At 44.4% G+C, this 144,179-nt stretch overlaps 7 protein-coding genes across 9 annotated transcripts; 2 read left to right on the top strand and 5 right to left on the bottom strand.

The window, feature by feature from the left end:
• Nucleotides 1-41,305: 41,305 nt before the first annotated feature.
• Nucleotides 41,306-43,889, bottom strand: LOC131294575 (protein spaetzle 5-like). The gene is made up of 5 exons (XM_058322619.1): nucleotides 43,848-43,889; nucleotides 43,568-43,767; nucleotides 42,785-43,491; nucleotides 42,653-42,716; nucleotides 41,306-41,477 (listed from the first exon to the last, which is right to left on the bottom strand). The coding sequence occupies exons 1-5, from the start codon at nucleotides 43,887-43,889 to the stop codon at nucleotides 41,306-41,308; spliced, it is 1,185 nt and encodes a 394-aa protein (XP_058178602.1).
• Nucleotides 43,890-52,647: 8,758 nt separating this feature from the next.
• LOC131294962 (phosphatidate cytidylyltransferase, photoreceptor-specific) lies at nucleotides 52,648-65,425 on the bottom strand. Of its 2 annotated transcripts, XM_058323018.1 has the most exons (8): nucleotides 64,774-65,421; nucleotides 61,586-61,719; nucleotides 60,142-60,238; nucleotides 53,942-54,118; nucleotides 53,383-53,871; nucleotides 53,185-53,316; nucleotides 52,981-53,115; nucleotides 52,648-52,917 (listed from the first exon to the last, which is right to left on the bottom strand). In XM_058323018.1, exons 1-8 carry the CDS (start codon nucleotides 64,921-64,923, stop codon nucleotides 52,828-52,830), a joined length of 1,404 nt encoding a protein of 467 aa, XP_058179001.1. In that variant the 5' UTR covers nucleotides 64,924-65,421; the 3' UTR covers nucleotides 52,648-52,827. The 2 variants fall into 2 exon arrangements, with proteins under 2 accessions (XP_058179001.1, XP_058179000.1); XM_058323017.1 differs by having other exon boundaries at nucleotides 53,185-53,871; nucleotides 64,774-65,425.
• LOC131294963 (uncharacterized) lies at nucleotides 56,489-59,927 on the top strand. The gene is made up of 4 exons (XM_058323019.1): nucleotides 56,489-57,630; nucleotides 59,197-59,505; nucleotides 59,588-59,724; nucleotides 59,804-59,927. Exons 1-4 carry the CDS (start codon nucleotides 56,764-56,766, stop codon nucleotides 59,874-59,876), a joined length of 1,386 nt encoding a protein of 461 aa, XP_058179002.1. The 5' UTR covers nucleotides 56,489-56,763; the 3' UTR covers nucleotides 59,877-59,927.
• Nucleotides 65,426-66,754: 1,329 nt separating the features above from the next.
• On the bottom strand, nucleotides 66,755-94,941 carry LOC131286547 (homeotic protein proboscipedia). The gene is made up of 4 exons (XM_058315515.1): nucleotides 94,357-94,941; nucleotides 73,141-73,372; nucleotides 69,081-69,346; nucleotides 66,755-69,002 (listed from the first exon to the last, which is right to left on the bottom strand). The coding sequence occupies exons 1-4, from the start codon at nucleotides 94,434-94,436 to the stop codon at nucleotides 66,980-66,982; spliced, it is 2,601 nt and encodes an 866-aa protein (XP_058171498.1). The 5' UTR covers nucleotides 94,437-94,941; the 3' UTR covers nucleotides 66,755-66,979.
• A 1,815-nt stretch (nucleotides 94,942-96,756) lies between these two features.
• LOC131281315 (fas-associated death domain protein) lies at nucleotides 96,757-97,588 on the top strand. The gene is made up of 2 exons (XM_058310592.1): nucleotides 96,757-97,123; nucleotides 97,187-97,588. The coding sequence occupies exons 1-2, from the start codon at nucleotides 96,778-96,780 to the stop codon at nucleotides 97,564-97,566; spliced, it is 726 nt and encodes a 241-aa protein (XP_058166575.1). The 5' UTR covers nucleotides 96,757-96,777; the 3' UTR covers nucleotides 97,567-97,588.
• Nucleotides 97,589-97,935: 347 nt separating this feature from the next.
• On the bottom strand, nucleotides 97,936-100,910 carry LOC131281785 (eukaryotic translation initiation factor 4E1). 2 transcript variants are annotated; one of them, XM_058311134.1, is made up of 4 exons: nucleotides 100,814-100,910; nucleotides 99,447-99,836; nucleotides 99,276-99,363; nucleotides 97,936-99,209 (listed from the first exon to the last, which is right to left on the bottom strand). In XM_058311134.1, the coding sequence occupies exons 1-4, from the start codon at nucleotides 100,841-100,843 to the stop codon at nucleotides 99,052-99,054; spliced, it is 666 nt and encodes a 221-aa protein (XP_058167117.1). In that variant the 5' UTR covers nucleotides 100,844-100,910; the 3' UTR covers nucleotides 97,936-99,051. The 2 variants fall into 2 exon arrangements, with proteins under 2 accessions (XP_058167117.1, XP_058167119.1); XM_058311136.1 differs by having other exon boundaries at nucleotides 99,447-99,833; nucleotides 100,814-100,900.
• Nucleotides 100,911-107,833: 6,923 nt separating this feature from the next.
• Nucleotides 107,834-136,695, bottom strand: LOC131282926 (sestrin homolog). Its single transcript, XM_058312475.1, has 7 exons — nucleotides 136,367-136,695; nucleotides 110,171-110,335; nucleotides 109,180-109,362; nucleotides 108,840-109,083; nucleotides 108,446-108,755; nucleotides 108,069-108,363; nucleotides 107,834-107,987 (listed from the first exon to the last, which is right to left on the bottom strand). Exons 1-7 carry the CDS (start codon nucleotides 136,415-136,417, stop codon nucleotides 107,901-107,903), a joined length of 1,335 nt encoding a protein of 444 aa, XP_058168458.1. The 5' UTR covers nucleotides 136,418-136,695; the 3' UTR covers nucleotides 107,834-107,900.
• Nucleotides 136,696-144,179: the final 7,484 nt, after the last annotated feature.

Genomic DNA, 144,179 nt, shown 5'->3' with positions numbered 1-144,179 from the left:
CGAGGACTTTTCCTCCTCCGAAACGCACGTGCAATACCACAAAGGAAAGGAGAAATAAAACCCAACGCGTAGTTCCAACACCAGCAGACGATCGAAACGCAATCGAATTTCCATACACTTTTCTAGCACTCCTACCAACTCCCCCCCCCCCCCCTCCCCTCCTCGGCTGCCAAAATCGACCATTCCCGTTACTGCGATTCATTTCCTTCGCCTTGTGTTTGTGTTCCCAAAAAGGGAAAACGCCGTGGAAAACAGACAACGACGCAATCATCGCACAGCGTGCATCCACCAACGACAAAAACGACGTTTCGCGCCGGGGGGAAAAGGCGAACGAAACGTGCGCACGAACGAAAACTCTTCGGTACGAAGGCCGTGGGTTTTCCGACTTCCAACCGAACCGTACCGCGGGTTCTTACGTTCGTGTGTGTTAAGAGTGCCTCCCCCCCAGGGACGACGGGTTTCGGAGTACGGATTTTTCCCCTAAAATCGCGTGCCTTGCGACCGAAGGCAAGAAACGTGCGTGTGTACTAGATTACGCAGCACACGACGATCCGGTTCGGAAAAACCACCATCCCACACGTCGGGATGTGTGTGTGTGGATGTGAGTGTTCGCGTGACTTTCATTTTGTTTTCGTCCTCATGCCGGCGTAATTTGAACCGCATGCGAGTCGAACCAACGAAGCCTTATGGTTGTGTTTTGGTTTTCGTTGGTCTCACTGCTCGAAAAAACGGAAGTCTTTTAACTGCTCGAATTGGCAACCAAGGCTGTCATAAGGCCGAGAGATATGACCGCCAAATTAAAGGTATAACCCGTGTGACGAAGCTACGTATTACCAATTAGCTTTACCGAACCGCCCATCGCTCTTCTTCTCCCACCCATCACTATCTCTCCAATTCTAGTGATATCTCTCATCTGCACAATTTCGTATTCAACGCGCGCATTCCAGATAAGCACTTATCAGCGCTCAAGTCTGTTTGTTTTGGGTTGGCTCACAAGCACACCGTTGGTGCGGTGCAGGTTTTGCGTAAATCATCAATCTCTGATACAAGAGTAATTCGGTTTCTTTGCCCACCTTACCCGCTCCTGCTTCCTTATAGGTCACAGCTAGATCTTCGTGATTCATTTATGCGACCAACTGCACGTTACACGAACTGCTCCGTCACCGGACGAAATAGACCTCCAAAAACCTTTTGTCAGTGTGCCAGCGTGTGTGCAAGTCGTTGTTTGGTGTGTTGTTATCAGGTGCCAAATCAGGTTCCCGGCCGCAAACGCTCGATAAGAGAGCGAGATGTCAAAACGCACCTCGAAGTGTACCATCTCCCCGGGAAGTAAGTTATAAGTCACATTCACACTCTTTACGGTACATCTCTCACTCGTACCCGCTTATCCGAGGTGCGCTTGTCAGAAGTGGAACATCTTGTTGAGTCACCTGAAGACATCGTCGTCGCGCGCTGGCCCGGAAAGGAAAACAAGGCGAATAACAAAACTTCAAACGATCGGGTGACAAGTCTGTTTGAGCACATAAAACGATCACACGCTGTCAACCTGGGGCATCACATGTGCCTTAGTGGGTCGGAGGACGGTTACGCGACGTTCTCATTGCCCAAAAATTCACCAAACCCTCTTATCTGCAAACGCGCGGAAAGGAAATTTGAAGCATAAATAAAGCCATAAACAAACGCTCAAAATTATGTTTCCGCCGAAATGCATGAGGCATCCATGTAGCAATAGACACGTTGCTGCACTTCAAAGAAAGAACCGATGAGGATAGTTGTTAGACTCTCGACTAAGCGAGAAGTTGTATAATTTATAAAGGGAAACAATTATCTAATTTGATTTGCCATTTAATATCCCGATAAAATGGAAAACAAAGCCGAAAATATCAGTCATTTCGATTTTATTCCATAACATGGCAAGGTTTTACTCTATTTTACAAAAGTCAGATTTGAAGGTAATGAAGGTCTGGCCGAATAAAACCAGTTTTACAATGATTTAAAAGAAAACCAAATTACTTTTCGAAAAGGGTACGTTAAAATAGAAACCCAATTTTAAAAGCGCAACCCATAAAGTGGAAATTTGTACCGGTCTAAATTTCAATTCGTATGTATACATCTTTGCTCTTTTACTTCCTTTATTTCCCTTAAACCAGCACAGATGTTTTGTTTTACAATTTCCGGAAACAGTTTCCAGTCCCACTTCCTAGTGCAGCAAAAAAAAAAACATCGGGAAAAACTGAACGTTTCCAGTGAGCCACAAAAGGACATCAATTGAAACAAAATGCACTCCCGGGCGGGATGCACGGTATGGCAAGGTTGGTTGCTTTTTTTCTACACCGACAGGGCAAAAAGCTCAAGAACTAACCGAGCAAATGGAACAGTTTACAAAGACGGAAACAAAGGCAAACAAGATCGTGGATGGTTTTTTAGTTCTTTATGTTTAAGCAACAATACCGTGAAAACTATTTCTCGGTGTTACTTCAACCACGGAATAAAAAAGGAATGGAAAGAGAAGAACAAGCGATCACAATACGAGCAGCTCCACATCGTGCCAATACTAATAACTCAACTGGTCAAAGAAAATCCTGCTCACGCTTTCCACGAGCGCAAACTTCAATCCACCAAAACAGAACAAAAAAAATACCGCACACCGGATGGACGTTGGATCTGCTCTCCCGTCAAGACTCAACGACAAAAAAAGAAGAAGCTCAACTTGAAGGGTGTTTATGGCAGGGTAAGTTTAAAATTTATTTCAAAAGTTGCTTTCCGATTTCCGTGCTTTACTTTTTTCTTCTCCGATTTGTTTCACCGCTTTCCCAGTGGTTCTAGCTGTTCGTTCGGATGCTTTTCCGGAGCAGGCGGACGGCGATGGCGCATCGGGTGTAGCTGGTAACGTGTCCCCCCCCCTTCCTCCCACACTCTCTCAGCCATGTCCGGGGCCGTAAAAACAGTCCAGGATAGAAGTCCGTTTGTTCTATTCCAATCTTTCCCATTTCTGTACTCCAACCCCTCCCAGTCCCCGTTATGGAACGTCTTCCCAGCGCGCCTTGTGAAGATGTGCTACTGTGTTTAAAAACTTTTCTTCTTTTTGCTGCTGCCAAAAGTTGGCAAATCGAACAGAAGATATCAAAAAACGTCGGAAGCGAGAGTTTCATAGTCGCAGACGTGTCCGCGTCCGCGGGCAATGCACGGAGGAAGCTGAGCATTTTTTACCCTTAGTTTATGCCATTCTCTTCCATTCGGGACGCTGCTTTTCTCCTCCCTGCTTTGCGGAGACTTCCGGTTTTGTTTCATCCGTTTTGTTTGATTCGCACATGCACACACCCATACTCACCACCCGCGTATCAGGTTCAAAGACGCCATGTGAATTTAAGGCCACCCACGAATCCTAGATATCCAGCCAAATCCAGCCGTACCCGCGTGGACCAATCCGGAATCCGGCGCGAAGAAAAGTTTTCCGCACCGAGATTTGATTTATATTACACCACGTTGTCTACGGCGTACCGGTGTGAAGGAGGCGGAATTGAATGAGGAACATCGCCAAAAATGAAGCACGTAGCACGTCTTCAAACGTCGAACGTATATAAAATGAGGCACGGAGAGGCAGAAGAAAGATTTAGGGATTTCTTCCTGTTTTCTTTTCGCAACCATTTTGTCAACATAAGGAGTAAAAAACCATATCACCGGTAGAAATAGAAACTTAGTAATGAAGTTTAGTTTCGTTCGCTAGCCTGACACCTCGACAGCATCACAAAATGTGACAGATGGCACTGGCAGGATATTGAGTGGATATACTTTGTCAAAAATAATTCCGTTAATTAATCTGTCCGAATGGAAGGGCAGGGACCGAGGAGGATCCAAATGTGACATTAAAAACATATGATACAACTTTCGTGAGCATTTTCGATAAAGGAAAAGAAAAGGAAACGTTGTCACGTGCTGATACCCAGTTTTTCTGACCTGGAGTACGAACAGGACTCCCTAAACTGTGTCGTTCATTATGCAACGCCAAACGTAAAACTTCTTCCGGCGCAGGGAAAAAAATCTCCCCCCATTTTGCATGCAAAGGGCAACGCACTGCAGCATCAGATAGCAGCAGATCCTTTCGGGGATTCTGTTCTCGAAACACACGAATGCACTCATGGCGAGGGGAGAGAGATAAGTGCACGGAAAACCTCCCCACCTAATTGAGGGAGGAAAAAAAGAACTCGGAACTCAACGTCGTTCAACTTCGGGGGGGTGTTCTACAAAACGAACTTCTGAAGCGTCCCAAAAACAAGTGGCTCCAACCATTTTCCAACCCCAAAACCGCCCCCATCCACAACACGGCAGTTGAAATTCCTTCCGCTTGAGGAAAAACGTGCCATTCGGGAGATAAACCTTACTCTCTCAGGCGGGACAAGGAAGGTGAGGACGAGAAAAGGGTTTACGGAAAAATCCCCTTTCACGCCGATTCACTGTCACTTTTCATGGAGCTGGTGGAAAGTTGACAGCGAACGTTAGTATGTGTGTGTGTTGTGTGTTAAAATGCTCGCTGGTGAACGATTGTTGCATGTTGCATCGCGTAAGGGAGGCGCCCATTTTTCACGAAATACACAATATCCGATGAAGAGGTCCTTGAACCTTCCAGAATGAGGGGGGCTTTGCATTTTTGCACTGGCCGGGTGGAATGAACTACGAAGAGGTTGAAAATCCACTTCTGCCGCCAGAAGGGCACTCCATTTATACTGCATTTTCCTCCCTCCGCTGAACAGATCGCACAAAGTGTAATTGAAAGTAGGTTTTTCACAATTTTTATGTAACAATTTTTCAAGTCAATAAAACAAAGTATAATACTGATTGCGAAATGCTAGTATCACGGTCATCAACAAGAAGAGATTGATAAAACGATGACTAACACTATTGACAAACGTGCACACACAACGACCAGGTGCGTAAACACAAATCCCAAAGTCTGAAAAGGGCTTCCAACGTTCGAGTAAACAAGATAAAACATTGATCAACCACGATCCATCAGATCCCCAACGAATATTGAGACGAGATAGTGAGTCGGCTTTCCCGAGGGAATAATAGAAAACAGAGAAACGGACTCGATCAAACCGGCAGACGAAGCATTTGATGGTTGGTAAAGTTCATTCACTTCCCCAAAGGGCCTTCTCACACCTTCTCACGCTCTTACTAAAAACTTGGTGAAGAAGCGCGGAAATTGTGACATGTAGAGGAAAAGTTCAACAAAACCCACACACCAGGTGAGCATCGGCCGAAAAAGGAAGTCCTTTCGGTGCAGCCGCATTTCGGCCCCGGGACTAGACATTAGCCTTCGTTCATTTCTCCTCCTCTTCTTCCTCTTCTTCTGGTGCATTCGATGAGAGACAATCCAGTCCAGGTGTTGTTGGATCGGATCGGTTGATCGGGAACAGGATTCCGTCGAGGTTGCGGTACCCGAAAATGGTAAACGGGAAGCGCTCTGGAAACCCCAGGGCAGGAATAATGGATGCACGGTGCTGTGGGAAATAGGACGGTGGTGGCTTAAGGTATTGGGTTGCATCGTAACGTAAGACGAGACCGACGAGACCCGTGAAGGATGCATTTTCGTATTGTTGGGATGGTTTTCGGATCCATTCTTTTTTTTTTTGCGGGAACGAACCGATTTTCGGGACACTTTCCGGGCTGTCAATTTTACGTCGATCTGGATCGGAAAGCATCTAAACCTTTTTTGTTTTGTTCTGCGCAAGATGGTTCACCCGGAAGGTGCACTTTTCTAACGAGCATTCCTTGATGGACAAAGTTTGGAAGAGATAAAATTATACCTAATCCAAACTGCAACTACCTCCCGAAAGTGTGTCGGCCATTTTTCCCACCACAAACACCACCAGGTTTGTTCCATCATGATGTCAAACGATGAATTTATCACTTCCTGCGTAATCGTCATCGCAACCATCAACCACCATCATCATCAACATCATCATCACCTTTCGTGAGCCTCGTGGTGTTTCCGTTATCGGACGCTGGGTCGCTATATTTTAGTCGACCAGCGGTTATCGTCACTCGCATGCACACACCGTCAAGGGGGCTTATCGGCCAACCATTTCATCATAATCGTAATTGAAAAATCAAAATAATCAAAATAACGTGACGATAGCGGTTCGGGAGCCGGGAATGAGAAGAGCACCACAAAAAAAGGTTGTTTTTCGATAAAGGTGTCATAATTTAAAGGATCATTGTTCGGGGTAGGGTTTTCCAACGTTGGAACAGCAGTGAGCAGATCAAAGATTAATACGTCAATTGGGAAGGAAAATTGAAACAAACAAAGTGCATTATAAACTAGATATGACAAGAAGGAGTATTAGCATCATGAGGAGAATACTTATTCCTTGTCCTTGAGCGGTATCTTCGTTTTCCGCTTTTCGATCATCAATTGTTCCGGTTGTCGGTTTCGTCAATCGTTTTCACACAGCAGGCAGTGAAACTTAATTTAATTGGAAAAAGGATAACGTTGGTTTGTTTTCCTTCTTCACATTTTCAGTCGCCCATTATAGCACAAAAACACTGCTAAGAAGCCCGCGTGCGTGCGGGAGCACAATAAATTTTCACAAGCGTTTTCCAGCGACACACTAGAGCCTCACGGCGAACAACTCTATCAGCTGGCTGTGTTCGAGCCTGCCGTTTTACAACATTTCCTTTCTTTACATTCTCTGTTTCGTTTTGCCAGCGCACACAGGCCTACTTTGGGCTGACAAAAAGTAATACGGCAACGATAAACGGCAAAACCCAGGCAATATAATAGCAATAACAAGTGACAATCAGGAACCGGCAGGCAACGCGTCAAATAAACACACGCAGTACGCAACAGCTCGCCCATTTTCCCTTGCCACCATTTGCGCGCCAACGGCGAAACCGGAACGGGTTCTCCGCGGCCCGGGAAGATGTGCGTGTTCCTGTGCGCACAACACGGCGTACGTGTATGCAAATAGAATGGACGCCGCGCGAGGAAAACGAACGCCTAGCCCGGCGCAAACCAAACCGCGGTTTGTTATCACACTTTTCTGTTATCGTTGTTAAACTACATCGCAACATACACACACACACACACACACACCCGCGCACATATCACACGTCATAATGCGCGTTCGTGGTTCATTTCGTTTTCGTTCTTTGATTTTTCCTTCCATATCCTCTGCTTGTCCGCATGCTGGCAACACATTGGTGTTGGCATCTATTTGTTTTTTCAATTCCATTTTGCTTGATTAGGCACAATTGATTTGATTTAATTCGTATCTATCCCGGGAGTGTTCTGACACGACGAAATGTGTGCATTTTTCGTACGCCCGAAAGGGAACAAGGGATTGAGTAATGACACGAGAACTGACTACTTTTTTATCAATGATCACTTGAATTGTCGTTCTCTGTCGACGATCAAAACTAACTTCACAATGAATGACGGTTTAACGTAGTTTTCGTTGTGAAGGTACTTTAAATTTCATCCAATGAAGACACGATACGACCATAAAACGTTCTATTGGCTCACACCTGAGCAAACATAATTTATCTGATATGAACCGCTATTGCATTTCTAGGCCCTTTTATGGAAACATTTGGTTTTTTTGAACACCTTGTTGCCAGACATGTGTTTCCTTCAACCAACTGTTGGAAAGCTACACGCGCAGTGGATGGTTTTATGCTTTTTGGATCTTCTCAACACGCACCATGAATTGTGCAAAATCACACCTCAGGACTCTTCTTTTCGATTATCACCTTGTCTTAAGAGCGCAGGATAGTCCCGAGCTTGAAACTTACAGTATCACAATTGTATATTTGTTCCGGTCAGAAATATAATTCAACACAACGAAACACACAGCTGACACTGACTGAACATTGTTGATCAGCTATTTTGCAACACCACTTCTGTACACCGCGCCTGCAAAGTGTTTTGCTTCATTTTATTCCTCCTTTCGGAACTTCTATTACATCAACCATTACACTCAATTTACACCATTCTTCTATTTTAAGAAGTTAAAAATTACAAAACGCTAATTCCCAACACGGAATAGGTTTTAAAAAAATGCACCACACAATGGCGTAGCCTACTGAAACCGGACGGGACTATCGGCCAGAAACCTCAAAATGCTAACATTCGGTTGCAAAGGGACGCGCACTGTTATCGACGGCTCACCTTTTCACGGAGCTGAAGCACACACCGGAGCGAAATACCCTCTCATCCGACGAAGAGATACACAAAAACTGAACGCGATAAACATTGCATGGCACGCGGTTGAGCCCGCATTTGCCGTCGTCGTCGTCGTCGTCGTCGTCGTCGGTTGTTCCGGCTGCACTGAAGGGATGCGCACACCGGTCCACACGCACACGCACCCAGAACGAAACCCGAAGTATCGGGTGCGTGTTTAGCAGCAAAACTTTCGGAGTTCGTTTAAAGTCGAAAATGGATTCCTTGTTTCTTCCTTGCATTTATCCGGAAGTGTGTTCATTTTAATCTCACACCAATAAAAAGAATTTCCTTTGTTGTTACTTGTTAAGAAAATTATCGAATCTCTTCTTAAAAGAAAGAAATTAACTATGAAACTCAAGAGCGTCACAAACATTTCGTATAAAGTTTAACAAGCGACAACACTTCAAACCTTGCATATTATTTACTATTCGACAAGCATTCGTGAATAACGGGTTTTTTTAAAATAATTTTTAAAGGGTCGGGAAAAAAATATTTTAAAAAAAATATCAATATCGTTTAAATATCATTTAGATAAGATAACACACGATATACCTCCGTAAATAATGTTAAACATTTTTACTTGTTATTCGAACATTTAAAAATTACCAAAACATCAATAAAGTGTGCGCAATCCGTAACCACACGAACGGAACAGAAAGCGGGAAAAACGTCGACTTCACGCACACCAACACCGGGCACGAAGTGACGCTTTTGTTATCCCAGGAAAGATCCCGAAGCAAAAGGGCATCGAAGCGAAGCGCGCGCGTTCCCCTTTTGGTATGCCTGTGTGCGTAACGACCAGCGTTTGCGTTGCATTTTCTGTCCGCGCGTTATCCTCCGCTTCGTATCCTCATGTCCTTTTCTGTGTTCTCCACCACAAGCCGGCTTCAGCACGCACACATCTACTGCGTCTTCATCTGGTGTTTTTTGTTTCTTCCGACACTTTTAATTTGAATCCCGGTTCCTTCGGGTTCCACTTTTCGGGCCCCAAGGAAAATCATCGTTCCTGATCGGAGGAATATGACAACGCAAACTGCTCAAGATCATCCGCCTGTCACCCCGGGCATGATGCGTCTATTCGTTCGCAGGCCGAGGTTTTCCACCCGGCATACCACAAATCCAACGCTGCCGCCAGGATTTCGGCGTTGACTTCTGAAACTAACGACCGTTGGAGGACCCACTCGTACCCGGCACCGGAGTGGGGTTTCCGGAAATGAAGTATTTTCCTTCGCTTTATGTTTTTGTTTTCCCACCATTTCAGGTTTTTTAATCTGTTCCTTTCTTTTACATGGTTGAGCCACGGGGACATCTTTCACGGATGCTGGCACCATCGGGCGCTGACGAACGAAGGAGATTTGTTTGTCGCTGCAGCGAAAATGCACCGGAAGCAGAAAAGGTAGCCAATTTGGTTTTATTTTTGCATACTTTACTCTCTGGTTATGATATATGGCCCCTATCAGGTTACTTGAAAAGTTAAGTATCCTTACGGCAGAAGAGACTTTTCAAGCACCTCTCAAAAAAGGCATTTTTCCTTTTTGAAATTTCGGAACAATCAGTTAGAACAAAGAGTTTCAAACTGTGTTCTTGTTTCCTCCGAAAATACCAATTTAAGCCTTGAACCATGCTTTATTATTTTATGGGAGTTTTCCCAATAGTGCTACCATGATTTTAGAATAGTATTTAATAAGAACTACTAATGAGCATTGCAGCATTTTTTAAGAGAATATTCGTGAATGAAACGTTCCTCAATCCATAGGCTATAGTAGAACTTAAAAAACCATGTTAATACCTTCAAAGAAATTTTAAGGCAATCAAAAAAGAGATACCAACTGCCACCACGCCTGATGACTAACGAGTTTCAATTTTCTCATAAAATAAATGAACGATACGCCATAAGGCGGCTTCTGGCTATAGTTGGTTTAGCATTTTAAACGCGTTTATCCATTTATTCATTAGCCAACACCGTAGCGAGCATAATCAGCGAAGGTCGCGTAAATTGAACTATTGAGATCATACATTGTAGGAACCGAATGAGAAGCAAAAGACAGTGTGAATACAACAAAAGTAATATACTTTCTTGTGCTCTAGAAAGAACTTGTTCATACTCAAATCGAGCATCCGGGAAAACTTGCACAAATAATTTTCTTTCCAGGCGACATCTCGCAACGCTGGGAGAATATCCTTTCGTGCACATCAGCGGCATCGATATGGTATAGGTGTGTCGGATGCGAACACAAACACCGAAACGGGAAATAAAACATTCGGATCGAGGAACTAAAAGGAAAACTAGCGCTAAAGGAGTGCAAGAGAAGCAAGCGAAATGACACAAAAGTGAAATAAAGAGGAGAAGCAGAGAAGTGGAAGAGAGTACGGCAAATAAAACCCGCTTCATTTGGGTAGGGGTTTCCGAGGGAGGGCAGGGCGACAGGGCAATGAAAAAAGGACGAAAAGGGAACCCTGAAACACGAGCAGCTGGCACGTAAAAACGCCAATCAACATTAGTCCTGCGTTAATGCATACACGACGCCGCCAGCCGGGCCCGGTCATGTTGAGCATGTGGTGAAGCATCGAAACACCGAGGTGGTGATGGTGGTGGTGTTGTTGGTAGCGATCGTGTTGATGCTAGTGCTGGCTGCCCTACCCTGGATTCGTCCTGCTGAAATCGAGGAATCGAATCGCGCTCTGGTTCCGTTTAATCAGGCCAAAAATGGTCCCCTTCGGCCAGTCGGAAGCGAGGATTCACTTTTCCCGACCCTGAATTGCACTCGACTAATATAATGCGTGCTGGGCGGCTTTCAAACAAGTTACACCAACTCCAACGCCGAGCAATCGCGCCGGTGCGGTGGGTGGAATGCATTAAGTCCGGAGAAAAGTGCACGGAGGACGCGTTCAAAGGTTGGACGCGTTTGGTTGGAAAAATCATCATCAAGGACGAACGCATTAGGTGAATCACCAAAGGGATGCTTTAACGCCAAACCGTACACCCCCTGGACACATGAAATTAAATTTCCAGCCCGTAGATGAATGTGTTTGGGTGAAATCCAGGGACTGCTCCGTGCTGGAGAGCAACGTAAGGGACATTGGGATACATGCAGCAGGAGAGATGGTATTGATCGAATCGAATGTGTCCACTGCGTGTGCCGTTTTTTCCACACACAAGTCTATTCGAGAGAGTTTTCTGAAAATATTGCCATTTCTTTTTTTCTGTCAACTAGTAAGGTGTCTTCGCAGTGTTTTGATTGAGATTTATTTATAAGATACTACATTAATATTCTCTATGTATGGATTCATTCAGAAACAAAACGAAATGTTTCATATTTGTTTCTTCATGTCATCCTTCAAAGGATGTTAAATCTTTACTCAAGAATACTGAACCAAGTCATATTAACACTCTAACACGAACAAGATTCTTTTTTCAGCTACTAACGAGCTGATTTTTCCCTTGTGTAATTATAATAAAAAAAAATAACAATTAATAAGCAAGTTAAACTAGTATTACAGCTACTATTGCTAGTTTTCATTTAATTAAAAATAAGCTAAAGGTTTTTGGAAAAACTATCCAACTGATTTTTAAAAACGGTGTGTAGTGGATATTGTTTTATTTGTATAGAAGGTATTAAGGATAAGTGTGTATTTATATTATGCAAATTGAGAATTCAAAAAACAATAATGTTCCAGGACATTCCACGGATGGTCTTGGTTTGAATAAATAAATATTGATGCATGAAATGTTGTACCAGAAGAAATATAATCGAAGCATATTGAAAAGCTCTACCATAAATACACGTTGGCTTTGAAAACAAACAAAATAATACGTACGAAAGATAACAAGTAAGTACGACGAATAAGTACGAAAGATCAATATAAACAATACTTAAGACAGCATTTCCATTGAGAACATAAAACTACAAACCTGAATATCGTCATTCAACAGGAAAATAGCAACATTGCAATTGAATTCGTACGCATAACAAAACTGCGACCCAAGCGCCCCCTTTCCCTACATATTTCCAATCTGCAGAGAAAGTGCAATCAGATGATGAATTGCACAATGAAGATGTGTGTGGACAACCCTCTGGTTCGTTCAATTTCTGTCCAAAATGATGGATCGAACGGTGCCAGGGCCTTACCGTACCTGTCAAATCTCATCGCCCCACCAACAACAAGGCGTACACTGCGCCACACTGCACAATCACAAGACGTTCCGTAGTGTGTACGGAAAACATTGGAAAATATTCCCTGATGGCCAGACGGAACCCAAACGGAGGGGGAATGTTCTTGCAAATTCGATATTCTCCTGGCTGCGTCCATTCAGGGCGGAAGGTACCTGATGGGTTTTTTGTGAAAATGCTCGATATTAATGTTTCAATCAGCCTTAGTTCTTTATTCAATCTTGTTCTGAATGCTATTTTTGAATGAAGGGCTTTTTCTACAGACCTGTTTTCATGCCATGGATTGAAGAGGTTTTATTGGCATTGTTGCTTCATTTTTCCTTACTCTGTTTTCTTTCTGCTGTGAAATTAGACATTTTTATCAATTTCAACAAAACTTATAATCATAGTGTTTACCTCTGTTCCAGTTTTTTTACTGTTAAACTAGAATTGCAAACAGTTCATTTTTCAGATGTTCATGCTGACATTTATCCAGTACTGCCAGTTTACTACAATGCACTTTTATGTTTTTCTCATTGTCTAGAAGCGACCGCACTGTGTTTTTAACTTCTTTTGTTTCTTGCTGCCCATTTCCTTTTGCATCTGCATAAACACACAAATGGAACATGTTGGCCACCCATTCGCTTATCCATTGTCGTTGGCCAGTTGAGGAACAACGATCGGTGTGTTTTTTTCCTTTTCAGGTTGACTCCGCGCCTTTTTTCTTCACTTTACTGGTCCTTCCCTATTTGCAACTCCATTAAATTGCCAATTTGCACCGCCCGTAGTGCTCGGGGTCCGTGCGTCGTGTCCTGCCGGGGGCCTGCCGAAGCGGAACGGTCTGCCAGGGTAATGGTGGATGGTGTCCATGTCGCCCGGGTCACCCTCTCCCAGCATCGGACCGGACGACCGGTAGCGCGGGACGTGTAATTACTTACTTACATTAAATATTTTGCGTGAAGGAGCATTTTTTATATATTTAGTTGTTGTTTTTTAATTCTACCTTGCTGAACTGCTCGATGGCCAGTTTGTACTACTTTAACAGAAGAAAAGCCGGGAAACAAGTTGTTGCAGAAAAGGTTACCTCAGAGATGGACCGTATTTCCCATCCTTGAAAACATAATGATATTTTATATCTTTTCTACTCTACCTTATGCAATCTAATCGAAAAATAAAAACATACCTTTTACTGATCACCTCGAAGGCATTTTATAGTATTTTATACCGTAATCGTACAAAACTACCCTCCTCTCAATTTCGTCCATTTATACTCTATATCCTCCAGCGGTGGTTTGCTGCCTTATGCTGCACTCATTATCTATCTATTGCGCCAAAACCAAAACGACACGGCCAGGACCTGCCGGTAGGGCCATTCTGGAACGATGAAAATAAAAACGAACGACCAAAAAAAACGAAACAATCCCGAAAGGAAAGTTATGGAGCGGGAGATAGTGAAAATTATTCACGAATAAGAAGCACACAAACACGAGTGGAAAATAAAACAGGAACAAAGGAACAAAGGCAAGGTTTGCCGTATCAAAATGGCAACGATACAAAGGCGATCTCCATCTACGACATGGGGAAAGACATAAATGAGTATCTGAAAAAGATGCCGTGCATTGAAAAACAAACAAAAAAAGGGGAAAAAATCTATGGGGACCAGCGAAACAAAACAAAGCATAGAAAAGAACTCGTAAAACAAAATAACACGAAACGAAACATACAAAATAGTTTTAAATACTTTCAATGCAAATAACACAGCCGGGGGAAATTTAACAACGGTCAGTCAGTCGGTCAGAAGTTTTTGTTTCCCTGTTTTCGTCCTGGCTCGTTACTACGTCTGGCACACACACACACACACACACAAACGCCCCAACTCACGGAAAAAGCCACTGAACTCTGATCGCGAAAGGACTCGCCGTGGAGCAAAAACTGGACGATGGGCTTAGTTCTCCTTTTTCGGGCAACAGTTGTAGGATGGCCATAATTTGTAGCACGCTGGTTGATTTCTGCTGCGGCACTCTTTTTACATTCCCCCCCCCCCCCTCCCCCCCACCCTCGCCTGGGACACCCTTTTTTCCACGCTCCCTTTGAGGACGTGTTACAACAAATACGTTGGCCCCCTTTTAAGTTTGCCGCACAACTATCCTACGGCTTGAGAAGGATAAAACTGACACCCCAAGGTAGAGCCCCATTCTCCACGTTTGGTCCTAGTTGCACTACCCGAGTAACAAAAATACGCATGTTGCACTATCAAAAGAGCGTTTTTCATGGTATCATCAGAGTACTGATGGAACCCGCGAAATATGTAGGTCGCGTGACAAAAACGGCGTGACGCGATGTTTTTTATACAATGCGCGGTGTTTTAATAGAGGCGATGTTTTCAATATATTGTCATCATGTACAAAGGAAAATTCCTGAGTCGTAATTTTATATTAAAAGAACATTTTTTATTCAAATATATTTATACAACACGTTACAAACCACTTATTCGCCAGGAGCCGCCTTTACTGCAAAAATCAGCCATCTCCGCACGGAACTTGCATTCCACCGCGTGAAGACACCGCGGTTGGGCTTCTGGTGCCGCTGCTGCTTGCGTTGAACTTTGGAAGAGAATATGCATAAAAATTAGCACAGTTTTGGATTCTTTCTGATTATCATTTATCTCAAAAACGTTTACTTACCGAATATTAACGAAAACTGCCGCTCTATTACTATTTTCTTCACATTTTTGGTGAACAGCAATTTCACTCTGCAAGCGGTGGCAAAATCAAAACAACTCTGCTGACAGCAGGCAAAACTGCCCAAGGCTCATAGAGCGGTAGGTTGGTTTACTTTGGCTTGTTGACATTTGGTTCAAATTCATAATTAATTGTCAAAATAATATTTTATTATTTCTTCATTGCTTGGTAATTATGAGCAGTGTTTGAAGTGATCATTGATATCAAACTGAACACATTGATTTTATTTTGCGCAATATTTGGATCTGGTTCACTTATCTTGCTTTCAGTCACTTAAAAAAGTGTCTTTTAAGTCTCCACTACACTTCTACGACTGAAAAAAATAGCTCGATAGAAGACCCATGTTTTTGACATAATATTTTGTTTCTTTACATTATGAATCATAATGAATCATGCTATGAGAAATGTATAGCGATTGTTTTGGGTTTTTCGCATTCGCAGTAATCAATAAACAATAATTTTGACCAGCCGGACACAAAGAACATCATAGCGTTACGTTAACGATAGGTGGCTGTGCGAGAGATCGTTCTGACTCTCGCAACTGCTCAAGATAAAACAAGTGCAGTGCTAATTTTCAACCTATTGATCGAGTATATACGCTGAAGCAAGAAGTTCAAGAACTTCCTGCGAAGTTTAATTTCGCCTGAGAAGCGCGAGAGAAAGTCCCTTAATGCGTTTAACGCAGCAATGCATAGAAAATACTGGCAGTTACGAAAACTGATTTCATTGGTATTTAATATAACTCATTTTTTAAGTGCCTTCATCGTAGTCATGGTTAAGTTTTGATATGAATCAATTTTCCGATTCAACTTCAGGGTTTTTATGGTTTGAAAAGTTTAACGACATTTACCAAACCTACCCTGTTTAATGCGCCTTGGTCCGAACCTTTCCGTGTTGCAGTTCTATCTGCATGTATGGGTCCATCAGGGGTGGGATGAGGAAATTCCTCCTGATGCATCGCTTCGTCGCGGTGTTTTGTTCGCGATGTTGTGCTACCGCTTGCAAGTATAGACTCGCGGAGAGGAGCACTGGGGTAGCACTTTCATCGCCCGGGCGTTTTGTATGGAAATTGTTGCTCCTAAACTCGCCGTCGCGCAACTTTGTTCGTCGGGTATTGAAAAAAAAGGAGTGGAAACCGAACAAACAGCATAGTATTGCAACATACATCCCGGCCGAAACGTGGCTCTTTTCACCGTGGCCAGTGATTGTGTGTCAGGATAACGTTCGTGGTTCGGGATGGTTGGTTGCTAAAATGTTTCCTCTTTTGGTTTTGCATCCAGAAGGGAGCCTGACCATTTTTATCCCGACTCCATATCGTTTCTCCTGTTCCGCTTTATCTTTTGCTTTCCCTGGGCGAATTTTCCCGTATGCCGTCGTATTCGAAAGGACACTTTTAATGAGCTGATTATATTGCACCGATAAGCTCGGGAAGTGGTAGCGGCGCACTCTGCGCATTTCCATTCGTACCCGAATGTGAATGCAAATGCGAATGAAGTGTGCGATTCTGCTCCACACACTGCAGAACCATGTGCTGTTGGTGGTGCCAATTTCGTAGTGCGATAAAAGTGGTGCATCGGTGGCGATCTAAATTACTCCATTCGGTGTTGGCCTTTTTTATCCTTAATTTTTATTAATTTTGCAACGCCATACATACAACGCACATACACACCGTTCTATCCGTGCTGGTGTTCTTGTGTGTGAAGAGGCTTGAAAAAGTTTCAAAAATGGAATCGGGAAAATGCATCCAGCCAAAGCACTGAAAAGATGAAACAGGATGCAACAATCACGGCATGCATTAATACTCGAACGAGCTCGCCTATGTACCACTCACACATCAGAAAGCCTATCATCAAAATATATGGACGAAAAGGACTCTAGCAGGGATCCGCAATGGGCCTGAAATGTCCTGCCGCTCGCTAGCCGGGAACGGAAAGCGGAAAAGAGCGGTGCATGATGTGAAATCGCACTCGAATCGCAAGTGGACATTCACACAAACAGTTCCAACCACACTTACACACAGACACAGCAAGCACAAAGGTACGGTTCACGGGAAACCCCTTCAGGAGGGACGGGTTCGAATTGAATATTTCGGAAACATTTTCCCTGGCCGGAGCGATATACGCATTCGTGTAAATGTATTCACGGTGAGCAAATTAAACGCACCGTTGCACGTGGCACGCGTGTGTTGGTGCTGCAGTTCATTCTGCATCCTGAATGTTGGCCGAGGGAACACAAACGGGAAAATAAAAGAGATGAAAATGAAAACACAAAACCAGTCACCAAATCCCAACCAAAGCAGCAAAACACGGCAGTTGGTAGTGAAAAACCTACACAATATAATAATGACAGGACGCACTGGATTGTGGGTTGGATTTTGGCATCGAGGCAGGAAGAGTGCCGGCAGATCGGGGAGGAAACAAATAGAAATTTTTCCAAACTAAAACACAAAAGCTACATGCAGCGAAAGATACAATCTACCGCGAAAGGTAAAATGAATAGCAAAAAGCCAGGGCCGGTTTTCAAAATTTATTCTGGTGAATTATGATGCTACCATTCGCGAAGCACTGATGATGATTGCTCGAATAAAGCAAGCATACATTTCAAAAAGTATGACTTGGAACCGTGTCATACGAAATATGTGTGCCAAATGTAAGGTAAAGCTTTCAGTACCATGAAGTTAACATTTTATTACCTCATGCCAGTTTTTACTTTAGAAGATAGTAAAAACAATTTATATGGATGAAAGATAAAAACAGATGGGAAAACATAAAAACTTCAAAAATATACCATACATTCCACAATCAAACTTTTAAACAATTAAAACAAATAGGAAAACAAAAATAATGTAAAAACTTAAAGGTAAGAGATTCTGCTATGCACTAAACATTTGGTTTCTTTTAAGAATGGACATTTATATACACAATACACAAATCTATTCTTGATATCTATGACCAAGATGAAAGCGCTGTTGAAGGTTTTGTAACTAGTTAATTGACTTGAACAGAATTTAAAGACAACAACAAAATAAAATTCAAAAACTGTTATAACAAGAAATGGTCTTTTATGTCGATTAGGCTAAAAATGATTAATTAGAAGCTGATAACTGACAATCTTTGAGCGAATTTATTTATAAATGGTATCAAACCATAGTTCTTTCGCTACTTGCTTTGTGCAATCCACTATCCAGGTTTATTAACAGATCAATCAATCGATCATTTGCATTTTCTTTCCAACTTCTCATTTCAACGAACATGGACGATCCTGATAACGGCCAGCTGGTCCCAGGATCGTCCTTTTAACATGTCGAACTCAAAACCGCCACTACTAATCACCAGCTACGATCGGAGGAACGAGGGCAGAACGAAGCTTGGAAATGCTATGCGAGAACGCGAAAACGATCAATTATAGACCACCATCGTTTCCTTCTGTGCGCCTAGGCAAACACGTTCGTCCACTAGCCACCATATTTCTCCAACGCCCCGAGCCGATGTGGCCGGTGTGGAAGGAATTTATCTGAATAGAAGTGCCACGCAACAGCATAAAAACTCCTTCCCTGTTCCGGTCACGGTTGAAGGAGCCAACGTCGGGCTTCCCCGAGGCGATTCTTCCGTTGACCACGCCACAAGAACGTTGTGCATCAGTCGGTTTCTAGCTGCTTCTGGCTAAAGCCCACCAATCCGCCGGGCCTGAGAATGTGCATTTTTTTATGTTCTGCATGCTGCAACATTCTTTCTAGCTGGTTGACCACCTCCGGAGCACCTAGATTTGCACATGTTATTTTTTGCATTTAATGCTCTTCTTTCTTTTTGTGCTTGGCTTTTTTTTATTTGTAAAACCTTACAACATACCGTGGAAGCGATCATTTTGTCCGGCGAAAACCCGCTGTTTTCCACTTTGTTGGGTTAGATTTTTGCAGCCGTCTGCAATCTTCCAGCGGTCAGCAGTAATCTCTCGACTGCACAATCACCGGTCAAAGTTATGCGCATACACTGCTCGGAATTGCTTTTCCCTCCCGCGTTCAGCAATGTCCGTTCGAGCGGAGAATTTCCACGGTAACCACGGGCTCACCTCTCGCGGGTGTCCGACGTGAAGAATGATCAATGGCAAAAAAAATTGCACATGAAAAAAGAATACTCGAAAAAAAGTGTGCCTGCTATCGGGGAGAGAATTACAGGAAAAAAAAGATGGATATGATAAAAGATGATAAAAGTTTATTGGTCGCTCATCGTTTACCTCCCGTTCACGAACTGTGGGTTCTCGAGATTGAGTTTTTCTCATTCGCTTTCCATTGCCACTCGGATGAACTGGTAGATGATTGAATGCAAATTTTCTCTACCACCACGGAAGGTTTTTGTTTAGTTTATTCAACGAGAAAAGTGATAAAAGTTGCACGAGTTCGTTTTATACATTAGTTGTCATATTTTATGTCTGGTTTTCATCAACAAAAACTACATCTTTTGTTAATTATGCTACCTTTCCAACTAATCCGATTTAATTCCAGTATGTCCCATTTCCATCACACATAACTGAAAAGTACCAGAAGGATATATTTTCTTTAAACAAATTTACTGTTCTGTTTAGAATGTGCTACTATTTTCAATCAAACACTGATTGCGTCACGTAACCTCTGATTGCCTAAGCACCAAACTAATTTCTGTCACCAAGGATTAACTTTACTTTTTCTCCTGCGCAAACAATATTGCGAGTGTGAAAGTAAGGAAAGCGCCACAAGGACGGGAAATAAAAAATCGAAATCTCGCCCATCGCCTTCCCGGTAGCGCACCGGTGTTGCGTGAAACGAAGTGAAGCCCCCGTGCCCGAGGAAAAGACAACGGCTACATTGCCTTTATTTCCAATAAATTTCGCTTTTTTATGCGCACCGTCGAGAGATGAAGAGATGCGCGCTTATTGTGTCGCTTGCCCATTGACACCAGAAGAACGAGAAGTTTGGCAGCGCGTTTTTCCTCCAGGCAAGTGTGGAACTGGTTTAGAGGTAAGGCGAGAGAGAGTGAGAGAAAAAAATCCCAAACAATTCGAAGGACGAAACACAGTGTGCCTTTCGGGTGTGGAGTTTGGGAAAGTAATGATAGTGGTGCGAGGTGTGTGATGAAAGTGCTGAAGAGGCGGAATTTCGAGCGCAGGAGAAAGAGACGGATTGGAAGAAGGGGACGAAAAACAAAAATCGACAACCCAGCAATGCTGGCAGAAAACTTTGAATTTGTTTTCCCTGTGCCGCTCGGAGCTTGGCTTTTCCTAGCGTTTTCCCTGGGCCCGGAAAAAAACCCCGAACCGACACCGGGTTCGCTTCTCACTTTGTCACGTCCGTTACGAAAGGGGAGGTGGGAGTTAAAGGTAGGAAAATAAGGACAATGCGTGGGTGGAGGGGGGGGGGGGGAGGGTGGAAATCCTGACACTTGGAGTCGGCTCCGTCGAAACTCGAAGAACCCGCGCCGAAGAAGCATTTTCCGCCCCGCCGTTTGTTGCGACCGTAACTCACACGCTCCGAAACGGGTCGAGCTTCTGCTTTGCTTTGTCTTCTGCTCCGGATTCGCATCCCCTGGACGATCTTTCCCGCTTCGAAGACTATCGTTTCCCATTCTTGCCGGCACCGGTTGCGAAGCGGTGAAAAGTTTGAAGTTTCCTTAATTTTGTTCAATTTAATCGGAAGAATTTTTATTTCTGACACCTCCAGCAACGAATGGACGCGTCCTGCTGCTGCCTCAGCATAAGAGGACGCGAACGTCTAATAACGACAGCGAACGCGACGGTGTGCTGGCGATGACACCTTCATCCACCGGTGCTTATTTAAATTGCTCCAAAGTTATGTGTGAAATCTGTCGAACGCAGTCGGACGTCGAGCCATCCTGACGTGATGACGGCTGTCGGGCCGGGGAAACGGCAGTGCATGGGCACGTATGGGCAATATATTTTTCCACCTTTTAGGGAATTATTTTTCCTACCCCGTTTGCTCCCCTTCCGAAGTGCCACTTGCCTACAGCGTGGCGCACCGTTTGAAAAGACAATATTCACTCGGGGTAGTATCAATAAAAATCACATTTTTATCACACTCAATATGGGACCGAATGGGATGTTTTGTGGTGGAAAGCCTTACCAGTTCCTACAGTGGAAACTCCTTTTCTTTTTTACCGTGTACAATTAATTAAAATAAAACACGGTTGATTACATTTAATAAATAACTTAAAAATGAATTGGAATAAATTGAAAAACGGAATAAATTCCAAGAAACACACAAGTAAACACCTACGGGAAGTAATGTATTTTTGTTCACAATCCGTTCAACCGCAAGACTTCTACATTAACCACTTACATTTTCAACAACCGCACTTCTTGCTGAAACAAATGTGTAATTACCTGGTTTGAGGAACACACAAAAAACGAACCGCCATTCGGTGCTGGTCATAAATTTTCATCAACTTTCATCGACGACCACGATAAAAATACGTCCACCGCAATTGCAATCGTGCAAAGAAACAAAGGACCCATCTGAGCTGACCACACAACCTCTTGAGCAGCTGAAGAAAAGGGTCATTACGGTGGTTTGTTACAATTTGTCCACAACCACAAGCACCTGATTCACTCTCCCCGCGAACAGCGGGAACCTTCAGAGGAGGGTCGGCCGGAAAACACTTGAACTGCCCCTGAGGGGAATGTCCTCGATTAGTCATTTATTCCTGTTCGACAGCGGAAGGAAATAAGTTGCGATGGAGAAGAAAAAGGGAAGGAAAGACGAAAACGAGGACAACGTCTTCCATATCCTTGCATACATTTCCGCAAAAGGGAGTTGGGCCGGTGGTGGGAAAATCCAGGAGACACGCGTGATTGCAGCATGGGTGACTTTCATAAAAAAAAAACATGTGTACAATCGTATTTATGTTAACAAACACACACACGCACGTACCTCGCGGTAAGTCAAGTTCACAAGTTGCACGAGGGTATTTAACAGGAAAGTAGCAAACATTAGAACGAGTGCAAGCGCGTAAAAACGGATCGAAACGGAAAAAAGGGGAAAATCCCGTCCTGGAGGGGACCGGCACTTAGCGAGCGCAGGGTGGCACGAGGATTCCAATTTTCACTTGTTGTTCACTCCGGCGAGCCGCCATTCGAGAAGGGCGCATATTTGGGGGAAAGCGCGCCTTTGAACTTCCTAGAAGTAAGGGATCGTACCCCGGATGCTTCCGGTGACCCTGATCCTGGTAGCGGCAAACGGTACCGAGGGACGCAAAAATGACGTTCAAGGTCAAAGTCGTGCAGGGGGCCGCTGTCTTGCAGCCCAGCGTGCAGATACGAAAAAAAAACATAATAGGTAAAACACGGTGCACATTACGCGTCGGCAACATTATCGCCACTTGTCGTGCGGCCGTCACCTGGCCCGACCGGGAGGGAAAAGAAAACCTGCAGAACCCTTGTGGTCACGACATTTAAACGATGCCTTAAGACGGACGCACGCAACGGGCAAGCGCAAATCCTAACGTCTCTCGAGGAGAATTAAGGTCTTCAAATACCGTTCTAGTGCCGTGCAGTGATCCCTCTCTTGCCTCCCCGAAGGACACTCACCCATTATAGGTCGAGACGGACGGGATTGAAAAAAGGGGAGAGGATAATGTAACTACCGTTAGTTGCACCGGCAAGTGCAGTTTGCACCGTTTGCCGAGGACCTTTTAATGTAACGTGCAATCCTTTCCTTGCGGTCATTCTCGGCACCAAATATCCACTTCCGCCTGTTCTTATTGGTTCAGGGTGTTTTGTTTTTACCATGAGAGGTCTAATTTTTAACTCCTCAAGCGATCCATTCTTTTTCATTTTCGTTTTCGCTTTTCTTTTTTCGGTTGCGGTTTGTTCAGAGGGGTCCTTATGTTTTCTGCATTATGCACCAGGTGCAGTTTTGCCGTGCAATTCCAAACCGTTTGAAGCCCCCAAAGCATGCACACATCGTCCAAGCAGTATGAGTAAAGCAATATTATGCACTAACCGACGCAGTTTAACAAGGTTTCTTTCAGCTAGCTTTTATTAATTTGGATTTGAATCAGTTCATATTCTACTTACCAAATAAATTGTGACAAGTTAACGTTTGTCCATGTTGAATCGGATTTGTTTGAAATACTTTAACGTTTCGGTTCGTTGAATGAGAAAAATGTGCAGAAAACTAGTGCAAAATAAGAGAAAAATAATATACCAAGGTTATGGTACGCAACGCAAGATATAAAAGTTATGATCGATATTCAAATTTACAGCTTGTGAATAATATGCTGATCGAATAAAGTAACGAACGATCAAAACATTAACCTGAAATCATAATAACACATGCATAATGTCACATTCATTTATCCAATTAACTCAGTACTAAATTTAAACTGAGTTAATATCATTCGAAAACCAGAGCCAAATAAGAGTAAATAAAAGTTATATTTTACGTTCAAATTTACTTCTTTAGCAAAAGAAACGAAATCAATTAAAACATTAACTCAAAAACAAATCAAACCAACGGATACTTTTATCCAATAATTCTTAATACAAAATTTGAACTGGGTTCATATCGATAAGAGTTTAAAATTTATTATAAACCTGTTTGTAAGTAATCAAAGACGAAAATTGGTTGACATATTGTGTGATGTAAATGTAAATGAAAAACAACGCACAGCATCGAACACTCAGAGCACGATGTCTTTGAAAAAAATGTGCTTCTAGAAAATGTTAAACGTTAAAATTAGCTGAAAAGATCTTTGATCTAACATCATTGATTTATTATCTACCTTGATTGAATTTGTTTGCCAAGCACGGATTTTTCGTGAATAGTAAATAAAAAAAATTTATAACGAATTAGAAAAATGAAGTTTGTTTTTTTTTATTTCAAAAATAACCCAAATATTTCCTCTAGTCTTACTGAAGCCTCCATGAAATTTCAAGAAATGCTGGTTGACGAACCGTAGCAACGATCTTGAACACAAGAAAAAGACTTACGTTCAGACGAGTTGAGTAACCTCTTTTCCGAGGGCCGCTGTATTTGTGCAGCACTCGGCCGCGTCTACCGCGAGGGTTTAAACTCAATGTTCCTCCACACTGGCAAGGCAACAGCAGGAAGGTCCTTACAATTCACCTCCGACAAAAATAGTGCAAGACGGCGAAGAAGTTCCCCGACACGATCGTACGTCGATCGAGACGATGTGCCCCGCCGACAGGCATCAGATGTTCAACGAGCGCTCGGGCAGAATGTGTCTGGACAGGAGCAGGGGGAGGGGAGGGGCAAGAAATCCGCGCCAACCGTTCGCTCCGTCCGTCCGCTGTCCGTGGTTGGTTTGGTTCATTCGTTCTTCGTTCGAAGGTGGAGGATAAAAAGCTGCTTCGTCACCTACACAGCTCGAGTCGGCTGGCGTTGCCCGCATGAAAAAGGACACCAGTTGGCCGTACCGAGTTTCCACCACCTTGCGCCACCTTCTTCTGCGTCGCTTCCGCACGGGTAGACGAAAAGGGCCCGGTGCATCGGTTTCAAGCAGACCCAGGTTCTGCAGGTCATCAAACTTTTCTCAACCACCTCAATTTCGAGCGTAGTTGGTTTCGGTGCAATTCCTCTGTTCGGCGTGCATGGTTTTCTTCATTCGCCCGTCCGCTACATGGGACGCAGCATTTGGGCTCGAGCACATTTGTCACATGTTCTGATTGTTTTTCTCTTCATTCACTTGCATCGCTCCTTCGACGCACTGTGCGTCTTTCTGAACTCGCTGCCTCTGAAATTTTCCTTCGCAGCTTCGATGCATCTTGGGATTCTATGCTGGTGCCCGCTGGTCCAGCTGGTTTTCGAGCAGTTGGACTTTTCGGGTCCTTTGGGTATCGTCCTGGAAGCGGGACAAAAACAAATCTTAACCCGCACTGTCTGGCTCTCAAAGTCTATTCCTCTGGCGATCCAGCCTATGTGTCCTTATGGGAGAATTAATTCTCGCGTGTGTGTGTTTTTTCCCAAATATGTGCACCGCAGGGATTACTGAAAGCCTCTGCTCCTGTCGGTCAGCCGTAAAACGCATCTCGGGGCACGTGGCACCAGGCTTCGACTCTCTCATACCGCACCGACAGAGGACGATTAAATCCTTCGGCGTGTCCGGTAAAGGAACCGGCGTCCCCGAATCGGGTTGGACGCGAATGAAAAATGGGTCTTCGAATTTAATTAGAGTTTTATGTTAATGTATTCGTTTCAGTCCCTCTTTTTCGTTCCTTCTTTTTCCTCTCCCTTTTCCAAACGGTTCGACGATTATATGGCACGCGACTGCGTCTCCCGGCCTTTCCGGTGGGAAAAGTCGGAATCCGCCGATTCCGATGCCAACCGGGAATGAGAATCTGTGTTCGAGCGTAGAGTTTATAGCTCTGGTCTCGGTCGGTTCGATTGGCATGATTATATTCTTCAATTTTTTCTTCCACCCCCCATTTCGCCCGTCTGGCGAATGGAACGCTTCGATAAGATTAATGCACCCGCCCTGTAAATGGTTACTCCTGGGAAATGGGGTAAATCTATCCATGAAAACTATGGTCCCTTTGAAAATTTCCAATTTGATAAAGTTCGCTTTTGAGTGCTTCCCTGAACGCCAATTTTAAAAATGTAGAGGTATAGATTGGGGATAAGTTTATATTTTTCTTTAGTAAATGAAAAAGGTCAAACTAAATGGAGTTATGTCAAAACAGAAAACCAACAATAATGTTTAAATATATTTAACAGCAAAACATTCTACTTTGGCACGAATTTGTTTTTGAGGATTCTTCAATAAATGATGTTTCTTTGACCATAAAAAATGTTCAAGGAAATTCAAATTTGTTACATGTAAAGATAGCTTGAGGCTTATCCATTTTCCATCGCACTAATTTACCCGAAAAGGTCGTTAATTTATGTAGCAAACATGTCGCTCGACCCTTCAAAACTAATCAAATTAAAAACATTCTTTTTAATGTCTGCTTACCCCAGTATCATTCGAAAATAATACTTATTGTTCTTCAAATTCAAGTACAGTTGGGTGCTTAAAAAATCACTTTCCCCATCACTAGAAAATCAATCGACTTGCGAACATGTACTGCTAACCGTAAAAGGTTAGGATAATTTTCATCCCCGCCCACTCGGTTTCCTGGGCAAACGATTACCGTCCCATTCGCCTTATCTTACCCTAAGATTCGAAACGTCTTTGCAGTGTCATTAAGACACCTTTTTCATTCAACACCCCCGGACGGCTTGTTGGCACTTCCGTAGCCCTATGGAAAGGGTGTTAACCCGTAAGGAAAAACACCTTTCTAAGTCAAGCGTACCGTTTGTTGGCACTTTTAGCGCTTTCCCTTTCCACCGTGGCAATGGTTTGAATACCAGACCTTCCGCCGTTGCACTTGTTTTCGTATTTACTGTTATTTATTAAATTGTTTAAATGAGAAAATTATCTCAAAAATTTATTGAGTTATTTATTTTTATCATCGCAACCATCGGTACGCGAGTTGGCTACGGCCCGCCTTCCTATCGTGCCAATGTATCACCTAACTTCCGCACCGAACGACGGAAGATGAAAGGTTCCAGATTACAGTTGCCGGACTTCCGAGCTACGGCAGGTTCTGTGCAGCATTCTTCCGTTTCCATTTGGTTGGTAAAAATTTTACCATTCCATCGAGTCTGGTGCTTGCAGCATCCAGTGAAGTTGGCGAAGGGAAAAGAAAGAAAAAAATCCGAAGCCGGAAGGAATTGAACGCAGGCCTATCCTTCGAAGGTGGCGTGCCATTTTCATCGCAGGCGACACACTCGGGGTGAACTAGCTCCGACGGAGCGGAAAAGTGGTGGAGTGAAAATGAGCAGATCAAGTGCCACCAGGACGATCCTTACCCCGCTCCCAGCGAGACACGCGCTTCAAGGTTGATTGCCCGCAGCTCTCGTATTCGGAGCGCACGAGTTTTTGGCCAAACCTGGCACGGGAGGGTGTTGATGTCCTCGATACTCGCTGCCAGACCGTGCCATCGTCATTTACGCGAGCTGCGGCGAGAAATTCCCGTAATTTCATAAACTTTATTGGAGTCCCAAACTTGTGGCAGGAAAGAAAGGTAGAGTGGCAAGAAGAAACGGGGCAACGTTTATGCGAGGATGGTGGTAGATGACGTTTTAAACTTCCACACTTCCTTCCGGGTTGAGCCTGGGGACTGGAGGCCAATGTGGATGTGAAACGGTGAGATACAGTGGAGCCTGAAACTATAATAGTAAAGACACTAGAAAGAAAGTAAAGGTGGTACCAGTGGTGAATCTCTTCAATATTGTGTTGTGTTTGACTATATTTGTACTTTTGTACATTTTCATAAACATAGGATTTTCTAATATACAAACTAACAACCAACAAAGTTTTAAAAGGACTTAAACTGTAAATGCCATATCCCGGACCTTTGACCGGATGTTTGAGATAAACTAAAGGAATTTGGCGCTCTTAAAAAAACTACGGTTAAACCAATTATAATACAAAAAAGCAATCAATACTCCATTATAATTTAACAGAAAATGATACGAAGAAAATTTTAATTTTAAAAAACAAGATAAAAAATAAAAACGATAAAAGTCGTCGTCAAAGCAAATCGTAGCTTTACTTTGTTATGAATAAAATGCACAACCTTCAATAACACCTTCAATAATTTAACCCTTCCAACTGGCTACCAAAACTCCCTGTTATTTATAAAAACTAACGACCCTTAGTGCGTACGATTGAAAAATATAAACGTATTTCTTGATATTAACATACATGTGTGACTCTCATGGTTTTAAATTGATTCTTATACAGGCTTCAAATGATATATGTAATTTAAACCCTGGGGATATTGACTAAAAAATAAATTAAATTGAGCGAACTAAAGATCCGTACAGTTTTTTTAAAGGTAAATTATTAAAAGATCTGATAAATTTGTTAAATAATAGTGAAATAGCATTTTCTACACATAGTAGCTCTGCACTCACTGTAGCAAAGTGAAGCGCACCGATGTCGCGATAGAGATGTGACTTCACTGTCTTCCGGTTGCACGGTTTGCGGTGAAAATGAACGCAAGTGAAAAGGCAAGGAAAAAAACATTCTGAAAAATCCCCCCCACCACGGTACCATAAAGTAAGCAAAACCTTGCAGCTTGAGCGTATTTTCTAATCGAAATGAAATTATTGCACCATAACTTTCGAACCGCCAGAAATTACACGCCGACATGGCCCGGGGTTGGCCGTTTAGTTCTCTTAGGGAGAGAAGACCATCAGCCAAGAAAGAAAAAAAAAACCCAGATCCTTTGTCGGAAACGGAAGTGAAGGTGAGGAACCGCGCGAAAATGATGTTTGAAGGAAATTAAAACACGTTAATCAGTTGCCAGTTGGTTTGTGGCCTGATGAGCGGCACACTTTCCTTTCTTTCTTCGCGGGTTTGGGGTGCGTGTTTGTAGGGGCAGTTTGTTCGGTGTGTTATTTTTTATTTTTTGAAACTACATTTTCATTTCCTGCAAATATCTTTTACCCGGTACCCGCTTTTCCGAAGTCCTGCTTGGGGACACTTCAACGGGAGAGCGATACAAAAAACAGAACCCGCGTCTCGTTTCATGCTACGCCTGTTATCGTAAGTATGATTCATGCTTTCCGCCAAAAATTGGGGAAAAACCAAAAAAAACGGTTTTGCTACCGAACTGTGTCACGTGGTTTATGTTCGTCGCCAGCACCATTCATCCTCAACCCACCGGACAATGAATCGCCCTCTCATGGTGGCGGTGGGCAGGACGTTGGTTTCGGTTGACTTAAATCGGGCACATACACTTTACGACCCGTTTTCCTGTTTCAACTGCAATATTTTTCCCCCTTCCCGTTGCCTTTTCTGCCCACTGCCTGGGGCAGTTGCTAACCAGCCGAACGAAGATTATGTTGATGCTGATGATTGTTGTTTGGATACCGTAATCAGCTTTTAGTGCAGCGTCAGCTGAGCGAGTAGAAAATAAATAAAACCCTGCCCAACCGGGACAGCTTAAAAAATCCCACAAACTGTACCACCATTTTACGAACGAGTGGTGCAAACTTTGTGCAGAACGCATCGCAATTGACAATCCCGGAAGTGGAAGGATACCATGGAGCGCGAACTAACAGCAACCGAGTTTCCCAAATGGCCAACCGGTGCGTGAAGTTTTCCCCATCGAACCAGCGCACCAACGCATGCGATGCTGCGTTTTCCGGCCATTTCAAGTTTGTTTGCGCCTCATTTCATCCTTCCAGTAACGGCCGTGGATCTTTTTTATGATTTATTTGATTATTTTAGTGTGCCTCATGATGCTCGTGCTCGTGTGTGTGTGTGTGTATGTGCTGTTGTGTTTAATATCACCATCATAATGCAGTTGAAATTGCTGCTTCAGGAAGAATGGACAAAATATTCTGAACCAGCAAATTACTGTTTTTTTTCGACCTCCTTTTCCGACAAACGCGCTCATCCCGTTTTCGATTGGTCGGTTGATTGCATGATTACAATTTTTTAATCCCATAAAATACGCAGCCTCCATCCCGGTCGCTTCCACATTATCAGACTAACCATTTCATACCAAAGGCGCAATAAAAAGTCCTACAAGCATTTCGAAGCGTGATCCGTATTTTATTTTCATTGGCGAATTAAATCTTTCTAGCGAATAGTTTTGCCTCGGTTTCGGCGTTTGATTTATTTGCGCTCGTTGACTGCGTTCTTATTTTTACAACAGTACTGAACGCGTCGGTATCGCAAGTACCTATAGTACTATCGTAAAACTTTTATTACCTCCATACTCAGCGAGTACGGCAAATCGTGTTCGATCATCGGGTTGTCTGAAGCTGGAAATGGGCTGACGTTTGGCGTCGACTGTTGCTTAGAATTAGAAATGTCACCTCAAAGGAGGTAACTATGTTTAAAATGGTTGAGTATTTTGCTGTTGAAACGAGTAAGATAAGTTTAAAACATGTCTTTAAATGTGTGATAAAATAGTACCTTAAATATATATTCAATTACTCTAAAACGGAACCGGTAAAAGATTAATTACCGTCACAAATTAGTTTTACGCTAGTTAAAACACTCGCAGTTGAGGTTCAACTTTCCTTCGGTTTACCATAAAACGAAAACAAAATTTAAAAAAAAAGAAAACGGACACCAGAGTAAACGGTAAACCACATTGCAGTGGAAAAACCGCGTCGTTGTGAAAATGTGAAACATGTGGTCCGTAGAAATGCGCTCCTGCAAACGCCGCAAACAGCGCTCGGCTACGCGGCGTTCGGGAAAACCGAACAGGCGAACCCCAAATGCCCGCACGATGTTGAGTTTTTCCGAACGCCAGTTCGCTACAAGTTCGCTTCCCAAGCACGGCACGGCGGAAAGGGAAAATCCCGTGAGGATTTCATTTTGTTGCGCTCGGTGCGTTTGTATGTGCGGGACAGGGGGCGGCAGGGGAGCGACGGGGTGCCGGAAAAGAAGGACGGAAGAATAACAAAAACCGGTGAAAAACGCGTGCCAAACGAGCACCATTTCCCGTTTTTGGTCCGTTGCCAGGGCAACGGGAAACTTGTTTTCCTTAGTTCGCTACTTGCGGGACGATTGGTTCACAACTACACACCCGAAGTCCACGTCCTGGTGGTGTATCAGTGTGTATGGCTGTGTTGAATTTTTCCGAACGCGTTTTCCATCCGGCGTAGGATCTTCGGCGTCGGGTGTTTGAAAACGAAGCTCGAGCAGCTGACACAAGGGTGAACGATGTGGTTTCCAACTCGTAGAAGCACAAACACATTCGCACTCATCCACACCACCGTTCCTTGGCAATGAGGTGCGTTGCTGGTATCTGGCAGGGCAGCATGCCATGTTTTTCCCCATTTCCATCGCTTCATCTGCTGCACTCGGCAGGATCAAAACATACTCACACTCCTTTGCCTGCGCTCGGTTGATGTGTGTTGGTGTTTGCATAGGACCACGGGGCGACCACTGCCTACTGCGACCACCCGAAGGAGTGTGAGTAATCAGGGAGGATGAATCATTCTTCCGTCGTTGATTATCCCGGCGGATAGGATCCGGGATGGAGTGTTTTTCCTATTTTGCTTTTGCTCATTCCTACTACGCGTTAAAAGTGCGTTTTCCATACACTAGCACTTGCAAGCGCACATACACTTCGGGTGGAATGATTTCGCAGGGTGGAAGGGACAACATTCAAAGGATAATGATTCAATGCATCCTTCAGCACGAACCCGGCCAGTCCGCGAGCAGTTCCTTCGCACCTTACTGCTCTTTTTTTTTACCGGTTTTTCCAATGACGCCATTTATTCACCTTTTCCAACAACTTCTTGAACCTTTAAATTTCACAAGATTACGTGTTTTTAATAGAATGATACTTACCGTTGGCAATTTCACTTCGTTAAATAAACAGATGCGAGACGGACTTTTGCATTCATAGCTCAGAAAAATGAAAATATACGATGAAAAATTCATTTTTTGACGTTACAAATAATTAAATTTAATTTGTCGGAACGGTAGGCAACTATGTTTCGATAATGTAACTATGACTATGTAATTATAAAGAAATAAAAAAAAAACAAATCTTTATACATACACTAGTAATATAATTATTCACGTGGTGCACTCTTTACCTTCACCCAGGCCATGTTAGCCACATTTTTCACTACTGTTGTGTATAAAACAATATCCTTTAAGAAAAAATATATGAAAAACAATAAGAGAGTTATGTAATTTTCTTTTGGGTTTGTCACATTGTCTTATCTTGTTGAATATTCAAAAATGATTCTCTCGTGACATTGTTGTGTAAAAATTCCAAACACGTTGAAATGGAATCAGCATTTTTCGTAATCGTCTTTGTTTAAACAAAACTGTAAGAACTTAATTGACTTTTCAATTCGATGGTAAATATTAGAAACGTAAAAAAATGTGTTGCTCTTTCAAACATTGTGAAGTGAATATTTTGGAAATTTCTCTTTGGTTTGCTGATTTCAACAATATTATTAACTAGCTTGACGCCCCGGCGTTGCGCGGTGAAGAAGGAATTGAGAAAAGAATTATGGTTTTAACTAATACTTGAAAGATATGTTTGAATTTAATAGTTACAATAACGACATATTTAAAATTTTTGATATTTCATCAATTTCCCCGCGATGTATAAACCTTAGTGTAACTATGGTAGATACACCTTGACATTTGTTTACATGCTTGTTTTGTTTGGGTTAGTAAAACTGAGTTTAAATTGTAAAATTTAGATGATTTTATCAAAAAATAGTGATCAAACAAACCTTCAACAACATCTGCAGTACTTAAACTTAATGTGTGAAAAGTTTCAGAAGCGACGGTTCTATATTGGTCGAGTTTTAGGTGTACATAGAAATCCATACATAAAAAAAAGCTAAAATATGTAGTAGATGTTTTCGTCTTGGTCAGCAAACATAATACAAAATACTGAACAAATTAAAAACCCTGTACACTTTCGCAAACTTTTGCCCCTCAAGAGTTAACTGATCGTTTCGGTGGGAGGAGAACTTCTTTTCTTCTCGTTGCCCTCAGGAAAATGCGTTATCCTAGAGCATCCGCTCGACGTTCCCCATCCCAAAAGGACGCACTTCTGCCAAGGATTAATCGGTGGAATCGGTGGCAGCAAATGTTCTTAGTTCAACGAACGACGGAAAAAGGAAAAGGGACGCTTTTCCGACTAGGCAAAGGATTTCCATCGTAGAAGTGGTGCTGGTTTGTGGAACAAGAATCGATTTTCTTTTCCCTGCCAACGGCCAGCGCCTTTAGCGGTGTCTTTGGCGTTGATGAAGATGTACGCACATCCTGGCTCCCGTTCGCATCCGATCCGTTAACTAAACCAACCAACCGAACCAATCCGGGACCCGGGTGAACCAGCAGCGACTTGTGCTGGTCGTTCTTGGCGGGATGCACACGCCGCCCACAAGGAAGCACTCGAGAAGCGGGAAATTTTCTTACGACGCTACCCACTCCGGAGCCTCACAAAGCCATCCTTTTGCAAACATCCTTTTTTCCTTAACTCGCGCAAGTGGGAAATCGGGAACGAAACCCCCTATCCGCGTTGGGGTTGGAAAATGCGTCATCTCGAGCTGTTGCGGAACCTGCCCCATCGGGGTGGAATCCTTTCGGCTCCGGGAATCCATCTGAAGAAACGGGATTCTGCTACGGGGTCATCATGCGTTCGAGAAAAGAACGCATTTTCAATTGCAACCCCTTGGCGGATTCCGTGGATCACAAAAGGGAAAAGAGCACGAAAACCCGAGGGAGTGCGATGCAGTTGGCGCCAGGGTGTGCGTGGGCTGTCATACAGGGGGCCCGCACAACAAAAGGGGAAAATTAATGCAAATGTGTGCGAATGTGCGTAGCAGCTCGTTAGCCCGACGATTCGCTCCTATTGCCCCGTTTGTGCAGAAAAAAGGGCTGTTGAACAATTGCGCAGCAAATAAGGAACGGAAAAAAACCTTCCCCCCAACTGAAGTTTCGAAGGACGCGTTTTAAGATGCATTCATGCTAGAAGTAGAAAAGAAGAAAAGTGGACATAAGAAAAAAAAGGAAAAAACCACTCCTGTATCGGACGTGGTGGGAATACAATGTTTCATAAATTTTTAAAAATTGTAAAATTAGGTCGAGAGGGAAAGCGCTTTGAAAGCGTGTCAAAAAAGGGTTGCTATAGTTTGTTCACGTGCGCAAAATGGGGAGCTTACTAAAGGTTCATAATGGTTTACTAACACGCATCAGGGATTTCAAGCGGAATCATCCCGAAAGGCCATATTTTGTTAATTCAGTAGTATTCACAAACACGTAAAAGCTGAGATGTTGTCTTTTAATGTATTTTCTTAACGTGTTAACACGTTGACTGCCATGGCTATAATTTTTGATAGCCAACTGACATGAGTTCTAAAAAGATGTTGCCTCGTAAATAAATTAAAAAAGCAACATTAAAACTGTAGTAATTATAAAAGTCAAATCTTGGCAAACTTATTCCTTGGTTGGTTTTCGAAACCAGATGGTTTAAAACGTTGACTGCCAAGCGTTTTTAAAACATTTTGTTAGTAAATTCATTTTTGATGAAATTTGGTTATAAAACAAATTCTAAGGGTTGATTTTTATCCAATTACAAATGGGCTAAACTTCCCCAAGCATAATTTTTAAAACACACGCAACACAACTTCTACTATGTGGGTGTTTACAATCTTTAAATTACATTTTATCGTTCCTTCCTATTACTAACCTAACTATTCTAGAATACTGAATCAAAAAACTTCGAAAAGCAAAAAATTAACATTCCGAAGCTTTAACAGTTAAACGAAAAAAAAAAATAGAACGATTGGTACCCAATCTGAAAAACAATATACAAATCCATTTTTAAATAAGCTAACTAATAATGTTTCAACGAAATATTTCCTGCCAGGTAGTCATAAAATAAAAAGGTTTATTTAAATAACCGTGTTTATCAGGTCGATGATATGTACATTAATTTCTAAAGATTTTGCGTCCCAAAATGGGTCCAAACGTCCAGTTTGTGTGTAAGGTCCAAAAAGGAAATAAATATAAATTAATTGATAGAAGTCATTTCAGAATGGGTTATTACAACCCTGTGGCAATAAATTTTGCAATCGTCCTCAAAGTTGCATAACAGTAGCATGAAGATGCGCATGGAGAACGCCACGTTAAGGTGAAGGCCAGTGACCTTACAAGCATTCCAGAATATAAAACTTCCTAAAGAACAAATTATCACCTGAAGGAAAAACGAGATAAAAATGTCCACACTCACCTTGCTGCCATCAAACGGCCCGCCAGCTGATAATTTCCAGCCAACCGTGCAATTGCATTAAAAATTTAACTTTTTGTAGAAAAGTGTGCTTTCACTCGATATTTCCCGTTTGTTTTTTTTTTTTTTTGTATTAATATCATCTCACCTTCAGCCGTCGTGTGCCGTGAGGTGTCAGATGCGATGACCGTTTGTTCATTATGTGTTTTTTTTCCTCTGGTATAATGTATGTGCTGTTCCGCGAAAAGTGCACTTCCACCATCATTTGCCAAAACCATTATTAACTTCCTTGCTTACGGTCGCGGCCACGGATGGGATCACAAAATGACGCACGCACGCGGTAGAAAATAAATGGTTCAAACGTGCACCGTTATCGGGGACACCGTTTTTTTTTTTCTTTTCCTAATTTGCTCTTTTTTTGCGACAGTAATCACCATTAGTCAGCATAACAAGTATGTTGCAAGGCTGATAAGAACCTGGGATGGCTCGCTGCGTCGACATTTGATGACATTTGGACCCGCGTTTCCCGGGTGAAGATGTTTTAGCCTTCGGTTTGACCTTCCGTTGGCCTGCTACCGGATTGTGCTCGAAGACATCGCCAGCTGCAGCCTCGCCAAGGAAAGATCCGACCAAGCGATTCCATGCCAGCGCATCGCAATGCAACGGCGAACTTTGGCACATTCAATTCGGTAACAATGAAAAACTTCCCCGGAAAACAAATCCTCCGGCATGCTGGCAATGGTTGTGCGTACGCAGAAGCAAGGAAACGGTCGAGAAAGATGGATAAAAACATAAAATCGATAGCATTCCATCACACGCCGAAGACGAAGCCCGGCGGGTCTCAAGTTCTCCTTCCAATAGTCCTGGCCCGGCGATCTCCTGCAAACAATGTTCCCTTCTGGGCATCGATCGCTTTTTGTGTACGAGCATCGCCTCGGAACATGATCGGCAATCGGCGCAATGCAGCCCTCGTTCTCCAAGGACCTTCGTTGTCCGCTCCTGACGGTTGCCAAAGAAAGGCGTTTCACCTTTGCCAAAAAAACAGCAGCTTTGAAAAGCAAACAAAGCACCCAGTAAAACCGCCAGGTACCACGAGGGGAAATCAACCCCGAGGAGAAGGATTTTATTTGTCCCTCCCGATGCTCGGCTGCAAAGTTCAAGCACCGTCCTCGGGCCGATTGGAAGAAAGTGATTGGGAAAAAAGCCTGTTGACCCGCAACCAGGTGAACCGAGGCTGGAAGTCTTGATACGCACCAGCTGCTCACATACCACCCCAAACCAGGAGAACCGTAACAGCATGTTATACCGAGGAAAATGCCAGCAACTGTGCGCCACACCGTGCACGACGAATCTCGGGTCCTTCGGGCGTACAATGGCTTCCAGCGGAGACACCCATCGTTGCATGTGCAGCTCGAAGGTGGGCGAACGTCTGCCGAGGGTCATCAAATGAAACGAATGGCAATTTTGTCCTTACAAACGATAATACGTCCCAGGACATTTATCATACGCTCATTTCGAAAAACATTGTGGATAAAAGATCAATTATTTAACATTTTGTACAAATGTTTGCAAGAAACATTTTAAAGTTTGAAGAAAAAAAGAGAAGATCATTTAAATAATCAAGCATCGAAATCTCGATCAAGTAAGAACAAAGCACGAATCGAGTTGGAACTGGAACAAAGTTCTAGCTCTATTTTAAATACGAAAACGTCGTAATAATAACGCATGATTATTTGTTGAAAACTGAGAGAACTTAATTAAATGAGTAAATAGTAAGATACAACTAGAACATACACAAAAGAGTCGCTAGAAATATGATTCTGGTCACATTAATATAAAATAGAAAAGAAATTTAAAAAGAAAAAAGAAAATTGTTTAATTTATCAACTTGTTGAAACTACAAGATAGCCACAAATCATAGTAAGAAAGTAATGATTGCGTTTCCTTATAACCGATTCAGGTAATAACATTAATCACTCTTGCTCACACGAACTCTTTTTGAAGATGAATCGATGAAACTGGAGTATATTCTTCACACCTTTACCTTAACATCCAATTAGCGAACGACATAAGTGTAAGCCTTCTGCTGACATAAATACACTTTCATCTTTCCCAGAGTCCACCTTTTCCCTGAGAGTGATCATCTTACATTGCAACACCCGAAGAAAAAAGGAAACATAAAAAGGGTGAGATAAAATTCACCTTTTGCTTGCTCGAAATTGAAATCCCTCCAGCGAATCCACGCTGGTTGCCGAAAGGAAAGGTTTCAACGCTTTCCCGACAGCTACCGGGATTCCGCCGGACGGTCGAGACACCTCGAAACATCTCGAGAAGAATCTCCCGCATCTTCGGGCCGCGCCGGACGACATTCCTTGAGCGAATTCTCTCTTTCTTTTCTTTCTTTCCACACTTCGGTGCTCCTTTTTTTACTGGGTCTCGTTTTGGGCCATCATTTGTCTCCGCGAGCCCGAAGCATTTGCATTATGCGCGCACGGCTCGTGCCACGCGGAACCCGGCGGTCCGCTTGCGCCGTCAGCCATGTGGTCATGCTACGTTTTCTGCTGCCCTTCCACCCGGTCCTTACACTCTTCCCATTCTTTCATCGTATCTTTCGATCGGGAGAACTCCTGACGGACGGATCGGACGGGCTGCACTATAAGTCCTTACGATTTTTCTACCACTTTTCACATTATCTGTCCCTGGCTTGGCTCTTACAAACACACACACACTCGTTTACTGACGGAACATAGGAAAGGAGGGAGAATCCAGAATTGCACTCTCCTTCCTTTTCGCTCCTTTTGAGGGTAAGAATGGAATAAAATAAACTAAAACCCGCGGACGCCGCTCGGTTCAATGTGTTTGATATGTTTTCCGTGTTATAAAAACGAGCAGATGTTGAGTTTTATTTTCGCTTGCCTCCACTCCGCCGTCTCATTTCTTCCCTCTTTTCCTTCCTTCCTGCACAAGAAGGGCTTATGCTGCGCGGTCTCGTTTTTCCTGTCCCGCTTGTTTTCCATTAATTTCACCTCCCTGCTCCTCCTCGTACGCCCTTCCCCGCACCACGAGCCCTTCCCTCTTGCTCACACCCGTTTCCGATCCGGAAGGACCTACACGAGGCACGGCCACAGCCGGCAACGAGGGCAACGAATCGTCCGGCTAGCCCGTCGTCTCGTTCGCTCCCATGTGTTATTTTTCCCATTCTTGTTGATATATGCAGCGTACCGCACACTTCAGCCACACTTCCCCCCGCCGTCCAGGACATTCATCCTTGTTCCTTTATGTGCTCGGGAAATTGTTCCCTCACTCACTCTCTCTTTCCCTTTCTGTTTGCGGCCATCAAATTCATCGCAGCGCGCGTGTGTAGTTAAATTGTACGTAGCTCGCGCAAACGCCATCCAAACGATCGCCGAACAACGCACGCTTGACAGGCTTCCGAGCCCTTTTTTGCGTCCCTTCCCGTGCGCAAACGCAGTTTTCGGTACGGTACACGCTGAAGCGGGACATTTGAAGGGCGCGCGGAGGGAACGAGAAAGCGGCGATGAACGGATACGGCGATGCAGTTGAAGCAGGAGCAGAACGAACGTTAGACGATGCACTTCCGTGGGAAGGTGCATGCAGGGGATGGTGGAGATGAAAACGGAGTGACTCTCGAGTGTTGCGAGGTGAATTGTGAGTGATGGAGGATTTTCCTTTTTTTTTCATTATAAAACTCCTTTTTTTTGCTTTACTCCGTCGCTATTGGTGACATTTGGAGGCATCGAAACGTTAGGATAAATTTTCCATTCGATTTTGTACTAGGAAAATATTTTGCTCGGTCAATATATCAAGCTTGATATGAAACTCTATTATATGGTTTCTTCTGGTAAAGTTCTTCCTTGCAAACATTTCACAACACGAACGTTCAATAATGTTATTTTTAAATTGTTCAGTTCGGTTTACTTTTCATGCTCTAACATACATACTTTTTTTTACTGGAGTTTTCAGTCCTAACAACAAAAACGAATGGCCACAAGTCATTGTTTAATCGTTAACAGAAACAAGATATGACCAAGATCCTAAAAATCCATATGTCAACTCATTGCTACCAAAACGCGTTTGGATCTAAGTATTAAAGAATTCAACAATTAAGTTACTCATCGTTGCTTCTTGAGTTTTAGTTCACTTACCAAATTACTGAACTTGAAGATTGGAATATAATTTTACATCACACCGCAATGTTCACTGACAATTTCAAAATCAACAAGAAATACAGCTTCAGCCACAGGAAAAAAAGTCATGAATAATTGTTCATTGAAATTTTTAAGAATATTCATTTAACTACTGACACAGATTACTGATCGTAAGATGTATGCTGAATCTTTGATATCTCTGTGGAAAAAAGTGACAAGGCACAACATTTTAAATTGTAACAGGTTGTTGTGATTTTTTTCTATCTACAGTTGCTGTAAAACATTTAAAAATATCTCAAAAAAGGTTTGAAAAAAATATACACATAACATTTTACTGTATTATGCAATTGATTAAACAAAAGTAGGGAATAGTATGCAAATATGTCGTTTATAAAAATCTTAAAGAAATTCGTACGTGATTATTGAATTCTACACCATGAAACAAATGATTAAAGAAGCAAATACACAGTACGACATGTGTCTTTCTATAATTTCGAAATCCGAAATCGATAAATCCTCCACACTTCCATTTCTCTTTATCACCTTTCAGTTTTACTTCGGACTTCTACTTTCCTCTGCCCAAGGTCTCGCTCGTTTCTTTCTTTTACCCTCTCGGTCTTTTCTCGTTCACATCGCCCTCATAAACTATGATAAAATGCATAATTTCCCAGATGTTTCTCCGGCACGCTGCACTCGCCGAGCTGCTGATGGACATCCATCAAACACGGCGCACCGTACGTACAATGTCTGCCAAAAACGGATCCGTTGGATTTGCGCGTATGTTTCTCGAGTTTCTTTTCCTTTCCGCTCAGCAAACATCAACACGCTAAAGCGGGGCCCTCGGGGGCCCCCGGGGGCGAGTGCGGCAAACGTTTGTTGCTGCCAGACGCTACGCTCGTATGTGCCGAATTCCGATCTGATCCTTGCCGGGTTCCCGATTATCCCTTTTGTTAATGCAAACATCACCACTTCCATAAATATATCGCAAACGTACACACCGGCGAGGAAATATGAGACCACCAGAACGTCCAAAAGGACGACCAGGCCAACATCAGTGCCCGTTTCGGGAATAGGAAAAGGAAAAGCCAACGACAGGGAAGCGAAACCTTTATGTGCCAAATGAGTTCTCCGGTGTGTGTATGTGAGATGGGTCCATCGACACCGGGCCCGGGCACACAACAAGCGAACCGGGCCGTGGCTGATTAAAAATAAAATTTATGATCTACCGGTAGCATAATTCTTTGCGATGGAGTCTCCCGTGCCGTCGGTTTCATCCCGTGCGCACGTATCCTTGCTGCGGACGAAGTATTGTCCACGATCGGCTGATGATGCCGTGATGACTGCTTTATGATACGCCATTGTAGTTTTGTGCGATTTTTACATTTTTTTTCCCTTCTGACGTGCGCTTTTCCTTCTTCCCGTCCTGGTGGGGTTTATTTGAAAATTATTCATGTTATGTTTTAGTACACTTTAGCATATTTTTCCCCCATAGCGACTGCCGGGTGCCTTGCGTTTTCATACGCGGACAAACATATGATGATTTATTTTTATAAACTTTGCCATGTGTGCTCATTATTTAAATATTAAATTTAAGAAATCGTTGCAGGACGTTACGAAGAAATGATTTGAATAACTCAATATTGAGAGCAAAACCAGAAACAACGATAGGAAAACAATTTTATTTGGCTGTTTCAAAATATTACAATCAAATCAATAATATTTTGAAAATACTATCAATTCAATGTAATTTAATTATCATTAAGCAGACATATAATATATCAGTATAGCAGACAATAATAATAATAATAATTTTATAATCTACATATGAATTTAACCTTTGCGGTTTTTTGAACATACTGAATTTGAAAACAAAACAATCCATCCTTTAATAAAGGCGAATTCTTCAATATTTAATTTAACTTGCTGGGTATTTGAGATGAGTGGAAATTTAACTAAACGATACAAACAATAGGCTAACGACTTTTTTCTACTACATTGAATTCAACATAGTATATCCAAAATAATTGATCATTGAATGACGTTGACGGGTTTTGGTGTCTAAAATATATCATTTATTACAGTCCTTGTTGAGCATTTTCCGATCATGTCATTTGGTTGAACGTAATCCAGCACAATTACGAACCAATGATGGCCGTGGCGTGGAGTAGAAGTACAATTTTGTAACTCTTTGCATAAAAGGACTCTTCTAAGCCTCTTGAAAGTGTCGTCCACGCCAGTTCAGTTTCCGGAGTACAGCGAGCATACGCAGCAGCTCGGAAACCAGTAGGTGTCGACGTACAGTGTCCGACCGGACGGATCGAGCGTTAGCAGGCGCTTCTGGACGTACCGTTGCTCGCACCGGGAACTGTAGCCGATCGGGAAGCTGCACAGGTTGGAGCATTCGGTTGACCTAGAAAAACAAGGAAGTGCGCAAATTTGGAAGAAGATTTCGAGCAGGTTAATAATTGTACGTTCAGTGCTCGCTGTAAAAAGATGCTAGGGGAACAATTCTAAAACACTTTTGGGGTGCAATAGTCAGGTTGGTGGTGTAGGGAAAGTGCCATTAGGGGAACAACCCCCGGTATTCGTCGTTCGATGTTCCCTCCGGTGGAATGCGCACTCCCCTTGACACGGTCACCGCGGCCGATAAGGAACCGTTCGACACCGGGGAAAATGATTTCCGACCACGTTCCCTTCGACTGGTGGCTTGTCTTCTGCTTGCGGGAAAAAGCCCTCCGAAAGTTTCACAAACCTAGACAGGTTCTGGTAGGTTCACCCCTCGTGTATCGACAGTAAGCCGAGTGCTTGATTTCGGTGGGAGTTTTGCATGGATTTTCTTGGCCAACAAAGTGTACATGCGACCATAAAATTAGAGTTGTGTAAGGTCAGTTTAATTCATCCTTGCATCAATTCGAACCATCGCCAACTTGATCGAAATTTGATACAGGAAGTCTTTTTGTTTAATGTTAAATCGAAACTCGATTATGATTCAATAACATTCAACTAATTTAGACTAATTTAGAACTTACATTCGCAAGTCTCAACTTAATTTTAATAACGAATCTCACAAACAAAAATTAGTTTTTAAACAAACTGACCAGGATATGGTGAACTCAATCCCGTAGGATAAATCTATATCTATTTTTGCATATTGTTGGTGTACTTTTTTCTATGTAAGAAAGCTATTTTTGATGTTTTAGTAATTTTTCCACTTTTCTCTAATATAGAAATTTTAAAACACGTGAAGAAAAAAATTAAAAAATGATTCTTTTGGCCCGTGGTTTGAGAACTTTTACATCATTTAGCCTATTTTGTGAAACGTGTGCAAATCTTTTTCCAAGTTTTATGATATAACCTTGCAATGGATTTTTTTTATTGGAAATCCCGACGAATATTAGTGCTTAAATTTAATATATTTACGTATGATATAAAATTTTAACTAATTGTACAGTGATTAGCAATAAGAAATTCACAAGAAACAATTTTTTAAATATCTTATAGCATCTTTAAAAAGTAAGCATAACAACTTTTGAAACTCTTACTTAAATCCAGTTTTGATGCATTTCCAATTGTTGTAATACTTACGAGCAAACTTCTGTTTTCACGAGCTGCCGGGAGTTCTCCTGGTTCACGACAAACATCCAGTTACCTAAAACATTAGTAACATTAGTATGTGGATCAATAAACTGTTAGCGAACTGGAACACTCTGGAGATACCCTTCGTGTTGAGTGCCGTCTGCGGTGTGATGTACTTTTCCCGTACGCTACAGAGTGGTTCCCGCAACGCTTCCGCCGTCTGCCGTTTGGCGCGCGCTTCCCCCCGCAACTGTTCGTAGCTCGTCTCGTTCAGCAACATGGCCGGCAGTCGAAAGGGTGTCGGTTCCGTGTCGAAAGGATCGACCGACTCGTCGACCCGGCGCATCGCTGCAATCCGCGCCTGGCGCTGGTGTTTGTCGGAGAGATCCCGCGCGAACCGTTTGAGCCAATCGGCCGGGCTGTACTGCGTAACCTGCGACGAGCGCGGCGGTGGGGGATAGAAGTATCCCTGCTGGCCACCGGGGGTGGGGTTGTGACGGTTGAAGGTGGGTGCTTTCACGTAGCTGTTGTAGTTGTACGAGTGCTGTGGCTTTGGTATGTAGATTGGTTGGGGGACGAGCGGCGGCGGGTGTTGTTTTGGACCATCGAAGCTGACCATGTTCGAGGGTTGCTGCTGGAGCGTTGGTTGTGCGGGCGGATTGTAACTATATCCTGCCACCGGGGGCTTCGGTTGCTCCATTTGACTGAAGGAACCATAGAAATGGTGATAATGATGGTGAAGATGTTCCTCCTCTTCCATCGGTTTGTAGGCGTTAAAATCGATCTGCTCCTCGTTGGCGATAATCCGCTGAAAGCCGAGCGCCTCAACCAATTGTTTTATGAGATATCTGAAAAATATAATCATCACAACCCATGTGTACATGCTTCATGCCCCTAACATTCTCCAAAATGGATCATACTCACGCCGGATAGTCGGGGTTTGTCTCGCAAAACGTCATCCCCGGGGTGGCACACTTCGGTGTCATACCCGGGGCAGCCGGCAGGAATGGACAGACGGGCTGACCATATGTACCACAGGATGGGAGGTATTTTGGGGCCAGTGTAGGATGCGGGTATGGTGACGCTATTCCACTCGCGAGTGCAATCCGATATAGGAAAATGATCTAAAAATTAGAATTATGCAAACCGTAAAACGCGGCATCCGCAAACTGATCGGGTAGTATTTTAATCGTAACGGACTTACAAATAGCACCGACAGATGATTGATGCTCCATTCTAACGCCATGTCTTTTGCATGTGCTAAGGCTTCCTGTTCGCGTGCGAAGCACGTTCCGAGAATACGTCGATGTTATCTTAAACCGCTCCTAAGCTGGATCAGTTGAAAGTGGCAGGTCAGACTATGTTCAAGTCTGTAAGCCAACGTTAGAAATAGAAGATCGTTTATCAAAATTGATGAGACAACGATAATGAATTTATCATGTTAAATTATTGCGGCTCTAACACTCAAATCCAAATAGCGGTCATTTTGGCCCCACGCAATTGTGGAGTTAAATATCTCAAAAGAAGGTTGAATAATTTTTCAAAAAATGGCCATTCCTAGAACTCAAAGCCACATTTATACAAAATTTTAGGATTTATATTTTCGACCAGTTCCGTGAAACAAATTGACCTTTTTAAGACTTTTTGAAAATATTTTTAATCTGTAAACGGCTGCTTTTGCTATTTGTCGACTATCTTTTGATGTTTTTGGTTTTTTATGCACCTTTTATCATTCCGCTAGCTCGGTGTAAATGAAAAGTGCAAATTTGAGCTCTTTTCAATTTTTCTATCTACAAAATGAATGATACAAATTACCATGTTTTTACGGACAGCCTCAGCGCAGTGGAGGTCCTCAGGTCAGCGAAGGCTGCTAAGAGCCCCGATTATTTCATTAAACAGATATTGGAATTTCTGGGCTCATTGTTTGATAATTCATTCAGAGTATCTCTGATTTGGATCCCATCTCATTGCGGCATCACCGGCAACGAGAAAGCGGATGAGTTGGCCAAACGGGGAGCCTTTTCCGACCTGTTTTTCGAGAGACCAATTCCCCCTCACGAGTTCCTCCGTGTCCAACTACAGCTCTGTCTCTCACGATGGCAGAGCTTGTGGGATGCGGATGAGCTCGGTAGGTTCTTATATTCGATATCACCGCGGGTTTACCTGCGACCCTGGTTCAAAGGCTTTTCTGTGGGTTGCTCGTTCATTCGCATGATGTCGAGGCTAACGTCAAACCATTATGCGTTGAATGCGCACCTACAGCGCATAGGAATAACTGGTAGTAAAGCATGCAGCTGTGGCAACGGATTCCACGACATAGACCATCTCCTCTGGTCGCGCGTGGAGTTTGAAGCCGCCAGACCCGAACTATTTGCCGCAGTCCGAGCGGCAGGAAGGGTCCCTGTGACCCCCATCCGTGACATCTTGGGACAGATAGATTACAAGTATGCACGGATCATATTCGCTTTCGCCATGGAGTTCGGAATCACTCTCTGACCTTCTCCTCTACCTCCCTATATATCCCTTAGCCTCCCACGTCCTATCCATTCCTACTAGTATATGTTAATCCTTGCTCGTAGTCTCGTGTAATTAGTATATGTAGTAAATGTTATACGTCTTGATCGGTAGGGCGGTTGCCTGGCCAAGTATCGGGCACTGAGCAACCGAGCAAGACAAGCAAGAATGCTGAAGAAGCATTAATACGCTCTGGCCGTTCAAACTAAACTTAATAATAATAATGAATGATACAAATTAAAAAAACAAGTGTGCGCTATAAGTCAAATACATTACGCAACATTTAAAAAAAATAAAATCATGTTTTTTGCGATTGTAAATGGACCATTGAAAATGACCGTCAATTTTCATAATAACGGAAATTCCATACTAAGGAAAATTAAAAAATAAACAGCTTCAAGATCAGCTCGTAGCGTCATTTATGATCTTAAAAATATAAAATTAGTTGCCATAGATGACTAAGCAAATTTAAAAAAATAAAAATGAATACCCTCCAATTCGATCCCGATGGTGAAGAGGTGCATAAAACATTAAAAAAGATATAAGCCAACTAATATACTAAAAAGTTGTCGTTTATGAATCATAGAAAACTTCAAAAATAGAGAAGTTATTAAGTTAACTAAGCGTCTTAAAAAGAGCGGTCAAAATGACCTCCAAATCGTATTATCGAAAGATTCCAAAGAAATTTATTCTAGTATTAACAATGCAATGAATCTTCTGATGTTAACCAGGTGGAGCTCTTTAGTTGGTAGTCAAAATCTCATAAATAGTATCTCCCCTGCTACTGCTTAGTTTTTCATGCTCATGCATGCATCCACAAACTCGTTACAAAACCATAACATGAGGATAAAACCCTAGCACAGGAAGGCTCCGTTAACGGATTTTATTGGCCATGCAGCGTATCTTGGAATAGGGTATGGAATATTGACGTCAAATTGCCTACCAATCACCGCAATAATAACCTAGTCAGCGCTCATTGCTTGCGTCAACAATGACGAACAGCTTGTGAAAACGATGAAAATTGGGGCATACCTGTATTTGAGCCTTCACGATAAGACAGAAAAGGAATGCTTCGCTTAAACCAATAAAACGCATAAGAGAAGTGTCATACTCTTATTATTTTCAAGCCGTTTTCGATCGGCAAAATATCCCACGGTCTGTTTTCCCAGTCATTTTCTAGGTTGATGAACAGACTTCGAGAGCACTTCAATTCGGCTTTTTTTATTTGCACCATTGCAGAAACAAGTGCTATATGATTCTGCTGCAGAATGTTGCACTTGTTGTTTCTTATCATACACGTCCGTTTTGTTTTATTCATAAGCGTACACGTTGCAGCGAATCAACGGAGTGTATTTGTTTCGCACTCCATTTCCTCCTCTTCATTGTTAACCCTAATAACGATCATAGATTTAATAAATGATAATTTTCCCGTCAAGATTTACTGTTTAACTTTCCATTTCATTGAACTAATGAATAAACTGGAACTTAACCCAGACTGCACGCAAAAACAAAAAACACGACGACGAAGAAAGGTGCAACATCATGGATGGCAATTCCCTCGCATACAATCGAGTACAAAAGACATCAACGCTCGGGGTGTTGCAAGCGTGACGAAAGCGACGAACCCGCAAAAGCTTCATTCCGGGTCGTCTGGATCGAGTCTAGCAGAAATGAAGACTTTTTTGTGTTTGTTCGGATGCCATTATCATTCTTATTTTGTTGTGTACGTTGTGGTGAGCTGTATGATTTTTTTTATATTTCACTAACGTCATCGTGGTACTATGCTGTCGCAACAGCTTACCTCCCGGGAGATTTCTATGCTTGCAAATCTAGAGTTCGCAATTCGAGACTCCGATGAAAGAAAAACTCCTTGTTTGCAATTTATTGATACTTTTTTAACGATGCCCTCAACGATGTACTGTAAATCGTGTTTAACATGGCATAAATCTTTGTATTTTATACGACCAAGTTAATGCCTCCAATCATGACTTAAATCGTTAAAGGTCGATTTCATGATGCTATAAACCTGTTTATATCGTTAAAAAACATTTATCTCGAAAAACTAAAGGCTCCAAAAGTACATCGCTCTCATAGAGAAAATGGTTTGTGCTTTGACTATGGTTAATGTCAGCAGAAGGATAACCGTAGTGGCTAATTATATGCGAATTTTACATGCATTGTAAAATAAGATCTGCGCTTCTCAGAAGATTTCATACACAGATTCTGTGAATTAAATTTAAAAACATTATTAGGAATACTTGTAAGCAATTTTACTAAAAATATACAAACACCTAGGGCTGGAGTACCAAACAACATTTCTAAGAAAAACTCTACCTATTAAAAAACCGGTTATAGTATTGTACTTCGCATTACAATTTCCCAGCGACATTCCTCTACAAATTCCAGCAACTCAATCAATAAACAACTCTTTGCACATAAAAAAAACACAGTACAATTTCCGAGCTTATGGGCCGACAGACTCCCATCGGCTAACGACGAATGGTACTTAGTAGGCTTTGGAAGCAAAAAAAATGCCACTACTGTTGAACCGTAATTAACAAGATCAAAGTTCCCATCAAAGCTGGCGCGCTCTTCGGAGCAGTTTTGCACAGTTTAAGGTTTATTCTTCTTTACTTTTCTTTTCACGGCAATATTAACATTGCAGCGGTGTTCATCCTCATGTTTATAGATGCTAAAGAAACTCACTAAAAAAAACTTTTGCTCGTACACTTCTGATCGTCCAAAAAGGTACGATTAGTTCCAGTTGATATCTCACTTAAGTGGTCCAATTTAAGGTGCGTGTTAACGATCTTTACGACGATCACATAAAACCCTTCTCGCGCCGTGGGGATACTGGGCGAAGGTCACGTAAACAGAATCTTATCCCAGCAAGGCAAAAAGTTACCTGTTTAAATGTCACCTTACGATAGAATGTGTCTTCCACAAAAATAATCCACCACTGAAGCACTAATGAAGTTCCGGTTCGACACTGTACTGCATGTGCTTATGTGGTGAAATTATTGGCAATAACTCCATTAAAGGTGGGTAAAACAACTTCACAACCACCACAGGCCACCCTAATGCACTGCTGCGTCACTTCCGTTTGTTTTTCACCCGGCCAATTAGCTAGTCCTTCGAAATCACGGTTCCAGCTTCCACGGATCGCGAAATAATGAACCACTCGTGAAGACTCCCCGTGCACGACTGGCGCACGGCCTGTGTGCGCAATGATCGCTCGACTCATCAGTCGACTTGGGCTTCGACATTTTCAAAGGTGGGAGGATTTCTGTGGGAATTAAGACGAAAGCAACGGAACCCTGCTGCTCTTAGAGGGCAGGGTTAACCATGACGGCAACCTCATGGGACATCAGCTGAGCGGCTTCCGTTGAACTGTTGGATGTGGCAAGTGTTGTCCCTCCCGTTGGTGATACCTTCATTATGATCATCAACCGGGGGTGAAACGTTAAACTTGAACCCATACCATCAACAGCAGCATCATGAAGAACAGTGGTTATTAAGCGACGGAGAGAGGGGCAATTTTCGCACAACTCACACGGTTGTTTTTGCACCTCAAGACACCGCAATGAATTATAAACATACGAAGGTGTATTTAAAATGTTTTAGCAGTGATAAGATTGAACGAAATAAGTAAATGGAACTTTATTGATGCTAATAAGAAGTTTCGTTGAAACTTCTGTGTTTTTGGTATTTATTTCCACAGATTTCGGAGTGGTTGAGCAATGAAGTTATATATTTTAAAGACTTTATCGGATTTCGGAGTCGTGGAATAATGAAGTCAAATATCATAGCGAAAGCGGAAAAACGGTCTAATATGAATATTACCAGGTTGCTTTAAAAAACAACTAGTCTATTTCAACAACTAACATTGAAAATGAAAAATTCGCATACCATAATCGATCTGCTTCAAATTCTACGCAATCAAATTAAGATAGGCATGCAGATGAGACAATTTCCCGCAGGGCATAATCGCGATCGCTTTACAATCACTTCCCACGCTAGACTAGATATGCTGATGTAGATTTACCCCCTTTTTCCACTGTTTAATTTTACCTTTTCTATCAAACTGGCAGCAAGATTGCAATGTGTACCGAAGCATAATTTGCTAATTCCAGCGAGTAGAGAATAAGTCCCTCCGGCCAAAAGTGCAACAAACCGACAAATGGTGCATTTCATTGGGCGAAAAAACCTTCGCCCAATGAAAAAGAAATCACACACTTCAATCACATTTGGATTAGAGGTTAATGGCCATAAGAAAAACTTGAAACCCTTATTTCAAGATTTCTCCATCGCTTTTTTTATACATGGGAATTTCCACAAATTAGCCGGAGAGCTCAGAAGGGGCGACATGCCCGGAAAACTGTGCCCCGAACGACGACGTCAGCGACGACAGGAGATTTTAACATAATCATCGTTACGACGTTAAAAATGTCTTTTTCGCACGTGTTACGGTTCTGCAAGCGATTTACTGTGAGCGTAGACACAAAAAAAAATAAATAAAACAAAACAAAACAAAACAAATGGTCACCGACACCCCGTCCGAAAAAATGCTTCGTCAGGCCACGTGCCGGCTGGTTTCGTCTGGACCAGATCGTAGACTAACGGGGGCAAACACCTTTCTAGGAGTGCACGCGTCGATTCGAATTCCTCTCGAACGCGATTGGGAAATACAAGGCCCGCAAGAGTAAATTTCACAACTTCTCATTCAAACCATCGGTATATTTAGCTTTTGGGAGGCGAAAAAATAGCACTCACATAGTCGATAAGGAAAAGAACGGTACACCTTTTTTATGAGATTGAAGAGCACTACATCGAACAGAATAAGATTGAAAACAATGATCGAATAGGACAGACCTCGTTAGGGAATTTCCCACTGAGATTCTCGGAAGGATGGAGAGTGTATATTTCATAAGTAGTAAAATTAACAAAACATACTCATAAAATGTGAAAACACATCTGTCATCAAACATCTACCGTGTTCAAAATTGCTTAAATGTTAAATAAACAAGTACAAACATTTACATTCACATCGAAGAGAATGGGACATAGGGCACGGGTTGAGATGCTCTTTATTGGACACTTTAAGGAATATGTATCGTCAAAATTTCGATTTCGTTTTCCACTTCACGATCCTGCTTTATCAAACGATGCGCAAAACTAGTGGAAACTCAAGGGACCACAGAGGAATGGATTTACTTTATATTTTGCACATTATATTTTCTTTTCTTCTATCACTCTCCTTCTCCCGGCCTGATTCAGTATTTGCGGTAACAGCTTTAAATATTTTCTCACATATTTATATTATAAGTGTTAGTTTGGTTTAGCAACTCCGGTTCTTAAACGACTTTTCGACCTTAATATCTCTACTTTTATTGCTAGCGATACTCCGCCATGTAACGATGTAATAGTCGCATTATTGCGTCGAACAAAGCCACCACATGGTTGTGGAACTAGTTGGAGGTGATTAGAATTTGTCAACAAAACAAAAAACCAAGGATGAACAGCATGAACATCATCTTTCCATTGACTATAAAACGGCTGAAATGGGATTGGGCCGTTTGAGGGGGGCAAACGACAACGGGGATTGCCTCGTACATTTCTTTATTAAACGTTGTTGCATTATAAAATAAACAAAATCTAAACATCAATCAACTACGGCCGTGTGGTATTGATGCGGGTGGCTGGAGATCGCAAGTACGCCTAGTTGAAGGGCATTGGTAAAACATCGACATCAAATAGGGGATGGGGGTCATTATCTGCGCTGCGGTTTCTCCACCGACCATGTAGAGTTGGGAAAATCACTCACTTACGAATCTACAGTCACGTGAAATCATGCTGAATCCAGTTTTGCCCTCATCGGGAAGCTGTGTTGTATCCTTCTCCGTCCATTCGAAACATGCCCGTGGAAGCTCATCGTCATCGTCCAACGTAAGATTTTTAAAGGGTCCATCATGATATTCGCTACGTTTGTTGGTGGTTACAAATCAACCTACACCTTAGTACCTGCCAGCAAGGGACACACCTACCCGCGTCCCAAGTCGGCCGGGTAACCTGTTAGTTCTAATATCGCTCCTAGATTAACGATGTCCTCGTGGCCATTGCGTCCGGTTTTGTTGTGATGAATGCCACGGTGCTTCTCTTTCCATCTTCCTGGCTTCTGTGTCCTGTTTAAAGAGTATATCATCTTCCACCAAACAGATGCGCGGTTACGTACGACATAGACTCTGGTATAGTTATGAAATGGTATCATCCTCATCTGGTTCGCCCTACATATCAGTTCATCTGCTACATTATGTTTATGTATATGTATATATAGAATATAATTTGCACAAAAGTTTCTACTTTTTCTCTGTTGCTGCCAATCGCCACTCGCCCGGAGTGGCGAACGCAACCGCGACGCTTCGGTATCTTCGGTTCAGTTCGATTAAATATGCGATCATGTACGATTTGTCGACTGACTTTCGTCGTTTAACTCTCCACCATTCTCTTCGCACTAATTCCAGGGGTTTTGTTTCAATCGCTCATTATTACCTTACCACACATCTAGTGCATTGTGCTACCTTTTACAGCTTCCATTCCAACACGACATACAATGCACACGATTGCATGTAGAATGTTATCCTCAACAACAAGGAATATTTGTCAGATGTATTGGACATGAATAACTTTCCGTTTGTCCATGATTCTTTTCATGAGAACAAATGGCTTGATGTTTCTATGATATGCTTATAAGTGCATTTCATCGGAGAAAAGTAAAGCTAAACTCATTCACTGATCCGCTTAGTCAGGGCGAAACCTGCTCAAGATTCGTGTTACACCATCTTCAGGGATATACAATATATCATCAGGAGAACTGTGATGATGGAAAACGATTATGTGCAAGACTGGGCCACTTGTGTAGTATCCACAAGGATCCTCCTCCCATTATTGATCCATATTGAGTCTAGCGCTTGCCTGTCTGTGTGTTGATGGAAAGCCGTAAAAAACGATGACACCTGCACGACCGGCCCTAATATTTAATGCATTTGCTTTTCAATCATATGTTCGTTTTCCTTTTCTTTCAACGTTACGTTATCTCTAGGGTAATCATCGATTAAACAACACACTTCGCGTCTTATCTCAAGGTACCGTTGTTGTAAAACAAGGGAAAATAGAATAATGCTCGTCGTAAATTGAGTGTATCTGTTTTTTTAATCCTTCTATGAGAGTGTAAGTCCACAGCATTGTCCCATAAACATCGTCCTTACACTGCGGCGTCCCGAAAGCAAAACAAATAACCGAAAAATACTGTCGCGTAGAGAACGCGTTCCTACTCATAGCTAAGTGATCATAAGTGATATAAATCATTGGCCCTTGTTGTCCCGGAGATCATTCTTTTCGCGTTAACCGCGGTTCTCTACTGTTGCCTGTTTCGGAACCCTTCGCTTAGAGGACACGTATCCTCAGTGTTCGTGAACATTCGCCAACAAAATGTAATTTGAAACAGGGTAACGCGGATTTCTTCGTATCTCTGGTCAGCGGTTTGGAGTTGATGCATTATCGCAGCTTACTACCAATTGGGAAAGAACTAACAATGTAAAAAAAACACAACTGAAACATGTGTACATAGAAATAACAATAACAACGGTAACTAGTTAAACGCTCGGTGGAATCTAATTTAAATTAATAATATTTCGCTCCTCTAGACTGCCCTTCAGTTGATTGAATAACTGCAACTGCTCCTCTGGCTTGAGACTGTAGACCTGAAATGAGCGGAATAATTAGCATATACATCTTTGTAGAACGAAAAGTGCCACTCTTCATACCATGTTCAAAAGTTTCTGTGGGGAAGCGAAGCGAATAAAGCTGGAGATGTAGACGTTCACAAACGTAGCCATCAAAAACTGACAATCGAAGCGATCCATGATACCGCCGTGTCCAGGAATCATATCTCCAAAGTCCTGTTAATGAAATCGTAAACAATTTAGTTTGGGCATCTTACATCGCATCTTTGTATGCATGTTGTTTACCTTAATTTTAAATGCGCGCTTGAATCCGGAAGCGAAGAATCCACCGAACGGTCCAATCACAGAGCTGAAGATGCTCATCGACAACGAGTGGAGCATGAAAGGATACATCGTGACTGTTTTGCTAAACGCAAACTGCGAGGAAAATAAAAACATATTAGACCCTTCGTTGGACAAACAATCGTTCCGCTCCTTTCGTACCAGTGAGATGTGATATTCCTGCGGTCGGAACAGATAGCTCGGTTCGCATTCGATGAGCATGCGGCCCTGTGCCTCCGAATACTCGATCGGGCAGACGAAGAACTGGAACTGGCAGAGGACGTACGACATCAGCAGGCCAAAGACGACGGTTGCGAACCCGCCGCCGATGAACCCTTCCCAGGTCTTCTTCGGACTGAGCTGAATCAGCGGTGTGCGGCCGAAGAAGAACCCGAACATATACGCCATCACGTCATTGCACACGATCATCGAAACGGGTACGATGAACCAGATCAAGCCCTCGAAGATATTCTGAATGATCAGGTAGCTCTGCGTGACCACGATCAGCAGTGCCACGTGCGTCCAGGCGAACAGACTGAACTGTTTCATGTAGTACTTCTTCACCAGCGACAGCACGAACCAGACGAATCCGATGCAGTACAGGCAGAACGACAGGAAGCGATGATATTTGACTAGAAAACGGAGTGAGTCCTGCAATGGTAAATGAAACAAAGATGTTAGAATCTTTTTCATGAACGAAAAAAATGCTTTGGATCCTTACCACTCGGCTGACCGCGACACCGAAGTAGTCAACCAGATTTTCACCGTAGAAGAAGTAGTTCGACGTCAACAGGAAGTACCAGGAAAGACTGCGGAACCAGGGCAATCCGTGAATGCGGTACACGGAGTAACCGATCGAGATAATCTCTTGGAAACATTTCACCTGCACAGCGAGGGCCTAAAACAGGAGAACAAAGGAAGGAATTAGAGTAAGGTTAATTGTCCGTGTACACCGCTAGTCAATAATGTATTCGTACAATAAAATAATTCAAAGTGAGTAATCGTTGTGAATGCATGAAAATGCAATCGACATTTTGCAGTTTAAGTTCTATTCTATTAAATATATATGTGGCGGATTGTTTTGCATAGAAGCGATCCAATTTTGTTTTTAGAGACGAAATAAAGAGTTCAGTTCTCAGTCAGCTCATCATCGTGTTATAGAATTTTCGATGCGCTGCCACATTGGTGATCCTCACGTGATTTTCGCTATGCTTTAATTTCGCAAAATCTTCATACGTCATCAAAAATGGCCATCGAAAACGTTTCTATCATAGAAGTATCAGTTACTGCAGCTGTTACAATTAAACTTTCGGAATTTTTGTAAGACAAATCCATTCCATGGGAAAAGAGGTTAAGAACACGTTGATGACCTGACTGAAAACTGAACACTTTATAGCGACCCACCAGAAGTACTTAGCATATTTAAAAAAGTTGCTAGCAGGTGACATTGTTTTTAAGAAAACTGCAAAAAGCCGATTGTTGCCGATAAAGTAAAGTATGCTGTTAGTTTGTTTAAAATATCGCATTGTACAGGAACGATTTTTTCACACAATTTTTGTAAACCAAGTTGATCCCATTTTTTAAAGTAATTCCTAAAATATTCATGAAACAGTTTGATCAAAAAACCAGGCCATGCCTCGATTGTGGTTGATTTAAGTCTTTTGAAGGGATAATTTTTCTAAGCTATTTCCCATGTCCTACGAATGGGACGGCAGCAACATGCCGGCCACAAAATAAGCCCGCTTCCATGAACGAAAGCATGGACGAACGGATCGCGTGATGCTAGTTCCGTGCCGTGTGCCCATAGTGGAGCAAATGTTTTGACGGCTTTCCACAACAACAAACGCGGGCCGCGATGCGCTCGTGTGGTTCGTTCGGAAGAGCTTGTTGTGATAGAAACACGGCGATCACCTGGTCGCGGATTTCATCATTGTGTAGAAGCTGCAGCGATACCGCCGCGCTGCGCTGTGCGGCCTCTGCGTGCACGCAAACCATCTCAAGCGGCCAACGCGAGCCGATGGTTGATTCATGCATCCACGGATTGCCCACAAACGTCGGCAGGCGCGCGCGCGCATGTATTGGTGAACATTGACCGTTGTGGGGGGATGCATCTTCCCCTCTTTCTTGGATCCGAGAGGATCGTGTCGACCAGACCATGCAGTACGGCCGCTACAGCCTCGGAGCGCTCTCGCTTTGCCCACAACATCAACAAGTCAGTCGCGGACATCGTCGCGCATCGCCACGGGACGGAGCATTGCTGTGTGTGAGTGTGGGACAACAGCGATCGTGGGCTGAAGTTGATGGCGAAACGAAGCGAAATCATTAACCACAAGACTCGAGACTCGACTCGCTGCCACGGGAGTTGTTCGCTGCGGTAAAAGTGTTGCTTTACAAAAGGCATACCCCGAAACCGTGACGCCCACGCGGCCATACGAGAAATCTACGCATTCGCCAAACAGTTTCGTTTCGTACGTCCCGCGAGTGCTTTGCGAGTGTTCCGTACAGCTTGGGCCTTGAGGGTGGCTTTTATCAAACCGTTTTCTCTTTTACGCGTGCGGTGAAAAGTGTTTTACTTTCTTCCCCATTTGTTCGAAGGGCAATGTCGAAGCATTCGCTCCGCATACCTCAGCCGAGGACTTCGAAAGCCTCCGGAAGGAAATCCGCTTATGCATGCAAACCAGAAGCAGTTTAACTGCACCTAACCGAGCGACCTAACACAACTCACTTTCCACCTGAGGCAAGTGAAAAGACATCATCGCGGTGCAGGAAACAAATAGGGAGGAGAGGGTAACTGAGGCAGACACGGTGTTGCTTTCGTTTGGCGAAAACGGCCCCCATCTGCTGCTCGGGTTATTGTTGTTGTGCGAAGTTTGTGCGCAACGCGAACATTATTATTATTTCGCTTTCGCTGGACGCTGGACGCGCAAAGGCACAAGGTGATGCGGATTTCGTCCGGTTTTTAGGTGGACCGCAGTTAGCAGTACCGTTCGTGGAGCAGCTCGAAACAGTCATGGTATAGGATCAGGCGCAGGACAGTGGACCGTTCGAAGCCCTTTATCGATACAAATCAGTGCCTTTCTCTGTGGGGAAGGAAATGTGTGTGAATTAATACGTTTTGTGTGAATCAATCAACATACGACATGATAAATTAAAGTGTGCCACTTACAGAGTATTTCTCTTTGTTACATTGTGATCCTAGAGCTGCAGCATCCCGACCAAGACAAGATCACAAACGATCTGTCAAATCTCCGTCGTGAGCGCGAGTAAACCGCGTGTGAACGTGATAAAAGTGTGCTCTGCAAACAGCTGCACTGCCTTTGAAACACACGTTAGAGGCGCGCGCGCTAGAAACTAACACACAAGCGTGCGCCAATATCACCGCGGAGAACGTGTTACTAATTTGATAAATAAACAGAGAGACCTTTTTCTATTATCGAAGGGCCGCGGATTTTTTTTTACTCTCCGCGGGTTTTGTGTGTGTGTAAGGTTTTTAAAGGGTGCTTCCTTTGTTGTGCTGTGAGTGAGTGAACGAAACGGACTGAGATGTCGCTACGCGCCATACAGAAGCGGGATAGGGAGAAATTATCGTCTTCCCAGAGGCAACAGTTTATCAGCCACCAGCAGCAACAACAACTGCTTGGCCCTGGTGTTGGTGCAATGAATAGCGGCGGCGGTGATGCCAGCAGTACGACGACCAACACGACGGCGGCGGCCATGAAGATGACAGCCCGTAGCCACTACCCGGACGGTCCCATGATGGTGGTCGACGGCAGTGCACCGGCCGTTCCTTCGGTGCAATCGATTATACAGAGTCAGAATGCAAAACGGAAACAGAAGGGAAACGCACCCGGGAACACACTACTAACCCGGCCCCAATCAACGCTGCGGCGCTCCAGTTCGTATCCAACGCTAGGCGTGCGCGGTTCACCATCGAACATACGTTCGGGGCTGCGCTCGATCAAATCGGAGGGCGATCTTTGCGCCGGGAACCATCGTCATCGCGAGGGGCGTGGTGGTGTGGAGGCCGAGGGATCGGGCGGTGTGTCCCGGAGCAGTGGGAGCAGCTTTAGCACCAACAATCTCTACCTCGGTGCCAAGTCGGAAGTGTGTCTCAAGACGCTGGCCGTCAAGAATATGCAGCAGCACCACTCGGTGCAACTGTTCGCCAACGGGGCGCCACCAACGGCAGGTCCCGGGAGTGTCCGGAGCACCGGTGGGGCATCAAGTACGACCACACAGCAGCCGTCGAAGCGGCTGTATGAAAGCCGCCGGACATCCGAGCTGAGCGGCAGCGATTTCGGGGCAACAAACAACAAAGCCGAACTGCTGCACCACAAAGCCAACCATGGCAGCGCCGTCCGCATTCCCATCGTCGGCTACGAGGTCATGGAGGAGCGGGCTCGATTCACGGTAAGTGGGTGGGCGGATGGCACACACGTCCGCGATACGTGTTTCGGTGTTTACGCTGGCACGCGGATGTAGCATGTGGCGCAGGCGCGATAGAATTAACGACCCACGGACGGACTCACGAAAACCTCGCGCGCGCGATTGTGCTACTTGGATGTGAAGATTGTAGTACACACCATTTACTCGCGTGGCTGCTGCGATCTGTTGCGAGGAAGAGAGAGAAAGTGTGTGTGTGTGTGTGTGTATGCGTATACGTTTGATCTAGTGTGCTGTGAAGACGTTTCTTGAACCTGAAGTATACATCACGTCATCTCGGTGCGAGATATGCAGGCCCGCCTATTGAAATTAGCAATTCCTTTGACGCCGGTTTCACTCCAAACACTACTCCTATCCTCTACCGATTTCTGTTATCACCTCTTGGTGTGGCATAGTACCATACTATAGTAAAGCGCATCCGAGGAACGGACCTTGAAATGAAAATCTTCCGACGATGATTGCAACAAAGATTGTCAGGCTGTAACGAACTATCGTCGCCACTTTTGCAACCTACGACTATTGCAAAGTCCAACGCTGGTTTCATTTTTCAGCTGCGAGTGCAGTTTTCAATCTGGTCAAGATACGTTTAGACAGATTGATTACACGGTTGAGTAAACCACTTTCAAAACAATGCATAAGTAGGATGAAAAACGAAAACAATCTATAGGGACGATGGTTGGGGGTGTTCTGAATCAGTAAGGAAAAATTAACTAACTGTGATTGTATGAATTTGAACTCATTTTATCTTCGAGAGTTTTATAATTCGTGATCGATAAGTAGATCTTAGAAAAAGTATTGGTTTTGTACTCTGTTTTCAAACTAGGTTACGAATTCTCCTACGCGTTAACACAAACTGGAAGAGTATCATCCATTCCTCCATACCGAATATCATCCATTCCTCCATACCGAGAACAATTGTTTTGGTCCACTTCGTTGTTTAACCAATAATATTATCACGATTCCTAAAACACAGCAAAGAGCTCGTTTTCATCAAATAATAAAAAGGAAAATGTTGGCCACATATTTTCTAGCAACTATCACATTGTTGATTCATGATAAAAAAAAATAACTGAGAAGAAATTCAATGCGTATGCATTACCTAAGCCACAATAGTTTTTTTCTCCAGTAATATTATGAATAATTTGTCTAGTCTAAGGCAGGTTTTATATTATTTTTACATACATTATCTTATTTACTCCTGGTCGACCAAAAAATAAGGCACGCTCCATCTCCAAAGTGCTCGGAGCCTTTGTGATAATTGTGATGATACGACACAAACCGGTCAAATTACGCGCTTGTTACGCCACACTTACATACATCATGATGAAGATGAATGTTTGCCTTCACGCGGACTCATTATTAAGACGATTGGGTCAAATTACTGCCCTCCGCCGTTCGGTAACAAGTAATACTTCACACTCGCAGGGAAACTGTTGCCGTTTTAGCTTTCGTAAGACCAATCTCTAGATATGTTTACTCGTTTGTGCAATTATAGTAAATCTTGCCTCTGCTATCCATTTTCTTCCCGTACAGATATTCAAGCTACGCATCGAAAACAGCATCTCGCACACCTGCTGGCTGGTACTACGCCGGTACACCGATTTTGTGCGATTGAACAACAAGCTCAAAACGCTCTTCCCCCACTGTACGTTGGTGCTGCCGAGGAAGAAATGGTTCGGCGATAACTTCAGCAGCGGTTTCATCGACAACCGGATACAGGGCCTGCAGACGTTCATCGATACGATCCTCGGCGATGGCCTGATGCGGTCGTGCACCGCCGTGCGAGACTTTTTCTGCCTCGACGAACCCCCATCGTACTCGGAGAGCATGGAAGAGTCGAGGGTATGCCGGGTTCCTTGGGAACTGTTTCCCCCCACGGAACTGTTCAAACGACAAGTAACTACCCACCCACTTTCACCTTCAGGTCATCTTCGAGGCCCAGGAGGAAACGATCTCGCAGCTCAAGCAGCAACTGCAAACCAAAGAAGATCTGGTGAGCGTCCTGCAAACGAAGCTGGCCACGGAGCAGAATCGCAACAAGATCTTATCCAACGTCATTCGGTAAGACATATGAAACCCACCATCGCAAACCCACTTTCTGGACACTGATGGACACACCTTTCTTCCCCCCTCTTTACAGGAATAGTGTGGAAAATTGTGCCAAATGTTCAAAGTCCATCGATCAGCAGCTTAAAGAGGCTGTCCACAAATAGCATACACCTCCATACCGCTATTCGTAACCTTTTTACTGGCCAACCCGACATATCCCTGGCACAAAAGTTCGCACCAAAATATTCGTAATAAACTCACTGTAGAGCGGAGATTACCATAGGGTGATGGATGTAGTACACACCATCGGTTAAGGAAGGTATACCCAATAAGAATTAATAAAGTAAAGCATTTGCTCTAGTGTTATTTTAAAAGGAGAGTAGTTTTTTGGTAATTTACGGCTGACGCTTTCTTGCTCGCAATACTTACCGTTACCATCAACGCCAGCGGGCCACCGTAGATGATCAGACAGAATCCACTGATCATGATCATTGTGAAGATGCCTCGTATCACCCAATTCTTCCATCTGGAAAAGGATAGAAAATGTATCAGGAAATAGGTTTTCTTTATCTTCTTGTACAGAGCATCAAAAACCTTGTCGGTGTAATTTTTAATAATACCACCAACCCGCGGGGGTCCGCGACAGCCGAGCGGTGGGTACGGCGTAGGTTCGAATCCCAACCGAGACCGGACCCTCCCCTGTACGAGAGGACTGACTATCCACGTACAACAGGGAAACAAGTCTCGTAAGCCCTTAACGGGCAGGCATGACCAAGAGGTCGTTACGCCAAGAAGAAGAAGAAGACCAACCTATTATTGGGCGGAGTTTGGAATGAAAACTATAATTTTACTTGCATTATCGCATAGTTTTCCTACGCCTTATATTACAACTCAACGTATACCCTACTTGGAAGGATTTGTGCACCAAATTGTACATTATTTCAACGGAACGACACCATCCATGGATGACAAAAAACCCCCTTGAACGTAATGACGTCCGAACCCATTAGCAGTTCTTGTGGCCAACGGTAAGGTGGAGATAAATATCCTCGTACATCCTATTGTCATTAATATAAAACAACAAAAAACAAATATCCAGAGCTCACTCGTTGAGCGTTTGACCCCCTTCTTCGTGATCTATGAGCCGTTGTCATTTCGACAGAACAACACCAAAAACCTGCAAACCTACGTTGCGGCAAACAAAAGCAAATAGATGACATTCAGCGAGCGCACGTTAAACTGCCCGTCATGCTGATCTTGGCATTGAGCGAGTATGTCGAGAAGTGAATTCTCGCCGTGCGTCGACGCAAACCGCGAACCGACCGCGAAATCCTCAGCCGCTTCACGACCAGTGCGAGGGATTGGTCAGTAAAACCTGGTGGGGTACCTGAACGTTATATCCAATTACAGGGGCAGGTAAATGCTGGTTGCTGTAGCAATATCGAATACCGCACACGGCCAAACGGTGTCTAGAGCAGCCGGCCTCGGAAACGTTCTCGGGTGGAGGAGTTGGAAATCGAACTCGACGGTTAGAAGGCTTTCCATTTGTTTTTGCTTTTTAAACTTTTTCAAACGATCCAGTGGAAGGGAGTTAGTTTGCGGTCGGTGAGAATGGCGTGCTGTTGGGCTTTTGCTTTTGAGTTATTTAATTAGTAACGAGCCTCGCTCGTTTGGCTTTTCACGACTAAGTTTGCACAATAGAGTAAACAACGCTCGGCCTGGTGGGGGGATTGATACAAGGTTCAACAGCCATACAGTGTGACCTTTTTTTCTTTTATACACTCGCCCGAAATGGTGCAACGCTTCACCGGAAGGTGAGCTGAACAGTCAAAGCTGTCCGACGAATAAATGAATCGAAACCGGCGACCCTCACCTATCCGGTAGTCCGCTCAGTGCCTGACCAAGCACCTCCGGCATCTTGTTGGTGCCCTGTGGCAGCTTTTTGGCCATCTCGTCGACGTACTTCTCGTCCGGCAGCCGCTCTTCCGTCTCTGTTTCCGAGTCAACCTACAAATGGAAAAAAATTATGCATTTAGTAAAAAGAACAAATAACTATCGATAGTTTTTGCAACATTTGAGTCCAAACTCTTTCAACCGCAGAAATTTAAATCATATGTCTATAATAAAATATTCTGGCATTATCAAACAGTCATATGGATTTTACTCGAGGAACAGCTGGAGATTATATGATCTTATTTAAGATGCTGGTTTCAGAATCTCTATTCTATATCATTTAATTTGAACATAGTTTACCAGTACAGTTGAGTATGATTTTAAGTAAAAAATAAATACACAAATATAACATATGCACAAAACTAAAACCAATTTAGATTGAAAGCATTGTTTTTCCAAATTAAAAATTAGTTTTAACAAACTGTTTTACAAATACCAAATTGATCATACTAACATATTTGGGTTTCTGTTCTTTACATTTGGAGAAAGATTATACGTAAAAATTGGGCCAAAAGGAAGGCACAGAACTCTCACTTTGAGGCCCAACGTTTGATCCAATCCAATGTTTGTTTAGATTTCGAAAAAGAAACCGGTTATGAATCGCTCGGCTGGAATGTGCTTGCGTCAACAAACATCGACGTACAGGCTTACCAGAACCGAACGACAGGGCGGTATGTTACAATATTCGAGACCGTGATTGAAAAGTAAGAAACCGGGAATAGCTATCCAACGGAAGAAGGGCGGTCCATTTCTCTAAAAGGAATAGAAAATGAATTGTCACCAAAAATGTGCTTCTAAGCATGCATTTTGGACCTCCGATTTTTACATCTTAAAGATTAGGTCTGGACAACCTGGGAGCGGGATACGAATTCCAGACGCCATTCCATTCGTCACTGATAAGAAATGGAGTAACGAAAAAAAAGAGAGCATCGTGATTAACGGTGAGGGGAGATGGCCCTATCAGTACGCCATGACCGATGTGTCAAGTGGTAAGTGATGTTACATAATTATTTCATCCATCTCCCACTTCCACACTCTAGCGTCCATCACGAGCCCATTCTAACCCACATTCGGCGTTTCGGGTGCGATTAGAAAACATTGATTGAGCGCATTCGGTACGCTAAGCCCACGGCGGCAGCAGCATCATCATCATCATCATCCCAAGCGCTGAAGGCGAGTAAACAACAACCGAACAGCTGCTTAAACGAAACGAACCAGCAAGGGCTGGGAGGGAAGGGAAAAAATGGACACTGATATGAACTTTGGTTAGCAATGGCGCGACGTGTCGGATGTTTCCGTTTCTTACTGGTGCTGATGTCTTTGCTCGCCCGCCGAAAACCCCTATGACTTGCGAGTTTTTCGTCTTTCTACTAAGAATAATGAATATTCTCAGAGAAAGTGTAAGCATTTGGTGAGAAGGATTATTTTTAAATCTTCTCTATTGTTGTGGGTGAACAAATAGAAACATATGTTTTAATTCAATTCGATTTAATATCGCCCGGAATATGGGATGAAATTTTGGGAAGAAATTAATAAGAGTATCAACTCTAATTGCAGATAAGATTATCACGCACAAGAAGATAAGGTAGAGCCAACAAGGGATTCGTTCCGGATGGAACCTATTCTGCTCTATTTGTATTTTTATGATTATTTTTACAACCCGTGGATATTTTTACAGCTATGTTTACAGTAATGATTCAATTAATCGTGAATATTTTGTAATATAAACTTGTGAACCATTAGTTCAATCATCAAGGTTTTTACTTCTCGGTGATATAAATATTAAAAAATTGTACACAAAACTAAAATTAAATTAACTCTTACGTATTTACTACCACCGATAGTTTCCAAAGTAATTGTGCATGGAAAAGGTTGTGTTATACACGTGAGAATACGGCAATCGGTAAGCTAGACCAATTAGTAGAGATTGAAGTCTGATTTTCCGACAGTTCAGCGAGTTTAATCAAACGATGTGAGCTGTCGAAAGCCAATTATCAAAGCAGACTGCTACTAAAGGTTACACACTTTACATAACGAAGGCCTACTGGGATTCCGCACCAATATGCGCGACCGTTGGATCATCCGTTGGCCAGCTGATCGACGCTTCGCGTTGGTTGCATCGATTCAATAGAAAAGCGAACCAAACTAATCAATGACATGATTCTTCTATTCCCCTGGTGGGGGGGGTCAGTTAAAAGGACAAACGAAGTATTAGCAGGAGACAACCAGCATTCCACAGTATGGGGGCACCACCGGAAGCGGCATTATATAGCGTGCGTGTGTGCCATTACGACACTGGTTGCCGGTGGGAATTGGATTACCGAGTAGTGGGTGTTTTTTGCTTTCCGTTTGGTACTGCCACGGGAGGGGTGTAATCGTTTTTCCAGACGTCCCAAAGCGAACGGTCCGAATGGTCCCAAAAGGCTGGGACAATATTGTGCCCGGCGCTATTTGGTTGCAAATTTAATTAGTGCTCCGTGCTGCTCGGGCCATAAAGATAAGATGCACCTTATGGATGTAACATTCCAGGGCCAGAAAAAAAGATGAAAAGAAGTATGTTGTTACAATGTGTTGACCGACTGCTTACGTCTGGCTGGTTCGTTGGGAGAGCTAGCAGCAGGCAATCTAGGCAAGCTTAGCAAGCGAGAGTTTGCTGTTTACATCCAGCCAGCCCCATAATCCGGCACCATGAAGCAATTTCGCGTGGGAGAAATTTTCCTTCGTATTTGCTCGGGAATGGTGAACGGGAGCGTTCCCCTTTTCCCACCCGGTGGCGGAAACGCCAACGTCCGAGAAAATTGGGCATAACGTGAGTAAAACCGCTGCTGCGCGGAACCCGTCGCATCTCTCATCGCTATCTGTTTGGCTCTCTCTATTTTGCTCTGGAAAATCCATCACAACACAGTAAGCAGATTCTTCCCGTTCTCGGGAAAACTCTGCGAAGCAAAAGGAAACGGCGTTAGAAGGCGGTGATGGTACGGGTGCGAGGAAAATGAAAAATCGATAAATTGCGAACCAAAAATGTTTGCACCCGTACCATCGTGGAAGATAATTTTCTTGGATATTTCTTGAGCAATGTTCTGGCGGACTGAACTTTCTTATACGTACATGGTCGGAGTTTTCCGTGGTGGCACACTCCTGTGGTTGCTGCTGTTGTTTGGGGCTTTCGTGCTGCTGTTGTGCGTCCGCTGTTGCTGCTGTTTCACCTTCCGCTGGCAAACGGCGCCGCAGCTCCGCACCCCCATCGGCCATACTCATTTTGAATACTGTACCGAGTGCAGATGGTTAGTTTTCTTTGGGGCACAGTTTTCCCTCGCAGGTCAGGGTTGCTGGTACGACGACGGGACGCGTTGTTTTACACCTTTCTGGTAGCCCTTCGGTTTGTAACCGCCTCCCAGTATTCACTGTTACCCCTGGCAACCGACGAAAAAGCACACACTAGCGCAAGGCAAACGGATAGGGATTAAAAGCGGAGCGCTAGATAAATTTGTTTTCCACCACACTGATCACACTGCTACTTCCTTGCACCACACCACACTGCCTTCTGATGTGCCGCGCTCCGAAAGCGAGGGTTATTGATCCGCCCGTCGCATCGAGTGCACCCGCGAATAAATTATTGAGCTCCGTTAACCTCCTGCAAACTCTTGCAAGTAAAACAAAGTAGGCTGGAAACTCTTTCTAGCACGTTTTGGAGGACAGCACCTGTTTTCAAGCAACCGACCGACAAAAGTATTCTGCAAAGAATTACCACGAGAACATCATTCGCTGCACAATCGTTCAGTTCGACGTTATCAAAGATACTGGCAAAACTTAACAACAGAACGAAACTGACAGCAGCGTTGCCTGAAAGACCAAAACATTTAGCTTTTGACCAAGGTTAGTTAGGTTCGAGCGCTAAAGATTCGTGTCGTAAAATGAAAAATTTCGAAATATTCATATTTAGATAGATTTAACTATTCTCGATTTAGCTGTACGTATACTGAGAATACTGACAATATTTGAATCCTAAGCAAAATTAATTAATTGAAATGTTAAACACCTTGTAATATATGCACCTTGCCTTACTATTTGCGTGAAATAGTGGTGTACAGTTGATATGAACCCAGCAAGCTCCAATCGTTCCTTCAGTTTGAAAACCACAGTGGGTGCGAACTCATTTTTAAAAGAAATCTTATCGCATACACACGATTTTCTCGAAAAAAACGTTTCGAGTAATTTCCGATCATTGTTATAATTATTTATTGGATTAATTAGGACATCTGATGTAGAGCAATTCTAAAAACATGTTATTCACTCTATCCGCTGCGAACAGGAATCAACGAAATATTTCGAAAAAGAATAAAAGAAATGACACAATCGAATGTTGAGGTCAATTAAAATTATTTTACTCATTCATCTATCGCTAGTATTAAATGTACAATCAAGTTTCTTTCCAGTCCGCACGCACTTGGATGGGAAATCCTGTTCCACCGTTGCTCGCTTCCATTCTTTTCTTCCTAATATCCCTAGCACTCAAACAACGAAGGGTGGGATGGAATAGTATCCGAAAGGCTTTAAAATCTTGTCGCGGCGTCTCCTGCTTTATCTAATTTTTGTTTTGTTTTTGCTAATCCAAAAGATTCTTCTTAGTCACCATCTCATCATTATCATTCATCCTATCACGACATTTCCCATCTACCACATGTGACTATCTGTTTCCTACACACGCACTTTCCTGCTGCTGCTGCTGCCTATCTACAAAGAGTACCCTGGCCGACGGGGGTTGTGTGGCGGGGCCAATAATAATTTGGCCAACAGTCAGAGAAAACTTTTAGCAACAGAGTTCGGTTACGGATGCAGTTAAGATTGGTTTTAGCAAGTTCACTGTTTTAAAAACGTCACTACTATGGAGGATAGAGTATTGAGAAGAACGGTAAAGTTGGGGGAAAACGGAGTATTTTTTGTTGTTTCTTTTGATTGATCCAATCCTGTTACGCATTCTCACCATCAGGCCCCCGTTGTTATTTGACGATGGCCCTCTTTTCCCTTTTCCGTTGGACAAAACCCGCATTTCTCTGCCTGTCCTTCCGTTTCTCTCGCTGAGTCTACACTCGCTTTCTGGCACTCGCTAATCCATTCTGTTTTCTCACCTATTCACATCGGTTTTAAAAGTTTATAAGATTGAGTACCACATAATGCAAAAAAACTGCTAAAATATCGTCGTACGGCTTGGTTTACCTCTAGCGAACAATCACATATATATTACCATTGTTTATTTAATCGCACGTCAGCCTCATCCTAAATAATCGCGACCCTACTCCACCAATGGTCCATTCTACGGGAGCAGATTTTCACTGCTGGCGCTCAGATTGGGCAGGGATTTGAACAGTTTGTGCTTGCTGTTAGTCCCGCCCTCGTTGGTGCCCCCGAACCGGTGCCCGGTGGTACCGGCGGAGGATTCGTTGCAGTGCGAACGTTGCTGCTGGAGTTGTGGATGAGCATGGTGGGGGCCGGCAGGGTGCTGGTACGATTGCATTTCCGGTACCGGTGGCGATCGGAGAGGATGATCCGTAACACCGCCGGAAACGACGATCGTACCGGCCATCGTGGAACGTGGATGAGGGTACGCCCCGCCGGTGGCCGAAAACGACGACAATGCTGGCTGTTGGTGCGGATGCTGTTGTGACGGTATTATCCGGCCAGATACCGTGCCTCCCCCCGGCGGAGTTTTACTAGAGAGACTGAGGGAGATCGGTGCGTGACCGTGGTCATAGTACGGCCGGCTCGGGACCGTGCTTGGATCGTCATGGTAAGACGCTTGCAGAATGTTCTCCAGCGACAGTCGCTGCTCGTTCGGGGCCTTTGCCTGTGCGGTGTGCTTCCTATCGTTGGGGAAAAAGTGCTGCTGCTGCTGTTGCTGCTGATCGTAGTCCAGAATCTCCTGTATGTTCATCTCCAGTGCATCATCATCCACACCGGCATCAAACTGGATGTCGGTGGAGGGCAGTGTGTCGTCTCCGGTCGCTCGATCCGCCGGGGAATGTTGCTGCTGCTGCTGCTGCTGATGGTGCCGATACGGATGATGGTGCCGATGATGATGCAAATGATGATGATGCCCATGATGATGGTGACTATGATGGTGCCGATGATTACCGGGTGCACCGGACACATTGTCGTTTGTCCCTCCATCCTGCTCCCCGGGAATGATCACCGCCGGACCGAGCAGATTCGTCATGTCGTAGATGATGCTCTTCGGGTTCAGCAACAGCTGGTCTTTGGTGTGCGTGCCAATCTCACAGAGCGCCAGCGGTTCCGACGGCTGGACGAAGCTGAGCGTTTGCTTCTGCAACAATTTGGTGTCCGAGTAGCGACGGAATGCTTTACTTCCCCCCGACTGCTGATCCTGAGTCCACTCCTGTCCACCTGTGGCGCTGCCATTACTTTCCTCTTCACCGCCATCGGCTCGGGCAAAAGTGCTGGACGGCGGCACACCACCAGCCAGGACCGTTGAGTGGCGATGGTAAAGTTTGTTGTTACCGACCGCCCCTACCGTCACCGCTTCCGTATTGACCGATCCTCCTGGACCGGACGGGTCGTTTAGTATATCACGATTCTCGAGGAATATGGCCGAGTTTACGTAGCGTCCAATGGTGCCCGGTGCAGCGGTTGTGGCGGCGATCGCGACATTCGGCGAGCTGCTTCCGCTTCGTTCCGCACCGTTGTTGTTCAGTTTGTTCAGCAAGCTCAACTCAGGGCCGCCGCCACTTCCGCTGCTAGTGTTGGAGCTGTTATTCATGTTCTGCTCACCAGAGGCAGATTGCGCGGATGGTTGTATGGCAGCACCGGCAGCCGGCACCACACTTCCACCACCGTTCGATTCGCACACGTTGTGCAGCGAGTCGTGGAAGGGCATCGGCGTAAGGCTGCCACTTCCCTGGAGGCACGGTTTGAACGACACCTGGCTGATGTCGTCCAGTGTCCAGTCGCGATCGTACCGATCGATCGAATTACTTTCGATGTTTGCCGCGATGATCTGTCCCTGCTGATTCAGCTGCAGCTCGCAGTGGTTCCCTCCTCCGCCTGCGGAACCGCCCAGCCCCAGCCCCGTGCCGAGGGGATGATCGAACGACGATCGTACGTGCATGTGATGGCTACCGAGGACGGCGGCGGAAGCTGCCGACGCGCTGACCGCATTGTTCACCGCATTGATGCCCATCGCCCCGAATGGATGCTGTTGCTGGAGCGCCTGCTGCTGCTGTTGTCCTGATGTGGCCGCCGTCCGTACCCGCCGGAACTGGGGCATCTGCGGCGACTGTGGTGGATGAATCTTTTCCGGGGCGTTCTGAATGAGCAGTATTCTACAAAGTATAACGGAAAAAAGCAGAAATATGTTTAACCGAATCTACCTTGACCCCAGGCCAACCCCCTTTACAAACCTATTTCTCGCGCGCCAACGGTTGCATAGGCTCAAGTACTGCTTGCACTGGATGTACATGAAGACGACGCCACCGGTCAGCCCAACCGTGACCACAATCAGCTTCGTCCAGAAGGGCCAACCGATCTGACCGCGCCGCACCTCCTCGGCAGCTCGCTCAATCAACACGCACAGCGACCAGATGACGCACAGGCCGGCGGCACAGTGGAACAGCACCGCGCAGCACAGTCGCCGTCTTTCGACACCGGACATGTCCAAGCTTCGCCACTGCAGAGACACAAGAGACACAAAAAGAACAACGAAACGGATTATATTTCTTTCACAACCACGTATTTCAAAGTGCTACCGACGATTCGCTGCTAAATGGTATTAATTTGTTGCGTTCGTCGCGTTTTCAGTGACATTTTGGACGCCGAGCATAATATGTTGTGGCCGGGCCGTGATGCTAAATTTACACCAAAAAAAAAGGTTTCTTCGTCACAAAGCTCGATCGGCGATGCACAAGCAAACTCACGAAAGACGTCGCCTGACGGAGCGATGGTTTTTGCCTTCCGACGACGTGACCTTCATGGACGGACGAAAAGAAAAAATGACCACCCCATCTAATCCCATAGACAGATTGATACAATTTTTCCCGGCCCCATGGCCAAGGGGTGCCAACCATGAGACACCGGGACAAGGTTGGGCGGTGGGGAGGCTCAAGAAAAGCTGCCAAATCTCTCATCCTCAACTGTCGCGGGCCCAGTTTTCGTCGCTATCTTTGCCCCTCCCTATTATGGTCACACCGAGCTGGAACATCATTTTTCAGCGCATCCATTATTTAACCCGGTTGACGTATCTTCGCTCCTTTTTTTCGGGTGCAGCACAAGCAAAGAAAATGGTGCCGAACTTGAACTTCAAAAAACAAAAAAACGGGGCGATACCAATGTCGCGGCCGATGATGACGTTGTTACATCAATCGGACAAGGTCGGACGGACATGCGAAGGTGGTCAGCTGACGAAAGGAATTATCTTTCCATCCGAAGCGCGATACGCATATCATTTCGTGCGCCTACGGTGCCACGACCCGCGCGGAGGGAGTCGTGACCATGATAGGGCCAACATATATGTTAATGAATATTATTAGGGTTTTTCACCCTTGGAGGCAACCGAGCGGGATTATAATAATAATGGTGAAATATTCTACTGACCATCCAATGTACGTAGTTCAAGTACCGTACGAGGAAAAGGCTGTAATGATCTGGAATGTTTATGCTGCAAAGCCAATTAGTTTTAGCAACTTAAAACTACTATTGAATAATGTTTCAAAAGTACTATGCTATCAAAAGCAGTTGTATTAATTCAATCAAAGATGTCAATAATTTTATCTAAATTTAATTCGTTTTCGTGGGATCGCAACATTGGATTAGGGTCTCATCTTTAAGGTAAAACACCACGTGTTATATCCAAGATTTTGGTATCGAATAGTAGTGTTCTATAAAGAAATTAATTTAACTGGTATTTTATACGGTACCTATTTCTACATTCCTGGCAATTGAACCTTTAATATTGATATAGTGTTTATATTGATAAGTATTTATAGCATTTTAAATTTCATCAAAAAAGGCTTGCCATAGATCTGTCTAAAAATTAAAAGTAAAAAAGATTTTGAAAATGTCTCATCTACAATCGAATGAAGAGAACAAGAGCATTGATTGTGTAACAAGCAGCGATAACGATAATAAACATATTTTTCAAAATCAATGAAATTTGATACATTCATCTGCATCAATATCATTGTAGAAACTCATTGCCAAGGAGGAATTGTTCGGGAAAACACAGTTTTTCACAAAATATTTCATAAAGAAACTCTCGTGCTCGTGTTACACACAAGGTCGATGTGTTGTGTAGTCCTCTAAATGTATGTTAAAAATAAATCTTCCACTTCTTTTCAAACATATGATGCACTGAGGGTTAAACGACCAGGGAGGTGTTGCCATTTACATGCCGATTATTCCGTATGGGTTAGTATCCCAAATGAAAATTTAAAAAGGGGAAAGAATTGTCCACCATCAGAAATATAATTGCTTCGATAACGAGCGATAAATCCATTCGCGGGCGCCGGAACAACACCACTGGTCACTTGAGGGGGAGGGGGAGGGGGAGGGGAGGGGGGTCGGTACCGCAACACAACACCCAACGGCAATCCATCGCCACGCGATCCAACACTCATTATTCTCCCTTCGGAGACTAGACTCCGTGGCGCTGCTGGCGCTACCGTCCTACCAAATCGAGCTGTTTTATCTGTCGTCCCTTCCCCCATATCACACCGAGATGGCAAATAAATACACACACAACAATAAAACAACCGGGGCCACGATGCACATTATCGTTAACGCGAGTCCCGTACCGGCGCTCCTTATCCATTTACCATCGCTTGCGAGGGGAGGGTTTTTGCATGTTGTTTGGTGGTTCCTCCCGGATTTATTTTCCTTCGGAACCGGGAGATGTATACTAGCACGGGGGACCCTCTAAAGAAATGGTAAGTGAAAGCATTAAAAATGCACGAACTGTTTAGCACGTTCTTCACTCTCTCTCTCTCTCTCTTTCTGTTGCTTTCCTTAGAGGAAAATTTTCGCACACGCTTGGTTGGTTGTGGTGACGCAAAACCTCAGCATTCCGGGAAACTCCACTCCCGTTGTTGGATTTCTCTCTAATGGGGACGCGCAAAAATCACTCAGGACAGCACACTTTGATGTCAGCTTCCACCAACCACCTAATATGCCACCTTCCGGGGCCGTTTGGCGCCATCCCCGTGGTTTGGATGGAGATGACCTTCGCCGTCCGCCTGTCGCCAAGTCAGGGTTTTTTTTTCTTTTCCTTCCGAACGTTCTGATAGTATAGCGGACCACGATGATCTGGAACTGAAAGTTATTTATTGCAAAGAACTTGGGGAGGGTCATTGGGAGGAACGAAGAGAGAGAGAGAGTACTCGAAAGTGGGTGCATCGTCCACATGGATGGTGAGGTTCCTTCGTCAAGGGTTCCAAAGAACATTCCGACCAGGGGATGGGTGGTGCCAGTGCCAGCGCCATCAGCATGGTTACGTTTCATTTTCCACCCGGGGTTAGTTGTGTTGGTTTAACGTGATGAAAGATGGCGAACGGAAAGCGCATTTACCAAGCAGAACTGTTTCGTACTTTCCACTTATCCAGCTTTTACAAAGAGAACCGCCAGCGCACTCCTACTTCTGATGTACCACCCCTCCCGCACGCTTCCCTGCGAAAAATGATGGTTGCTTCGACGTGAAATATAGGTCAATGTAACAACCCCCTCGTTGTGTGTTCAACATCATCCACAGGATGGGATAAATTGGTTTGGGGGATGGATGGATTTTTTGTTTATCTCCCCCGTTCAAGGTTTCGCGCGCTGGCGATAAAGTTCGTCGTCGCGGTTTATCTACTGATAGAAGGACGAACTCTTTTACACCCGCTCCTTCCGAAACTACCACCACACGTCATTAATGATACAAGGATTGTTTACTCTGCCCGTCCGATTGGCATTGCAGATTAGCGTCTCGTTGGAAATTGGGTGAGCAAACGAACGAACGAACGAACGACCGAACGGAACGCTTTTCGATCAGCTGGTGTGTATCGAGAGTCGGACAAAACAAAGCACCTTCCTGTGTGTGTGTGTGCACAGGAAAGAGGGGTCTCCCGTCCGCTGGTCTCGGGTTCATCGTGAAGGGCATGTTTGGATATGCAGTGTTCGTGCCAGACAGAAGTCCATGACACTAGGACTATATGCCAGGGGCCATTGGCACGCCAGCTGAAGCCGCTCCGATTCCGAACCATAAAATTGGAAGAAGAAAAAATCGATTAGAAGTTCAATCGATGGAAATTGGAAACGGTTCAAAAAGTGGTTCATATAGTTATTGTCAACGCGTCTCGGTGTGTCACGTGTGGAAGCAAAAAAACGCACGGAAAAACGGAACACCCATTCCGTTCTGCTGACGTTTTGACGAAAACCCCAGTGAGTTGTCCCCAGTTGAACCCTCCTGTACCATCTCCTCCTCGTCCGTACCTCGTTGAACGGTTTGATTTTGGTGTGCATGATGAACGGGAACTTGCACAGCTCGCAGGCATTCGTTTCCGACGCCGTCAGCCACTGCTGCAGGCACGTCTGGTGCACGAACTTCAGACTTCCGGAGCAGTAGCAGGGCGTCAGCAGCGGGTTGAGCGTGTCGGATTCGCAGTGACAGATACGGCAAATGTCGCCACTGCTCTGCGACACTTGACTGCTGGTGGAGCCATATCTGCAATGGGAGAGAAAAGGGGGAAAAAGAAAAACACATTAAATGATATTTTCAGTGAAAAGTGCACAAGCGTGAAGAGGCGCGACAGTGTGGTGTCTGGAGCCCGCTCCCCTCCTTCCCTCCCCCCGGGGAAGCGGATAGAATTACCGGTAGTCAAAGCAATAACTGTCACCACCTCTATTGACTTCCTTCCCTTCCCTCTAGGGCTCCCTCCCAATCCTTCCCGTGGGAGAGATCGATGAATTGGAATATTTTAAATCCAACCAGGGTGCCTCGAATGACCTACACTGGTACAATCAAAACGGTGCCACTACTTCGGACCTTCCGCCCAGATTCGTGGTCATCAACTCCACGCCAAATCCGGCCGACAGTAGCCATTTAATGATGCATGCTAAAAAAACCCACGTCCCCAGACCATTCGCCAGAATTACAAAACCCTACCGGACCGGAGGGGTTTTCCTCTCCCCGGTGAGCGTGTGCCAGAACACACGTTGCGTGATAAAACCATCAAGGTGAAACCCATCAAGGTTGATATAAAACATACGTACGTCGAACCAGTAACATTCATGATAGGAATCATTAATCGGTACTTTACCATTTTGAACGGATGCGCTATGAATGTTTTTGCGAGGAGCTGCGGCCGGCATTTCACACAGACAGAGTGTGTGTAGGAACCAATGGCACACAGAACACATGCAGAAGCGGTAGATGTTTGTTTTTCCCTCATCAACCCCAAGGAAGAACTTTCATCGGTATGTGGCCTTCGTCAAGTATCGGGAGAACGTTTTCATCCCTGGTGCGAAGCAAAATATGTCAAGGACTGATGCGAACACAGCGGGTGAAGAATTTTCGCTGGCCACGGATCGAAACGAGCGGAAGCAAATACGGATTGGCAGACAGCGTCGTGCTAAATGATTCACACACCGACAATTTTCTGCACTCTCGGGCCGCATAGAATTCCTCCCCCGCTGCAGACAGCGTTATGAAGATCCGGTAAAGAATATCCATAAATCACTCAGCTGCGCCAACTGCGCCTTGATGTGGACGAATACTACAACAGCAAAGCATTGCACCCCGACCGGACGGGCCCCGTTTGTGGCCATCATGAAACGATGGGATGAAAGCTGTCACTTTTTCCAACATTTCCACCTCCTCCAGCACAGCGGCTTGGTGCTTTGGGTTGGGTTGTTGGGGGGTTTGGCCTGAGAGGGAACTCATCCGTCACGTTTATCCTTGTGGTTTCCATTTAATTATCATCATATAAACCGGTACCCACTCCACGCTATATGACCTATTTCCCGGAACCCCGTCGGTGTAATGGGCCTGGCGGGTAGTAGTTAGTGATGGAGATGTAAGTGCAACCCGATCTCCGGCCCCCGCCACCCTTTCTGCTTCTATCCAACACGCCATAGGTGTTTGATGGTTTCCATTTGCTTGCCTCGCCGGGGTGACCTCGAACGAACGGCCGACCAAGCGCGGCAGGATCCATTCTCCATACGTTTGGTTGAGAGGTCGAGGATTTATTGTGACAGTTCCGGTCGCGGGTGGGTGGTAAAAGCGCACCGCCTCCAAAAGGTCGACCGCGCCCCAATTAACAAGCGGGAGAAAGTAGTCCACGGATGGTACGATGGGACCATTAAGTCCCGGTTGTGAGACTTAACTCATGTTTATCACGTCTCGATTCAAAACAGCGCCATCTAAAAAAAGTACAGAAAACATCATTTATACTTTCAAAGTAACAAGTCGAAGTAATTCCCACGGATTTCGAGCAAACCGCCAGCTCGATGTAGTTAGTAGAACCAAGATACGTTTCATCGGTCTTTCTGAGGTCATAGGCGCTGATAACAGCGTCCCAACCTGGAATAGAAAGAGATAGAGAGAAAGGGATGGCTTTTTTGTCCCATGCCAATCGCGAATGGTTCTACTAACTTACTTCCCTCGAGCAGACTGATAAGACTAGCAGCAACAAAAAGGTGTCGTATGGTACAGAGATTACAGGTTGATTGAGTAATAGAACTTTATTTAGAAAACTGTAAAAAGAATATCTCCCGAGAGACTCAAAAACAAAGCGTGCTTTGCGAATGCGCCCAGGGCAGGGAATCCACCGGACCAGATAAGGAATAGTCAACGATCAAGTAATCGGTGGATTACTACTATTAAAGAAACCGCTTGACAACTGCGTAGCAACACGTTGGTTGCACCCGTAACCAATGCTTTGCCTCCAGTCGACGTCATCACCCGGTTCTGATTCTAAGAGGCGTTTACTTTCCGGGGTCCCATTTATTCGGAACAGCTGATAAGATGGGCCCTGCGCGCATGAAGAGTTCCTTCAGGGATGCGATACGAACATTGTGAAGTCGACTTGCACTTGCACACACTTCCGTGCGCAAACCTAACTGCCAGTGCACAGAGGAAAATTATGATGGAAACATTTGCTATCAAGTCTACCAGTTTTGTGTTTCGTTCCGTTTGGATGACGGCTTTCTCGGGCGACATCTAGAACAACTCCCAATTCCATCGGACACAAGTAGAACCGCAGTGGCAGCAGTTTGCAACATACCGTTTCCAGTTTTGGAACCACCTCGGTCTCTCGAACAACCAACTCATCAGCACAGAAATGGGGTGCGTAGAAAACCGGTCCCGTCGGAGAATTTGCGACCGCGTGCCGCAACCGAACGATCGCCAAATAGAAAAATTGGCTAACCTCTCGTCAAGCCAGCCCCCAGCGTCCGTGCGTCTCCAGCGCGGTTAAGTCATAAAATTTATCACCACTACCTCCTACTGGTGGCGACACACGGCTTGAACAAGATTGAAAATGAGATGGAGCCTTCTGCGCCACCGGTTTGTAGACCCGCAATCGCGCCGGTGGTTGCCATCCATGTTTGAATGAATGCTGTGGCATGCGAGATCACTTAGCACTTTGCAAACAGTTTGGCGTCCCCCGTACCCTCGAGCGGACAACCAGCACTCCGTCGGAAGTCTATCGCTTCGCTGAAAGAAGAACAGAATCGGTTAATACACCCGGGTTGATTGTCGATACCTCTTTTTCGTTCTATTTCACACAAGAAAACCCCCTGCGATATGCCATTTTACTGTCCATTGGCAGGTCAACTGCTATTTTATTTCAATTCTCAAAAATACACTTTGTCCAACTTTTTGCATTAATGATTTCAACATGAGGTAACGAGTTCAGTTGTTACAGGTAAATTCAGCTTTGTTACTATATAAGTACTTTTAATGAATGACACAACCTGATCATTCTGCTTAATTCCTTGTTTCTGGAGTCATCCCGTAGAGAGTAGTTGGCAAATTGACCTAGACTCCATCCGACGATTCCTGTTTAAGAGAAATATGTGCGTGGGTCTCGCGGGTGCTTCGACAGAGTTCTCGATGGTGGCATTAGCTGTGAATCTCTACTGTGGCACACTTCTTTTAGGATCACGTGGATCTGTAACAGGGGATGCCGTCCCTGACGGACCCGATTCCAGCTCTTGCAGTGTGGAGCCACCCGAGCTTGACCACATTAGAATATGCCTATCCTGTAGAACATTTCTCGAAGAGCTCTGTTGTGTCGCTGGCGATCTGTGTGGAAACTGCTCTTGTATTCGGGAGATGTTCGTGCTAATCCATGCTGGACGAGCAGCATATTGTGTCATTGGAGTCATTTTTTCCGATGTCAACGGCTCTCGCGGGTGCTTGAACAGTGTCCTCGGTGATGGCATTAGCTGTGAACGGTGCTGTGGTACTTTTCCTTGTTGACCACATGGATCTGTAACAGGGGTCCCTGGCGGACTCGATTCCAGCTGGAGTATGGAGCCACCCGAGCTTGACCACATTGCAATCCTATCCTGTAGAACATTGCTCGAAGAGCTCTGTTGTGTCGCTGGCGATCTGTGTGGAAACTGCTCTTGTATTCGGGAGATGTTCGTGCTAATCCATGCTGGACGAGCAGCATATTGTGTCAACGGTTCTCGCGGGTGCTTCAACAGTGTCCTCGGTGATGGCATTGACAGTAAACGGTGCTGTGGTACATTTCTTTTTTGAGCACATGGATCTGTAACAGGAGTCGCTGGCGGACTCGATTCCAGCTCGAGTATGGAGCCACCCGAGCTTGACCACATTGGATTCCTATCCCGTATAACATTGCTCGAAGAGCTCTGTTGCGTCGCTGGCGATCTGTGTGAAAACTGCTCTGGTATTCGGGAGATGTCGGAGCTAATCCATGTTGGAAGTGCATCATATTGTGTCACGGAAGTCATTTTTTCCAGTGTCAGTGGTTCTTGCTTTACAGAGACACTCGAACAAGGCCTGCTGTGAAGATCATGATTTGGTACTTGTTTCCTGGGACCACGGCTGCGACCCCGTTGCGTTGTTGGCGAAAGCATCTCCTGTGTTAATGGTTCTTTCCTAATGGAGACACTCGAACAAGTCCCGTTTTGTAGGTCATCAGGCGGCACGTTCCTCTTGAGACAACTTCTCCATCCCCGTTCCGTCGTTGGTTCGTGAGTTGTGGATTCTTGTTTTATGGAAACACTCGAACAACTCCTGCTCTGGATATCATCTTGTGGCACGTTCTTGTTGGGACCACGTTTGCGTCCACGTCGCGTCGTTGGCGGTAGCGTATCCTGCGTTGATGTTTCTTGCTTTATGGAGACACTCGAACAAGTCCAGCTTTGAAGATCATCTTGCGGTACTTTCCTATTCGGGCCACGTTTACGAACCTGTAGCGTCGTTGATAGCAACGTGTCCTGCGTTGTCGGTTCTTCCTTGATGGTGACATTCGAGCAGGGCAGGCTTTGGAGATCATCTTGCGGTACTTTCTTCTTCGGACCACGTTTACGAACCTGTAGCGTCGTTGATAACAACGTGTCCTGCGTTGATGGTTCTTCCTTTATAGAAACACTCGAGCAGGGCAGGCTTTGAAGATCATCTTGCTGTACTTTCTTCTTCGTACCACGTTTACGAACCTGTAGCGTCGTTGATAGCAACATGTCCTGCGTTGTTGGTTCTTCCTTTATGGTGACACTCGAGCAAGGCAGGCTTTGGAGATCATCTTGCGGTACTTTCTTCTTCGGACCACGTTTACGAACCTGTAGCGTCGTTGATAGCAACATGTCCTGCGTTGTTGGTTCTTCCTTTATGGTGACACTCGAGCAAGGCAGGCTTTGGAGATCATCTTGCGGTACTTTCTTCTTCGGACCACGTTTACGAACCTGTAGCGTCGTTGATAGCAACATGTCCTGCGTTGTTGGTTCTTCCTTTATGGTGACACTCGAGCAAGGCAGGCTTTGGAGATCATCTTGCGGTACTTTCTTCTTCGGACCACGTTTACGAACCTGTAGCGTCGTTGATAGCAACATGTCCTGCGTTGTTGGTTCTTCCTTTATGGTGACACTCGAGCAAGGCAGGCTTTGGAGATCATCTTGCGGTACTTTCTTCTTCGGACCACGTTTACGAACCTGTAGCGTCGTTGGCGGTAGCGTGTCCTGCGTTGTTGGTTCTTCCTTTATAGAGACACTCGAGGAAGGCCAGCTTTGGAGATCATCTTGCGGTAATTCCTTCTTCGGAAGATCGTACGCGTAGTGCGCGTGGTACACGTGGTACGCGTGGTCCTCTCGGTGTTGCGTCGTCGGCGATGACGTGTCCTGCGTTGTTGGTTCTTGCTTAATGGTAACACTCGAACGTGGCCAGCTTTGGAGAACATCAAGCGACACGCTCTTCTCGGGATCACGCTTACGACCCCATTGCGTCGGTGATAGCAACGTGTCTTGCGTTCTTGGTTCTTGCTTTATGGTGACACCTGAACAACTCCAGCTTTCAAGATCATCTTGCGGTGTTTTCTTCTTCGGACCACGTTTACGACCCTGTGCCGTCACTGGCGGAAACATATCCTGCGTTCTTGGTTCTTGCTTTATGGTGACACCTGAACAACTCCAGCTTTCAAGATCATCTTGCGGTGTTTTCTTCTTCGTAACACGTTTACGAAACTGTTGCGTCGCTGGCGGCAGCGTGTCCAGCGCCGTTGGTTCTTCCTTTATGGAGACACTCGAAAAAGGCCAATTTAGTAGATCATCATGCGGCACGTTTCTGTTGGGACCACGTCTGCGTCCACGTTGCGTCGCTGGCGGTAGCGTATCCAGCGTTGTTGGTTCTCGCTCTAGAGAGCCACTCGAAGAAGCTTCAACATTGATCTGCTGCACATTCATTACGGGACCAATTTTGTATCCCCGTTTCTCCATCGGCTGCATCGGCTTGACGAATAAAGGCTGTGGCCGACCCTTGGGTGTTGGTTGCACGTCGAAGGGATTCACGCAGATGGCGGCTTCCGGTCCCCAACAGTATTCATCCTCGAACAGTATGGTTTTGGCAAAGCAGTGTCTATTCTCGCAACGCGCCTCTTTCCAGGGTTGACAAGAACACTTCAGATTGTACCACTGATCCTCTTCCTCCATTTTCCAACAGAATACTTCCAAAAACTTGTAGAAAAAAGTGAACGACCAATATTTGGGGTTAGCGTCGATTTGCAACTGACTTATGCGTAGTAGGCCCTTTTCTGAAAGGGTCTACCGCACACACACGCACGCGCACGCGAGCACGCAGTGGCGAATTGTCATTTGACAGTGTATGACGAAATAACGTGTGCACCATTTCCAGTCACGCACTTTTGGTTGAACAGCGGGCACACTTTCGCCCTTTTTAACGGTTTTTGTTTGAAAAAGTTTTTTTAATTTTCTCTTTGAATAATATCGTACAGTTTCCAACCAGTATAATTTAAAATTGTTTATCATTGATGGGAGTAAAACAAATCTTTCTGTAAAATACCGAAACTAGATGAAAGATTTTGAAAGGCCAAACTAACTTTCGATAGCAAAGGGTGTAGAGCTTGAGAAAAACCTAATCTCGGCGTGAAATGAAACGAACGATGAAATTGAGATTGATGACGTTGACAAGGACGTCATCAAAGGACCGAAAAGAAATTGGACCACCAATTGCGTGATGGTTTCCCTTGAAAGGGCAAGGACCACACTCGCGGCGTAATTGTGGAGGTCCCGAAATGAATAAGTAGTACCGAAACAGTTGTTCAAACACGATTTGAGGTACTAGCTCCTCTGAATAATTTCGTGAAGTTAGTTGTGTTGGTTGTAAGGATGATTTATTTCAGAAAATTCCAGCCAAATTATACGCTTACAGAAATATTATCGACGGTGCTGCAGCAGCTGGGAAAAGCGGCGTCGAGGTTAATTTCATTTCCCCCCGCAAGCCCTCTCTTTTCGGGGGGGAAAACTAATCGATCGAAATTCGATGACGTACACCGCTTATCAAGCGCCACACACATACGCGCACGTTTGTGCCCTTTGCCTTTGCGGGGTGTAAAAGTTTCCCGGCAGCAGCAACAATAACACGGGGCGGCTTTTAAACGTGAAATCATTAACCTACACTCCCGGCCGTGGACGTTGGGACGTTCTGAACTAAGACGAACGTCGACTTTCTCCCCCCGGGGGTTGGCGGTGCATCTCCCCCGCCATCCTAATCCCGACACCTTGCCACATTTGGCACACGGAATGGGTTTCTTTTTCCCCCGAGTGGGCGCGCGGAGGGGAAAGCAATGTGCACACGCTTGCCACATCATTGGTGGCCAATGGTGTTGTGTGCCGCGGCCCGAGCGATTACCGAACGATTCGGGACACATTTCATCAAGTGCGCGCGTGTCACTGGCCAATGTCAATACATTAACCTTTGAAACATAAATAAGCTTTCCCGGCTGCGGATGGAAAGCGCGCCGGTGGCGGTTTTGGTGCCGCGCGTAATTCTAATCAACTTATCAACACATCCCCAGCTGCCCCCCAGACCATACTCTCGGGCTTTCGTCAACCGTGGAATCGTTCCACTTCAGATATTGTTTCCTTTTAATATCTTTTAGTGAATAGCATATGACTACATTATTACATTAATAAAACGTATTTTGTTGAAATCTTTATGATCAACTCGGCAAAGGTCCAGCGCGAAAGAGAAAAATTAAAATAGTTTGAAACAATTTAATGTACAAAACCGATTGTTTCATAAAATAGGGGAAAACTAAAAGCAAAACTGAAACATGTGCGACATCACAATCTATTTCCCGGCCTGGAAACAACCGACCGAACGAGGTCATATGACGCACGGTCCTCCTCTCGATGAAAACCCCAACTCCGGGCGAGAGGAATGTGTGAAAACGCTGCAGGACATTACGGGAAGGGTGTGAAACCTTTCTCCCGATTGCGGGAGGAAAATTTCTGTATGTGTGTGTGTGTATGTGGGAGGATAGACGGAGTACAAATTAAGCTAGATTTATGTGTCGCTTTCCGACACCCCGTGAAAATTCGTTAACCATCCACCCAAAGTGGGGAAAGTTTTACCTGTTCCATGGAAAACAGTTTTAAATCATAAACGGTACACACCCGGTAGTTATCGCATTTCCATGCATGCGACAGGGTTGAAGTGGGAGCATTAGGACTACATATTTGAATTTATGTTTGTTTGTTGCCAAAAGAAACCCCACGTCGTAACGTCATAACCTGACTGTAGTTTTTCTTTTAAAATTCCAGCGACTTGACGAGCGAAAGAAAAGATATGGGAAAAATTTAAACACAATAAAATACTCCAACCCTACCTTTCCCCCCTCTGCTGCGGATCAATATATCTAGCCTTCAGCTTTTCCAATCCCCAATGCAACGCATCCCACCACCCACCCAGGAGGTTCGACTGATCGCTACCGGGGCTTCCGGAACCGCAACGCAACCCCTTCACGGTCAACCGGTCATTCGGCGGCGGCGGCGGGGGGATGTATTGTTGGTTGATTGGATGTGAGAAGAATTTTTAAAGAAGGTCCAATACCGATCCGCATCCCATTACGTCTACGGTGTCCCTTCCACACGCGCTTCCGGAAGGGGCACTCGGTTGCGATCCGCAGCACGCCGCCGCCGATTCCGCCACCAGGTTCGTGACACGTCCGTTTAATCGATAACGGAGGAGCGTTTCTTTCTTTTCTGGCTTCCTCCTTCCTTGGGAAAGGTTGTGCAACACCGGCTGTGGATTCCCATGTGTGACAAAGCGTTGTTTTGACGGGCATTTTAAATGCGCATAAACGAGGCCCTTAGGTTGGCGCATTCATTCAAATGATAAGCATGTGATAGGACAGCGGCTTGTGTGAATTTAATACTCATGAAAAGTGTCGTGCTTAGCTTGTTTTCTCTGATGAAGCCTTCCTTGGATAAGATTTATATTTTCAATTTCGATAATTAACCCACCTTTTAACGTGTTTTTGACAGCATGTTGCAAATTATTCTTCACATCAAACCAAAGCAAAAGTCCACCGAATTACTTTTAACCTTGCTGATGCATTGCAAAATAGATAAACGAACGAACAAACAAACAAACAAACGATGGAACCCAGAGTGATAACTGCATCGTTGGACAGTTAACTTATTGCGCAAAAAAATGTTGTCAAACACATCCAGTTTGTGGATATTTGTTAGCTCCTCTGGTCAATGTCATTTGGCAAACCATTTTATGGCGGCACCAAACAGTCTGCGGTGTCAAGAGATTAATTTGAACAAATCAACCACTAAGTAAACGAGATGGTACGGATCTGTTTGGGTGGAAAAGAAGAGGGAAATTCCACCCCAAAAGGCGGTGGTGTGCATGCTGCCGAATGTCCTTGTCCATCGGTGCATTTATGGTCCAACGCTATTATTGTGCACTTGACCTTTCGTTTGCATTCCCTCTCCTGCACAAACCATCGTACAACCGGCCTTTCGACGGACAAACGAACAGTCAAGACTCGGAGCGCAATCTTGAGGGTCGTAATCCTTTTGGTCAATCACCAGGCGGTCACAAGACAACAGTTGCAGTGTTGGGCCACCGACAAGGTTGTCCTTTGAGGTTGCGCCCCGCTCAACTTGTCCACTAGAACATACACCGCGCGCCAAGATCCGTTGAGCTGCAAAGGAAAAATCACATTAAACGACCCTCTGTAGCGGGAGAAGGGGTGGCTATTGGTTTGTCTTACGCCTTTTGTCCGACCAACGGAAGGGGTGAAGGAACGTTCAACCTCGCTCGTAGCGTAGTCGCCGCAACCACCACATTTTGCAGCATTTCGCGGTGGCATGTGAAAACTCCTCCATGCGGAAAATTGACACTGGAGGAGCCATCCAAAAGCGGTCCACCAAACCAAGTCGTTGCCGCCTTCAGCGTCTTGCCAGCTTCACTACTGGGGTTTATTTCGCGAGTAAGGGTGAAAGTAAACATTTCTTGATCGTCCCGCGAGCGGGGATCCGCAAAGAAAAAACTCTTGGCCATGCTTGTCCTTGACCTTGGGCGGTGAGATTCATCAATGTTCGTTTTTTTTTCCTTTCGGCCACATTTTCGTGACTCCACGATACACCACCCCGTGGGGTAGCAGCTATTGTGTTCGGTTTTTATTACTTGCCCGCAGCTTTTCGCAGCCACTCAGGCGTGTGTGTGTGTGTGCGACCGGCAACCCGGTGAACCGGCCAAGGAAGATCCATATTTTACAAGCGGAAGGCTGCCTTATTAACGCTTTAACGCGTGCGTACCTTGGATGAGGGTTTGTTTTTTCTCTTCGTCTTTTCTTTAAAAGGTGAAAAACCTACAACCCGGTTTCGCAACATCTCTCGGGGCTCGAAGAAACCTGCCGCTCGAGCTTGAGGTACCGATCCGGTACTTGAACCGTGCACTTGGTTTGTAAGTGAAAGGGCGTAGATGGAAAAAATATATAGCGATCAGAAAAAAAAGCAGCGGCATCCATAATAATATAGTTATGTTACATACTCATTTTTAATATGAAAATTTCGTTTTTCAATACTTTCTCTATCTACATCAAGTATCGGTAAACATTTTCTAGAAAGAAAATCTAGGGGCGAGGCGCCAGATCTCAACTTTCTATGTTTTTAAACCAAAATTGTACAAACATATTGCTTGTACAGACTATCTAAATCGCAAAGCTATAAAGCAAATTACTATTTCCCAGTTGTTTAGAAGAATTAAGTAATAATTATTTTTAATTTGAGCGCAGCCTTATCGATCGAAACGAGGAAAAATGCAATAGAATGGCTGGTTGAAGCAAATTAATAATAACAATATAATAAATTCATGTTAGCTCTAACAGAAACATTGGTATTGGTATACACTTCGACGAATGAAATGTTTACGGAACTGATAAAATTGCAAACGGCGCAAACACCTTCGACTCTAGCAACATTGTACAAGTACTTGATTGATGTTTTTAAATAAACATACCCATATAGGATGTAGTAAGTTATTAAAACATTTGATGGTTTACTTAGGAGTTATCGTGAAACCTTTCAACAAATAACACATTCATATTTGCTTCCTACGTGGTTTACAATGTAGAACAAACTTAGTTGTAGCAAAAATCTTCCACATTCCAAATAAGAACATACCGAACTGTCCGACCGAATCGTATGGTGTACAGTTAAAGTTAAGTAAAGTTGTTTTACAATGCGAACGCTTGGTTGTTCATTATAAGAATGAGTTATTTGCAACGATGAACAATATTCCATCTTTCGGTCTTAGAACGATGCGTCGATAGAATGGAAAGAGATCGAATAGAAGCTTCTCTAATTAGCTTCGGTAGTAGTAAACTTTTGTACGTACGTACACCTCCACTCTCATCTGCTAGCTAGCCTTGCCCATCCACCCGAGCCTTTATTGCAGCATCGGATCGGCTTTTAAGCCGGACTTGGCGTTAGCTTTCCCTGCAGCTTTGGCATGCAATTCATGCTCAAGCATAAAATGGCGCTCGCCTGCCAGCGCTAATCTGTTTACTCCGTCGTTCCGGAGCCCTCCCCGGGCCCGGTGTGGGCGCACTAAAGCGCGACAGGGAAATTCACCGACCCGGTCCAATGGCACACGTTGAAGGGGAGGGGTACATATCCGTTACGTAACCGACCGACTAAAGTCGAACGCCCGGCTCGGACCGGCTCTGCTGCGCGGCGAAGGTTACGGATCCGGCCGGCGAGGCGTAGCGTTTCTTTTCGCTCGCAAAACGTGCAGTTTGCAGCCGGTGGTCGCGATGTCACACACCCCTTCTTTTCCTCCCAGCTGCGTCGGTCGATCGACCAATACATCACACGCCCTCTTCTTAAGCTCGATCTTCGGGAGCGACGATAAGCGACTGGAGTAATGTGGCAAGCCGCGAAATATGCCACTACTTTCCACAAGCTTCATCCGACCGGGGGACCCACCCACTGCGATTCACCACCATTGTGCCAGAGGGCGGCAGGTGTTTTGAAGGTGGATTTATTTTGCAATCACCAACCGACCGGTGGTGGCCATCGTGTCGTCGTCGTCGTCGCATTGTCGCCGCCTTGGGTGACATCACATTGACGTCAGCGGGAATTGGTGGCTGTCCGGGGAGGGAAAAAAATGGGCGTAGATTAGTACTAGTTTCGATTGCAATCTCTTACTTCCATTCTCGTCGTTAACCTGCTCCACCCGATCCGTCGATTGGGTCAACGACGGTTCTAATGAGACGCCAGATAACGACGATCTGAGAAGTGCTCGTATGCACCCGGGTGTTGCACGGTTTACGGGCCCATTTACATCATCGCTCAATTTGAAAGCAATTCCATACCAGGCGAGAAGGCGACGAGTGTCGGCATAGGATAATTTATCTTTCCGGCAATTTCAGTAAAGTAAGATAATGTCATTACGGTAATATGCATTCAAAGTTTTCTTTGCACCTGGGAAAACGCGATAATTCAAAAATTAATACCGGAATGCTGGAAACTTGCAACTTTGCAACCGACTCAGAATATAACCCATTGAAGACATTACACGGACAGTCCGATTTCCTTTAGTCTCTATTGGTTCTCTGAGCGATCGATTAAACCATCAATGCCACAGCTGTCGAATTTATAGAGGAAAAAGCCTAAATTATTGGCCGAATGGGCAAGTGAATGGGAAAAAATCTGCGCGAGGTCAACTCACCGTATGGCACTCTACAATAAATGGGAAATCGAAACGTAACCTTTATAAAACCGCCTTTGGAGACGTAAATCCAAGGCAACAATAAAAATCCTATCAGTGGTGACGGACGGCTTCAGCCAACAGGTGATTTTTAAATCTGGTATATGAGAACAAATTCGTGTCAAAACAACTTCTTTCACGACTCAAACGAAATGCTTAGTTAGTTCGTTAAATAAGCACAAGCGACTCAGTAATGCGTACAAGTTTCAATTTTGTGAAAAACATACAGTGCTGCAAATAAGTTGCTCGAGCTTACCGAAATATGTATTCCAAAAGCTTTTGCACAATTCTAACGGTTCTTCTAAATGAGCCAACGCAAGTATTTAAAATTTGCATTTAAAAAAATTGACAAATTTTAACGACTTTCAATGCAAAAACGGAAAACGCTGGCAATTTTCAGCTGAAAGCAAAATAAAGAGTAGCATTTCTGTTAAATTTAGAACAAGCTCAAGTGTATCATGCAAATGGAATCCGCCATGGCCAAAACACTAAACCATTACGTTTGGTTGTGTGTTAAAACAACTAGCTTTATTGCGGACCACGTGACCAAAGATTATTTAAAGCCAGACGGCGACAAGTGGTAAAAAAACCCTGGTACTTTATATTACTTTTGGAGCTGGTTACAGTATATTTAAAATGTTTTGGGGTCCCTTTACTCCCTTAGGACGCCATATCGTGGCTGAAAACCAGCGAGAAGGATTTGCACAAAGTCGCTGTTCTTCCTGTCAAGACTTTCGGCGTATGGAGAAGTGTATAGTGTGCAGTGTCTTCCGGAATTAAGCAACTTTATAAGAAAACATCATAAAGAGTACGATCCAGAAACCTGACCACAGTAAATCATGCCCTAAGATCATCGGAGGAAATGAACGGGTCAAATATAATTGAAATACTCCACACTGCTAACCCTCCTTATGTCTCCCAACTACAACCAATCGAAAAAAACTTTTTCAACAGTTAAAGGTAGGACCTATCCTAACATTTTAAAGTCCAAACGAAGTAGCATTTGGTCATGAATGCCTCACAACTAAAAAACATCATTACAAGATTGGTTTTGTCGCTTACTGGCCGGCGGACTATTTTTTAAAGGTACTAAAAAGATGTAACATTACAATTAGTTAGCTAATTTGAAGCATCTCCAAAGTATATTTTCGATGTTTCCAAGTACTTTGAAGCTACTTTCAAGCATCTCCAAAGTACATTTTCGGTATACCCAAGTTGAATACAATTAGTTAGTTCATTTTATTAACTAACTAATTGTAATTTCTTCGTTTAATTAGCTTGGTTAACGTTTTTCTTATAGCCGATGAAAATTTGGCAATTTTTTTTAATGCCAACGTTTTTTCAGAATGTTCGCACAGCTATCGGACTTGGATTTATCCAGCAAGTGAAGCTTCTACTTAACCTTTGAAGCTCATTTGTTAGATGCTAACGTGAAAACCCGAGCGTTTAGTGCTTAATAACTTTGCCAGTACTAGAAATTCTCCTCGTCAGTGACGATTCACGCAGACGTTGTCGTGTTTGCTACTCTTCAGACATCTTTATCAACACCTCGCTTTTACGAGACTGGATCGAGCTTAGGGGGGGAAAGCTAAAAGAAATAACAAAACCAAGCCACATTCAAACTCCATTCTGGAGTCTCCATGGGAGACGAGTACGTCCGGGCACAACGTCGAGGGCTGCACTTTAGCAATAAATTATATAATTTTTGCTGCACCATTCAATGCAGTACTTCCATCCCATCGACGTTGGAAACGATTGGAGAGAGTTGTTGGCGTTGGTTGAACGTCTATCTGTTGAATAAAATATAGACAGAGGTGGAGTGAGGGGAGCCTAAGCCTCAGATTACATTATTTTCGCAACCAAAGACTAAGGACCGGCGTGTCCCTGTCAAGGTCTGCGTGGTGACTGACATGCATTTACCGGCGGCTTAGCTTTCGATGTAACGGAAGGTAAATTTGATTAGACATAGTCGGGACAATCAAGCAAGCCCTCTCGCGCTACTTAAATCCCCGACGATCGTAATTCCGCCATCAAACAAAGGGATTGCGAAAAAGAAACAATCGAGTTAAACGTAGCAATTTCATTTGAAACAATGTTCCGCCACGCTAGGTACAAATCAAACCCATCCGCTGTTGCTCCGGGTGCTTGGCACATTCGCTAATTGATAATTTATCAGAAAATGGACTATACAAAACTTGATATGATAAAATCACCACGGTTACTTGAAGAGAACACAACAATCGTCGTTTGCGTTATCAACGGCGAGGAAAAGCTCCGTTTCGGTTTTTTCGGACGCGGGGCCAAGGTGTGGTCGCTCTTGGAAGGAGAATTGTGTCACAGTTCCAGTGCTCCCAGCCAGAGACTGCACCTCCTGCCAATTTCTCGGGAATCCCGGGAATAAATTAAACGCAAATCTAAATACCACGCGGACCACATGAAATCGTCCCGCGGTTAGCCCACCGAGATTCTTCTGTTTATCTTTGACCAAGCCCAGAGATGCAGCTACCGCGTAGTCACCACACCGCCCGTGGACTCTCCCGACCAGCGTGCATATCATGTCGTTAATCTCCGACAACATTTGGGTAGGCATAAAGCGGGGGGATATGGATGCTTATCCGATGTCGCTACCGGTGTTCCACCGTGGCCACCACGGGTTTACGAAAAGCTTGAAAGATAAAACGGAGCCCGATTGCGTTGTGTTTACCTGTTTGCACTGATAACATAGACACACGCAGACCGCGGGTCCGGACACGAGGGGTGAGGGTATGTTGTGCTGGGGTAAACACGGAACAGCATTACAGTACATCTACGGCATCTCCCTTCGGTTGGATGACTCCAGCATTCGACCAGAGAGGGCGGCTTTGTTGTTGGTTTGGGGCGGGTTTGTGCGCTTAGTGCACGTGCCGTGTTGCCCTCCCGGTGGATTGAGAATTTTATGCCACGAGCACGAGGTAATTTAATATTGCATCGGGCACGTTCCCGCAGCATCTGGTGCCCCGTTTCCTTCCCCTCCCCAGTTCCGAGGGGTGTACCACTTTACGCCGGTTTCAGTTAGTCGCGAACCTTGACATGCTCACTTCCGCATGAGTAACCCTTTCCGCGGGAACGACTTTGGCCGACGATCGTTCGAAGCAGATCGATTGCACCGAGAAAGCCGGAAGCAACGTTCGATCGGGAGGAAAGCTCACCAACAGAAACTCGGTCAACTGGAAATAGGAACAGACCGCACTCGAAGGGGATAAGGGCGTTTGTCGTTGTATCATTCTCCACCGACGAATCCCCATAGTTGCACCATTTCCTTTCTATTTGACTTTGTAATACGAGGGTTGCCTTTTAAGTTTCGGGATATGGAAAAACTAGTGATGCAATCTACCAACTAACAATTTTATCGTAAAGTTTGACTTTTTTGAGGTTATCCGTTCTTAGAACGTTTTGACATACGAACGCTATTTGTGTTGTTACAAAAATGTTTAAAGTTTCAATCAACACGAGTCTTTTTTGAGAGATCTTCGCTTCTTCAGGTGTTGAAAATCGTTGACCTCTAAGTTTATTTTTTACGTACGGGAATTTAAAGAAGTTATTTGGTGCTAGATCTAGGACTATATGGCGGATAACTCATCAAATCGATGTTTTGAGTACTCAAAACTGCAGTTTTTGAGCCGATGTGTGAGAGCTCGCATTGTCGTGGTGACGGGTGATCCGTCGACGGCGGTTGAATTTCTTGATTTCTTGGAAGACAACTGGCAAACAAATTGTTGTGTACTACTCAGAATAGACTGTTCTGCGTTGTTCTAGAGGTTTGGTTGCGATATATCCAGTTTTTCCGAAAAAAACATGCGACCATTTGCTTCGAAGTGCTTCGCGCGTGAACAACTTTGGTTGGATTCGGCTCATCTTGAAACACCACATACACTGGGCCCAAAGTTAATCCGGACGCTCAAAAAATGACCATGCGTCCGACTTTGTGGTCGATTTTAGAGTACTTAGAATTGATAACAATGATTTTTGTTCATTGCATCTTCTGGGTGCACCTTCTTCCTAAAAGAACGGTGAAAAAAATCGTACCCAAGCGGCGCAATAAACAATAGAGTGGAAAAAGTCAGAATTTTGACGGCCAATCGCAAAGTCGGACAGTTATATTTCATCGTACTTTTGTTAGCTAAAGTGGTGTGTAAGTTAGTTTCGACACTTTATATTTGTTATTATCGATGCAGACGGCTCTTGGGCATCGTTAGAAGCACTCGGATGATTCGATTTATTATTTTACTGAAGTTTTTATTGAAATATGCGTCACACTACTTTGTTGGAACGAACTATCATCATTTATCCATTATAACGATGGAAAAAGATTTCAAAACATATGAAATTAGACTAACATTAGCAAACTAACAGATTCAGACATCATTAAAAAGTATATAACATCAAAAAGTATTGTAAAATCACCAAAGAACTGCTCTTTGCAGCACACAATTCGGGAAAGGGGAGGAAGAACCAATCGATTCAACCCTTTTACTACTCCCGTAGATCTAAAAGAAACTTTACTAAAAGTGTTTGTTAAGTGCTCTAACTATTAGGAACTATTTACACTGGAATGGGCTGCATGCCAGAACCCCAGGAAAGAAATCATTAATATCGGAGAAAAATTGACAACTGATGTGTCAGAGCTGATGTCATTTAATATAATAATTTGAGGAACAAATTATATCATTCTACGTCGAAAAGATAGTTAAAATTAAACAATCATGATATTTTGTGCAAGTCCTGTTTACAGTTGACACAAAAATTAGCAATTTTTTCTCAGATAGATGGCGATACATATGGTGCGTTCGAGGGAAAGTGTTTAACCAAAACTGTCCGAGTTGTTGAAGGTTCCTTAATAATATGACAGAGCATGTTGGCTAAAGGAGTTGGAAAATTACATAATATTAGGGGTAGTAGATGAGAATTAGTAGACGAGCAATAGTAAATGGGTTACATTAAATGGTTTATCGAATCATTCTACCTTCCCTTTCCCGAAATGTGTGCTGCAAAAAGCAGTTCTTTGGTGATTTTACGATACTTTTTGAAGTTTTATACTTTTTAATGATGTCTGAAATTGTTAGTTTGCTAATGTAAGTCTAATTTCATATGTTTTTAAAAACTTTTTCAATCGTTATGATGGGTAAATGATGATGTTTCGTTCCAACAAAGTAGTGTGACGAATATTTCAATAAAAACTTCAGTAAAATAATAAATCGAATCATCCGAGTGCTGCTAACGATGCCCAAGAGCCGTCTGCATCGATAATAACAAATATAAAGTGTCGAAACTAACTTACACACCACTTTAGCTAACAAACGTACGATGAAATATAACTGTCCGACTTTGCGATTGGCCATCAAAATTCTGACTTTTTCCACTCTATTGTTTATTGCACCGCTTGGGTACGATTTTTTTCACCGTTCTTTTTGCACGTACTTCGTAGGAAGGTGCACCAAGAAGATGCAATGAACAAAAATCATTGTTATCAATTCTAAGTACTCTAAAATCGACCACAAAGTCGGACGCATGCTCATTTTTTGAGCGTCCGGATTAACTTTGGGCCCAGTGTATAGCCGATTGCAGTTTAGTTTCGGGCTCATTCACGTAAATCCACAACTCATCACCTGTCACGATATTAAAGACGAGTTTTGAAGCACCTCAATAGTATTTTTCGAGCATTTCTTCCAACCACTCGACACGAGTCTTTTTTTGAGAGATTGACAAATTGTGTGGAATCCAACACGAGCAAATTTTTTTAACAGTTAAATGTTCATGCAATATTAAGTATATGCTGGTCCCAGTAATACCTAAGGTTGTCTCTATCTCACAAAAAGTCACATGACGATCTTGCAATATCCGTTCACGCATAGCATCAATGTTTTTTAGAACAACAACTGATTTTGGACGACCTTCACGAAAATCATCTTGGAGTGAACTCCGATCACGATTTAATTCTCCAAATCATCAATAAATACTGATCATTGATGGAGCTTCATCGTCAAAAGTTGAATTAAGTTCATTCATGCACAACTGCTGTGTCAATTCACGTCGAAAGTTGCAAAAAATAATTGCCCGAAAATGTCCACGACCCAATTCCACATTTTGGCGGACATTGACACTTTTAACATTTTTTTAACAACGCAAATAGCGCTCGTATGTCAAAACGTTCTGAGTACGTATAACTTCAAAAACGCCAAACTTTACGATAAAATTGTTAGTTGGTAGATTGCATCACCAGTTTTTTCAAATCCCGAAACTTAAAAGGCAACCCTCGTACTAGTTAGAGTATACTTTCTCCGAACTGCACTGAAGTCCTTAAGCAGCTTTGTCAAATTGGTTTTGTTTCGACCAAATTCACCCACGTGTTCAAATTCGCTTTCTTCCAAGGAAACAACCAAAGAATCACGATTTAACGACGTTATATAAAGCGGAAGGAAACTTCCACAGGAGATTAGGTGAGGTTACAAAATGCTAGAGAAGCAGATCACAATGAAGCAAATGTGAAACTAGTCCTTTGTTTGATGTCGCATACTTTCGGAGGATACTTTCTAGATTTAAGATAAAGTTTTACGTAACCGTGGTGGATATTTGCAATGCACATAAAATCAGCCAATGACCAATGATGGCTGTTACATACGACAGACTGAGAAGCTGGATGCCTCAAATGCCAGCGAAAAGTTATCGTAATTCAACCAAACTGAAACAAATTATCTTAAACATATCTTTCTTATTGAGTCCAAAACATTAGTTGTTTAGGAGGCATTTTCTGATGCGACACCGCACTTATCGTGGAGAAAGTTGCATCCTTCGGCCAGTTTAGGCAGGTAAGTAGGTGGTGGTACTTGGGCAGTGATGCTTGCGTCGGACAGAAGTCAAACTAATTAAGAAGCAACAATTATCACCTTTAGCAGAGAAACTGGCCTCTTGACTGGGCTTTTGCGTCGCGGTCTAGTCATGGACCTGAGAGTTGTCGCGTGTGTTGAGTACAATGATGGTTTCATTTAACGGATGTTGCAAATGTTCGAAGAAATAAAAGCTAAAGAGGCTTAGGCTAGAGCCAAGAATTAATTAAGTAGTCTCAACGGGACTACAACCTAAGTTTAAAAATAAAAGAATTGACAACTGAGATCAGCTGAATTACACTGAAAAATACGTGTTTGATGACACAGCCTGTCCAGAACACATCACATTCATAAATACATGTCCATGAAACAGTTCTGTAAGATACATTAAAAAGAAATAAGTATTCGTCAGCAGGGGTCACTGAATAGAAATATTCGTACTTCACCTTGAACGTTAAAAAATCTCCATTAGTTGTGCTGTATTTACAACTGCCTTCATGGGAGGAATTTCATGGCATACAGCAATGGCATTGTCTTTTGAAATGTTAACTATTCCGGAACTATTGCGAACGAGCGTTAAACCTTTTTTGTTATTTACCATGAAACACCGCTTCCACGCTGACAATGCCCCGGACAGGAACATTTCAGGGACAGAAAATTCTTCTCTAATCTCTTCCCTAATGGCCCCGGTGTGGAAGAAGATATGCCGTAGAAAACGCAGCCAGCCAAAGGTGTCGAGGAAACAGGTTCCCCGATCGTCCCGATGCGACATTAAAACCGGACAGCAGCGGTAATAGCGGAAGTCAGAGCAACCTTTGAAATGGCAGAGCGAAGAAGATGGAACAAAAAAAAGGGGGAAACGCCTGCTACGATGGAGATACACTTTATCGCCAAGCTATGAAACTAGTAGAGTCGCAAAAAAAAAGTAAAATCCAGTCAGCGCAACCCTCGGGAACCGGTTCCCGGATGGACCGGACGGGCTTCTCTCCCGCGATCTAATACCTGCCCGTTCCAACAGACGCACGGAGACGCGCAAACAGGGTAGGTTTAATCCACCCCACATTCCCTTACCTGGTGTGCGTTAGCATCCCGGACGAGTTCCAGTCCACATTCTCGATATCGGACGACGTTTTCCCATTCGATATCGACATCTTGTTCCGGTCCGGATTCGCGTATTCGATGGGGCGTCCGCTTTGCTTTGCGCTGGAGTGCTCCTCACTAGTGGCCCTTTCACCAGTCGTTTCCTTTCGGTGCGTGGGATGGTGCGTTTTTCTCGACCAAAATTGCTGCTTTTCACTGCTCCAACAGCATTTGCGGCGTCGGGCGTTAATGGCCTTCAATCCGCGCTTCAACCGCTGACCATGGCCAATTATCTATGGCACCGGCCAGCCCCCTTTGGGGTGCGTGTACACGATGAGGGGGCAACCCGCTAGGTCACGAAATTTCCCTGCACATACACGCAAACAACACACGGGCCGGATCTTTCTTTGCTGCTTCTCTCGATTCTAGTTTCACTGTATCCACATTCGATGACCTTTCCGCTTCGCTTCGATACACGATACGGTTGAAATTGTGTATATTTAGAACACACTCATTTGACGTTTGGTTGTTGATGTTGGGTTTTATTCCTTTTCTTATTGAACGATGTTTGTTAGAATCTAATCACCAGCTACACTTTTTCTAAAGCACTTAAAAAAAGGAAACAAAATTGGATAAATAGGATTAACACGACCGCACCTGAAAAAGCAAACACGCATACCGGCAGGTGATAACAATCGACGCCTGCCATGCACACGGGAAGGGGAGCTTTCCGTATTCGGGTTCTGATTCAATTCAAAACCTGCCGCCCCCATGCGCGAAGGGTAATTCAAAACCACAACGGATGGAATCCCGGAAAGTGCGATATTCCCCGGACAAAACGATGGAAATCCAGAAGCACCACAATGCACATACACACACCCACGCACAACGTACGCACACACAATGCACCGATGGAAAATGTTTTTCCATTTGGGTACTTTCGCAGCACAATGGGGACACTTCTTTCACTTCACCTAGGGCGCTACGGATTTGCCTGTACGATTACATAAAACAGCAGCCATACATCGAACCGACCGTACATCGGGACGCGATGGGATGAAAATATTTACATTCTACCGTGCGCGGTTCATCTGCGATGCTACTCAGTTCCACATCTCCTCACCGTTTCTCTCGACTACGTAGGCAACGACGTTGATGATGCTGGTAAAGACGATGCATATGGCATGAGCAACCTGCCAACTTGATGCGAACTAAACGCACTTCCGCCGTGACGAAAGAGAACCCCACTTGGTGTGTCACGGCTGCTGCGATCGATTACCGTGCGGGTGGTTGTTGATACACGGACACATTGCATATCGGGGTTTCCGAGCGCAATATGACGGCGACCTTCCAAACGCTGCTCGCCGTACGCATGCACACACTTTTTCCAGCTCAATTTGAGGGTGTTGTTTGGGACCCCGGGTCGTAGAACGGGCCCGAAAATGTACACGTTTCCACCTTTTCGCCAGGAACACACAACGCGGTGGCAGCGGATGCGGATGCCGTCTGGCACAACAATGTGCGCAAAATTTTACACTCGTGCTCTCTTCTCACTGCGTTGGGAAAACTTTCAATATGGTCGACGCCATAGTAGCGTCACAGAGTGGTTGCTTGGATGTTGGCTTTCTGTTTAATTTAGTTTCCTAACTCACAGAGCGAGCGAAACGTAATCACCATTCTTCCCTCAGGCACACTTTAGGCTCAGTGTATGTTGTTACAGATTGGTTCTTGTTTGAGGAGCTTCATCAAACTTTCACAAGCAGATTTTTCCCACGACATCACCGTCCGCGAAAGCTGCTTGTTTGCTCAAAAGCAACACCGATTTTATTATCTCCGCCTTATCATTACACTCTGACGGTCGGTTATCAAAAACCGACACGGGCTTCGCGAACGGTTAATTTACTCAGTTATTGCTCAGCTGATGAGTGCGCCGAAGACTCGATATAACAAGCGCTTGGCAGTCCACCAACGACCGCTACGTGTTCTCGACTGCTCAGCCACTTGACGAAGACTGTACTTCAGTCGGGGCAGAAAAGTACATTGTTTTTGTTTTGAACTACGAACTTCCATCCCCACTACCATTACGGTTTTCTGTTCGTGTCGCGATCTTGCGAGAAACGGGCTGTTGTTCGTGTCGCTTGTTTGCATTCGAGCCAGGTCCAATATCCCGCCGATTTCGATGTATTCAGTTCTTAAAGGACGAATAATTATCAGAACTATCACCTGAAAATATTAAAATATATATTTAAAACTATCATACACCTAGATTAACAAAACATCTATCACGAACAACCTTATGCAAACACGGCAGTATAAACGCGACGTCTCGTGACAGGCGCGCAAATGTATTTGGCAGTTCTTTCCGAAAAGCTGTTTTCTTTTCCGCCCGCGTATCACCCACAACAATTTCCGATGGAAATATTCGTTCAGGATCGTGTTTTGTACGAACAGTTGTGCAAGGACTATTTGAACTTAAAACTGTTGGCACAGAATGCATGCACCAGCCCCGAGCGCTTGGAACGGTGCAAACAGCTCATCTGGGAGGATGTCCACTCGAGAAGGAAACTGAGTAGGGTGGCTAGTTTCGAGGATCTTCTGCAGTTGTTGGAGCAGCGAAATCTTCTCAGTCTCCTGAAACCGGAGGTCATAGAGCGGCTCGAGCTGGTACTAAGTTCGGATGATATTGCAAAGGCTGTCAAGTTGTACCGGCAAACAATCAGCTCACACTATCCAGCAATAAGGAGATTCTATCTGGAAGGTTGGTTTCACTACTTTCATAATCTACATTAAAATAATAACCTTTCTCTAATACTTTCTACAGATCTCCGTCAACGTGATCGTAGATCGTTGCTCGAAAAAGAGGTGGAAAAGATAAAGTTAGCAGAACAAAGCACCGTTTCCGCATTTCATGGAAAGTACCTCCAGCAGCGAGAAGCTATATACAGTTTACTACAGAATCAAGTCGGAAAAGAATGGAGGGTCTTCGGCAGATACCTTAACATCGCGGAAGCTGAGTTAGATGAAATCAACGAGCGTCATAGAAACGATTTAAAGAGTCGAATATACGAGATGCTAATAGGTGTGGAGCAAAAATTGGGCGAAAGTTCTGGGGAACAATTTATTTCTACCTTAACGAAAGCTTTGGAAAACATCCGGAGAAAGGATTTGAAACGAAAGGTGGAAAATATGCTTGATGTTTAAAGTGCCATCATCATTCGAGCAAAGTCTTACATTAGTTAAGTTTTTATTACAAATCTACTCACACGCGTCAGGGATATAAGCAATAATTTCTCAGAGTATCACATGAGGAAGGGAGAAATTATGATTTGAGAAATATATACTGCTATCTTTTATGAGCAACGATATTTATCTACAAAACAGTAAATTCCTTGATTATTTCGGTGATAGTACGCAATCAGCATACAATATTTCCTTTCAAATATGACATTAAAGTTTAACTCACCAAACACTCATTAAAACAAAGAATGGCAAAACATTTATTACAACTTTCTTTGTTCTTTTAACTGATTAGTTATTAAGGGACAAATAATTGGATGCAAAACAAACAAATAACACTACCAAGGATATTTATTTCAAGTTCTTTATTTCTGTAACGATTTTTTTTACTGAATAATTTACGATACAATTTGCATTAACATAAAAAAGTAATATAGTTGGTATTACAAATTAATCAATCAGCAACAGCAGCCGTTTCTATTTATGTATATGGGGGAGGTTTATAATCAATGTATGCATAAAAGGTAGCCATAATTAGTAGATAATTCCATTATACATGTGGTCATATAAAGAGCGCACAAATCCATTCCCTGGTATGCCCTAGATATCAATACGATCCAGCGCAAAACTCATTACACGTGTGCAAGGAAGCGTGTATACGGGCGAAAGTGCTGTGCTTTGCCCTACTCTCTAATCGATGCGTGCAATTCACCGTCTAGTACGTTTCCTTCCCACAAGCAAAGCACCACAACGACAACCAAGGAGAACTTTGTTGATGCTGTTTTACAATATTCAACCAAAATCCTTTAACCTACGCAAACCAAGCGAAGCAGTTTGTAATGAGCATTTCAATCGTGATGGGGCATTCCACGGCAAAAAAGAACCGTTGCTACGCAACCCACGTGCATCCTACACTGCTATCCATAAGATCGAAAGTATCAGAACTGCTCAACCAAGCAGAAACGGCAAAGAACCAATTAATTGGAGACGGGGCAGATATTTGCTGATTGAACACAGGCGGTTTTTAGTCGATTGGGTGGTACTAATCTGACACGTGTAAATGTGTAACTTCGAATGACCCCACTCTGAGTGGAAAAGTCGAAATCTTGTTTTCTCGCGAGCTAACCCTAAAGACATGTTATACAGCCAATAGTTCGTTCGTTCCATCTCTCGTGAATTCGAATTCCATCCCGCGGTCTTCTTTCGACCAATCTCCTGCTCACCATCTGTGATCATTTGAATAGTAAATTCTTTTTCAATTCGCATGCCGATGCTAGCTAACGTTATCCTAGTTCATAAAAAAATCGTTTCCTTACTACACTGTGGTTTTTCACAGTGTCACCACATCCTCATACATCTCCTATTTCATCATCCTATAGGGGCATATCCTCATTCACGTTCACACACCTGGTGTATAATGGTACAATATGATAAGCTACGCATTCTCTATTAGACAGAGTAAGTTGCCTTTGTGGACGAGCCCGATTTGATCATAGTGTCCTTGTGGTTCTGATAATAGATCTGTGCACGAAGACCTAACCGTTCCTTGTAGGTGCGTCCGATGTCCATCACCGCCTCTCGGTTCTGAAAGTTAGCAGTCCAGATAGCTACGAGGATTAAAAAAGAAATGTAAATAAAATTTGAACCACTTCCGACGCCGCACGCAGACTCACAAATTTTATCGATCTTTTGGCGAACATTTACAATTGCGCCACAGATGTCGTCCGAGTGTTCGAAACTTTCTCCAATGAGACACAAGGCCTAGATAAATGAATCAAATGGAAAAAAATATAAATATGTAATGCTGGAAACTACCTCCAGTGATTTGGAAAGCATGGACCTACCGTGTCCAACCAATACTTGTCCGAAAGATGCTTGTTCATGTTGACCGTCCATCGGCCACCGCGATTGTTTGCCTCATCTTCCCACATCGGGCGGATGTGCGACTTGAACAGCATGTAATCTGTGCCTACTTTGATCTCGGACGGTCCACGGATGTGATTGTACAGGCTCCAGAAGTCCTCGACGGTGGAGAAACTCGCTACTTCGTTCATCGACTCGGCCCATGACTTCGAACGGTCCAGTTCTAGGTACCACAGTGTCCAGGTGTGTTGCAGCGGGTGCTTAATGAGGTTTTCCGGATCGATCGTTTCGGCTGCAGCACCCGGTTGCTCTGTAAGCGTTTGGATCTGGTTCTGACTACTGCTCTGCTCCGAGCTCTCTGAGCTTTGCTGCTGCATGGAGAAGATGAAGAAAAGTTGTATTACCATATTACTCGATTATTCGACTTGGTAGAGAATTTTTGCTATTACGAAATGGCAGCGATGGCGGTATGGGTAAAAATCGAAGTTCAAAGGTATCTCCAGCATTCTTGCGTTGTTTCGTGCAACTTTGTTCGAGATGAAACCTTAACTGATTGCTCTCAACTGACAATTACCAACGAAGTCTCGGGTGTAAGTAGGTTGCTAGATCATTATCCTTCGTTCTATTCTACTAACTACCATGGAAACTGCAATGTTACGAATAATCTAAAAAATATACTCGCTGCCGCTCGGTTTATTTCATACCCGCACGTATCCACGTGAATTGCATAGAGAAAAAAAGGGAAAGTGTCAGTCGACCTTCTCTTTTTCCCTTTCAGTTCTGTATGTTCCATTTCCATTCCGCTGCAATCCGGATGACTTGTCAAGGGGCGCAGTAACTGCTGCAAGCTATAACCTCAAAAAATGCATCGGGGAAGTCCCGGAACGCAGGGAACCATCAAGACCGCGTCACGCGCCCGACAAATCAGCCGACACTGATAACAACTGGCGCTGGTTCACAACGCCGTCAAGGCTGTCCGATTTTCTCAATATATGCTCCATATTTGGTATTTCATGTATTGAGAGCATCGAGGCATTTCTTTTCGCGCTTTTTTCTTTGAGCTACACACGTTCTTAAATCATCAGCCCGTGCACTTTGAACTCTTTTCTGCAGATCTTCCAACATGTACCACCTGTAGCAGACCGGACAGCAGAATTGTGCACGAGGATTCAATATGGAGTTTTAGCCATGTTACATTATGCAAAGGCACTGACTGGTCCCTCGTCGGCACTAGCTCGCTGTACTTTGCCAATTAGAAGGTTATCTACGGCGCTACACGTACACAAAATGCATCAAACGAAACAAACCACACAGCTAATCGGGACCAAACACCCCAAGGATCAATTACCTCGACTTCTTCACTAGATTTTCCAGCCATTTTGCTCGCTATTTTAACTTTAATTGCACCAAACCACCACTCTTTTCGCACTGGATGATGAGGGAAATTTGTAGTGTTGGCAGAATCGGGATTCAGAAGATTCGAAGATTCGACCCCTTGACGGATTAAAAAGACTCGGGTTCCAAAGATTTATCCCATTTGACGGATTCCACTAATTTGATAAGATTGGGATTCGAATCAGATTTGATTTGTTTGTGATTCGTATCAGATTTGATTTGTTTGGGACTCGATTTGATTCGGTTCAGACTATATCGCAATCTATTTGAATGTGATATACAGGCTGGCCCCGGTTTTCGCCACCAAACGGGACTTTGACAGCGACGAAAACCAAGGCTAGCGGACTACAGTTCTTACGTTTATAATACCTACTCAAGACTTGAAAGACACAAAACAAAAGTTGGATGTGTACATTATTCTCATCTGAATTTTTAGTGATTAATATGAAGGTGTTCTAGAAACTATAACAAAGTTTGTGTATTTAATCATCAAATCAATGTCCATCAAACAATGCCGTTTAGGTTTACAATAATACATTCAGTGCTTCAATTGGAAGATATTTTTTATTGTGCAAAGTAGTCTGAAGCAGAAAACCTGCACTACTCGTTTATGAGTCCATGTTCGGATCTTCTGTCATACAAAATGCAATGAATCATATGAGTAAAGAACAAAGCACGCTACTATAAACCCGCTTCGAACGATTTGTCAAACGACGAGAACCGAGGCTGACGAAAACCGGGGCCAGCCTGTAACTCGATCTAGACACGAGGTGAGTTGAAACAAATCATATGAAAAATTGGCATGTTAGATGTGCATGTATGATACGATTGATTGGGATTCGGATTCGGAGATCTGGATCTCCAAAGATTGGAATCCCAACCGGGAATTGATTTTCCCAACACCAGAAATTTGGGCAGTTACGAAGAGTTACATCCTTTGACAGCTAATGTCAAGAGATAACGCCATTCCGACAAGCAAGGTGAACACATGATTGTTCTTGTCGTGTGGGTTGTATATACCGTGGACAAACGTAACGCATTAGTAGAGTTGAAAATGCGCTTCAGTTAACCGTCACCCGTTCAACCAAACCTACATACGTAAACGTTCAACCGGACTACCCGGGTAGTCCATACATTTTGTATGGGAGACTCCGTTTTGCTGTACTTAAGACTTAATAACTTTTTATCTAGACGTCGGATCGATTTGAAATTTTCAGTGAAGATACTTGAAAGTGTTTCCCACAATGTTGTGTAGTTTTTATAATTTTAAAAATTCATTAAGTATGTTAATTTGAGGTTCCAAAAAATTTCACCATTCACATCTATGACCGAAACCTGTGTAGCTTCAACATTTTAGATAAGAGTTTGCATTTTATGTATTTCAGTATACGTATCTTTGATCATTGAATCTTAATTACTTGAAATTTTCAGAAATTTATTAAATTTTTTTAAACATGTTTTAGAAATGTTCAAGTAGGATTGTTTCATTCGAAAACACGAATTCGATAATTTAAACATTTATGCCTTACGTTTAGGCATTAAAATCTTAGTCTAATATTAAACACAAGTATGCTATACATCATTTTGTTCAGAAAATGTGCGCCACAAACACGTTTATTAATCCGTTTCTAGTCGACTATGTGTGTGATTCAAAGTACAACAAAAGTTAAGTAATAGTGAGCGTTATGGAAAAACTCAATTCTTTGAATAGATAAAACCGAACAGACTTATAGAAGAATTACTAGGAACAGCATTTCTGACGAAAAAAGAATTAAATAACGGACAATACTTTGTTCCCAGTTGAAGCATGAAGATAGCATGAAGCGACTGAGAGTTTATTAATTTTTACAATATTTTATGCAATTTTCCAAAACATTTCAAGTAGTTAAGTATCTACGAGCAAATATATCAGTACTAAAATACAGAAAAAGCAAACTTCTATGTAAATTATATGAACTACACAGATAAATGGTTGTAGATGTGAATGGTGAAATTTTTTGGAACCTCAAATTAACATACTTAATGAATTTTTAAAATTATAAAAACTACACAATATTTTGGGAAACACCCTCAAGTATCTTCACTGAAAATTTCAAATCGATCCGACATCTAGATAAAAAGTTATTAAGTCTTAAGTACAGCAAAACGGAGTCTCCCATACAAAATGTATGGACTACCCGGGTAGTCCGGTTGAACGTTTGAGGGGTATCAACCAAAAACCGCAAATAAAAATTATTTCAATTCCTTGGAAAATTTTTTTTCTTCAGCAAAACGATCGAAAATGAATTTTTCTAGGTATTCTAAAAATTTCATGCCGATACGTCAATCCAATCAAAAGTTAGAACAAAACAAAACTCCAAAAACTACCCGGGTAGGCGGTTGAACGGGTGACGGTTAAGCACCGGTTTTCAATAATATCATAAAATTGCAGCAAAAGCTGAAGTTACAATTAATTAATGCACAGTATTAACGGACATAAACCTGATAAATGGTCTATAACAAATATACACATACCAACCATGCACATACCCAACCAACGAAAATTTGTGTGTGTGCTGTTTATGTTTAAAATGGATTGAAATCGCTACAAACGAGTAATTGTTTTATTTTATTTATTATTACCATATATTTACTCCTACTAGAGTATTTAGTTGTGTACTCTAAACCAAATTAACGGTTTATGAAACGTGACATGCAACATTTCACTCGGCTTCGAAATCCTCGCTACCAGAACCATTCGGTTTGAGGTCGATCAACTGAACCGAGGGTGGTAGTCCTACTAAAGTTCGTAGGGCGTTTGCGTAAACGAGCTTCGCAGCAGTCAGACGCTTTCTGGCAATATTTTCCTCAGCCAGCTTCTTTTGTTCCTTTTCCATCAGCATTACCGCGATCTTCGTCTTTGCGCGGCTAAGCCGAGCCGCTTCCGTGTTTCGCCGACGTTGCTCCGCCTGCGATGGTGTACGTGCTGGCACCGGAAACTTGCGAGCCATGTTCTTGTGGTACACCAGCGGAACTTCGCAATTTTCCAACGCGATCATTGTGTTCCAACGACGTAGTGAAATTTTTCCATTCGCGCGTGGTACCAGGTTTTGAATCTCCGAAGAACCTATGGTTGCTCGCCTTGCTGTCGGGTCCGGGAAAACCAACGTTTCGCTTGACTCGGAGCATTCGCTCTGGTGCGACATGGTTTCACTGTGCTCACTGTCACACGCGATCTGCAAACGGCATTCTTCGGCGGAAGTATCCTCGCTGCTGCTAGTTATGGTGTTAGCATCCGGAGAGTGTATGTTTTCTGCATGTTCCCGTTGGAGGCGGGACCAGTCCAGCGACAAGCACACACGGTGATCGTCACTAGCTTCATGCTTACGGGCTGGCGAGTTGCTGTACCGGAATACCACGATCGGCTCTGGAATTTCAGGATCGATCTCCTGTTTTGGTTTAAAACGAGCAGACATACTTGAATACTGTCTAGCTTCGAGACTGTATCGCTGCGATGAGGGCCAAATTAAACTGTGGCTCCAACACGAGCTCGATCGGACGTGAACTCCACGATTGGCGAGAATATACTGTGTGTCTGCTGCTTCCTTGGAAAGAGGTAAGAAAACAATAGCTTTTACCCCAGCGTATATACCTAGGAAACATCAATCTCGACCAGCAATATAACACTATCTAAACAGGATAGGACTTGCCATCCGATCTCGGCTTGCTGTTTTACTTTACAGACTGCAAATGCTACAAAATACACTTCGATGCTCCGTTTTATCGGAGTTGCTTAAACAATCGATGATTCTGCCATTTTTAGAATTTTCAAAATCTAGATTATTGGCACTTTTTATGGGTACGTTGACAAAACTATTACCCGCAGCAGCATACCAAACGAGATCGCTTACTTAGGAAAAAAAATCAAGGGTAGAATTCTTCCACTTTTAAATACCTGGTCGTCCGTTTACCATTTTAGATGTAGAACGGTGTTTGAGTTTGGATTTTTTTTAAATTAAATTTCGGATTATTTAGGAATGAAAGAGATAAGAAATTCGAACGTGGTGTTGTGTTTATAAAATTTTGTTTGTTTTATTCCTACAAATCCTGCCGAATTGATACATCGATTCGCTCCGGTTGCGCGCTTAATACGTGATCATGGCGGTATACACTTAATTTTATCTGCATCCGCTCCTCCTCAACTCCCTGGATGTACAACAATATTTAGTGTCTCTGCAAACGCTGCATATTTTGATTGATCGATACGCTTCCAATCACTGTAGCACCTAGTATTCTATCGCTTCTTTTTCGCAACAATGAGACACCCTTTTCGCGTTTTCCCACGTTCGGTGTACTGTGTTTTTACTTCTTTTACAGAAAGGCACAACATCGACAATGTAATAACGGCGTTATTTGATGTACAGACGCACATTAATCAGGGGAGAAAACTATAGGACTTGATCGATGGCTTATTACCACCCTTATTCCACGATCGCCTTCTTTGTACAAGATATAAAATAAGCATGAGGTTTTCATGTTTACTCTGTTTTTGATTCGTGTGTAATATGATTCTTTCTCGATCGGTAGTTTTTTGTGATCGCGGTTCTTTCTTCCTTCTTTTTTTTTGGTTTTGGCACAAATATAATCACAATGTCCAACCGTATGCGCCGCGTCCGAATTTATTCCGACGTGCTGGTATTGTTTATAGTTTAAATTGATTCGTATGATTTCATTTACGTATCTCATCAAGCTTCATGCAACCAATACAAATTCCACCTCTGTGCAGAAGCGCAAGATTAGGCTCGCATCCTTACCACGGCGTACATAGAAAGCGCACATTACACGATGCTCTATACGTTATAAAATTTATTGATCATTATATTTTTTTTACAAATCGTCATATTTTCTTCAAACTTCTCTTCACGTAAGCTTATATTCTTACCTCGCAGAAATTGTCTCAATCGATGCAGTTTTAGTAGTTTCGTTTCTTTTCAAACTCTTTTCCCGCTTCACCATGCATGCTTCCGACGGCCAACCGGGTTGGCAGCCTTAACACATGATGTTGTCGAGGAAATATGCTAGATTCTCATACTCTCGTTCCTTCTAAGCGATGGTTCGTACGTCTCCTGTCTCCTACCAGACAATTCGATTCGCCGACGGCGAACAAACAACGTTTGATGTGGTGAAATATTCTAAAACAAAAATGCACCAACATTAAATCCTTACTGGCGAAACTGATCGTGCTACATCAGTGGACTAGTTTGCTCTCGCTTTCCGTAACCTTCACTCTGCTCGCATTATCACAATACGCCGTTCAACTACCGATCGCGCAGGCAAAACAAATGCGATGGATTGTCTGCAATCGAATCAAATGGAGGAGCAAATCGCTAGCTGCTTCCGCTGTCTTGGCAGATCGCAGCGAGAAAGGTACATAATATCATTCAGTTTTTGCTGTTTTTTTTGTTTTTGCATGGACGTGAAGGTCGAAGTGCAGTTTTTTTCTTGTGGCTACTTGGCGACACTAGCTTACACCGGGGAGCTGTACAATTTTCTGTCCGGCGGTACGGAAGTTCAAAAAAGAAAATGAATGGTTGACAATGAGACACTTTACTGTACAAATATGTTTACTGACCATTGATTGAGTAGAAATTAAACGAATAATTAAAAATATAAAGCTTTTCTACTCTCCTAGTTTGTTACTTCACCTCCATTTGGTGGCGTATCGTCGTTGATGTTACATAGAGAAGGAAAAACAGAAGAAAACCACCGAATTTTAATTATGAGCCATCGCGGATTTGTCACCATCGTATGCACTTGAAATTCACGATCCGGGTTTTGAGCTGATTCTTACTATTCGACGCGAGTCGTCGATGAATTCAATAGAAATTCATTTGATAGAATTTCAGCTAGACAAATTGTACAGATCGTATCAAAACGCATCAAATAATAAGAATAAGCTCAATTATTCGACAACCTGATGTAGCAGCAATGAATAAAAAAAAACAAACACAAGTAAAACCTTATCACAGTGAGATCAGAATGGGGTGGTTTTCCTACTTATTATGCCACTTAGATCGGGGTCCTTACTCGCAAGGCTGTCGCTTCTTGCTTCGATACCTTACTTACGTTTTTCCCTGATTAGACATTAGATCTTCGTCAAGAGTTGCAAGGGAGTTAATAAAAAAAATAAACAAACCATCATCCAAAAATAGACAACGTCCTGAATCTCTCCCTGATGCTAGCATAAACTGTGTGTGTGTGTGTTGTAGGCCTGAGTATGGTGCTCCATTCTGTAGCACGCTATTACGTTTGTCTTGTGTTTCTGTTTCGCGAAAGTATACGATCTCACCACAGTGGGCTCTCTCAACATTGCATTGTTCGCGTTTGCCTGTTAGAAATAGAGTTTTCCATAAAAAAAAAATAATAAAAACGTTGGCGGCCGTTCGCTCTTGCTCTTGGTAGCATTATCCTTTTCGACGTCACGTAGAAAAGAGCGTTAGTATAGTAATAGTTATAATTATATATCACCCATCGTAATATTCCTTATGCTTGCACATCACTCCGGTCCAGCCAAGGCTCCGGCATCGTTTGCTCTCCCCCTCCACTCTTTGCCACCATTCTCGTGAACCTGCCTCACCTTCTCGTACGCAACGTATGTTTCCACCTCATATGCGCAACCAACAACGCGTCAGACCGTACAATATAGTTAACAACAATAACACAACATCAACATCCATTCCATCCTTTCCACAAACAATCTTCGTAATAAAAACAAATACACCTTTGCCCTGAATGTTTCACAAATCCTGACCCTCTCCCTGCTACACACCCTCCTTCACGCTAGCGATCGTCGATCCATCCTTCTTTTCCTATCACGCGTCCCCGTATCCTTCCCTTACCAATTCGTCGCGATGGCGACTAATCCTTCCTTATCGCAAAACAACCCACAAACATTCGTTCAGCCAACGGGAACCAACGGGCCAGGTGGGGGAGGGAGAGGACAGGCAGGCATCACAAAACTGGCCAACGGCATCCTAATTCTTCATATCGGTGGGTGCCAATCATGTCATGTATCGCATAATTTCTCGTAAGGCGTACAGCAGCTCCGCCTGGTTGCGGGCTTCCAAGATCATAAGATTGATGTGAACCTGAACACGACAAACAGAGGTATAACGACCACGTGGTTAGAATGTGCTGAAGGAAGGCAAAGGGGGAAAGTTGCTACCTACCTTCTCACTGTGCTGCAGCTCCACGAGCACGCTGTCGTAATCGAGCTTGGTGATCCGCTCCGGGAAGCAGCAGGCCGTCTTGATGAACATCTTCAACGAGCGATCGAGCAGCTGGTTCACTTCGCCGTAGTCGTAGTCGTCGTGGCGTATGCCGTAGATGCACTGGATGTAGTTCCAGATGGCGCGCCGAAACTTGGACGTGTCGACGTTCGTGCGACCCGCGATCGTGTAGTACGTCAGGTTGTACGCCGCCCGGAACTTTTCGTCGAGGTAGAACCCGACATCATTGTACAGCCTGACAAAAAAAAAGAAAATATAAAACATCCAAGGGGTTAGTTGCTACTGTCAAGGTTTAGTTTAAAAGATCCCCTACACACCTATTCACTAGTGAGTATCCATGGTCATCCCAGGAGTAGTCCTGTATCCGGAACGTTTGCGGAATGTTTTCCGCACCGCGCCGCGCAAAGTCCTGATATGTGAAGCTGGGATCGTCCACGTAGCGGCCGAGCTGCTGCGGGACTTCCGCCGGTGCGTCCCGGATGACCGGGGGCAGCTCGGCCGCCTGCTGCTCCACATGCTTGAACCGGTTGCTCAGCTCGGTTTCGCTGCACGCTTCGTCATTCTTCTCCGACAGACGCTTCATGCGTTGCATCAGTGCATCGACGGTCACTTCCGGACGGATGTTGCCTACCGGGTTGAAATAGATACTTTATTTAAAATTCTAGAAACAATGGGAAAATGTTCGCGTAGCCCAAAGCCCGATTGCCCTACCATCGTCTCCGTTCTGGGGATGGCTGTCTGGGTGCTGAGAATTGTACAGATCATTCAGACGGTTGAAGGCAGTCTTCTGGGTGAGAACGTTGTTGTTTTCGATGACTTTGTGACTAATGCCGTCCAGCTCCTGCGTGAGCCCGCAGGAAAACACGAACGAGGACAGCGAGTGGTAGTGGGCGATCAGCACGATTGCGTGCACCACTTCCGAGAGGGACCAACTGTTCTGGCCTTTCGTCAGGCGCTGTTGAGGAATGAGTTTGAGAGCAAACATACGAGCCACATTAGTTATTTGTAGAGGAAGGCGGTGAACCTGACACTGAATACGACAAAAATGTACCTCGATGTGTCCCTTGTTGAGCAGCCATGGACGGTGGGCTAGAATTTTGTTGATGTCAGAGATGGCACGTAGTTTGGCGGGGATGTGCTCGAGACCGTTCAGCCAGCTCGGATCACCGCCGTTCCTCAGGAAGACGTCCTCGTACAGGTTCACTAGGTACGTGCACTTATGGCGGGCAGCGGCCTGGAGAAATTGAAAGTAAAAGCGATTACTTCCGGTGCTACCTCGTGATCAATCTTTTTTTTCACATTAAAGCCTAATACTATTTAGATTTACAAGGCATTTAGTTTGGCCTTTTGAAAACAAATGCAACTGGAATGCCAAATTGTGTAAATTGATTAACTTAACCTATAATTAATAATATTAACCTATAATAGAGAATCGAAAAACAACAATTAAAATTTAATTATTAATTAATAATTAAAAAAAAAGAAAAAAATATATGGTTTGATCTTTTCAAAATAAATTATTTTACGCGTTCAAATAACTCGCCTTCAACCTAAGCAAGCTTAAAAAAAATCCGATCTTGATAAAATTGAAACATTTCAAAATAGGAAGAACAATATTACAATATACATGTATATGTAATATCGTTTGATCTTTTTGACATTACGTTTGTATTATAAAATCTTATATGGAGCGATCAGTTTATATCGTTTTCATCCTAAACAAACTTTTAAAACAAAAATGTTAATAAATAAATATTAAATGTTATTTATATTAGTAAATAACATTAGAAAAAACTCAAATTATTGCTAAGAAACTTCAAACGATCTATAAGTTTGAAATATGTTATTTTCGTAAATGTATTTAACCTGTAATTAATGACAATTTTAAAGACAATGAGAACATAATTTGGAAAATGATCCATTTTATCTGATAACGTTGATTCATTTCATTCCTTTATAGTTAGAGTGCACCATTTTTGTCATTCCTAAACGGTCATTTAAAATGGTCCACCTGTAAAAGGTAGATGTTCCAAACAACTTACCATAATCGCAATGTAGTTCCTATAGTCGTACGGCAGCGGTCCATCGCACTGCAGCACAAACTTTTGCGTACTGAGAAAGTGGTCCAGATAGCGCGGATGATAGGCGATCACCTTGGTGACATGGTCCAGATTCGAGTTGTCCGTCGGGGAGTTCTTTGAGCCATACTGCAGAAAAATAAAGAGAAACGTAGAACACGGGGTGGGATTTAAAAAAAACATTCCAATGACGGCACGCATGCATACTGGAGCATAATCGTAGGGTTTATGGAGTTTTGGTTCGTGATTACCAACTGCAACGGAATCGGTTCATTAAAAAGCGAAAGGAAAACATCCCGACGCGATCGTTTGCGCGCGCCTGGTTTGCTACCGAGGACGGTTGTTGTCCCCCAGCGAAATTATCTCCCCACGCGACCCGAATCGGTCTTCGTGTCCTGATAAGTAGAGACCCGCCGCATTGACGTCAATTTCGAACGAATCTGCAGGGGGATGAGATTTGCAGCCTAGAGAGTCCCGTAGGTTCTTGACCCTTTCATGTGTTTTTCTTCAGTGATCGTAAGGACCAATTATTTCCCGGCTGTTCCGAAAGTGATAAGATAACCCACCACCACAACAGCATCGATCGAGGATGAACGCCCCGACAAAATGCTTACGAAGCCGTTCGCTCGAACCATTTTCCCATTTCCCTCCACCGGGTTTGCATTTTCCCAACCCATCATCGACGGGGCCGAAAATGGGGAGCTTCTACCCCCAATCAGCTGTAATTTGACAGGGAAGTATGTAAGTAAACACTTGCCGTACACTCTGACCGTGCCCTTTCGTGCACGTCATTCTCTGGGCCGGTCAGATTGGAGCGGGTGTTTGGTCCGGGTAAAAATAACATCCATCCGACGGACGTAAGCTGCCATAGTTTGACCCGGTGCTGCCGGCTTACACCGGTGCACGATCGTAAACATCCGATCGCTGTTTGCGCGGTTCAATGAGCAGAATAAAAAGCGTGCTGTTTGTTGTTGTTCAACTTCCTTGTGACGGGCAAAAATGAAGCCCCACTTTTGGGTCCGTTGAGGTTTTAGTACATTTTTAGTATCACCCCAAAAATGGTGGGAATATCAAGTTATCATCCGACCCTACAAGTAACTCACACACAATGTTTTATTAGTCTATATTGCCACTGTGGCAACAAGACAACAGCTGGCGAGCGGGCACATGTAACGACATGTTGTTGCTCAAAGGGTTTGCCTCCTTTCCATCTATAGCTCGGCAAACATGGCACCTTCGGTGGACATTCTTGGCTAGGAAAACCAACCACCGCCGTAGAAAAAGTACACCTATATATTTATATGGCATCCGGAACTCGTTGTTGCCGTCAACATTTGCCTTCTCTTTTGCAAATTTAAATCCCGCACCCGGTGCGATATGGACACCAAACCGCGAGCACTTCGCAGTAAACTGATAGGAACACACATCGCCGATCCGCACGGTAAACAAGGTCAATGTGACAATGTCCTTCGCCACCGGTTGCTAGGAGTCCCATTCCACGCGTGTCAATCCCTCACCTCTGTTTTAGAAACTGTGTAAGTCACAAAATAGTTACTCAAACAACAAAAAAAGGAAAGGAATAAGAGAACCATTCCGGGTTGAGATAAGCGTGAAATGTTCTTGTTTTTCTGCAGCGTGCCGGCGGGTTGCAACCTTCGTTCTGCCGATTCGGTTTCAGTCGGTGGTGCGATGCTGCAATCTGTTTACCGCAAGCTGATCCACGCCCGGGCGTCGGGTTCCAGTGTTCTGGAATCGCCCGATCCGTTTATTGACTGCTGGCCACTGACTTCCTGCTGGGCGGAGGTGATAAGCACCCGAATAAACACGGTTGCATCAGCGTGCTCCAGATTCCGTACCGTGCAGCATTGTAGCCGCTGTCTGTCGGCTTGATCAACAAGTGGGAGAATGGGGGGAGCGGGCGGTGCTGAACCATGACCAGCTGTCTGCCCAGCTGATAACTCATCGAAACAGATGCTCCAAGAGGGATGTACTTGCTGTACTATTTCTACAGTCTCAAGCGGCACAAAATGTGATCTACTAAGGCGTTACTTACTCATCGATCGTGCTTGAGAGACACTGAGAGAGCACATAGGCCAACATGTTTACAGCCACAACATCAAAATCGATCCACAAACATCGATCCGGGGAATGGACACTTTTTAACAAAGGTACATTAAAAACGTTCCCCGTGAAGCAAAAAAAAAAAAGCATGCTCGACATCGACATAGAACCAAACGCTGGCAAGCGAAACTGTTTACGCCACTAATGGGAAACATCTGTGGCCTACGGCGCGGCTCGTTCCGTTGCTTTCGTTTTCCGATCGCTTGGCCCCAGCTTTGTTTACTTCTGTAAACTTAAACTTTTGAAGAATGGAAAACAACGCCGCGCGACACTTTAACGAATGAATGAAGAGCTCGATGGGGAGTTGGAGGAAACCGTAGATTGCCTGCCTAGGTGATATCGAGTAGCTGGATCTGGGGGGGGGGGGGGGGGGGGGGGGGAGGCATTTGGCATCCAACTGGCCGTAAAATGATTAATGACAACTTCAATCATAATTAGTTCCCCGCCGGTTTCTTGTGAAAACGCTTAAAATAAACATCAAATTGATTACCGCCAAAGCGTGTCCCTTGCTCCCCCGCTCCCCCTTACCTTTCCCCCTTGGTATCAACCTGTCAACGTACTCATTAGAATAATGTCTTCCCTCCCTCATAGCGCACCTGTACAACCGGTGCGATTATCAGCCGGTTTCCCCGATTTCCAATAGACCCGATGGACCCCCGACAGGTGCCACTCCCCAGTACTTAAACTATGCCAACCATGCGTTCGAGGCAGCACTAACTCCTAGGACCAGCCGCGGCTGCGAAATTGCTGTCTGGTGTATGCCGGCCGGCCGGCCGGGCTCGGGTTGTCCGGTGGCTATCAGGTTTCATTATCATAGCCATCACGATTCGCGGTAGACAAGCCGAGTAAGGTAAGGGGGTGGGCCATCACGAGGCCACGGCGTGCGATAGTGATTATCTCACCCGCAATGAATTTGTTTGCATGTCTCCAGGCCTGGGGGTTGGCTGTTTGCGGCCATGGTTGACTCCGGTACATCCGATGGCGGTGCAGGGTTGTTGTTAGGGGAGGGTTGCGATTATTTGATTTGGGGATGGAGTCGAATTATTGGATGGATGGGCGTGCGTGCGGCCGTGTGGAGATCGGAGATCTCTCGCTTGCTGCTCAGTTTGAGCTATTGTAACCATTAAAATTCATATGCCAAACGTAACGGAGCAACGGAATGTTTTCAATGGAGTCTGCGCCATGGTAGCATACGGAACGCTAAGCATTTTGTCGTTTATATACATCGCTTTACCCCCTTGCATACGCCATTTTTTATATTCACTTGGTCGCCTTCTCTTCGGATTCGTAAATATTTTTTAAACCTAGCAACGGCAGAAAACAGCTGCTCGCGACCACATCTGATCGTGGCGAAAGGACAAACCGACGGCGAACGTTCGCCGTGGTCCTCTTCTGGCGTGCCGGTGCGTTCGAGAGGGAAAGTTTCAGCTAGCTGTGCGTCAAATTTAAATTGTTTACATTACATTCCACATGTCGTTTTGCATATCGGGCCTGGGGTGAAGCTGTATGTGTTGCCGAGTTGAAGTCGTTGCCTTTTTGCCTTGCCTGCTGGTGTCAAATTGTTGGCAATCCATCATCGCCCGTACCGAAGCAAACGTCAGGCTGGAAAGGGGATCGAATTAACGTTGCCAAAAAGTACACGCTACGATAAACAAACCTGGGCAGGATCTTGGTTGAAAAATTTGTTGCACATAAAATAAACCAAAGAAACGAAAAGCTGATGGTTGAAGAAATTTAGTACAAAATGTTGAGTAAACTCGAGAGTGGAAATTTTCATCTTCAACTAAAGAAGACACTCAACTAAACTAAAAACAAGTAAAACTAAAACATAACACGATCCCCAACGGGCGGTGTATGTTTTTTGAAATAAAATTTACGATCCCCATCCGGTAGCGACCGAAATTGCCGAAACGTGCTCCATCTGATGCACAGATGGAGGGTTTTTTTTCGCGCGGACAAAACGTTCCACGAGACGTAAATGCAGAAATGCGCTACATACTGCCATCCCTGTTGCAGGCAGCCGGTTCCGGCTACCACTAGCGATCGGTTAATACAGCTTTACAACCGCCGTTGCGCTTCCTTATTGCGACGGGTTTTTTTGTGTGTTTCTATTTAGTATCCCTTCTTCTCCGGTCGAAAGGCAACAAAATATGCTTCCAATCGTCGCGACCGGCCATATTCGATACTCAACGGTCGTATGTGGCGTGGTGTAACTATAGTCACTAAAACAAGCCGCAGCGAGATCGCGCTCGGCAATTAATCGGTTTCTCGCCTCCGCGCCGTGCGCATTTTACGTAACGTGCCTCAACGCACACACAATATGGTGTGCAATTGGCCCCTGCTCCGAGGGAGGACACGGAGGTCTGCGGCTCTATTGTCTCTAATAGGGAGTTGTTCGATTATTGTTTTGTCAACTTGTCGCACCGGGTGAAGTTGCGCTACCCGGCGCGAACACGTGAGCCGGAAAAACTGCCCCACAGCACCGGTAATGGGTTAGCTTAACAGCACCCTACGCGCTTTGCGACACTTGAGTGACAATCGGAGACAAGTTTCTAACCCCGTTTGACTAAGGTTCGATCCTTATGCTGCGTTGGAAAAGATCGCTTACTGCATTAAAATGTGAACGGTCAGTCATTCTGAAATAACACATGCGTTCTTCATTCAAGAGATGCAAAATGCAGTGGCGCGGTGAACTAAAAAGTTCCTGAATTATGCAATTGAAGAAGATGAACTAATAAAACATGTTGACAAACGTGTCTAATACCACATACGAGAGTTTCAAGTCCTACATGCAAATTTAATGGAATAAACAGGTGTTTGATCCTGTGTTGATCCACGCTGATTGCCAAGCGTTTTAGCACACTTTTTTGTTCAATCTTTTTTAATAAAATGTGTTAATAAGATTGATGAAACCGACGGTTTTCGAAGGTTAAGCAAAGATTAAGCTTTCCAAAGAATTGGTATTAAATAATACTAAAATTTTTATGCTGCTTTTTCATTCATATATGGGACAAAAACTTCTTAGAACTAATGACAGCTGACTATCAAAAATGATAAAAGGCAATCAACGTGTTAAATCTGAAATAAAGTAAGATTTCCCTACCATGAGTTAAGCTTCAACAAGTGTTGAAATAAGATATTGCAATGAAGCAGCATTTCATCAACGACCTCAATATTGTTTAATGAAACTAACAAGAATCAAATCCCTTAATTTTTTACAATCTAGTTGTGGAAACCAAACGTAAAACATCCTATTTTAGAAGAGATATGCAACGTCTTCTGGAACAGAATGCTCTGGTGTAAAATGTAAGCTAAAACACCCAAGATTTACAAACTTACTGGCAAAAATAAATCAAGTCAAACTAAATGACGCGTGTAAAGGGGTGATCCTAAAGTTTTTGGTTTTAATATCAATTTGAGATAGGCAATAAAAGAAATCTGTGCAGTGAAATTTGGTTTCTACTCATAGATTTGGTGAACAACTTAGACAGAATGAGCATAAGTAGATCGATAAACTAAGAGAATTGAACCAGAGCGATCGTTCTTTTACCACCGTGATCTAGTTCAGAGAACTAAATCTGATACGCGAAACTAATATGTTATTCCACTAATATAGCTGTAGGCTACAGAAGATACAACAAATTTCATCAAAAAGATTTAACTAAAACTTGTTCTAAAAGTGCTCAAAAGCAGTCAAACTGGTAACAAACCAACCGAACCATTGGAAAAGTTTTGTGACAATTTAATCGTCAACATAATTTCGTATGAAACCAAATAAAATATAAGCACAGTTTTGCGTGACACATTTCTGTGTTGATCCGTGAGTGAAGAAGATGAATGTGTTTACCGGCGTCTTGGGCGTTGGAATGAAGCCACGCACAGTAGAAGATCGTCCCGAAGACCTTCAGAATATGGCGCCAGCGGTGTGTGTAACGTAAGGTAAATTTTAATGAAACCAAAACATTTGCCTTCCATCAACCTGTCACCTGCGAGATCGGCCATTAGAGATGGTTTGCCGAATGGCCGAGCCGGACCAATCCATCGCGCACCCGCAATACCACTCAACTGTCTGTTTGGCTCCCCAAAACCCCGGCGGTGATGGAGGATGACAGGGTAATGGAAATACTACCAAACGGTCATAGCTAGCTTCCTTCGTCGGATGAGCAGCACTCAGCGATAGTTTACCCCTACGGCGATGGCGCCAGCACTTCATGGTCACCGGCGAAGCTTCCGAATCAGCCGGGATCGATCGTTTCCTGTTCGGTCCCGTTCGGAGACCATCTGGACGCGGTGAGACAATTATTGGACACTGCTTGACTGGTTTCAAAAATAGATCGTCGAATGGATAGTCTTACACCCGCGGTGGTGTCTTCCAGTCGAGGTTGATGGCGAGACCTTGGCGACGGTTTTGGGGCGGGTGATTAGCGGGACAAGTGACCCACCCGGCGAGAAGCTCCAGACAATCCCTACGACAAACGTGTGCGGGACCTTGAACGGACCGGTTCGAGTTTCGACAAAAGTAGTACCGTACGTAAGACGATTCCATTCGCTGGATGGGGTGCTTGTATCGCCCTGGGGGGGAACCAGATTGGTTCGAACACACTCTAGTGGTTGTTTGAAATGAAACAGTCAGCGGTTCGCATGGAACCTTGACGGCTATCGGCTCGGGACAGCTTCCCATAAGCCATTTCCAGTGGACTTCGCTAGCGAACGCCACCGTTCTGCTGAGGTGTGGAATAGTAAGAATTAATGTTGTTCAGCTGAGAAGCTCTTCAACATTCACTCGCAGACGATCGCGATCGTTTCAGTCGTCCTTCAGTGGTTGGTTTTGCTACACCATACAACTTCCACAACAGAATCTCCTTCGTTCAGCACTTCAGCACGACGTCCACAGGGCATCGTCGGTTGTGCTTCCTGCCGAACGGTTCGCTCTACCGGATTCCAGACCGTCCCATATGAGGGTCGTTTTTCGTAACCTCGAACGAGAAACGGTTGATGAAATGTTTACAGCATACCAACGTAGCACCCTCGCCGCTTTTCCATTTGGGGTGTCACAAGTTGCCAAATCTGTTGACGGAATCATCTTGGCGGCGTCCTCGGCGACCTTGGCATAAGGGAGGGAGCAACTGAGCGACGAGTAGACGCCAGCACTATTCCCGATATGTTTTTAACAGAAGCGAAAGAACGCAAATGAGATGTTTTTTTTTTCCTGGTGACAAATTGAAATGAAAATTTAACCCGTAGTATTTCCCTTTCCCTTATTTGCCTCTCGCAGAATATGAGACGTAACGTTGTTTAAATATATTATGTTTCCTCTAGGAAACAGTTTCTTTTCCCTTGTTTGCCTCTTGCAGAGTGTAAGACGTATCGTTTGGAACGGAATTTCGTCTATATTGGGATTCCTCCAGGAAACAGATTCGTCGTAAATTACAATTCCGCAACGGCGTGTCATCTGGTCGCGACAGGAAGCGAACAAGCTAGAACTAATTAGCTGCGTATAGAGCGGGCTGCTGCACGTTCGGGCTGGTTTGATGCGCAAATTGAGCAAAATACACAAAATTTGGCCGAGAACTGAGGATCGTTAAAAGAAGTAAAACAAACCCCCGTTCCTCCCTCCCTCCCAGAGCTTCCCAACCGAAATTCGAACGCACAAAAACGGTACATCATCGATGTCGCACATGGTGGAGGCGCCTCGTCCGTGCGGTGAACGCCACCCTACAAGCGCTCAACGTCTCGACCGAAGAGGCCGAGAAAAACAAAATCCGCGCGCGATCGAAATTAGGAACAGATGAACAGCGCACGCCACACCGCGACGAAGGAACACATGGCCAAACGGGTTTCGCTACGTGGCCCGCGCGGTTGGAGAATCAAAACAAAGTGATAAATTATGCCGGAAAATGAAGCCGAAACCGGGGCCACCGCTAGGATGCCAAGCAGCTAGCAGCTAGCAGCAGCAGCAGCAGCAGCAGCTTTGAACTTCGCTTCGGGGTTATGGCCAGGCGTAGCGTAGGCCGCCTTAGAAGATGAATGAAACAACCGTTGGAACGCGCGACTGGTATTTGGCTGGTGTGGACATTTAAAGATCCTGGGTGCTCGCGCGATCTCTCTCTCCGTTGGGGCTTAGTCTCATTCCGGGGACTATCGAAGGACCTGTTTGGCGAGAGTTGTGTAGTTTGTTTCGTTTTCCCCAATTGTTACCCTGATGATATCACCAGAGTGTATGCAAAATGGTCTGTTGTTGTCTGATGATGTCTGATGAAGGAGACCTCGCGGTGGACTAGTTTACCCTGGTAGTTATTCGGTCACGCGTGCGTGTTCCTCATCGATTGGGTATCATCAAGCCTTTTTAGTACCAACGAACGATAGCCTAGACGCATAGAGTCAACCTCGTTGTCATATTCAAGAAGATCGTAAAACTTGGAACGTGTTGATCTCGTACGTGTAGCGCTTTAACTCCCCCGTGCACTGAACTCTCGTAGAGCTCCAATTTCGGGAACAGTCACGATATTACTTCCAATCTCATCCATTAGTGACTCGGTGGCGCAGGGTACTTTGGGTATCCAAGCGGGACTATAAAGTTCAATTACAAGTGCTCGCCTGTGTTTGGATGGACGGGGAATATGGGGATCGGCTGTAGACTCCACCGGGGAAGCTTCCGGGATGGTGCGAATAGTGTTAGAGCGACACCAGAGAGAGAGAGAGAGAGAGAGAGAGAGAGAGAGAGAGAGAGAGAGAGAGAGAGAGAGAGAAAGAGAGAGCGATTGGGGACAGTAAAATACAATCAATCATAAATCACTTTATTTATTCAAAAATAGACCCACGAGCACGTACCACCAAATATGACCTGCAGCAACACAATGGTCGCGGCTTGGGGGAGAAGCAATATGCCTGCTACAAATGCCCGGTAAGTCGACACCACTAGAGCGCGTGCACGATCGAGTGTGGGTGTCAGCTCCACCCTTCGTCACCCGGTTCGGACCAGTACGGGACCTCTGCCTGCTTGCATCTATACCCAAGAGAAGTTGCAGCCACTGCTTAAGGGCATGCAGCGCACTTGTACAACCGTTCCCAAAAGTGGAAGGGAGCTGTGATGTTTTATGCATTTGGCCCATGCCATGCCCTAAACGAGATCGGCCATCGATTGTTTTCGGATGGGTCGTTAGGAACATGTACGTTCCTCGAGTCACGTCATAACTCGAGTCACGTCAGCTCAGGTTACTCGCGTGCCGCTCCCTTGTACACGCGGGGACAACTTTATACCCAATCCGATGGATCACGTGTGTGTCTATGCTGGTATTCAAAAATATATCTTCTGTTTCCTCAACCTCCATCCTTTATCAAACGCAAACATCTCTGGATGAAGTGGCTCACTGCTGCAGATGCCATTGGGGAGGGAGGCGAGACCTTTTCTTTAAATTTCTGCGATTTGTTGCATCAATTAGCATATATTAAACGGAAAGGCGATAGTAAACAAAATCGCTACCTCGAACCTAACATCGTCCCGGCGTCGGGTTTGGGGCGACGCACAATGGTGCGATTAATATGGGGGTCATTCTCTCTACGGCGAATGGTTGGGTCGGGGTCTATCCGTATCCGTTTCTATCCACCACGTTAGATGCCGTCTGGATGCCTACACCCCCTAGTCGCAACGGACGGTCGCCTAAAAGGCGATCTCGCATCAATCCATAAATACAATTGGCGTACGCGCGCTGCCTGCTTTGGCAGGGGCTGGCAAGCGTATGTTGTTGAAAAATTGGAATCATTACAAGTAGTGTCAAGAGTTCTCACTTTATTGCCGAAGAATGAAACAAATGCTATCAAGCGCTTTTCCTTTTATCTTAGAGATAAGCCCATATAAGCCTATATAGAGAATATCTCAGATTAGCATAAGAAAATCAAATCTATAGAGGATCTATCGTCGCTGCTGTGAAATTTGTTTACTTTCCATTTGATATTTGTTTACTTCCAGTAGTATGTGGTGCGTGTCAGGAGACAGCGTTGATAGCACACCAAAATGATGTGATCGGAAGCAAACTGAAACGGAGCCATTACATCTATAGATGTACCCGGCCGTCAGAGTGTTAATCTCGTTTTCTTAAAGTTCATCGAGCAGCTCTCGAATAATATGGTATTTTTACAAGACGTGTTCAAGTGTTTACTCATAATGACCTCAAATATACAGGTGCCTTTCCTATGGGCAATGGCTTTGGTTTTTTATAGTATTATTAGAAGTATTTTATAGGGTTATAGACTTATTGCAAAATATGTAACACATCTTTGTAATGTGTCAAAGTGATCCACAAAAGAAATTTTATATTCTAGTAAAGAACAACTTACTTGCAAATAACCTTCAACATGAGGCAACACATATAATTTGTGCTTAAACCAGTTTGATCTAAAAAAATCGTAAAAATCATGCAAGATAATAGTCCGTCGCTTGCCGACCCCTGGACTATGGGATTGGATTTCACGGGGTAGCAGTAGGATGATCATGTAGATGTCATCTCTTTTGATCTTTTGTGCATCACAAAAAAAACATACAGAACCACAAACACACGATACCACGATGGTGGTTGGCGATCTATGGATCGTCCGTTTGATCTAGGGGGGCAATTAAGTTGGTTTACTATTTTAAATAACACACCCCGATTGTATACCCCTGTACGTTCAAAGTATCAGACACAATATACATTTCAAACGCAACTAACACTTATGCTGGACGCTGGCTTTGTTTTGTTACGTAAAGTCATTCTGTATGAAAAAAAATAGGAAGATCCATTTATGCAAATGGAATCCCGCGTCCATCAACACACTTCCCCATTACGTCTACATGGATACCCTAAATAACAATGGCAAACGTGTTCACGACGCACTTCGCACGCATGTTTCCTCTTCCGGATTTGGTAGAGCACTTTTCCACCGTTCAAGGTCCGCCAGCTGAACCGTTTCGTTACCCAGTAACCCGTACCGGCCGATAGTTCGCTTACCGTCTTGAGTACGAGCAGCGTTTGGGTGCGCGGTTCCCGCTAAGAAGCGGAAGGGAAATAAAATAACAACAAATCGTGACAGTTCTTTCGAGGTCCCACGGTGCAGCACCCCAAAACGCGTTCCTTGATCGTGCGCTGCGTTCCTAATGGGCTTCCCTGTCCCATAGGGTGGAGCTTCCTCTGCTGAAGAGATCCTCCTCGCGGCTCAGATTTATCAGTTGTGCAGTGTGTACAGTTCTCCCCAACGCGTTTAAGGTACCTTACCTTCCACACACCTTCGAGGTCCTCCGGCGCCATCGGCCATCCTAACCGGTGCCGGGGACATGGATGGACAAATTATGCTGAAGGTTATGTCTATTCCACGGTCGGCCCCGTTGTACCTTGTACCCACCACCCCCCCGTACGACCTCCTCCACGGCCGTGCCTCTTACGCTTCGTTCAGTTTGGGTCGGTTCTGCGGCGAAATACAAAACATACATGTACAGCTCTGTTTGCCGTCGCCCGGGGTATGATTAGAATACAAAGTAAACCTGTTAAGCGCGCCAGGGTGGTTGGATGGGGCTATTTTTTTCCCTCCCTCCGAAGAATGGAGGGTGTTGGCACCGATGCGGGTCTATCAAGTATTTTATTTTCGTAACCCACCCGTTCGCTGCTCCTCTCGCGTTACCATTGGAACGGACGCATTATGGGCACTTTTATAAAGCACACATAACCAACAACCACCACTGTTTTTTCACACAACCGTGGTCGATGGTTCCGTTTCGATGAGCAGCGTGTCCGGCCAGAACGGTTGTTTAATGTCGGTGCGCCCGAGAGCTAGAAGCACTTAGAAACATTGTAGCGCCGCGGTGGTGGCACGAGCTCGACGCGATAGAGTAGGTCAGTTTGATTACTTCCTATTTAAAGACGTGGCCCGTGGCACCGAAGTCACCGAAGCACGACGACCTCGGGCGGTCCTGAAGCCTCCCTCCAACATGCATCCCTCGGCCGTGGGCACGAAAGGACATAAATTTCACGGCGGGAACGGCACAAAAAACAAGAGCCGGGATTCGTACGGGATGATGTAATCTTCCAGCAAGCTTGCACCATCGAACCGGGGTCCGTTCTTGTTTGGGCAGCGCTATCAGGACGGGCTGTTTGTGCCCAACCGTTGTTCGGTTGGCCATCCGCAAGCTACCTCAACATCCATCCCAAGGCCCACCGAACTGAACCGTAATGGACTATCGCTCCGGATCCGTTCGTTTCTGCGTTGGACTGCGATGGAGACAAAGACGTTCACCGTGCGAGATAAGAAGTTCCCGGCGCACAATGGACACGAGGATCGGGTGAGAAAGGGAATGAATCCGTTTCCACCGTCAAACACGCGATCGAGGACGAATCGGAGACGCTTAATCGGGAAGTTTTGCCCCCTTGTCGTCGGTTGAAAGTATTCTTTTATGGCGAAAAGATTCCAGCCTGTCCTATCTGTTGTTCACACTCATTCTTGCGAACGTGACGTACTATGGGGGCATATTCGGAAGGAACCGGATTCGAATGTTTTACACTGGAGGTAATAAAAGATTACTAAAACGAATCGGGAACACTGGGAGAGTATGTGCTTGAAAACCACTCCAACAAGGTAAAGAGACGCATAACAAAGCCCTTCATAGTAGAAAACCATGGGCAAAACAATAAACAACTCTCTCGGCAGCAGAAGAAAAAAAGAAAAACATGCAAGGAGCAAACTGCATTGAACGATTGCACGTAGCGCGCAATTCCGAACCGGTTCAGTCGGATTGGAATGAGATTTTGAATTTTATAACGTCGTCTTATTTTTAGTCACCAATTCTCGATCAAAGTCTTTTTTATCCACGACCTGAAAGGTGGGAAGCAAATGTGTCCATCCACCCTCATCGTGCTGAATATATTGCAACCTCCAAAACAAAAGGAATGTCGTCGGTCCGAAAACTGTAATACAGCTACCGCCCGAAAGGTAATGGGTCGTTATCACTTTTTACCTCAGCGTCCCAGAACGAATAAAAAACGAAACAAAATCATTGAACGTTCGACAAAATACAAAAACTACGATTAAAAACAAAACAAAATCATTGAACATTCGCCAAAGCCGAGCCTACAAAACATACAGTCTCGTCCAGTAACGCGGGATAAAAAACAAAACCAAAACTATTCGAAAATTCGCCAAATCGACACAACTCAACCAAGAAGCAAGGGAACGGTGGAAACATCCGGGGGAGGGCAAAACATCAAAATCTCACCACCCCGAAGAGGCTGCGGAAAATCTGCGCTGCGCTATATTTAGTATTTATTTATACACTGAACCAACAACTTGCTTCGGCCGGTAAACAACTATTTAAAATTGGATCACAACACTGCTTTCAACACACCCCAAAAACGCGGCACGGCGAAATGGTCTCCTTTCCCTTTTTTGTATTTTTGTATCCTTCAACGGGTGCGTATGTTATCCTTCTCCGTTTTAGCTTCTTCTAGCGTCCCCCCCCCGGTGCTGTTTACCACTCACATGGCTTTTGTTGATGGATGTTTTCCTTTTCTGTACGTTTTAAAACAATTTCATAATAGTGTCGTGCGGGGTGCGGTTTTTTTTTTAGATATTTTTATATTGCATTTTTCCATTCCGGTTTTATAAAAACGGCCACTCCGTGCCGGTTGAACGGTTGGAAAATGAAGTAATAAAATATGGCGTGACAGTTATTTTCTGGGTGAGCGAAATTCAACCGGTGACTAATTAAGTACCCGAAGCTGCACTGTTTGGAAACACACAAAACCCCATTCTCTTTCTGTGGCATAAAAATACGCCGTTTTCTTTAAAATAGCTCGGCTTTATTGGCACGAGCATCATTAAAGGCCGTGCGAAAATCGACAATCTCACCTCGCGCGACAAAAGTCGTAAAGATAAAACGCCACCTTCCCAATGCACAGAAGGTGGTGTTGGTGGTAGCGCGCATGTTGTTTTGCCGATCCACAGATTTGCATTTCATCGATTCATCGATTGTTTTGATCTAAATTTGTTCCAGTGTCGTGGCATGGGGGGTGCTTGGATAGCGCAAAAAACAACGCCGAAGATAAAGGAGCAACAAGTTTAAGTTGAGTCAAAGAAAAACCCACACACACACACACATCCACAGATGTTCTTAGAAACACAAACAAACCGAATTTGCGCGGGGTTCTTTTCTTTCCCCCGCGAAGCGCCAACCGTGCATGGCTTAACTGAACCCGTGGCCAATGCCAAGCAAAAGATGCGAATGTGCAGTGCGCCAGATCGTCTACTAAGCCGGTGGTGTACTATCGCGTACCCACGACTTCCGGGGGCCGTTGGAGGGGAAAAGGAGGGGGAGGGGTGGTTTACTTTGTACCGCCTGCTTGATGTTTTCTCTTTTTTTTCCACACAATCTCACACACGTTTCGATTCGTTACACTACGAGAAGAATAAGCGGCACGGTACTAACCGTTTACGGGACCTGTTGCGATAGGGGCGGAGCGGTGGGTGGTATAAAATTTTCACAAATGAGTTCATTGGCCCCGGCAGTAGCTACATGCGTTCTATGTTTACACCACCGAACGTGAAACGAGAACGATATCGCTCACCAAACACCGTTGCGTCGGGGATGGGGGAGGAAATGATCACGAACGATGTGGGGGAGGATGTTGAAAAAAAGTTGAAAAGTCAAACATCAACAACATCCCCACACCAGAGGGATCCTCGCGCACCAAAGCCGTGAAGCAATCGGAGCAATGAGCTGAATCCATCGATCTACTAAGAAAGGTCGTCGTTGAGCTTTGTCGCTTGAAAACGACAGAGGAAGTGCATTGCAGAAGCCGATGTGAGTCGTAAAATGCAACCTCAAAAGGATATCGGTATCTTTCAACAACGGCGTCATTATAACGATCAACAAAATCGTCATTGGCGGCTTAGAGTGACGCTTCGTTGGACGCTGTTTTCGAAACAAATCTAGAAGATAACGCAATTAGGAGTTGTGGCGCGTTAAATCGGGACCTTGAATAAAAACAACTGAAGTGGCGTATTGTTTACGCGCAATAGATTACCTAGCGTGCGAATATTTTTTTTTACTAAGATTTCAATCACGTGAGTTATTGTCGGAGCAGCTATTTCTTTCGGTTAACAAAAATGTGATTGTTTCGTTGGATATTCGACTCAGAATTATGGTTTCAATATTTTTTATTTTTAGTTAAAATGACAGATACTTGACCAGTACTTGGATCAGATCTCGATGTTTTCAATACATCCATCTAAATTAATTTCATCTACGGCGGCCATCTTGTAAGCCAAAAACTAACCAAGTTCAAATACCATAAAACTTTGTAGCAATACTTTGTGTGTTAGTGGCAGGAATTTTCGAACATGCGGAGCATTGGAAAATCTTCTAGAGGTCGGAAAATGGGTTCCACAGATACTGTAATATCTCAAGGCAAGAACATTGACTATAAAAGAGTATTTTGAAGTTCAGTCAAGAATTATATGATTACGATAACGAAAAAACTGGGCAATTTCAATTACACCTGGGTTTAGATCCCATAGAAGTTGGTCTATAATTGACACGCATTAACAAGAATTCTACCATCAAAAATAGAAAATGTATTTTAGAGTAAATTAATAGCAATGCCTTTCGTCCGCATACTTAGAACGCTCTGTGGGACAGTGAGAAAAAGCAGAAAGCTACAAAGAAAGCGAAAAGTGTAGCAAAAACCCGCCAGCAAACGGACGGCGACCGCGGACGACACAACAGGCAAAACTGCAATAAATCAAACGCTCCACGATGGGACACCAGGCTAGGCTTTCTTCCCCCGAGCAGTGGACCAACGTATATTTTGCCAATTTTCTTTTCTTCAGCAAACACACATCTAGTTCGGCCACCCCGCTGGGAAACCACGGAAATGTAAGTGGTTCACGATCCGCCCCCCCCCCTACCCATCCCCAGGGAAGGGAAAGTTCGGTGCGGTCAATTCGATATATCTCACGCTGATATGGATTACGCAGGATGGCATAAATTTTGGCAAAAACTTCAGATAAAGAAAATAGCAAAACGATGTCACGAATGGGTAAAGGCGTGTATGAGTGCGTGTGTGTTCGCGAAGTGTAGGTCGGCATTTTTTTTTTTTTTTGTACCCGACCTTATCTCGCTAAAGCTTAGCAAATTGTTCATCTCCAAGGTCTACGAAGCTAGGGAATTATAGCATTTGGCAGCCGGCCGGGCAGCACTGATGGAACCAATAAATGGGATTATGGCAAAGAATGAAATTTAGTACAACATTCTTGCGTTGCTCCAGTTAACGAACGTCATACGCGGAACGATTTAGCGATTATAATTATCGATTCATTATCGTGGCATCCTCAAAGATATGACAGATATGACAGGTCGATAAGAGTTGCATAAATCAACTCTTAGAATAATCAAGAGCCATAAAGATATTTACGTAACGAAAATCAAAGCAAATTAGTATACTTACACATGTTTCTTCACGTTTATTTAACGTAAATTATATTCCTAACCTCCAGATGTGAGACCACTTAGAGACGAGTCTCCAAATTCTTAATTGTCCTCTTCTTTGGCAGTGGAAGATATCTTATACCATGCCAACTCAAACTACCCTTAATTGGGACCGCGTCCATTTTCTTCTGCCATCGACGGTTGGCATTGTTTTAAAGCAGGCCCAAAACGGGAACAACAACTCTTGAACGGCTGAAAACGTAACCGAGGTTCGGTTCGGATAACGAACCCCTGTCAGAACTCCAAATGTAGGCTAGCAGGATGCGTACCACCATCGGCCATTCGGTTCTCGGCCAAAAATAGAACAATAAAAACGGAGTTGATCGAGTAACACGAAGGCGTTCCAACACTTGCTAGCCAACGAATGCCCTAAGGGGTCCACTGCCACGTCGGAGACGACTACGACGGCGGCGACTGGGGAGTGCCAGCTCGGGGAGGTATTCAAATTCAGCGATGATAATAAAGCTTAATTTACACCAATTAATTTGTAACCTTGAGAGACCATAACTGTTCATCCATGGGTTCCGGCGCTGCGCTGCGGTTTCAACAGCTTTATCGTCCGCGCAGCCTCAGTGGCAGCAAACGTAGTCTCGGGTTCGGGGTCGACGATGCTGCCGGCGCCATGCAGACCGATATACCGGGCCCGGCTCGGTGATCCTTTGCCGTTCGTTCGAAGCGCTGTATATCGCTGGTGGTGTTGTACTTCGACACCCCGTCTCATGAGTTTTGAATGTGCTGCCGATTGGTGGCTGTGTGCGAGGAATATTAATTGCCATCATCTCGCTCGGTTCGCGAGAGGGCGAACTCCAAACTTGACCACCGAGCAAACTCCCAAGTGGAGTCGACGATATCTAGCGTAGTCATGAGGCAGGAAAAAAATACGAACAACAAAATGTTGTTGTTCCGAAATTGTTAATCAAATGACCTCCACGACTAGACGGGGCCGCACGCTACTTCCGCCCCGACTAATCATCAGACCTGCGCGAACGAGTCGCAGACTATCGGTCAACACCAACCAGCTAGAGCGTCTCGCCTCGTTGGCCTCGGCAGCGAGACCCGCTTCGCTTGAGTCGGACGACTTTAATTCTTAGGTCCAAAAGGCGCGATCGCTCTAGCATGCGTCACGATCGGCGAGGTTAGCACACCTACACCGGGTACCGAGGCTCCACTCCGACCGACCGACCGTAGACAACCGGCTTTGGAAACCGATCCACGCGAAACCGGTTTCTAATGCCTGGCGCGACACGGAGATCCAGTGACATCAACAATGATCTGCCGCCGAAAGCCGCCCGTTCCGAATCGGTCCGATCGCGCTGGAACAGGTTCTATTCTTAGACGGCCGTTCTTGGCACACCGGCTCGCCGCCCGCCGTTGAAACATGCGCCATGTTTTGCTGGCACTCCTCTGGCTTTGCTCTTGATAAATCTTGATAAATGTACACCTTGAAGCGTGTTGTTTCTGCTGCTACTGTTCGACCGGATGGAAGTATTTCTGGTGCGCGACAGTGTAAATCAGTAAAACAAACAACCGGCCACCTTCAACTCCTGCTTCCTACCAGGGATCTACCATTGGGACGCCAACTATGAGAGAAGACACAGCTGACACTGACTTCGCGCTCCGGTGCGCACTCGCACGCCTCTAACGGCCCTCCGCGCACTGGGTCAGTAATTAAGTAATTATCGCCCCCCCTTCTCTGTGGCATTAGCAACAACCCTTCCGCCCACGGTTACCTCAAGCTGAAAGAAGTCCGGCTCCTCCTCACTACTTGCCAAGAGTTACTCCCGCGGTTCTGCGAAGAGATCAAGATCCTAAAGTCTAATGAGCGAGTTTAAAAGGAATTAGGTTCGCGTTTTTTGTTCTCTGCCCAGTTTGGAGGTTTGGAGGTAATTGAAACATGGCCGTGGAAGGGCACGTTCTAGAACCGTTTTAGTAATTAAAAACAGAGTGTTTTTATACAGTTCAGAACCCCTTTTTTGGGGTCGGTTAACGAGCGCAAGAAAACGAGTCTAGAAATCTATCTCTGCGTGGCTGCAAACATAAGATTCCAACGAGCATTGGTCTTATCAATCTTTCGACGAAATAAATTTGAATTATTTCCTTGGAGTTTTATGAAATTCGCATCTTTTGACATTGATAGACTTTCAAACATTCATGAATCTTTTTCTCGTTCAAAGTGCCAGGCATTCTTTTAATGATCCATGAATCTGTATCTGAATTACCCAACTCTGCTTTGAAGTGTTAACTTCACCAGATAAGCAATAGATAGTATGAAGACATCGTTCTCACTGGAAAAGTTATAGTTTTTTTTATACATTCTGTATCGGTTGGCTTAGATTAGATGATGATAAAGGAATCTGCAATTTATCGTGCCATATATAGACCATTGTAATACCCTGTTATTGCGCGAGATCCCATCGATACAGTTAACGCTTCTTATCTGCCTAGTTCGCCTGTTATCGATGACCTCCAACGTGTGCGGCACGACCTGTCCATTGCCTTTCCGACTCGCGCTTCCGGATGGGCTGAAGTGCGCAAACCACCGGAACAGTGTCACCCGGCACGGGTTCGCTCTGGCCGAACAGACAAACCACACACCGCACGGGTGTTTATGCAAATTCTTGCTCGTTACTGTTCAATTACCGTTAACTCGCCAAACCGCCACCATGCAGGTGGCCACAGGGTGGATGCTGCGGAACCATTTGTTTCCCTCAGCTGTTCGCGATCCCGGCCGGCGAAGACCAAGCCGCGAGCCGGCCGGGAGGTTCGGTTTCAATCAATATACCGCGCGTTCCAAAAGAGAGAGAGTAGCAGTACTTAGGACAAAGCATGATCAGCATGCAGCTCACACACAAGCGAAGCGATATACACACGGAATCTTTACCGGCTCCATCTGGGCCTCCCACCCTTGGCGAGTGAGGGGGTTGCAACACGGCGCACGTTGCCAAGTGCGCTTGACAACAGTGCTCCACTGCCGGCTTGGACGTGATGTTGATGCAGCAGCACCATGGGGGAGGAGGAGTTTGCTGCCAACACCATCGCGTACGTGACCGGGTGCGTTGGGGGGGTGTCCGGTGGGGGGTGTTATTCTGTTTACCTTTACCTCACCACCAAGCAGCAACCAATGTGCCATACGAGACACTACACCGGGCGTCAGACGGTTCGGTTCGGGCACTCCCTTCAAGGGGCAGGCCCCTACGATGGGACCTTCTCTCTAGTTTTCCCTCCCTCCCTCACCGTTTACAAGACGCTTGCAAAGGTTGCTGTGCCGGCCTGGTGCCGGCTGAACTTTAATGCCCCATGCCTCCAACCCTTCGACGCCGGCTCGTAAGGTGTTGCTGCATCTACTTAAAGTTCGAGCACGAACGAAGCCGCGAAGACGGGTTCCCTCGCGTGCACAAACGTCTGCCTAGTGCGATGATGGTGGTGGAAAAAGAAAACCTGAACCATGTTGCCGCTGGCCACTACGATGTGCGGTGGCCTTTGCACAGTAGGAAGCTGGCAAACAAATCATGGGATATTTATTTTCCCGCACCGTGGGCGTGTCCTATGACACAGGAGCTGTTAGCGGTCTTGTAATGATTTTTGAACTATTTTTAGCAAATTAAAAAACACTTCTTTCCGTCGTTGATTTTTAGATTAGAGTAATGTATAGGCAACAACAAATAAAAAAAAGCTTTTGAACCAAATCAAATTCACATAATAAAAAAAGGAAAATAAAATACAAAAAGTCTCCTTTTTGTTGACTAACGTAAAATTAACCAAGTGATTCAATCCTTCTTCTGGTACGTGTTTAAACGAACGTACGTGATAAACGAGGTATGTGTTTAAACGAATATTTTATGGGTGAAGTAAAATTATATAATTTTTCTACTCTGACTATAGAATGAAAATTATTAGACAAGATAGATAAAACCAATCTTCGAGGAATCAGCCAGTAAACTGATTGATTGTAGGTTAAAAGTAATATCCAACATTGATTTTGTTTAAAAGCATATAAACAAGACGAAATTTATAATTTTTTACGATATTGCGTAGGGGTCCCGTTCATTCTACCGCCTACCATCGGCCCCCATAAGTGTAAATCCGCCACTGATCTTATGCCGTATGGCTACTTATGTGTTTGGTCCTGCTTCACCCTTGCATAAACATTCTTGATAAAGTGTACAGATATGGCATATAGCTATACTATCCTAGATATGCTTTATAACAATCGACAAAAATACACTAATCTTTTTGAGGTAGCTAGTATTGTTTAGAAGACTGCTCGTTCATACATGAACATTGAGTCAATTTTTAAATTTATATAAATTGTGTAAAAACGCAATTGTAAATTGAGTGAAGGTGTCGAATTCCGCATAGATTATTTTCCAAAATTTTACCGTAAACTAGAAATAAAAAAAAATTCGAAATTTTCATACTCTAATATCTAAACCTCAGTACCATAATAGATATTACATAATCCTTAAATCCTCCTTTGGTGTTTTATTCCACCACGTCCGCGGCCACGTTCCTAGCGTGCTGCGTCGTGGTTTGGTAATAGCTTGGGTTTGCGTGCGTGTGCTGTCAGTGCATACGGTGCCCGAGCCCGGCCGATATGTACACACGGAGCGGAGGGCATTGCACTGCCCGACGTACGTACCGTTTGTTTTTTTTTTCTTTCTTCACTTTTTCTTATTATCACCTACTTACGCGCACGCACTTGGTATCGTTTCGTAATATGTAGTTCCACAATCGGACTACATTACAACTCGATGACGACGTGCGGCTTGACTTTCTCGCTGGGAATCGCGCACTCCACCATGAGGAATGTGCGAATGTGCAATTACTTTGGTCCCATTGAAGAGCTCTCCCCTGCAGCATGTGTTACCAGCAGGTTTAAACAGCTTACGTCCTGACAAAGGTAGAAGGTTTGTGTGATAACCGGTGGCCAGTACCCGAGTGACGTCAGGAAATCCTACATGAAGGCCGACAAGGGTATTTCAAGCAGATTTTTGACACCACTAGAGTTGCACATTGTCCTGAAAAAGGTTTGGAGTTCTTTGGAGTATCAAACGGTGTCGTCGAAGGGATGGTTGCCCGGTTGCGTGTACCACATTCATTGTATGCAACTATCAGTAAACTGCACCACGGTGCGATAACCGATCCATTTGCTCAGTGATAGTGCGAACCGACCCGCTCCAGTTACCAACCATAAACGGATACAGAGATAGATTTTCACCCGAGAACGATATGGATAGTAACAGGTACGTACAGGAGTTACAAGTTTCTACCTTATCGCCAGGGTGACTTTACCCCGCCCCGAAGGAGGGGAGCCGAAAAAGGGTCTTACAGCACGCAGATGTGTATCGTACCATTCGCGATAAGCTGTAGGGGAAGTCATTGACCTGCGCACCTAATGAAGATGATTCATTTTGTGGAGTGCACTGCACCGCTATATACGGTTCGGACATCTTTCAGAAGTTGAGAGATGGTAACAGCGGTTGCACTATCGTTATCTTACCCATTCTCGTACCCGTTCAGCTGATTCTCACCCACTTCCACCAAAAACACGATGGCTAGCGTTAATGGATGGCTGTTAATTTCGTCGAGGTGACACATAGGTTCCGTTCGGCATCGTTGTGTGTCTTACTTGTCCACACAAACAAAACAAGCGCTATGCATGTCTAATCCCGCTCGTCATGCGATGGAAGCGAACTGGATCAGGTAGACTCCGTGTGTCATAAAACGCGCTTGAGACATCACATCCGATCGATCCGCCCCGTGTGTCACGCTTCCCTTCCCCCTTCCCCGATCGATGGAAAGTGAAACAACACCAAACGCGATCGGGCAAAGATTCGCACGTTCCCTCCAACCAAGCCTCTTGACGAACATGACTAAGCGGAACATGATTCGCCCACCGGACAGATGAGGACCTGAGCCCGGGGACGTGAGGAGACATAGGAAGAAGGTGAAAACAACATCAGCCCATGAACGGCAACGCACAAACATTTCCAACCGGGCCTCTGGATGGCACTTGACAACAGGTCGGCTGACTGCCATCGGGTGCGTTTTTCGCCGGTCTCGTGTTCATCGAGACAGCCCATCGCGCCGCGAACAAACAGAACGAGCGGGGTAGAGTCGGCAGGTCGCGATGCTAAGTGAAGACCTCCGCTACCTCCCAGGCACGCCTTAGGCCTCAGCCCGTGCCTAGCACCTTCAGGCAAGAAAATTTGGACGGACGCCGCCTAGCAACGAACGGGTCGGCTTCTTTCTATTTCTGTGCCGGCTTATCAGCGGCCTTCGCCTAGCGTGGCGAGTACTAGCGTGCTGTTTCTTGTTTATCTGCCCCCCCGTCTCAGCTCCAGCTGGGCCATCTTTCCTCGCACGGTGCATCTTTGTTTCACTCCCCGCCCCCGGTTTTCCCCACCAAACCGGTAGCCGGAGAAAGTGGACAGATGCAATTGAATTTCGACCCGTGACAACCACAATCGCCCACCGACCGTGTGTGATAACTAACTAAACGTTGTAACTTCTCATCCCACGATCCCCCCCCCCCCCCCCTCCTTCATCATGCTTATCAAGCCTCGTTATCGGGACGGCATACACACACACACACACACACACACACGCACACTTTACGCGACTCAATCGACAGACATTGTCTGCAACAAAACAGGGCCGTTAGCGCGGAGGGAGGGAGAGAGGGAACGAATGCTAATCGTTCAAGTACTTCTTCACCTACATTCACCTCGGGCATCTCAGGCACCGATTCCGATTGCAACAACATAACAACAACGGCCCAAGCCGATTACGATGATGATGGTTGCAGAAATCGAGGCAGACGATAGGGACCGGGGGAGGGGGGGTAACGGCTCCACACGATAACCAATATCGCGTATTTCGATCGGGGTTAGAAGTGCTAAGGTTCTGTCTGTTTGCTTAATGTAACAGACCATGTTGTTGGTCTTCGTGCAGATCGGATCTTTTCTTTTTATTAAACAGTTGGAATGTGATAAGTTCGTTGAGTAGATAAACATGTTAAAACATGTTTTGAGTTTCTAGTTTATTTTGTTAATAGTTCAACATTTAAATTTATTTCTCAAACGTATATTTGATATTATTTTTATGTATAAGATGTGTTGTTTTTGAGCTAATGTACACTATTTATTTTTTTTTTACTGGCATTGCATATCATTTTTTACAACCTGGTAAAACAAAAAAAAATTCGAAATTTACATTTCAACATTTATTCGATAAGCCTATACTTGGAGGGGAAGTTACATTGGAATTAACATTATTTTGTCCGCTAACAACGACTAGATTTGTGTGATTGAGGTTCAGATTCATGAATCCGCATGATTCTTTGCGTTTTGGAGATTCATGAATCTTTTGATGAGAAATTCATGATTCTCACGATTACATTAACTGACGCAAAGTTATGAGCCAAAAACGGGTAGACGGACCACCCTTTTTTTGGTCGCATAATCCACGCCCATGAAAGGATAGAGTTTTGGAGATTCGTGACAAAGCCATGAAAGATTCATGAAGATTCATTAAGGTTTCGAAAGAATAATTAAGGGTGGAAGATTCGAATCAATAAAGATTCATAAATCCATCTGAACGAATCTCGCCAAAAGATTCAACTCTAACAACGAATCTTAATTCCATTACGTTAAACAAATTACCACAAAACATATTAACAGTGTTCCATAATATTGAACAAAAATTACTTTGCCTTAAGCGTTTTATTAGCGACGGAGAATCAGATGTCGAGTGGTTTAATGGGAACAACAATATTGTAAGGATGTCTACAGACCGATCGCTGTTGTTTATTCGCATCAAACACGCACGAATAATCCGGATGATCGAGTACTCCGGCGGTAGTGTAATTTACCGTAATTAATGGCAATGGAACAAATTTGCCAAAACAAACCTGTTTGAAAATTGAATCAGCTGCGTTGGAACAAATCAAACATGTTGCCGTTGCGGGGGAGGGAGGGTTGGTTGAACCCTGCCCAGGCACACACAAACAAATTAGTCAGGCCCAACGTCCCTTTCCCGTCCCAACGCTGGTAAAGTTCGTTGTGCGATCGGAGATCGTTAAGCCGGGGCTTTCATTTCGCGGGAAAAATAACAACATCTCCGGAGCAGGGTATGCCACTGGGGGGTGGGCAGGCATGGCTTATAAAATATATTTTGCCCATCCTTACGGTAATTGGTTTAATGTGCCGTACCCCGTAGCAGGCAAGGAAAGAGGGGCGTGTGCTGTTGGGATGTGGCTCGACGCTCGACGTGGATTTATTCTACCGTCAAACAAACAACAACAATCCGCTCGATGAAGCCGGTACGGGAAAGCTTAATTTTTATTGACCTTCTCCACCAACCCACCCAATCCCTCACCTAGCGGTGTCCTCAAACCCGGCCCGAAAGGGGACGCTAACGTTGTCTTCGGCCTGGTCGCGACAATCGCTTGAATCCTCTTTCTGTCCACGACCCCGCGACGATAGCGTTGAAAGTACTGGGACCAAAAATACGGTTACTAACCAAAAGGTTTACCACCGTCAATCTCGGACCGAAGGCTTAACAAGACATCGACCTGGCAGTACGATGAGTGCATCCGTCCAACAAGGGGTAAGAAAACAACCGAACTGAGGAGTGGCCTGCACCAGTTGCACACAGAGTTTATCGCAAATATCCGTGGTTGATGGTTGGTGTCATAGAGTACCCTTTGAAATAGGTCAATGGAAATTTAAACCAATTAGCTATGATAATTGAAAGAGCATTTCTAATGAAACAACAAATATACCAAAAGTGTAGCTGTTCTTCAACCTAGTAGCAGACGAACCACCGATAACAACCTCACGACCTCCACACGCAACCAGCCAGCTAGTATCACGAGTCGGTCAAAGATTGTTCACCCTAATCGAGGTGACAGCACGCAAGACGAAATACAAAAAATTAAATGATAAAGTGTGATACGGCAAAAGTCTTACGTTGATAATTCTGTCCAAATCGCCTTACGGACATATCGCTATCGAGTGCCGAGATTGACAGTGTTCTGGGCTCGACGACGCCTGCCCCCCATACAGTCTGCCTTGTCCGTCTATGCAGGTTGGACATATTGTCGCACGCCCGACGGGGTGGAGGGGAATTGAGCCTGATGGTTTCTTATCTCAACCCACTGCTTAACGTGGGGCACTATAGTGGGACGCGGTGGCCCCCTAGCAACAGCCGTACATTATCTTGCCCAACGGTCGCGAAACACAGCGTTCACTATGCGTTAAGTTGCTGGGATGCAAAAGGTCGAAGGTTAAATACTCTTGTGCCTCCAATTGCCGGGGAGGTTTCGGTGAATATCAGCCGCTTGGAACACGAGTCAAATGGACCAAATGGGACTGTTCGAGCGACGCTAGAGTATCCATGTTATTGCAAAGGAAATCTAAGTGATCGATGTCAGAATCAGTATGCGACGTTATATGAACCAAAACGATATTCCTACGTTTATGGAATGTGGAAAAAATATTGGTTTAAACATTCGGTATACTTACGTCCTGCCCTATTTGCCCCATGTCGCTATAGTATTCCACCATCGAGTACATTGATTTCGGTTAGTTTTGCGTTCCGGAGCTATACTGATTGATTTATGAGAAATAAAAACCACTCTCACACACACGCACACACGTGTACGAACTTTAAAATGGCCTCCAAGGTTTTTGGACCGGGCCAAAACCGGAGATGGGGACAAACTTCACCGACCCTTTCGCGTGACCAGGTCCCGATGGTCAACTTTTGTCAATTTATTCGATGCTGTTTGTTTGCACTTCCTCGCTACGTATGATTTGTTATTTACTTTTCACTGCTTTTCGTTTCACTTTTCACGCTCCAATCTATTGGACAACACGAACGATCAGCACGAGGCAGCATAGAAGGCTAGCACTATAGAACACTTGGCAAAGCAGGCCACGCACGCACACGCACTGCTACCATCCACCACTGCGGGATGCTGGTCGGACCTTTGCGCACTTGTTGGTACGATCGTAGCCTACTACTTTCACTCTCCACTCCCGTTACTGCACTGTTGTGTACGTTTTAAAAGCACGGCTGTGTTCACTTTCACACGGTAACAACAATTTCACGAGATGCGCACGAGATGGGACACCTCCTGTGGGGTGGGTGGAAAAAAGATTATGGCACGGTTAAGGGAAGAACAAATGAAACTGAAACGAACGAAACCTTTAGCACCACGGGCGCGAGTATGTTCTGTGTGCTGTCGGTTAAATTAGGCTAATAAACCACGGTCCCTGAAGTGAACGCACTCACCGCGGGTCTCACGCACGCGAGAACGGTGAACGCATCCACCCGGTTTGCCGTGTTGATAGACGCGAACCATCTCAACGACATGCCCCTATGATGCCACAATATTGTTTTCACAGCTCCAAGGATGGACGATGAAAAGTAACAAAACGTTCACGCAACGGCACACACGCACAACCCACACGGCAGTCGAGATGGATGGCAGGGATTTGCCTCCGGTCCTCCGGTTCGAGATTGGCCGCTAAAAACGCCGTACGCTGTGGTGAGGCCAGCGAGAGTGGTTAATCCTGTTAAGCGGGTACTTGATTAACCTGTACGCCACACGCCGTCGGATAAACGCACACACGCCGAATCGAATCGCTAGACTCACCGGTTTTTTAGGCTGCATCCCTTTAAAATCAACCCAAACCTTAGTGTGCCACGAGTGGCAGGGCAAGTAGCATGCAGGTTTGGTTCGTTTGCTGATGCCGTACACTATATATAGCCATAAGGTGTATGTGTGTTCATCTACCAGCCCCAAAGCGCGTCCACTACTCGCTATGGATTTACAGTGGAACCTTTCCAACCGAAAATTCAAGGTACTAAAACTTTATTGTTGTACTTTTCTCCGTGCCGTATGAATGTAATATTCACTTGTCATTTAATTTTCAATGATGTTGTAAGCTGCACAAAATCTACGTTACGAACAACTTTAGCTTGAGAGACCGCGAGGGATCCGGCTCCTTGCTGTCAGAAGGACATTTTTTCCCTGTATTTGCCCTGCAGCTTTGCGAGATTCTATTCAGTGTGCCGGAACCCGGTGGAAGCGCTACCCCGCAAGGAGACGAGAAGCCGGCGGTCCAGGGGTATGAAAAGTGATAGATAAATGGCTTGTTTGTCGTACGGCGCTGCCGAATGCGTTTTACCGTGAGCTTCGGGTCGCACTCGCGCGTCGCCATGTCGCTGCTGCTGCTGTGTCGTCGAAGGCAAACTGGCGACCACAACAGATTGACGGGCTACCCAAGGTTGGCTACAGCGGGGTGGCGTGGCGTTGAAGGAACGCGGGAAGGGCCAGGGCTCCCCGGCCAGAGTTAACTCGCACGCACCACCAACTCGCACATTGCTGCCTGCCTTGTCTGTGCTCGTGTGTTCATATTTCTCCTTCTCGCCTCGCAAGCTTCCCATCGCGGATGCGTGCTGAACCGAAGCCGGTTGTTGTTTACCCGATCTTGGCCGTGTTTGTTGCCTACTTCTTCTCATCTGGGTACCGCGGTTCGCGGCCCCACCATCCCGCGGTGTGAGATTTCGCTCCGTCCTCTTTCTCCCCCGCTGGGTCGTGCTCCAACACCACTACCACGAAACGGCGCTTATCAACACCGACGATAGACCGGCGCGGGTTCGCGAGATGCGATGAGAAACACGATGAGCGTTTGATTTCGATCAACAAGTTGTGTCCAAACACACAGCGGACACAGTACGTGCCATTTCGGATCGGTTTCTTAAAGCAATAGGAGCTACTGAATTGATCCAATCGGATAACCGAATCGGCACGGTTCGCAAACACATCCCACAGCGGAAAGGCAGCAGGCAATACGGTTCAAACCTTCGGATGGGTTGTTTGTTTCAGTCTGCAAAAAGGATCGCTCAACGAACATGCGGATGGCCAAGAGGCCATAATAATAATCGACAGGAAGAAAGCGGCAAAGGATGGGCCGAACCAAATCACCATAAAAACACCCAAATATGAGACCGAACATCTATGCCATCTTGTTTTATCTGCCGCCTTCCTGCTGCTCAGATGGAAACCGGTTTAGCGGTGGGACTGGTGTATCGATATAAATCGGATGTGAAGGAGGTGTGCGACAAACGGCCGTGGAATGGCCAGCTGTGGGGCGCACCCTGTCCGTGTCGCCCCGTCCCGATCGAGACCAAGTTCGAGCGAATATCATAACGTAATAATCGAATTCCAACGCAACGGTATCCTTCGGCCTAATTTATCAACCGGCTGAACGGACGTTTTGCGTTAACGGCTGATCAGATCGAAATGTTCAACTACAATAACACGGAAAACGGATGCCACCGAGCGGCCACTTGTGAACACTCCTATCGTTAGTGGAGGAGTCGCACTTGATGCACTTAGTTTTTATACAGTTACAGGCTAAAGTGTACCCACGGTTAAGTATCTCCTTACTCGTTCGTTTGTTACAACTTTGTTTAGCAAAAACGAACCAAAACCAACATCAGCTTTATTTTCAAGTAGTAAGAAACAGTTTTGTAAAAACCACTAAAATGTCCTGCCATACACTATATTAAACAAATGCACTTTGCAACACTCTCTTTAACGTTTGAACAACCATTCTGTTTCTGTGCAGCAACTGTTTATGGAAATTGCACTCACCGCATGCACTTGTTGCTTGCATTTCTGTTCGGAGAGAAATCTAAATTCTCTTCCCGTGAGTGGGCAAACATTTCCGAAGAGAAATTCTGATGCAATTTTTCCCTTTTCACCAATCATCAGAAACGTTATGAGTGGTTTTGATTGATATTTCAAACTGTTGGAGACAGTTTGAATGGGGTTTGAACGGTGGAAATTCCACATGTTTGATTTCATATATCGAAGGTAACGTTTACCTATTTCCATAAATGTTACGTATTAGGCTAGTTTTCCACATTGCTCAACAGTTTCAAATCTAACATTAAAGGTGCAAAGATTTTATCAGGAACTATTTAAATAAGCCAAACACCAAACATGCTTCGCACAACGAAACGCACATTTCACTTTCAATGCACCGTTTGACACGTACGAGCCGTTCTCGAGCCCTTTCTCTGCCTCCCCAAAGTGCATTCCCTGTTCTTCCATGTGTGGGTGTGTGTGTACGAGCGCGTGTGTGGTGTATATGCAGCGGCGGTTGGATGGTTGGAATCGGAAACTAGTCACTTCCAATAGAGTCACCAGCTTCTTCTAATGCCGGCAGTAATAATGCATGGTGTTGGTGAAGGCGGCCTTTTCTCAAGCCACTCTCGCCTGCTGCAAAAACGCACGCCCCCCTAAACCCGTTTCTCGAGCCGATTTCCCTCACGCCGGGCTTGCACGTGTTTAGTGTCGAAGGAAAAGTGGTACAGGAAAGCTACTGCATCGGTTGAACGGAATAGTAAAGTGCATGCAACATAAATGGTAATACAAAAAAAAGCAAACCCCCCCCCCGGCGACTTGCCCGGTAAAGCTGTACCAGTGCAACAGCCCTAGCTTAGGACGGCAATTGTGAAGTAGTGCTAGGGCAACCGAACACGTTAGCCTCGCTTTTCTGCCTTACAAGTACCCGGTAGTGTGGCTAAGACGAGCCTATTTTTTGCCTTTTCAAATCAGATCCTATCGTAGCCTCCTGGGTTTTTCAGTTGGTTTGGCGAATTGCATGCATGTAAGGGGAAAAAAACGGTTACACAAAACAAATACCGCGTCCGTGCATCGATCACACGCATCGGTGCATGCACATCGCATAGCGCCGAACACTACTTTCGCGATTGTTGGAAAAACAACTGTAAGACGGTTCACACTGCACTAGCCACTGTTCGTTAAACTGCATTTAAAATGTACCTTAAGAGGCTTTCGAATATGTTAATCAATTCGACGATGTGTCTACAAATAAACTCGTGCTATATTTCGAACCCGTTTCTTTTATCGCTGTTTATCACACATTTTCAAAAATTTTCTCAATACGTTAAGTTAAAGTTAGATGAAGGTATCGAGTAATCGCCTGTTTTTCCTCCAATCACTGAACTACTGTTTATCGATTTGTCCTTTTTACCCATCCCGACTTCCCTAACCGCACTCAAATGCACTCGAACTGAAAGTAAACCTGTTTCTGTCCGGTACCATCAATTAATGGAACCGAGCCAGTCCGGTACGAAACCAATAAATCAATGCAAAATACATTTATGAGCCGGGAATCGAAATTCATGCTCGTACCGTTGCCAGTAGGGACTGCACCAAAAAACACAACACTTGGTGGTACGTTTTGCAACTGCTTCTAATTTTGCTTCCGTTCGGTAACACAACACTCGTTGCTGCTGATGGCAACCTCGCTCTACGCTGGTGACGGCGCTAGAGTGTAGCTGCGAGTCGTTTCTTCCAAGACCGTTCACGACGACGGCATCTGTCGAACTGAGCACGGTCCGCGGAGCGAACGGCGGATGTATCTCTCGCCTCTGTGTGTCACCGCACGGTGGTTACAACGGGGTACAAAGGTGGCTATTTTTGTGGATTGTACAGGTGGATTGTAGGATGTTACCCACAGCCTTACACTTTACAACCTGAGAGGGACACAACGAATTTGTTGCGCAGTTTGTACTATTTTCCAAAGCATATTACAAAGTATATGAGACAAAATTGGTTTTCTATCGTTTACAATAATTCAATAATTTGTAATATCAGCTGAGAAAAATCTGTAGTTAACTCAAACGGTGAGACTCATATGAATAACCATGACCTCAAGTCAAGTGCCTGGTAGAAACTTGAAACCATGGTTTCGAAACTTATCTGCTACTACCCTTGCTTTGGTAACAAGAAAATGCAGTCTATGTAACCGTTATCTGAAAATAATGGAATGAAAAGCTAACCTTATCGTCGATTCATCGGAGACGTTCCAACATTTGCTGTAACAAAGCCCGCGAGGGAATGGCATTTTAGTGGGTGACCTTGCATTCGAAGTCATCTAGAACCGCGCCCTCCTTGGATCAATGCAGTGTACTGACAGATAGAATTGATTAGCAAGCAATGGATACGAAAATTTTAAAATACATGGAAAAACTATTTTTATTTTTTTTAATTAGCTCTTGTTGCCCACTGTGCGCCGCGGTTCTCGTTAGTGCAAGTGCGATCTTAGTACCGCGAATCGAAAACCACACAAACACCACTCTCGCTCACTCTCGCGGGGCGCGAAGCATGCCGGTAGGTAGCCGCGAGACAAAGGCTCGTAAAATGCAGAGTCTTTTTCGGTCGGAATTTAACTTGGTAGATTGTGTTTTCGCCTTCATAACGATTAGCTGTATTTTCAAAACAACAATATCTTCAATTGTCACACGTTTAATACTTTGCAGCCGGGAAAACTATCATAAAAGTAACTTGATTGAAACAAATGGTGTGATGAGCAGTAAAAAAAAATTGTGATGTCGTTATTATGAGATCAAATTGGATTTCAAAAGACTTTATGTAGGCAACCGACACGGGCGCGACATCGGCGATATGATGGTTTTGAACAACCGGCCAGCACAATGCGAGCCTATACATACACACACTCACACACAGTCACTTCTCGAGAGCTCGAGATCAAGCTGAGTGGGTGGTTATGAGGGTGAAGGGTGGTAGATGGGGGACGCTTAAAGCTGAAGTGCGAGGAAACGGTGATACTAAATACAGCTTCACAACACCGATGGCAATGGCAGCATCACTTAGCCACCATATGATTCCTATACGGCTTAACAAAGGCAGAATGATGAAAGCAAAAGCAGAAAACAAAACCAAAAAAGACGATTGAAGGGATTTCATATCAAAGGGATAGGGGTGGCGGAATGCTTTGCCGGCCGTAGCGATGAACCGAATAATAAAACCAACCCTTAAACATATCAAAGAAACAACAACATGTCACGGCTAGAAAAGGGATGCGTTCGGTGGAAAGAAATACTAGCGATCGCAATAGCAGCAGCAGCAACAGCAGCAGGGTTTTGCACTAGATAGGATTGGCAGAGGTAACAGTACCGGTACGGAAGAGGAAGGACGGAATCAGGGATGGTAAGGTAAGCGCAGTTAGCGCCTGATAAGAGGAATCGAGGTCATTCGAAGAAATGTTGTTTACTCCCATGAAGAAACACCATGAGAAGATTCCTAAACCGATCATCCTCATTGCTTGGTGATGCAATAGCCGCATGGCGTAGATTGGCGAATCGTTTTGTTCGAATCGGGTTTGCGAATTTGTTCTTCAGTGGGCCTGATTGAAAAAAATGTGTTTTCCAACCGATTATAGTTGCTCAATTTTGAAATTAAACTGAAATTTTAGTACACGTCACTATTAGTTAAGCGACGTTAAGTTCCACTATTAAAACATATAATCACAAAGCATTAGTTCAAGGTCGCACAATTTGTGTTAACACGTTAAGCGCTACGTCGGCCCCGTGGGGCCGACAGTGTTCTTCCCCGTAAGCCGGCGTCGGTCTGCTCGGACCGACAGAGCCCGTTGGGTAGGCCGGCGATTCTACGAATCGCTGGCAGAACGGAAAGCAGTGCAATTTGGGCATAGCGCTTAACGTGTTAAGAAAAATTTAATAAATATGCATGACGCCATTCACCTTCCTGTAAATTTAAATGTTAAACAAGAGTGTTTAAAAAAAACAGAAGCTGAAAACGGCTTAAGATTTAAAAAAATCATGTTTAAAGATAAACAATAGGTAAATTTAACGCGCTGGGTGAGAATTATTTACTTTCAAACCTTACTCGCTCCACACACATACGCACACACGGGTGTCACCATCCCGCCTCGCTATATATACTACAGATAATAGTAAAATTGTCACCCCAGTGTGCATTGGTTCACTGGCCACTGTTGAATTACCGCATTTGCGTGTCCTCGATCACTACCACACAGGATGGCAGGTGCTTTCACGTGCCAAAGCACGGGCGAGGAGCAGTGCATGTTGTAAATGTGCGTGTACGTGTAAGGATTACGTACGATTGGATTAGCCCCGAGCTGGCGGCCGAACAAGGAAGCGGACGTAAAACACTGTGCGTAGCGAGAAACATTCAACATTCGGTCCATTGCTCTCCTGTTGTTGTCGTTGTCGTAGTCCTGTGGTAGTAGTATACGAGGTGACATTGGTGGTTGGATTTCCGGAGCCACACACTGGATGAAGGTTAGCCGTGGGCATCTTTTCTAACGAGGGGGCAAACGAGCGAACGAAGATAAAATATCGCATCGTATCAAATTACGATACGCAGAGAAGCTGATGGAGCGAAGGAAATATTAGAATACATTTAAGGGTGTTATTTTGTTGCCCCTTTTGTTTTTTGTTGTGGCT

The sequence above is a fragment of the Anopheles ziemanni genome, chromosome 2, assembly GCF_943734765.1.
Source record: "Anopheles ziemanni chromosome 2, idAnoZiCoDA_A2_x.2, whole genome shotgun sequence".
In the NCBI taxonomy this organism is placed as follows: Eukaryota; Metazoa; Arthropoda; class Insecta; order Diptera; family Culicidae; genus Anopheles; species Anopheles ziemanni.
The sequence above is the reverse complement of the archived record's forward strand: the minus strand, read 5'-3'. Positions and strand labels throughout refer to the sequence as shown.

What these genes read in the sequence shown, in the direction of transcription:
- LOC131281785 (XM_058311134.1), bottom strand. Translation starts at nt 100,843, where the DNA reads ATGGCTGGAAAATCTAGTGAAGAAGTCGAG. An exon ending in AATCTAGTGAAGAAGTCGAG is followed by an intron (nt 99,837 to 100,813) that starts GTAATTGATCCT and finishes TTCTCCATGCAG; the next exon opens with CAGCAAAGCTCAGAGAGCTC. An exon ending in ACAAGTATTGGTTGGACACG is followed by an intron (nt 99,364 to 99,446) that starts GTAGGTCCATGC and finishes TCATTTATCTAG; the next exon opens with GCCTTGTGTCTCATTGGAGA.
- LOC131294962 (XM_058323017.1), bottom strand. Translation starts at nt 64,923, where the DNA reads ATGAGTATGGCCGATGGGGGTGCGGAGCTGCGGCGCCGTTTGCCAGCG. An exon ending in AGCGCGCATTTAAAATTAAG is followed by an intron (nt 53,116 to 53,184) that starts GTAAACAACATG and finishes TTTCATTAACAG; the next exon opens with GACTTTGGAGATATGATTCC. An exon ending in CACAGAAACTTTTGAACATG is followed by an intron (nt 52,918 to 52,980) that starts GTATGAAGAGTG and finishes CGCTCATTTCAG; the next exon opens with GTCTACAGTCTCAAGCCAGA.
- LOC131281315 (XM_058310592.1), top strand. Translation starts at nt 96,778, where the DNA reads ATGGAAATATTCGTTCAGGATCGTGTTTTGTACGAACAGTTGTGCAAG. An exon ending in AAGGAGATTCTATCTGGAAG is followed by an intron (nt 97,124 to 97,186) that starts GTTGGTTTCACT and finishes TACTTTCTACAG; the next exon opens with ATCTCCGTCAACGTGATCGT.
- LOC131286547 (XM_058315515.1), bottom strand. Translation starts at nt 94,436, where the DNA reads ATGTCGATATCGAATGGGAAAACGTCGTCCGATATCGAGAATGTGGAC. An exon ending in GGGATGCTAACGCACACCAG is followed by an intron (nt 73,373 to 94,356) that starts GTAAGGGAATGT and finishes CTCCCATTGCAG; the next exon opens with ATATGGCTCCACCAGCAGTC. An exon ending in AAATCAAACCGTTCAACGAG is followed by an intron (nt 69,347 to 73,140) that starts GTACGGACGAGG and finishes GTGTCTCTGCAG; the next exon opens with TGGCGAAGCTTGGACATGTC.
- LOC131282926 (XM_058312475.1), bottom strand. Translation starts at nt 136,417, where the DNA reads ATGTACTCGATGGTGGAATACTATAGCGACATGGGGCAAATAGGGCAG. An exon ending in TGGGGCAAATAGGGCAGGAC is followed by an intron (nt 110,336 to 136,366) that starts GTAAGTATACCG and finishes ATTTTTCTGCAG; the next exon opens with TATGGCTCAAAGAACTCCCC. An exon ending in GGATACTCACTAGTGAATAG is followed by an intron (nt 108,364 to 108,445) that starts GTGTGTAGGGGA and finishes TTTTTTTGTCAG; the next exon opens with GCTGTACAATGATGTCGGGT.
- LOC131294963 (XM_058323019.1), top strand. Translation starts at nt 56,764, where the DNA reads ATGTCGCTACGCGCCATACAGAAGCGGGATAGGGAGAAATTATCGTCT. An exon ending in AGGAGCGGGCTCGATTCACG is followed by an intron (nt 57,631 to 59,196) that starts GTAAGTGGGTGG and finishes CTTCCCGTACAG; the next exon opens with ATATTCAAGCTACGCATCGA. An exon ending in AGAGCATGGAAGAGTCGAGG is followed by an intron (nt 59,506 to 59,587) that starts GTATGCCGGGTT and finishes TTTCACCTTCAG; the next exon opens with GTCATCTTCGAGGCCCAGGA.
- LOC131294575 (XM_058322619.1), bottom strand. Translation starts at nt 43,889, where the DNA reads ATGGCGTTAGAATGGAGCATCAATCATCTGTCGGTGCTATTT. An exon ending in ACAAACCCCGACTATCCGGC is followed by an intron (nt 43,492 to 43,567) that starts GTGAGTATGATC and finishes TATATTTTTCAG; the next exon opens with ATATCTCATAAAACAATTGG. An exon ending in GACGGCACTCAACACGAAGG is followed by an intron (nt 42,717 to 42,784) that starts GTATCTCCAGAG and finishes CTAATGTTTTAG; the next exon opens with GTAACTGGATGTTTGTCGTG.